This window comes from Tachyglossus aculeatus, chromosome 11 (genome assembly GCF_015852505.1).
Source record: "Tachyglossus aculeatus isolate mTacAcu1 chromosome 11, mTacAcu1.pri, whole genome shotgun sequence".
Classification (NCBI taxonomy): domain Eukaryota; kingdom Metazoa; phylum Chordata; class Mammalia; order Monotremata; family Tachyglossidae; genus Tachyglossus; species Tachyglossus aculeatus.
This window is the reverse complement of record NC_052076.1, coordinates 34,225,124-34,367,291: the sequence shown is the minus strand read 5'-3', so window position 1 is coordinate 34,367,291 and position 142,168 is coordinate 34,225,124. Positions and strand designations below refer to the sequence as shown.

The 142,168-nt window shown below is 50.7% G+C and overlaps 4 protein-coding genes and 1 non-coding gene across 7 annotated transcripts; all 5 read left to right on the top strand.

Moving 5' to 3' along the window:
* The first annotated feature begins 14,767 nt into the window (after window positions 1-14,767).
* On the top strand, window positions 14,768-22,456 carry THY1 (Thy-1 cell surface antigen). The gene is made up of 4 exons (XM_038753840.1): window positions 14,768-14,921; window positions 18,367-18,429; window positions 19,679-20,014; window positions 20,984-22,456. Exons 2-4 carry the CDS (start codon window positions 18,393-18,395, stop codon window positions 21,094-21,096), a joined length of 486 nt encoding a protein of 161 aa, XP_038609768.1. The 5' UTR covers window positions 14,768-14,921; window positions 18,367-18,392; the 3' UTR covers window positions 21,097-22,456.
* Window positions 22,457-29,729: 7,273 nt separating this feature from the next.
* LOC119935395 lies at window positions 29,730-29,836 on the top strand. The gene has a single exon (XR_005453280.1). It is a non-coding gene; the product is annotated as a U6 spliceosomal RNA (small nuclear RNA).
* A 942-nt stretch (window positions 29,837-30,778) lies between these two features.
* On the top strand, window positions 30,779-103,454 carry USP2 (ubiquitin specific peptidase 2). Of its 3 annotated transcripts, none has more exons than XM_038754367.1 (13): window positions 30,779-30,862; window positions 57,193-57,974; window positions 96,701-96,751; window positions 97,146-97,269; window positions 97,834-97,945; window positions 98,085-98,195; window positions 98,352-98,416; window positions 99,211-99,314; window positions 99,406-99,486; window positions 99,646-99,724; window positions 99,933-100,040; window positions 100,210-100,330; window positions 101,605-103,454. In XM_038754367.1, the coding sequence occupies exons 2-13, from the start codon at window positions 57,234-57,236 to the stop codon at window positions 101,690-101,692; spliced, it is 1,785 nt and encodes a 594-aa protein (XP_038610295.1). In that variant the 5' UTR covers window positions 30,779-30,862; window positions 57,193-57,233; the 3' UTR covers window positions 101,693-103,454. The 3 variants fall into 3 exon arrangements, with proteins under 3 accessions (XP_038610295.1, XP_038610296.1, XP_038610297.1); XM_038754368.1 differs by lacking the exon at window positions 30,779-30,862 and adding an exon at window positions 37,570-37,622; XM_038754369.1 differs by lacking the exons at window positions 30,779-30,862; window positions 57,193-57,974 and adding an exon at window positions 82,882-83,095 and having other exon boundaries at window positions 101,605-103,450.
* LOC119934757 (membrane frizzled-related protein) lies at window positions 101,915-125,931 on the top strand. The gene is made up of 19 exons (XM_038754301.1): window positions 101,915-101,958; window positions 102,071-102,423; window positions 105,926-105,991; window positions 113,277-113,395; window positions 113,761-113,860; window positions 115,004-115,117; window positions 116,310-116,459; window positions 118,592-118,823; window positions 119,708-119,838; window positions 120,180-120,305; window positions 120,569-120,645; window positions 120,733-120,831; window positions 123,078-123,226; window positions 124,015-124,145; window positions 124,297-124,434; window positions 124,601-124,728; window positions 124,943-125,122; window positions 125,784-125,834; window positions 125,923-125,931. The coding sequence occupies exons 1-19, from the start codon at window positions 101,915-101,917 to the stop codon at window positions 125,929-125,931; spliced, it is 2,397 nt and encodes a 798-aa protein (XP_038610229.1).
* C1QTNF5 (C1q and TNF related 5) lies at window positions 125,607-127,144 on the top strand. Its single transcript, XM_038754146.1, has 3 exons — window positions 125,607-125,675; window positions 125,784-126,255; window positions 126,587-127,144. The coding sequence occupies exons 2-3, from the start codon at window positions 126,012-126,014 to the stop codon at window positions 127,102-127,104; spliced, it is 762 nt and encodes a 253-aa protein (XP_038610074.1). The 5' UTR covers window positions 125,607-125,675; window positions 125,784-126,011; the 3' UTR covers window positions 127,105-127,144.
* Window positions 127,145-142,168: the final 15,024 nt, after the last annotated feature.

The window sequence follows — 142,168 nt, the reverse complement described above, 5'->3', positions numbered from 1 at the left end:
ATCCACTAGGCCACGTTGCTTCCTTGCTCTTCTCTGTTTTGTATCACCCAAAATAACGGTGGGCAATCAATAAATAGCAATATTAATACTAATACTATTACGCCGCCCACACTGGTTGCTCCTCCATGGTGTAGTGGATAGAGAACAGAACCGGGAGTCAGAAGGTCATGGGTTCTAATTCCGGCTCTGCCACTTGCCTGCTGTGTGACCCTGGGCAAGTCACTTAACTTCTCTGTGCTACAGTTCCCTCATCTGCAAAATGGGGATTCAGTGCCTGTTCTCCCTCCTACTTAGACCGTGAGCCCCATGTAGGACCTAAGTGTCTTTTGTCTGCCCCAGCGCTTAATATAGTGTTTGGCACATAGTAAGCAGTTAATAAATACCACCACTGTTATTCTAATAAGAATAACAATATAAGAATATTCTAATAAGAAAGGGAAGAAGAAAAAAGCTGGAATCCAATTTCTGCTTGATGTGGTGGGAAATAGGGAGGTTTTTGAGGGATGGAGAGCTGAGAGAAGCAGCATGGCATAGTGATCAGAGCAGGGGCCTGGCAGCTGGAAGGTTAGGGGGTCTAATCCCAGCTCCACCACTTATCTGCTCTGTGGCCTTGTGCAAGTCACTTCACTTCTCTGTGCCTCATCTGTAAAATGGGAATAATAATAATAATAATAATCATGGCATTTGTTAAGTGCTTACTATTTGCAAAGCACTGTTCTAAGCGCTGGAACCTGTGACCCCCCCCCAGATCGGACAGGGACTGTGTCCAAACTGCTTAACTTGCCTCTAGCCCAGCACTTAGTACAGTGCCTGTCATATAGAAAGAACTTAACTACCCCAATTATTATTATAATCTGAGATAAACAGCCTCTTGGAAAGATGATCCAGGCTGCAGACTGAGGAGGGGAGAGGCTGGAGGCAGGGAGACCAATAAGGAGGCTAATGCCATAAACTAGTCAAGAATCAGTGAAATAACAAGAGCTCAAACCCAGCTGGTGGTCGTAAAGGTGGAGAGGAAGGAGCAGGGCTGGGAAATATTGTGGAGGAAGGACAGGCAGGATTTAAAGACAAAATGTGTGAGAGGGAAAAAAATGAGAGGAGTCAAATACGGCATTAAAGTTGTGATTTTCTGGGCCAGGGAAGATGGTGGCATTGTGAATCGGGAAGAGAAGGTTTATGGGGGAAGACGAGGAGTTTGGTTTTTGCCATTTTTATTTTTGAGGCAGGCAGATTATCCAAGTGGTGTACCCAGGAAGAAATGTGAGATTGTAAAAGCTGGTTAGGAAAGTAAATTTAGGAGTCATTCGCACTGAGGATTTTGATAAATGTGGCAATCTCAGTAAAGATGGTTAAAAAAAACAGATTGCAAGGGTAAAAAAAGAAAACTGGTGAAGATGAAGTGAAAGCAGCAGATGACTGCACCCCATTCAAGAAGTTTAGATGGGAAAGAGCAGGGGATTAGCTATAAGTGCCTTTAAACTCTATTGCTTCTGCCTGCTTGTCAGTTATTTTACAGTCTGTCCCCCGCCATTAGATTGTAAACTCCTTCAGGCAGAGATTGTGTCTACAGAAGCAGTGTGGCTCAGTGGAAATAGCCCGGGCTTGGGAGTCAGAGGTCATGGGTTCTAATCCCACCTCTGCCACTTATCAGCTGTGTGACTTTGAGCAAGTCTCTTAACTTCTCTGTGCCTCAGTTACCTCATCTGTAAAATGGGGATTAAAACTGTGAGCCCCACACGGGACAACCTGATTACCTTGTATCTACCCTAGCGCTTAGAACAGTGCTTGGCACATAGTAAGCACTTAACAAATGTCATCATTATTATAAATTCTATCGTACTCTCCGGGGAGCTTAGTACAGTGCAACAGCGTAAATAAATAAAAAATAAATACATAAATAGTGGCATTTGTTAAGTGCTTACTATGTGCAAAGCACTGTTCTAAGCACTGGGGGGATACAAGGTGATCAGGTTGTCCCACATGGGGCTCACAGTCTTCACCCCCATTTTACAGAGGAGGTAACTAAGGCAGAGAGAAGTTAAGTGGCTTGCCCAAGGTCAATCAATCGTATTTACTGAGCACTTACTGTGTGCAGAGCACTGTACTAAGCTCTTGGGAAGTACAAGTTACACAGCAGACGAGTCACACAGCAGACAAGTGGCAGAGTCGGGATTCGAACCCTTGACTTTTGACTCCCAAGCCCTGGCTCTTTCCACTGAGCCATGCTGCTTCTCTACTCAATGAATAGTCAGTCAGTCCTATTTATTGAGTACTTACTGTGGGCAGAGCACTGTTCTCAGCAGTTGGGAGAGTAAAAAAGAACAATATAACAGACATATTCCCTGCCCACAATGAGCCGACTGTCTAGAAGGGGCCAATACTATTGATTGGCTCCAGAGAGGCTTTTTAGTGGCGGGAAGGCTTGTATGTGTTTGAAAGTAGAGGAATTTGGCGTGTGAGAGGTCAAAGATGGCAAGTAGGGAGGGACTGGACAATGGAAGTGATTACTTTAAAGGGATGAGAGGGTAGGATGTCCATGATTTATAGAGAAGGGTTAGATTTTGAAAGTGGGGGAGACCTCTTAAGAGACAGTTGGGCGGGAGGAAGATGTGGCAGTGAAAGCCAGAGATCAAAGGAGGATAAAGTGACCTTTGAGAAATCAGTCAACCAATCATCAATGATATGATGATGATGATGGTATTTAATTATCGCTTACTATGTGCCAAGCCCTGTTCTGAACACTGAGGTAGATACAAGGTAATCAGGTTGTCCCACGTGGGGCTCACAGTCTTTATCCCCATTTTACAGGTAACTGAGGGAAGGAGAAGTTAATAATAATAATAATAATAGTGGTATTTGTTAAGCGCTTACTATGTGCCAAGCACTGTTCTAAGCGCTGGGGGAGATACAAGGTAATCAGGTTGTCCCACGTGGGGCTCACAGTCTCCATCCCCATTTTACAGATGAGGTCACTGAGGCTCAGAGAAGTGAAGTGACCTGCCCAAGGTCACACAGCAGACATGTGGCGGAGCCAGGATTCGAACCCATGACCTCTGGCCCCAAAGCCCGGGCTCTTCCCACTGAGCCACGCCGCTTCTCTAAGTTAAGTGACTTGCCCAACACCACACAGCCGATAAGTGGAGGAACCGGGATTAGACCCACAACCTCTGATTCCCAAATAAAATTATAAATGATGATGGCATTGTTAAGCGCTTACTACGGGCCAAGCACTGTTCTAAGCGCTGGGGTAGATACAAGGTAACAGGTTGTCCCACGTGGGGCTCACAGTCTTAATCCCCATTTTACGGATGAGGTAACTGAGGCACAGAGAAGTTAAGTGACTTGCCCAAAGTCACACAGCCAATAAGTAGAGGAACTGGGATTAGAACCCATGACCTCTGACTCCCAAACCTGGGCTCTTTCCACTAGCAATGCTGCTCCATGGTACGTAGCATGGCCTAGTGGAAAAAGCCCCAGCCTGGGAATCAAAACACTTGGGTTCTTATCCCGGCTCTGCTGTGTGATCTTGGGCTTAACTTCTCTGTGCCTCGGTTCCTTCATCTGCTAAATGGGGATTCAATACCTGTTCTCCCTCCTACTTAGACTACGAGCTCTGATTAGTTTTTAATTCATTCATTCAATCATAGTTATTGAGCACTTACTGTGCAGAGCACTGTACAAAATACTTGGAAAGTACAATTCAGCAATAAAGAGAGAAAATCCCTACCCACACCAGGCTTACAGTCTAGAAGGGCGAGGCAGACATCAAAATAATCAAAACAGGCATCAATATAAATAAATAGAATTATAGATAAATGCACATCAAAACAAGTAAAGGGGCATCAATATAAATATAAATAAATAGAATTATTGATATGTATATATATACACAAGTGCTGTGGGGCAGGGAGAGGGGGGTAGAGCAAAAGGAGAGATTCAGGCTGACGCGGAGGAGTGGGGGCAGATGAGGAAAAGGGGGTTTTAGTCTGAGAAGGCCTCTTGGAGGAGGTGAGCCTTCAGTAGGGCTTTGAACTCCAGGGTTTAGTACAGTGCCTGGTACACAGTAAGTGCTTAACAAATACCACAAGTATTATTGCTATTATCAGTAAGCCCTAGTGAGTTAGGTACACAAGCCTCGGAACACCTACAGGTTTTCATCCTTAAACCGGCTTCCTGTAGCCATCAATTAGTTTATTTGTTGACCTTTTCGCATTAAGGCAAACAATCTAAAATGGTTAAAAACAGCTCTAACTCCATTAGAACATGTAATCAGAGTAACAGCTGGGGCTACCTACCCAAGCCAAATTCAATTTTTCAGTTTTTCAGGGGAGAAGAGAGGTGGCCATTTCATGCATTCAAATTCAATTTGCCTCAATTTTTAGAAAAGAACCAAATTGTTTTTCTTCTCTGGCTCTGACCCAGGTTATCTACCACTTTAGGTTGACACAGAAAACGAGTCTTTGTCAATGCCACCCTCTCTTTACTTCGCTGGAGGGGGAAGGGACTGGAGTTGGAGCCCTATCCTGGAGGTAGGTGTGGAGGGCGTGGTACATTCAAAGCAGTGTGGCTTAGTGGGTAGAGCATGGGCCTGGGAATCAGAAGGACCTGGGTTCTAATCCCGGCTCCGCCCCTTGTCCGCTGTGTGAACTTGGGCAAGTCACTTCGCTTCTCTGCGCCTCAGTTCCCTCATCTGTAAAATGAGGGTTAGGACCGTGAGCCTTATGTGAGACAGTGACTGTGTCCAACCCAATTACTCGTATCTACCCAGGGCGTTGAATAGTGTTTGGCACATAATGAGCATTTAATAAATACCACCATTATTATTATTCATTGATTTTGGGGAACATCGGAGGGGGGCCCTGGCTGGCCCTTTAGACCTCCCATTTTCTCCATGAGCAACTCGGATCTGTAGGGACCAGAGGGTCCAACCAGGCTAATGATGCAGGAAGGTTTTGTGTGGGGGAAGACCAGGGTCGGGGATCAGCAGGAGGTGGGGAGGCCTTGGGGGAGAGGGAGGAATCCTGTGGCAGGTGCTCAACCGCCATAAGAGGCTGCCCCTTCCCACCCGGCAGGCTGGCCCAGTCAGGAGAAGCAGCAGTTGCCCAAATGACCCCAGAGTGGCCCACCTAGGGGTCCAGAAGGGTGAATCCAGCATGCAGAGGGACTGGAAACCCCTTACCACAGGCGGGAGATCAGACCTTGGCCCCATTCTCTGTCTGCCGAGGGCTGGGGGCGGCAGCCATCTTTGCTCAGAAATGATATTTCATCTTCCAGGCGACTTCAAATCAAACACAAACTGGGATTTCTGAGTCAAGAGTCCTGGCACCTTCTTTACCGGGGCTGCGGTGCCAAGAGGGGAGGCCCAGGAGCCGTCTGGCCACCGATTGGAATCCGCCTCATATTGCAGCAAGGGGGATGGAGGTTCCACTGCAGTAAAACCTACCTGCCTGTCAAGGAAGGGAGAGGGGTCGTTCTGCTCAGAGGCAGGGGGTTGGACATCAACTTCTAGGACATCCTGCCGGGCCAAGAGGGATATCTCAAATTAGAGCAGAGACTCCACTCCCCAGTTTCTTCCTGTGGGCAGTAGAGGAATTTAAAGAAATAGTCAGGGAATTACAAATCCCTTCCCAGAGCCAAGATGAAGTGAGAGAGGAGAGGTCAAGAACTGAGTCATGAAACCTTATGTCCAGAGAAGCTTTTACTCTTCCTCCCACTCAGAGACCCCAGCACCTTCTTCCGGGGGAACGGGGTGTCTGTTGGGACGGGGGAAGGGAGAGACACTGCTGTTGTTCCCCACTCTTTCCTCATTTCCCACCCCTTCCTACAAGTGCCTTCTGTTTCCATGACACCCCAGGAGAAGAGGGGATGTAGAGGAGATCCCAGAGGATGGGGGGCCCCACCCCGAACTCTCTAGAGGCCCCCGGAACCAAAGCTAGGAGAGTTTAATGGAGCCACCACCTGCAACTGATAAATAAATGAGGCAATTTCTGAGCAATCAGTGAGAGTTAAGGCACTGGGTCCTTCCCCACTTTCCGGCCATGAATAATTCACCCTGCAGAAGTCCAAAGTGGAGAGGGTAGAGAGGAATCAGGAATTGAGCCTGGCCGGGGGTGGGGGGGTTGCTCCTTTCTCTCTCTCTTTTTAGACCTCTCCTGGGTGCAGGGGATGGTTAGGCAGAGGAGGGGTCTTGGGGGCTGAAATGGGGGCAGATACCCCGAGAAGCAGAGCTGAAAACTGGGATGTTCCCTCAATCCCCTTATCCTTGAAGGTCCCATTTAGCACTAAGCTGCCCCAGTGGGATGGCGGGGGTGGGGAAGGAGGGTTGAAGGGAGTGGAGAAGTGTTTGTGTTGAAGGCTTTAATACATTTGATGGTTCTGGACCAAGTGGGAATGGGCAGAGCCCTGAGTGGGAACAAATTCTAGAAGCTCCAAGCCAAAGACTAAGTGCTGGATGGATGGGGTGGGGCGAAGGGGTGTCTGCCTTGAAGGCAGGGATGCGGAGAACTTTGTCTGCATTGTCCTCTGGGGAGGAATGGAAAGCCAGATGGGTGGGAGGCTCCTCTCCCGCCACCCTTGCAGAAAAGGCAAGGTTTCTAATCAGGGGATGGAGCATGCTGTCCTCTCGGCCTACTGTTTTCAGAAGTGCCCCATTCTCTCTTTCTGGATCCAGTCAGCCCAGTAGCTGAGGGGGAGTTGGATAGTGGTCTGCCCTGAAGACTAATAATAATAAGGGTTTGTTTTTTATGGTATTGGTTAAGCGCTTATTGTGTGTCAGGCACTGTTCTAAACAGTGGGGTAGACAGAAGGTAAGCAGGTTGGACACCATCCATGTCCCACGTGGACCTCACAGTCTTAATCCCCATTTTACAGATGAGGTAACTGAGGCACAGAGAGGTTAAGCGACTTGCCCAAGGTCACCCAGCCGACTAGAGAAGACTCATGGCTCAGTGGAAAGGGCACAGGCTTGGGAGCCAGAGGACGTGGGTTCTAATCCTGGCCCTGCCACCTGTCTGCTGTGTGAATTTGGGCAAGCCACTTGACTTCTCTGTGCCTCAGTTCCCTCATCTGTAAAATGAGGATTAAGACTGTGAGCCCCACGTGGGGCAACTTGATTGTCTTGTATCTACCCCAGCGCTTAGAACAGTGCTTGGCACATAGTAAGTGCTTAACAAATACCATAATAATAATATACATGATTGCTACTATTACGTGGCAGAGTCAGGATTAGAATCCAGGTCCTTCTGAATCCCAGTCCCGTGCCCTATCCACTAGGCCATTCTGCTTCTCTTTTGTGCTTATTATGTGCCAAGCTCTCTACTAAATGTTGGGATAGATACAAGATCATCAGATCCTACATGGAGCTCACAGTCTAAGTAGGAAAGAGAACAGAGGTTGAATCTCACTGTGGGCAGGAAATGTCTATTTATTGTTGTCCTCTACAGTGCTGTGCACACAGTAAGTGCTCAATATGTACGATTGAATGAATTAATGAATCCCCATTTTTCAGATGAGGGAACTGAGGGACAGGGAAGTCAAGGGATTTGCCCAAGATCACACAGCAGACAAGTGACAGTCAGAATTAGAACCCAGGTCCTAAATTGGAATCCATAGCCCTAAATCCCTTCCAGCCACCCAAAGTGCCTCTGGCCACTGCCTGGACTGTGACCCTGGAACTCCAGGATTTGCAGGTGGAAAAGGTCCGGATGTCAGGGCGCTGCCAAGGCTCACCGACGTCACTTCAACAGCTTAAATGCTCTGTGCCTCAGTTTCCTCAGTTGTACAATAGGGATTAAATACCTGTTCTCCTCCTTAGACTGTGAGCTGCATATGGGACAGGGGCTTTGTCTGATTTTGATGCTCTTGTGTCTAATCCAGTGCTTAGCCCAGTGCCTAGTACAAAGTACCGCTGCCATGATCATTTGGGGAAGTAGCGTGGCCTGATGGAAAGAGCACAGGCCTGGAGCTAGAAATCCTGGGCTCTAATCCCACCACTGCCACTGGTCTGCTGTGTGATGTTGGGCAATTCACTTAACTTCTCTGTGCCTCAGTTTCCTCGTCTGTAAAATAGGGATTAAATCCTCCTCCCTCCAATTTAGACTGTGAACCTCATGTGGGACAGGGACCGTGTCCAACCTGATTATCTTGTATCCGCCCCAGTGCTTAGAACAGTGTTTGACACATAGTAAGTGCTTAACAAGTACCATAATTATTATAGTAAGTGCTTAACAAATGCCACAATAATCATTACTAGAGAAGCAGTGTGGCCCAGTGCAAATCAATCATATTTATTGAGCACCTACTGTGTGCAGAGCACTGTCCTAAGCACTTGGGAAAGTATAGTATAACAGAGTTGGCAGACAAATTCCCTGCCCGCAGTGAGCATACAGTCAGAAGACCTGGGTTCCATTACCGCCAGCTCGGCCACTTGCCTACTGTACAACTTTGAACAAATTGCTTAATTTCTCTGTGCCTCAGTTTCCTCACCTGTTCGAAGGGGATAAAATAACTGTTCTCCCTCTCCCTTAGACTGTAAGCACTTATGGGACAGGGACTGTGTCTGATCGGGTGAAGCAGCATGGCCTAGTGGATAGAGCACGGGCCTGAAAGGCAGAAGGACCTGGGTTCTAATTCTGGCTCCTCCACTTGTCTGCTGTGTGACCTTGGGCAAGTCGCTTAACTTCCCTGTGCCTCAGTTGCCTCATCTGTAAAACGGGGATTGAGACTGTGAGCCCCTCGTGGGACAAGGACTGTGTCCAACCCAATTTGCTTGTACCCACCCCAGCTCTTAGTACAGTGCCTGGCACGTAGTAAGTGCTTAACACTTGCAAGCTGTGTGACTTTGGGCAAGTCACTTCTCTGTGCCTCAGTTACCTCATCTGTAAAATGGGGATTAAGATTATGAGCCCCACATGGGACAATATGATTACCTTGTATCTATCCCACAGCTTGGAAAAGTGCTTGGCGCATAGTATGCACTTACCATCATCACAAATAACACAATTATAAATACCACAATGATTATTATGCCAGCGCCTGTGCCCGCCTCACATGGGCCTGGTATGTTGTTCCATGTACTTGCACATGGGAAAGCAGACGTACGTGGCTTTCCCACTCACGCTCTTGAGAAATATGAATTCTCCATCCAGATTCCTTCCCCCTCCAACTCCCTCCCGCTTCTGCCAGTGAGCAGAAATCATTTCCAAGAAGAGAGGAGAAAGAACATTCTCTCCCTTCCACCATCTCTGTCTCTCTCTTTTCCTCTCTCCTTCCCCATCACCCCCCAACCATCTTTCACTCACCGCTCCCCCCTTTTTCCCAAAACAGATTTGGGGTCGCCTCCTCCCTCCAACCCCCCATCTCATTTTCTTGCTGAGCTCCCACTGGGGGAGGCCGCTTGGCAAGGGGCATTAGGTATTTCCAGCTAATGCAAAAAAAGTGGGTTGCCGTGCTTTTAGCTCGCAAGTCGCCGGGGAGCTGGCGGGCTGGCTGGCGTAGGAGGGGAAAGAGGAGCCAGGCCAATCCGGAGCTGCCATCTTCAGCTGCGGTTTCTGTAAGCAGTTCCCCCAAACCCAATCCCAAAATGGGAGCTATTTATTTCTCTCCTCTCGCTGCGGTTCATAATTCGGCACCCTCTCCTTCCCCCTCTCTCCTCTTCCCCCCACTCCAGGAAGAACGGGAGGGGCTGGGCGGTGAAGAGGGTCCCTGGTTGGGTCCCCTGCTCTTTGGCAGGGGAGAAGCAGCATGGCTCGGTGGAAATAATAATAATAATAATAATAATAATAATAATAATAATAATAATGTTGGTATTTGTTAAGCACTTACTACGTGCCAAGCCCTGTTCTAAGCGCTGGGGAAGATACAAGGTAATCAGATTGTCCCACGTGGGGCTCACAGTCTTCATCCCCATTTTACAGATGAGGGAACTGAGGCCCAGAGAAGTTAGGGGACTTGCCCAAGGTCACACAGAAGACAAGTGGCGGAGCCGGGATTTGAACCCGTGACCTCTGACTCCAAAGCCCACGCTCTTTTCACTGAGCCACGCTGCTTCCCCGAGAAAGAGCACAGGCTTGGGAGTCAGAGGTCACGGGTTCAAATCCCAGCTCCGCCGCTTGTCAGCTGTGTGACTTTGGGCAAGTCACTTAACTTCTCTGGGCCTCAGTTCCCTCATCTGTAAAATGGGGATTAAGCTTGTGAGCCCCGCGTGGGACAATCTGATCACCTTGTACCACCCCAGCGCTTAGAACAGTGCTTTGCACATAGTAAGTGCTTAACAAATATCAAAATGATTATTATTGTTATTATTTGGCCTCGAATCTCTGATCTCCCCCTAAAAAGGCGGGACAGAAAACCCAGGCCCGGGCGCCGCCCCATCTGCAGGATAAAGTAGGGCGCCCCCTAGTGGCCAGCACCGTTCCGCACTAGTCCAGCGCCGCCCCAACTGCAGGGTAAAGTAGGGCGCCCCCTAGAGGCCAACCCCGTTCTGCACTAGTCCAGCGCCGCCCCAACTTTTAGACTGTGAGCCCACTGTTGGGTAGGGGCTGTCTCTCTATGTTGCCAACTTGTACTTCCCAAGCGCTTAGTACAGTGCTCTGCACAGAGTAAGCGCTCAATAAATACGATTGATGATGATGATGATGATGATAATGATAAAGTAGGGCGCCCCCTAGAGGCCAACCCCGTTCTGCACTAGTCCAGCGCCACCCCAACTGCAGGATGAAGTAGGCCGCCCCCTAGTGGCCAGCACCGTTCCGCACCAGTCCAGCGCCGCCCCAACTGCAGGGTAAAGTAGGGAGCCCCCTAGAGGCCAACCCCGTTCTGCACTAGTCCAGCGCCGCCCCAACTTTTAGACTGTGAGCCCACTGTTGGGTAGGGGCTGTCTCTATATGTTGCCAACTTGTACTTCCCAAGCGCTTAGTACAGTGCTCTGCACACAGTAAGCGCTCAATAAATACCATTGATGATGATGATGATGATGATGATGTTGATGATAAAGTAGGGCACCCCCTAGAGGCCAACCCCGTTCTGCACTAGTCCAGCGCCGCCTCAACTGCAGGATAAAGTAGGCAGCCCCCTAGAGGCCAACCCCGTTCCGCACTAGTCCAGCGCCGCCTCAACTGCAGGATAAAGTAGGCCGCCCCCTAGAGGCCAGCACCGTTCCGCACCAGTCCAGCGCCGCCCCAACTGCAGGATAAAGTAGGGCGCCCCCTAGAGGCCAACCCCGGCACTAGTCCAGCACCTCATCAACTGCAAGATAAAGTAGGCCGCCCCCTAGAGGCCAACTCCGTTCCGCACTAGTCCAGCGCCGCCCCAACTGCAGGATAAAGTAGGCCGCCCCCTAGAGGCCAACTCCGTTCGGCACCAGTCCAGCACCTCCCCAATTGCAGGATAAAGTAGGCCGCCCCCTCGTGGCCAGCACCGTTCCGCACCAGTCCAGCACCTCCCCAACTGCAGGATAAAGTAGGCCGCCCCCTAGAGGCCAACTCCGTTCCTCACTAGTCCAGCGCCGCCCCAACTGCAGGATAAAGTAGGCCGCCCCCTAGTGGCCAGCACCGTTCCGCACTAGTCCAGTGCCGCCCCAACTACAGGGTAAAGTAGGCCGCCCCCTAGAGGTCAACTCAGTTCGGCACTAGTCCAGCACCGCCCCAACTGCAGGATAAAGTAGGCCGCCCCCTAGAGGCCAACCCCGTTCCGCACTAGTCTAGCACCGCCTCAACTGCAGGATAAAGTAGGCCGCCCCCTAGAGGCCAACTCCGTTCCGCAACAGTCCAGCGCCGGGCTCCTGCAGGATAAAGTAGGCCGCCCCCTAGAGGCCAACTCCGTTTCAGACTAATAATAATAATGTTAGTATTTGTTAAACGCTCACTATGTGCCAAGCACTGTTCTAAGCGCCAGGGTAGGTACAAGGAAATTAGGTTGTCCCACATGGAGCTCACATTCTTAATCCCTATTTTACAGATGAGGTAACTGAGGCACAGAGAAGTTAAGTAACTTGCCCAAAGTCACACAGCTGACAAGTGGCAGAGCCGGGATTAGAACCCACAACCTCTGACTCCCAGTCCACCGCACGGCTGCACAGGAGCCAGGACCCCAGGCTTCTCCTTCAGCCCATCCGGGGGTGGTCTCCCCTCTCACGGTGCCTAACCGTGAGCAGTCGCCATCTCCCTAGAAGCCAGACTCTCGGCCCTACTGTAGAAGCACCTCCTCCAAGAGGCCTTCCCAGACTAAGCCCCCTTTTCCTCAGCTCCCCCTACCTTCCACATCACTTCGACTCCCTCCCTTTGCTCTTCCCCCCTCCCCGCCCCACAGCACATACGTATCTATGTATATATCTACAATTCTGTTTATTCATATTGATACCTGTTTACTTGTACTGAAGTCTGTCTCCCCCCATCTAGACTGTAAGGCCGGTGGGGGCAGGGATTGTCCCTCTTTATTACTGTATTGTACTTTCCAAAAAGAGCCCGGGCTTTGGAGTCAGAGGTCATGGGTTCAAAGCCCGGCTCCGCCACTTGTCAGCTGTGTGACTTTGGGCAAGTCACTTTACTTCTCTGGGCCTCAGTTCCCTCATCTGTAAAATGGGGATGAAGACTGTGAGCCCCACGTGGTACAACCTCATGACCTTGTATCCCCCCCCAGCGCTTAGAACAGTGCTTTGCACTTAGTAAGCACTTAATAAATGCCATCATTATAGTACAGTGATCTGCACACAGTAAGCGCTCAATAAATATGATTGAATGAATGAAGATGACCATCTTCCTCTCCCTCCCGGGCAGCCCCTCCCCCTTACCCCACCCACTAAGAAGAGATGAGCTTGGATTAGGAGCAAATGGGCCTGGAGGCAGGGGGATGGCCAAGGAGAAGGTTCAAACCCCCACCCTATCCCAACCATTGCCTACTGAACGGCAACGGAGACAGGGGCAGGTGGCTGCCAGGGGAGAAGAGGGAGCCAGGGGAGAGATCTCCCGAGGGGGTGAGAGCCTCGGGCTGCTCCTGGCTCTATCCTCAACCCCCAGTTCATTCATACATTCATTCGATCGTATTTATTGAGCGCTTACTGTGTGCAGAGCGCTGTACTAAGCACTTGGAAAGTACAATACAGCAATAAAGAGAGACAATAATAATAACGGTATTTGTCAAGTCTTTTACTAGGTGCCAGGCACTGTACTAAGCGCTGGAGTGGATACAAGCAGATCGTATCCCTGTTCCACTTGGGACTCGACCCCCGGCCCACGTCATCCCCCGGGCCTGGAATGCCCTCCCTCTGCCCATTCGCCAAGCTAGCTCTCTTCCTCCCTTCAAGGCCCTGCTGAGAGCTCACCTCCTCCAGGAGGCCTTCCCAGACTGAGTCCCTTCCTTCCTCTCCCCCTCGTCCCCCTCTCCATCCCCCCATCTTACCTCCTTCCCTTTCCCACAGCACCTGTATATATGTATATATGTTTGTACATATTTATTACTCTATTTATTTATTTATTCTACTTGTACATATCTATTCTATTTATTTTATTTTGTTAGTATGTTTGGTTTTGTTCTCTGTCTCCCCCTTTTAGACTGTGAGCCCACTGTTGGGTAGGGACTGTCTCTATATGTTGCCAATTTGTACTTCCCAAGCGCTTAGTACAGTGCTCTGCACATAGTAAGCGCTCAATAAATACGATTGATGATGATTGATGATGACTCACGATGTCAATCCCCATTTTACAGATGAGGTCACGGAGGCCCAGAGAAGGGAAGTAACTTGCCCAAGGTCGCACAGCAGACAAGTGGTGGAGCGGGGATGAGAATCCAGGACCTTCTAACTCCCAGGCCTGTGCTCTACACACTAGGCCATGCTGCTTCTCAATCCCTGCCCACAACGGGCTCACAGGCCGAGAGGGTGGGAGAGACAGACATCAGCACAAGTAAACAGGCCTCAATATAAATAAACAAAATTCTAGATCCATACATTCAGTCGAACCCCCCAAATGGGTCCGGGCGTCTGAAGTTACTGGTCACCATTAAACGAGGACAGATCATCATCAATCGTATTTATTGAGCACTTACTGTGTGCAGAGCACTGTACTAAGCGCTTGGGAAGTACAAGTTGGCAACATATAGAGACAGTCCCTACCCAACAGTGGGCTCACAGATGGACGGAGGGCTGGACAGATGGATGCAGGGCTGGGGGTGGGGGGCTTTATCCCAGTGACCCAGGCTGGGCCCCGGGGGTTGGAAGCTTTGTGAGCCCGCTGTTGGATAGGTGCCAACTTGTACTTCCCAAGCGCTTAGTCCAGTGCTCTGCACACAGTAAGCGCTCAATAAATACGATTGAATGAATGAATGAATGAATGGAAGCCAAATTGGATCGTCCCCAAGGACCGGATCCGTCCCCCTCTGCCGCTCTGCGGTCCCTCTCTCTCTCTACGTGACTCAGTTTCCCCCTCTTTACAATGGGCAGAGTCTCGCCCGATGGAGGGAGGGGGGCGGGGGGGCAGTTAACCTATAAGGCCCCGGGTCCGGAGAACAGATAAGCAGAGAGGGGGGGGCGCCAGGAACTGGAAATGGGGGGAGAGGGGGTCTAGGGAAGGTCCCCTCCCACCCCCAGGCCCAGCCCCAGACTGGTCCAGTAAACATCGCGGCGGACCAGCCGCAGAGCCCTCCGCCCCCTCTTCCTCTGCAGGAGCCGCCCCCACCCCCGGGTGCCCCCACCCCACCCGGGACCCCCTCCTCCCCCCCAGCTGCTGATTGGCTGAGCCCCTGGGCTCCACCCTCATCTTTCCCCCGCAAACTGCGGGCGCAGCGCAGGGAGCAGGGCTTCGGAGGCTTCGGCGAAGGAGACACACACACACACATCCACAGAGGTAAAGAGACGGACAGAGCCAGAGAGAGAGAGAGAAGGGGAAACAGCAGCGGGATCTGGTGAGCCGGCCCCGCTCGGCCCTCAGGTAGGAGCCCTGAGGCCAGGACGGGCCCGGGATCCAGGGGTCGGGCCAGAGAAGGGCAAGGGCCGAGCTGCGTCTCTCCTCTGGGGACCATCATCCCGGGGCTGGGCAGCTGCCAAAGGGTGGGGACTGAGGGGCTATTCAGGAGGCAAAGGGGGTCCTGAGTGCGGACCCACTCACCCCCAACGCCTCACCCCCAACATCCCACCCCAAAATCCCATCCCTTTTCCTCTGCTCCTCCTCCCCTCCCCATCGCCCCTATTCCCCCCCCTTCCCCCTGTATATTTGTGCATATTTACCACTCTATTGATTTTATTAATGGTGCGTATGCATCTATAATTCTATTTATCTATTTTGATGGCATTGACGCCTGTCCACTTGTTTTGTTGTCTGTCTCCCCTTTCTAGACTGTGAGCATCTCACCCCTTTTCCTCTGCTCCTCCTCCCCTCCCCATCGCCCCTATTCCCTCCCTCTGCTCTACCACCTTCCCCCGTATATTTGTACACATTTATTACTCCATTGATTTTATTAATGGTGCGTATACGTCTATAATTCTATTTATCTATTTTGATGGCATTGACGCCTGTCCACTTGTTATGTTATCTGTCTCCCCTTTCTAGACTGTGAGCATCTCACCCCTTTTCCTCTGCTCCTCCTCCCCTCCCCATCGACCCTATTCCCTCCCTCTGCTCTACCCCCTCCCCCCTGTATATTTGTACATATTTACCACTCTATTGATTTTATTAATGGTGCGTATACATCTATAATTCTGTTTATCTATTTTGATGATATTGACGCCTGTCCACTTATGTTGTCTGTCTCCCCTTTCTAGACTGTGAGCATCTCACCCCTTTTCCTCTGCTCCTCCTCTCCTCCCCATCGCCCCCATTCCCTCCCTCTGCTCTACCCCCTTCCCCCGTATATTTGTACATATTTATTACTCTATTGATTTTATTAATGGTGCGTATCCATCTATAATTCTATTTATCTATTTTGATGGTATTGACGCCTGTCCCCTTGTTTGGTTGTCTGTCTCCCCTTTCTAGACTGTGAGCATCCCACGTCTTTTCCCCTGCTCCTCCTCCCCTCCCCATCGCCCCCATTCCCTCCCTCTGCTCTACCCTCTTCGCCCTGTATATTTGTACATATTTACCACTCTATTGATTTTATTAATGGTGCGTATACATCTATAATTCTATTTATCTATTTTGATGGCATTGACGCCTGTCCCCTTGTTTTGTTGTCTGTCTCCCCTTTCTAGACTGTGAGCATCCCACGCCTTTTCCCCTGCTCCTCCTCCCCTCCCCATCGCCCCTATTCCCCCCCTCTGCTCTACCCCCTTCCCCCTGTATATTTGTACATATTTACCACTCTATTGATTTTATTAATGGTGCGTATACATCTATAATTCCATTTCTCTATTTTGATGGCCTTGACGCCTGTCCACTTGTTTCGTTGCCTGTCTCCCCTTTCTAGACTGTGAGCCCGTTGTCGGGTAGGGATTGTCTCTGTTGCCGAATTGGACTTTCCAAGCGCTTAGTACAGTGTTCGGCACACAGTAAGCGCTCAATAAATACGATTGAATGAATGAATGAACATCCCACCCCGTCTCAGCCCCAACATCTCACCTCCAACATCCCACCCTATCATCCCGCCCCCTCTTCCCTCCCTCTTCCCCGTTATCCCTGGTCCAGGAAAAATGTCCTCGGCCCTCTCCCTGCGCCAGGGAGGGAAGGATCTCAGATCCTGGAAGATCCCTCTGGCGGGGGGGCTGGTGGAGGAGTGGGATCCACTGGGTGAGGGGGCACGGGAAGGGCTGAGTAGGGAGGGGACACGAAGCCGCAGTGCCGCGGGCGGACCCGGGGCGGGGAGACGGAGAAAGGGGAGGAGGGAGGAGGGGTTTGGGTACCAGGGAGGGGGCAGAGGAGAGAGAGAGAGGCAGAGAGACAGAAGAAAAGGTCGGGGGGAGGCGGAGGGAGCACTGGAAGAATACAGCCGGGTGGGGAGGGAGGGGAGATGGAGAGAGCGACCCCGGCCCCTTTTCCCTGAGCCCAAAGAGATCAGGAATGGGAAGGGGAGAGAGATGAGTCCAAGATGCCCGTCTCTCCCTCTCCCCACCTTCTCTTCCTCGCCTTCCCCGCCTCCATCTCTCCTCCTCCTTCTCCCCACCCCGCTTCCAGTCTGGGCTGTGTCTTTCTCTCGCCCGTCCCCTCCATCCAATTTCTCCTTCCTTCCTCCCTCCCCCCACCGCCTGATTTTCCATCTCCCTCCTCCACCGCCCACCCACCCCCAAATCTCCTCTCTCTCCCTCCGCCTCCCTGTCTTTTCCCCGTGACTCACCCGAATCCGGAGCCCGGGGGGGGAGGAGGAGTGGGGAGGGGGCAGCCTTTCCCAGGCCCGGGGCAGCTATGATTTCCCATCCCGGCTCCAATTCCCTCCTCTCCCCTTCAGGACTCAAAGGGCTGAAAAAGGCAAAATGTGGGGCCTGGAAGGGACCCGCCCTACAGGCCCCCGTTTCCTGCTCTTCCTTGGCCCTTCAGCCCCTCTCCCCTGCCCCACCCTCACCATTGCCGGCTGCCCTTTGGGCAGCATCATCATCATCAATCGTATTTATTGAGCGCTTACTATGTGCAGAGCACTGGACTAAGCGCTTGGGAAGTACAAATTGGCAACATATAGAGACAGTCCCTACCCAACAGTGGGCTCACAGTCTAAAAGGCCAAGGCCAGGCCAGGGATCCAGCGATCTGGACTCCTGGGTTCCAAGAGTGATCTCCCTTGCCCACCTGATTTCATTCATTCATTCATTCAAGCATATTTATTGAGCGCTTACTGTGTGCAGAGCACTGGACTAAGCGCTTGGGAAGTACAATTCAGCAACAGAGGCAATCCCTGCCCACGACGGGCTCAAAGTCTAGAAGGGGGGAGACAGACATCAAAACAAGTAACCAGGCATCTATACCATCATTATAAGTAAATAGAATTATCGATATATGCCTGATCTTCTCCCTTGCCCACTTCTCTGCCCGACCCCAGCTCCCAGAGACCAGCCAGCTTGGTAGGTGGAGTCTGTGCCTGGAGTAACCTAGTTTCCATCAAGGAGACTGAATTCCCAGACTGGAGATTGGGGCTGGGGTGTTGGTAGTCCGCCTCTGACCACTCTGCCTCTGCCCAGGTAGAGAAGCAGTGTGGCTCAGTGGAAAGAGCCCGGGCTTGGGAGTCAGAGGTCATAGGTTCTAATCCCCGCTCTGCCACTTGTCAGCTGTGTGACTTTGGACAAGTCACTTCACTTCTCTGGGCCTCAGTTCCCTCCTCTGTAAAATGGGGATTAAGACTGTGAGCCCCATGTGGGACAACTTTGATTACTTTGTACCCCCCCAGCGCTTAGAACAGTGCTTGGCATATAGTAAGCACTTAACAAATACCAACATTATTATTATTATTATAGCCCATCCTGCCCCCAACTGAGCCACGATGAATCCCGCCGTGGGCATCGCCATCCTGCTGGCAGGTACCGGGCGGCGGGGAGGGAGGGAAGGTGGTGTGCAATGGGGGCGTCGGGGGGTGGGAAGGGGATGGTCGGTCTGGAGGGGGCCGGGAGGGGTACCCCCAGTCCCACTGTGGCACAGTCTTGGACCCCAGAATCAGGGCTTCAAAGGGGTGGCCTTCCTCCTCCTCTCCACCTCACCAAAATCCAGCAGGGACCCTCCTGATCTCTGGAAAGCTGCCCCCAGGGCGTAGCCTTACCGATGAGCTGGCATCTCATTCATTCATTCAGTTGTATTTATAAAGTGCTTACTGTGTGCAGAGCACTGTACTACGTGCTGGAAAGTATAATGCAACAATAAACAGTGACATTCCCTACCCACAACGAGCCCCCTCCCCTTCACCCCCCCCCCCCCCCCCCCCCCCACTGCAGCCCTTCCCCAGGGCTTCAAACAGGGTAGCCTGCCCGGGAGGAGGGGGGAGCTCCTCTTTTTTTAGGGTATTTGTTAAGCGCTTACCACGTGCCAGGCCCTGTACTAAGTGCTGGGTAGATGCAAACAGTGCTCTGCACACAGTAAGGGCTTAATAAATGCCATCATTATTATTATAAAAGCTAATTAAGGTGGACACAGTCCATGTGCCACATGGGACTCCCAGTCTTAATCCTCATTTTACAGAAGAGAGAACTGAGGCACAGAGAAGTGAAGTGATTTGCCCAAGGTCACAAAGCAGACGAGTGTCAGAGCCGGGATTAAGAGCCCGGGCTTTGGAGTCAGAGGTCATGGGTTCAGATCCCTGCTCCGCCAATTGTCAGCTGTGTGACTTTGGGCAAGATACTTCACTTCTCTGGGCCTCAGTGACCTCATCTATAAAATGGGGATGAAGCCTGTGAGCCCCACTTAGGACAACCTGATTACCTTGTACCCCCCTCCAGCCCTTAGAACAGTACTTTGCACATAGTAAGTGCTTAATAAATGCCATTATCATCATCATCATCATCATTAGAACCCAGGCCCTTCTGAGTCTGAGGCCTGGGCCTTTGCCTCAAGTCCATGCAAAAGGGAAGAATGGAGAGGGTCTCCAGGCTCCCAAATTATCCTCCCAGCGGACCCGGACTTTCTCTCGGGATCAAGTGCTTAGTACAATGCTTTGCACGCAGTAATCGCTCAATAAATATGACAGAATGAATCTGAGCCCATCTGTCGTGTGCATGTGTGTGTGTCTGTGTTTGTGCACATGCTCATGTTTGTGCGTGCACATTGCACGCCTCCCAGTGCTGCAGGCTGCCCGTGGTCAGAAAGTGCACAGCCTGACGGCTTGCCTGGAGGGCCTGAACATGCGCCTGGACTGCCGCTTCGAGAACAGCACCAAAGACCCTCTCAAGTTCGAGATCAGCCTGACCCGGGAGAACCAAAAACACGTGCTGCAGGGCGACCTGGGCATCCCCGAGCACGCCTACCGGTCCCGCCTCAACCTCAGCACCACGCAAAACCACCTGGCCCTCTACATGACTTCCTTCACCAGCAAGGACGAGGGCATCTACAACTGCCAGTTCCAGGTGCCCGGGGAGGTGACCCACAACCCTGGCAAGAACCTGACTGTCTACAAAGGTGAGGAGCCCCGGGGGGTGGAGGGCGCACCTGCCCGGCTGGCCTGCCGAGGAACGGGCATGCTGCAAATCCCCTGTTGGGAAGGGGAAGAGGTTATCTGTTGGGTTGGTGGGTCAATCGTATTTATTGAGCTCTTACTGTATGCAGAGCACTACACTAAGCGCTTTGGAAACTACCCTGCAACAATGTAACCGACACATTCCCTGCTCCCAACGAGCTTATAGTCCAGAGTCAGACATTAATAGAAATAAATAAAATTACACATATGCTCAGAAGTGCTGCCAGGCTGGGAAGGGGGGATGAATAAAGCGAGCAAGTCAAGACAGCGAGGAAGGGAGTGGGAGAAGAGGAATGAGGGCTTAGTCAGGGAAGGCCTTTTGGGGCAGATGTAACTTTGAAAAGGTTTCAAGGTGGGGAGAATCATTGTCTGTCAGAGATGAAGAGGGGGGGCATTCCAGGCTAGAGGCGAGATGTGGGTGAGAGATTGACAGTAAGATAGACGAGATCGAAGTACAGTGAGTAGGGCGGTATTAGAGGAGCCAAATGTGGGGCTGGTCTGCAGAAGGAAAGTATGGAGGTGAGTTAGGAGGGAGCCCTGCTTCCAAAAGATGGAGCCTCTGGAGTCATATCCGGGGTCCTCGGTTATGAGGATCTAAGCAGCTCCCAAATCTCCCTTCCCCAGAAGCAGCTGCAGTTTCTCCCAGGGTTGGACTCAACTGATCAGTCAATCAGTCGTATTTACCGAGTGCTTACTATGTGCAGATCACTGTTCTAAACACTTGGAGAGTACACTCCAATAGAATTAGTAGATGCGATCCCTGCCCATAACTAGCTTACAGTCTAGAGATGAGGACGGTATTACCCTTGCTATCCGAATGGGGCCCGACGCGGAGGGTCAAAGCAGGGAGGAGGATAGGGGGTCGAAGGAGGATCCGGCTCAGCCGTCCCTCCCCTTTCCCTCTCTCCTAGATAAATTGGCCAGATGTGCCGGCATCAGTCTGCTGATTCAGAACACCTCATGGCTGCTGCTGCTGCTGCTCTCTCTGCCCCTCCTGCAGGCCGTGGACTTCGTGTCCCTGTGAGCCCGGGCCTGGAGCCGGGGCCGAGCCGGGGCCTGGAGCCGGGGCCGAGCCCGGAGCCCGGGCTAGCGGACCCAGAAAACCGTGACGCCCCCCGCCACCCCCCCAGGGACCCGGGTCTCTCGGCCACCCAGTCCCCCATGCGTACACCGCACCCCCCGTGGGGGAGGACCCATCCCCCATACAAGAATCCCAGCTCCGCATGCCACACTCCCATTGCCCAACCCTCCCCACCACCCTCTCCCCTACCACCTTCACTTCCACCTTGCGGGCTAAACTTTTGTAATAGTCGCCTGAGCCGCTTCCGTCTGCTTTGATTTCTGTTTCTTTTTAGGGCTGGGGGAAGAGGCGGAGAGAGGGAGGGCTGCTTCTCCCCCACTCCTGCTGGGTGCCAGGGCAGGGGATTTCAGGTGCCAGGGCCTGGATTTCGGCTGGGGGGATTTGGGGGGGTGAGCAGGGAGGGGTGGTCTCCACCTTAGAGCCTGCCACCACCCCGTCAGGCATGAGGTCCCTGGTGACTGCAGGCCAGCAGGGAGTGTGGACGGCTTCCTTAGCGAGCCCGCGAACTGGGGAACTGCTGGCCGGCCTACCAGCCGGCCTACAAGCCCGCCCGCCCCACCGCTGGGCCCTGAGGAGCCCCTTCCCCTGTCCGGACCCTCTGCACTGTATTCCGGCCTCCACCCTCAAAGAAAGCCCTAAGAAAATGAGGACTTTGAAGTGAATGGGGGGCGAGAGCTTTGTCACCCAGTCTCCCTGGGCCTGGTGTAGCCTCAGAACCCGGGACCCGTCCTGGGAAGGGGGACGACCCCCTACGCCTCCCCGTCCACAAGAGTTGGCAAGGCTGTGCCCGCCCCGGTGCCCTCTGCCCAGATCTGTCCCTGTAGGGCAGGAGGGGGCCCGAGGCCTTCAGAGGGCAAAGGGCTCAAGGCCAGTCTTGATCCGGGCGGGCGGCAATTTGGCCGTTGGACGGTGTCGGGTGCCGGCCCCCGGCTCCAGGGTGGAAACATCCCTGAGGATGGGGCGGGAAGATCCCTTTGGAGGATGAGCCTCCTGCACCCTCCAGCCCAGATTTTATAGCTCAGGTATCTCTCTCCAGCCACATCTCTTTCCACAGACCTGGCGTTTCCTAGTGAATACGATGGATAAACAGAAAATGGTGATTTAAAAATAATTATATATATACATATATTTACATATATATGTATATACTCCCGAAACGCAACCCAGCTCCCCTCCTCCCTCCTCCCTCCTGATGTCCATGTCTCCTGTGATCATGTGTAGCGTTTCCACAGCTTGTACTCCGACATCTGGTTGAGGAAAAAGAAAAATACTGCACAATAAACCAAATCTTTGGAGTGTGTGAGCACCTGCTGTGGTCTCTGCTTCTCTCCGACGGCGGGATGTCCCCGGTGAGCCCCCCCCGCCCCGTCTTTCCCATCTTTCTGAGTCGCCCTTCCACGCTGATCTTTCCCCCAGTCCCAGCTCTGCCTCATCTTCCCCTTTAACAAGGCCCAGGAGTCCCTGTGCCCGGGGCCGAATTATAACCCCGAGTCTGCCCACTAAAGAGAAAGAGGATGAGACGGCATCAGGTGGGAGTGGGGAGAAGGGTGTCAGGAGACCCTTCGGCCTCTGATCCCCCGCCCTCGACCAAGCCGAGCTCCTGACCCCTGGGGTTTCCCCATGAGACAGAGGGAGGTGATGATGATGGATGATGATGGCGTTCACCGGGCCCCCATCATCATCAATCGTATTTATTGAGTGCTTACTGTGTGCAGAGCACTGTACTAAGCACTTGGGAAGTACAAGTTGGCAACATACCCCCGCCCACTCTTGGCTGGGCACCCCCTCGGGATTGAAACCATTTACTCCTTCCTCGAGAAGGCGGAAGGACACCTGGACGGGTGGGCAGCACCTTAGACGCGTAGTCGGCTGTTGTATTTCCCCATCCTGCTAATTAGAGGAATGACTAATGATGAGGTTGAGCTCGTCTTGGAAGCGTTTTGAGATCTCCAGGAGGCGGGCAGGCGGAATGCTTGAACCCGCCCTGTCCAATTGCACCAGTAAGATAATAATAATAATAATAATGTTGGTATTTGTTAAGCGCTTACTATGTGCAAAGCACTGTTCTAAGCGCTTGGGGGGATACAAAGTGATCAGGTTGTCCCACGTGGGGCTCACAGTCTTAACCCCCATTTTACAGACGAGGTAACTGAGGCTCAGAGAAGTTAAGTGACTTGCCCAAGGTCACACAGCAGACATGTGGCGGAGTAGGGATTCGAACCCATGACCTCTGACTCCAAAGCCCGTGCTCTTTCCACTGAGCCACGCTGCTCCTCTAAGATCTCCCGACCCACGGTCTAGGGAAGCAGGGTGGCTTAATGGATAGAGTCCGGGCTTGAGAACCAGAAGGACCTGGTTTCTAATCCCGGCTCCGCCACTTGTCTGCGGTGTGACCTTGAGCAAGTCACTCGACTTTTCTTTGCCTCAGTAGCGTGGCTCAGTGAAAAGAGCCCGGGCTTGGGAGTCAGAGGTCATGGGTTCTCATCCCGGCTCCACCACTTGTCAGCTGTGTGACCTTGGACAAGTCACTTCTCTGTGTCTCAGTTACCTCATCTGTAAAATCTGGGAGCCCCACGTCGGAAAACCCGATCACCTTGTATCTTCCCCAGCGCTTAGAACAGTGCTTGGCACATAGGAAGCGCTTAACAAATACCATTATTATTATTATTACCTCATCTGCAAAATGGGAATTAAGACCGTGAGCCCCAAGAGGGACAGGGGCTGCGTCCAACCTGATAACCTTGTCTCTACCCCAGCGCTTAGAACTATGCATGGCCCATAGTAAGCGCTTAACAAATATTATTATTATTATCGATATTATTATTGCTTCTAGATCTCTGCCCTCCCCTAAGCAGTGTGGCTTAGTGGAAAGAGCCCGGGCTTGGGAGTCAGAGGTTGTGGGTTCTAATCCCGGCTCTGCCACTTGTCAGTTGTGTGACTTTGGGCAAGTCACTTAATTTCTCTGTGCCCCAGTTCCCACATCTGTAAAATGGGGATGAAGACTGTAAGCCCCATGCGGTACAACCTAATTGCCTTGTGCCTACCCCAGCGCTTAGAGCAGTGCTTGGCACAGAATCAGCACTTAACAAATACCAACATTATTATTATTATTACTCAGTGGAAAGAGCCCAGGCTTGGGAGTCAGGGGTCATGGATTCGAATCCCGGCTCCGCCACTTATAATAATAATGGCATTTATTAAGTGCTTACTATGTGCCAAGCACTGTTCTAAGCGCTGGGGAGGATACAAGTTGATCAGGTTGTCCCACGGGGGGCTCACAGTCTTAATCCACATTTTACAGATGAGGGAACTGAGGCCCAGAGAAGTGAAGTGACTTGCCAAAAGTCACACAGCTGACAATTGGCAGAGCCGGGATTTGAATCCATGACCTCTGACTCCAAAGCCTGGGCTCTTTCCACCGAGCCACGCTGGTCAGCTGTGTGACTTTGGGCAAGCCACTTCACCTCCCTGTGCCTCAGTTCCGTCATCTGTAAAATGAGGAATAAGACTGTGAGCCCCCAGTGGGACAACCTGATCACCCTGTATCTCCCCCAGCGCTTAGAACAGTGCTTCACACATAGTAAGTGCTTTAATTCTATTTGTTCTGACGACTTGACACCTGTCCATATGTTTTGTTTTGTTGTCTGTCTCCCCCTTCTAGACTGTGAGCCCGTTGTTGAGTAGGGGCCATCTCTATATGTTGCCAACTTGTAATAATAATAATAATAACAATAATAATAATAATAATAATAATAATAATGGCATTTATTAAGCGCTTACTACATGCAAAGCACTCTTCTAAGTGCTGGGGAGGTTACAAGGTGATCAGGTTTTCCCCCGGGGGGCTCACAGTCTTCATCCCCATTTTACGGATGGGGGAAGTGAGGCACAGAGAATAATAATAATGATGATGGCATTTGTTAAGCGCTTACTATGTGCAAAGGCACTGTTCTAAGCGCTGGGGAGGTTGCAAAGTGATCAGGTTGTCCCACGGGTGGCTCACAGTCTTCATCCCCATTTTACGGATGGGGGAACTGAGGCACAGAGAATACTAATAATGATGATGGCATTTGTTAAGCGCTTACTATGTGCAAAGCACTGTTCCAAGTGCGGGGAGGTGACAAGGTGATCAGACCATGGGGGGCTCACAGTCTTAATCCCCATTTTACAGATGAGGTAACTGAGGCCCAGAGAAGTTAAGTGACTTGCCCAAAGTCACACAGCTGACAAGTGGAGGAGCCGGGATTTGAATCCATGACCTCTGACTCCAAAGCCCGGGCTCTTTCCACTGAGCCACGCTGCTTCTCTGAAACTTGTACTTCCCAAGCCGTTTAGTACAGTGCTCTGCACACAGTAAGCACTCAATAAATACGATTACTTGTACATATTTATTCTATTTATTTTATTTGGTTTATATGTTTTGTTTTGTACATATCTATTCTATTTATTTTATTTGGTTTACATATTTTGTTTTGTTGTCTGTCTCCCACTTCTAGACTGTGAGCCCACTGTTGGCTAGGGACCGTCTCTAAATGTTGCCAACTTCTACTTCCAAGCGCTCAGTACAGTGCTCTGCACACAGTAAGCACTCAATAAATATGATTACTTGTACATATTTATTCTATTTATTTTATTTGGTTTATCAATCAATCAATCATATTTATTGACCGCTTACTGTGTGCAGAGCACTGTACTAAGCGCTTGGGAAGTACAAGTCGGCAACACTTATATATGGTGTATATGTTTTGTACATATCTATTCTATTTATTTTATTTGGTTTATATGTTTTGTTTTGTTGTCTGTCTCCCCCTTCTAGACTGTGAGCCCGCTGTTGGGTAGGGACCGGCTCTAGATGTTGCCAACTTGTACTTCCCAAGCGCTTAGTCCAGTGCTCTGCACACAGTAAGCGCTCAATAAATACGATTACTTGTACATATTTATTCTATTTATTTTATCTGGTTCATCAATCAATCAATCATATTTATTGAGCGCTTACTGTCTATCTATTCAATTTATTTTATTTGTTTTATATGTTTTGTTTTGTTGTCTGTCTCCCCCTTCTAGACTGTGAGCCCGCTGTTGGGTAGGGACCGTCTCTATATGTTGCCAACTTGGACTTCCCAAGCGCTTAGTCCAGTGCTCTGCACACAGTAAGCGCTCAATAAATATGATTGAATGAATGAATGAATGAATGAATGAATGAATGAATTCCTACTCTCCCTCCCTCTTAGGTTGTGAGCCTCGTGTGGGACAGAGCCTGCACCTAATCTAACTCTCGTGTACCACATAGGAAGGGCTTAGTATAATGTATTTACTGGATGCTTACTGTGTGCAGAGCACTGTACTAAGCACTTGGGAGAGTACAATAGGACAGAGAAGCAGCTTGTCCTAGTGGCTAGAGCATGGGGCCTGCGAATCAGAAGGACCTGGGTTCTAATTCTGGCTCTGCCACTCGTCTGCTGCGTGACCCTGGGCAAATCACTTCACTTCTCTGTGCCTCAGTTACCTCATCTGTGAATGGGAATTTAGACTGCGAGCCCCATGTGGGACATGGACTGTGTCCAATCTGATTAGCTTGCATCTACCCCAGCATTTAATACTGTTTCTGGTACATAGTAAAAGCTTGACTAATATCTTAAAAAATGCACAGTTGGTAGACAAGTTCCCCGATCACATCGAGCTTACAGTCTAGGGGGAATTTATAAACAATAATTAATAATAATTATGGTATTTGCTAAGCTATGTGCCAAGCACTGTTCTAAGCACTGGGGTAGATAACAAAGTAACCAGGTTGTCCCACGTGGGGCTCACAGTCTTAATCCTCATTTTACAGAGGAGGTAACTGAGGCCCAGAGAATCTGATTATCTGATTAATGAGAAGCAGCGTGGCTCAGTGGAAAGAGCACAGGCTTTGGAGTCAGAGGTCATGGGTTCAAATCCTGGCTCCGCCAACTGTCAGCTGTGTGACTTTGGGCAAGTCACTTAACTTCTCTGTGCCTCAGTTCCCTCATCTGGAAAAGGGGGATTAAAACTGTGAACCCCCCGTGGGACAACCTGATCACCTTGTAATAATAATAATAATAATAATAATAATAATAATAATGGCATTTGTTAAGTGCTTACTATGTGTAAAGACTGTTCTAAGCGCTGGGGAGGGGAAACAAGGTAATGAGGTTGTTCCATGTGGGGCTCACAGTCTTAATCCCCATTTTACAGATGAGGTAACTAAGGCTCAGAGAAGTTAAGTGACTTACCCAAGGTCACACAGCAGACATGTGGTGGAGCTGGGATAATAATAATAATAATGATGGTATTTGTTAAGCACTCACTATGTGCAAAGCACTGTTCTAAGCTCTGGGGAGGATACAAGGTGATCAGGTTGTCCCTCGTGGGGCTCACAATCTTAATCCCCATTTTACAGATGAGGTAACTAAGGCTCAGAGAAGTTAAGTGACTTACCCAAGGTCACACAGCAGATATGTGGCAGAGCTGGGATAATAATAATAATAATGATGGTACTTGTTTAAGCGTTATGTGCAAAGCACTTTTCTAAGCGCTGGGGAGGATACAGGTGATCAGGTTGTCCCACGTGGGGCTCACAGCCTTCATCCCCATTTTACAGATGAGGTAACTGAGGCACAGAGAAGTGAAGTGACTTGCCCAAAGTCACACAGCTGTCAATTGGCAGAGCCGGAATTTGAACCCCCTCCTCCCCCTCTCCATCCCCCTGACTTATCTCCTTCCCTTCCCCACAGCACCTGTATATATGTATATATGTTTGTATGTATTTATTACTCTATTTATTGATTTATTTTACTTGTACATATTTATTCTATTTATTTTATTCTACTAATATGTTTTGTTTTGTTGTCTGTCTCCCCCTTCTAGACTGTGAGCCCACTGTTGGGTAGGGACCGTCTCTATATGGACTTTCCAAGCGCTTAATACAGTGCTCTGCACACAGTAAGCGCTCAGTAAATACGATTGAATGAATGAATGAATGTTGCCAACTTGTACTTCCCAAATGCTTAGGACAGTGCTCTGCACACAGTAAGCACTCAATAAATACGATTGAATGAATGAATCATCATCATCATCATCAGTCGTATTTATTGAGCGCTTACTGTGTGCAGAGCACTGTACTAAGCACTTGGGAAGTACAAGTTGGCAACATATAGAGACAGTCCCTACCCAGTAGTGGGCTCACAATCTAAAAGGGGGAGACACTGAATGTTGCCAACCTGCACTTCCCAAGTGCTTAGTACAGTGCTCTGCACACAGTAAGTGCTCAATAAATACGATTGAATGAATGAATGAATGTTGCCAACTTGTACTTCCCAAGCGCTTAGTACAGTGCTCTGCACACAGTAAGCGCTCAATAAATATGATTGAATGAATTAATGAATGTTGCCAACTTGTACTTCCCAAGCGCTTAGTGCAATGCTCTGGACACAGTAAGCGCTCAATAAATACGATTGAATGAATGAATGAATGTTGCCAACTTGTACTTCCCAAGCTCTTAGTACAGTGCTCTGCACACAGTAATTGCTCAATAAATACGATTGAATGAATGAATGTTGCCAACTTGTACTTCCCAAGCGCTTAGTACAGTGCTCTGCACACAGTAAGCACTCAATAAATGTGATTGAATGAATGAATAAATATTCCCAACTTGTACTTCCCAAGTGCTTAGTACAGTGCTCTGCACACAGTAAGCGCTCAATAAATACGATTGAATGAAAGAATGAATGAATGAATGTTGCCAACTTGTACACACAGTAAGTGCTCATTAAATTCGATTGAATGAATGAATGAATGTTGCCAACCTGTACTTCCCAAGCGCTTAGTACAGTGCTCTGCACACAGTAAGCGCTCAATAAATACGATGGAATGAATGAATGAACCCATGACCTCTGATTCCAAAGCCCATGCTCTTTTCACTGAGCCACGCTGCTTCTTGTCACCTCCCCAGCGCTTAGAACAGTGCTCTGCACATAGTTGATTATATTGATATTAATATTGATATTAATAATAAAATAATATTGATTTATTTTACTTGTACATATTTATTCTATTTATTTTATTCTGTTAATATGTTTTGTTTTGTTGTCTGTCTCCCCCTTCTAGACCGTGAGCCCACTGTTGGGTAGGAACTGTCTCTCTATGTTGCCAACTTGTACTTCCCAAGCGCTTAGTCCACTGCTCTGCACACAGTAAGCGCTCAATAAATACGATGGATTGATTGATTGATAGTAAGCGCTTTACAAATGCCATCATTATGATTATGATAGAGAAGCAGCATGGCTCCGTGGAAAGAGCCCGGGCTTTGGAGTCAGAGGTCATGGGTTCAAATCCCAGCTCTGCCGCTTGTCGGCTGTGTGACTTTGGGCAAGTCACTTAACTTCTCTGTGCCTTGGTTACCTCATCTGGAAAATGGGGATTAAGTCTGTGAGCCCCCCGTGGGACAACTTGATTACCTTGCATTTACCCCAGCGCTTAGAACAGTGCTTTGCACGTAGTAAGCGCTTAATAAATGTCATCTTTATTATTATTATTATTATTATTATTATTATTATGTGCTCGCTTCGGCAGCACATATACTAAAATTGGAACGGTACAGAGAAGATTAGCATGGCCCCTGCGCAAGGATGACACGCAAATTCGTGAAGCGTTCCACATTTTTCTATTTATTTTCTTTTGTTAGTATGTTTGGTTTTGTTCTCTGTCTCCCCCTTTCAGACTGTGAGCCCACTGTTGGGCAGGGACTGTCTCTAGATGCTGCCAATTTGTACTTCCCAAGCGCTTAGTACAGTGCTCTGCACACAGTAAGCGCTCAATAAATACGATTGATGATGATGATGATGATGAGGACAAGCGGCAGAGCCGGGATTTGAACCCACGACCTCTGACTCCCAAGCCCGGGCTCTTTCCACTGAGCCACGCTGCTTCTTGTCACCTCCCCAGCGCTTAGAACAGCGCTCTGCACCTAGTAAGCGCTTAACAAACGCCATCATCATCATCATTATTATTATTATTATTATGAATGAATGACTACCCATGAGGAGCAGCATGGCTCAGTGGAAAGAGCACGAGCTCTGGAGTCAGAGGTCATGGGTTCGAATCCCGACTCCACCACATGTCTGCTGTGTGACTCTGGGCGAGTCACTTCACTTCTCGGAGCCTCAGTTACCTCATCTGTAAAATGGGGATGATGACTGTGAGCCCCACGCGGGACAACCTGATCACCTTGTATCCCCCCCCCCCAGCGCTTAGAACAGGGCTTCGCACGTAGTAAGCGCTTAATAAATGCCATCATTATTATTATTACCCAATCTTCCCGGCCCCCACGTGCTTCTCCTCCACGTGTCGCTCTGTTTACGTCCGTTACCTAGGCGACCCAGGGGGCGGGGTTGTGACGTCACAGTGGGCGAGGCCAATGAGAGAGCCGCGTTGTGGTGACGTAGGGGTAGGGGGCGTGGCCTGGGGGGCTCCGGCGCGGTTGGGGCGGGGACTGGCCGCTGGATGGCGCTGTTCGGGCCGGGAGGTGGACGCCGGGGCCACGGGCGGAGGTGGGGCAGCGGGGGGCAGCGTCCAGTACAGTCCACCCCTCTGTGCCAGACGCCCCTCTCCGGGCCGCCCCACTCTCCGTCCGGACTCACCCACCCCTCCATGCCTCTCCCCTTCTTGGCCCAGTCCCCACGAGAACCAGGTAAGAGCTCCTTGGAATAATACTAATAATAACAATAATAATGATGATGCCATTTATTAATCAATCAATCAATCGATCGTATAATCATAACAATAATGGTATTTATTAAGCGCTTACTATGTGCCCAGCACTGTTCTAAGCGCTGGGGAGGTTACAAGGTGATCAGGTTTTGTTTTTGTTCTCTGTCTCCCCCTTTAAGACTGTGGGTAGGGACTGTCTCTGTATCAATCAATCAATCAATCAATCGTATTTATTGAGCGCTTACTATGTGCAGAGCACTGTACTAAGCGCTTGGGAAGTACAAATGGGCAACACATAGAGACAGTCCCTACCCAACAGTGGGCTCACAGTCTAAAAGGGGGAGACAGAGAACAGAACCAAACATACCAACAAAATAAAATAAATAGGATAGAAATGTACAAGTAAAATAAATAAATAAATAAATAAATAAATAGAGTATATGTTGCCAACTTGTACTTCCCCAGCGCTTAGTACAGTGCTCTGCACATAGTAAGCGCTCAATAAATACGATTGATGATGATGATGACTGTCTCTATATGTTGCCGACTTGTACTTCCCAAGCGCTTAGTCCAGTGCTCTGCACACAGTAAGCGCTCAATAAATACTATTGATGATGATGATCAGGTTGTCCCACAGGGGGCTCACAGTCTTCATCCCCATTTTACAGATGAGATAACTCTGAGGCCCAGAGAAGTGAAGTGACTTGCCCAAAGTCACACAGCTGACAAGTGGCGGAGCCGAGATTTGATCCCGTGACCTCTGATTCCAAAGCCCGGGCTCTTTCCACTGAGCCACGCTGCTTCTCCTTATTATTGAGCGCTTACTACTACTAATAATAATAATGGTATTTATTAAGCGCTTAGTATGTGCAAAGCACTGTTCTAAGCGCTGGGGAGGTTACAAGGTGATCAGGTTGTCCCACGGGGGGCTCACAGTCTTCATCCCCATTTTACAGATGAGATAACTCTGAGGCCCAGAGAAGTGAAGTGACTTGCCCAAAAGTTACAAGTTGATCAGGTTGTCCCACAGGCGGCCCACAGCCGTCATCCCCATTTTAGAGATGAGGGAACTGAGGCAGTGAAGTAACTTGCCCAAAGTCACACAGCTGACAATTGGCGGAGCCAGGATTTGAACCCATAACTTCTGACTCCAAAGCCTGGGCTCTTTCCACTGAGCCATGCTGCTTCTCTTATAATAATAATAATAGCATTTATTAAGCACTTACTATGTGCCAAGCACTGTTCTGAGCGCTGGGGAAGTTACAAGGTGATCAGGTTTTCCCACGGGGGGCTCACAGTCTTAATCCCACTTTACAGATGAGGAAACTGAGGCACAGAGAAGTGAAGTGACTTGCCCAAAGTCACACAGCTGACAATTGGCGGGACCGGGATTTGAACCCATGACCTCTGACTCCCAAGCCCGGGCTCTTTCCACTGAGCCACGCTACTTCTCTTATTCTCTTGGAATAATAATAATAATGACATTTATTAAGCACTTACTATGTGCCAAGCACTGTTCTAAGCACTGGGGAGGTTACAAGGTGATCAGGCTGTCCCACAGGGGGGTCACGGCCTTAATCCCCATTTTACAAATGAGGGAACTGAGGCCCAGAGAAGTTAAGTGACTTGCCCAAAGTCACACAGCTGACAATTGGCAGAGCCGGGATTTGAACCCATGACCTCTGACTCCAAAGCCCGGGCTGTTTCCCCTGAGCCACGCTGCTTTAGAGAAGGGGCTGACCCCATGCCAGCTGGGCCCCCGGGGTGGGTACTGCCAGCTGTCTAGGAGAAATCTCCTAGTGGGGGGCATTCCTTCATTCAGTCGTATTTATTGAGCGCTTACTGTGTGCAGAGCGCTGGACTAAGCGCTCAGGAAGTACAAGTCGGCAACATATAGAGACGGTCCCTACCCAACAATGGGCTCACAGGCTAGAAGGGGGAGACAGACGACAAAACAAAACATGGAGACAGATGTCAAAACCATCGGAATGAATGGAATTATTCCGTATATATGTATATATGTTGTATATATGTATATATGTTGTATATATGTATATATGTTTGTACATATTTATTACTCTATTTATTTATTTATTTATTTATTTATTTTTATTTTATTTTGTTAGTATGTTTGGTTTTGTTCTCTGTCTCCCCCTTTTAGACTGTGAGCCCACTGTTGGGTAGGGACTGTCTCTATATGTTGCCAATTTGTACTTCCCAAGCACTTAGTACAGTGCTCTGCACATAGGAAGCGCTCAATAAATACGATTGGTGATGATGATGATTTATTTATTTATTTTACTTGTACATATCTATTCTATTTATTTTATTTTGTTAGTATGTTTGGTTCTGTTCTCTGTCTCCCCCTTTTAGACTGTGAGCCCGCTGTTGGGTAGGGACTGTCTCTATATGCTGCCAATTTGTACTTCCCAAGCGCTGAGTACAGTGCTCTGCACATAGTAAGCGCTCAATAAATACGATTGATTGATTGATTGATTGAATTACAGCTTTATGCACATCATTAATAAAATAAGTGAAATAAATAGAATAATAAAAGTATGTACAAATATATACAAGTGCTGTGGGGAGGGGAAGGGGGGAGGGCAGAGGGGCAGCTGTTCTGGGACTGTTGCCATGTTGCCAACTTGTACTTCCCAAGCGCTTAGTCCAGTGCTCTGCACACAGTAAGCGCTCAATAAATACGATTGATCGATTGACTGATTGACTGCCTTCTGGACAAGGGTGTGAGCCCAAGACTGTGAGCCCACTCTTTTAGACTGTGAGCCCACTGTTGGGTAGGGACTGTCTCTATACGTTGCCAACTTGTACTTCCCAAGCGCTTAGTCCAGTGCTCTGCACACAGTAAGCGACCTCCCTCTGCCCATCCGCCAAGCTAGCTCTCTTCCTCCCTTCAAGGCCCTGCTGAGAGCTCACCTCCTCCAGGAGGCCTTCCCAGACTGAGCCCCTTCCTTCCTCTTCCCCTCGTCCCCCTCTCCATCCCCCCCATCTTACCTCCTTCTCTTCCCCACACCACCTGTATATATGTATATATGGTTGTACGTATTTATTACTCTATTTATTTATTTATTTATTTTACTTGTACATATCTATCCTATTTATTTTATTTTGTTAGTATGTTTGGTTTTGTTCTCTGTCTCCCCCTTTTAGACTGTGAGCCCACTGTTGGGTAGGGCCTGTCTCTATGTGTTGCCAATTTGTACTTCCCAAGCGCTTAGTACAGTGCTCTGCACATAGTAAGTGCTCAATAAATGCGATTGATGATGATGATGATGATGAATAAATACGATTGATGATGATGATGCCAGCCGTGCCAGGGGGAGGTGGTTTGGGCCATCCAGGGGCCCGCTCCCGGATGTTCTGGGGAAGTGAGGCCTTGGAGGACGCATTTTGGTGGGAGGTAATCCATGTCACCCTTCCAGCGAGGTATCTGGACCTCACCTACTCCGGTTAGGAGCTGGGACCACCTAAAATCTGCCGGGCCCACTTACCCTCGAATCTCCAGTGGTCTTCATCCACATTGGGCTGCCCAATGTGGGCATCGGGGAAGTGGACAAGGAGGACATTTCTGACCAGGCACCGCCGACCCTGTGAAGCCCATGTCCCCCGAGGGCCCAACTCCAACAGATAATAATAATAATAATAATGGCATTTGTTAAGCGCTTACTATATGCAAAGCACTGTTCTAAGCGCTGAGATCTAATGCAACAAATCTAATCCTGGCTCCGCCGCTTGTCAGCTGTGTGACTTCGGGCAAGTCACTTCACTTCTCTGCGCCTCAGTTCCCTCATCTGTAAAATGGGGGTTAAGACTGTGAGCCCCACGTGGGATCAATCAATCAACCATTCAATCGTCTTTATTGAGCGCTTACTGTGTGCAGAGCACTGTACTAAGCGCTTGGGAAGTCCAAGTTGGCAACATATAGAGACAGTCCCCACCCAACAGCGGGCTCACAGTCTAAAAGGTGGAGACAGAGAACAAAACCAAACATACTGACGAAATAAAATAAATAGAATAGATATGTACAAGTAAAATAAATAAATAAATAGAGTAATAAATATATACAAACATATATACATATATACAGGTGCTGTGGGGAAGGGAAGGAGGTAAGATGGGGGGATGGAGAGGGGGACGAGGGGGCGAGGAGGGAAGGGGCTCAGTCTGGGAAGGCCTCCTGGAGGAGGTGAGCTCTCAGTAGGGCCTTGAAGGGAGGAAGAGGGCTAGCTTGGCGGATGGGCAGAGGGAGGGAATTCCAGGCCCGGGGGATGACGTGGGCTGGGGGTCGACGGCGGGACAGGCGAGAACGAGGTACGGTGAGGAGGTACGTATCTAATGTAACAGATCTAATCCTGGCTCTGCCGCTTGTCAGCTGTGTGACTTCGGGCAAGTCACTTCACTTCTCTGCGCCTCAGTTCCCTCATCTGTAAAATGGGGATTAAGACTGTGAGCCCCACGTGGGATAACCTGATTGCCTTGTATCCCCCCCCCAGCGCGTAGAACAGTGCTTGGCACATAGTAAGCGCTTAACAAATACCATCATCGTCATTATTATTATTATTAGATTTGCTTAAATAGCTGTCCGCCTTGCCGCCTTGGGACGGTGGGCGAGGGAGCAGGGCATAGCCCGAGGCAGGGGAGCAGAGGGGCAACCTGGGGGTTACCGCTTTCTGTGGTTCCAGATTTCAGGTTCTTTGGACCCTAAGGGACCCAGGAGAGGTAGGGGAGGATGGCAGAGGACTGGATGGAGGAACCTCAGGGGTGCCTGCCCAGAGGCCGGAATTGAGACTGGAATGAAGTCTCCTGGTGCATCATTGCGATGCCAGGCTGAGTCAGTGGCATCAGCTGGGACAGGGTGGGGGCACTGCCATGGGGAGACTCCCAGGCTCTGGGGGAGCTGGGGGAGGGGATGGCTTGGAGGGTACAGAGAGTCCCGGGGAGCAGAGTGTTCACAAGGAGGGGTGGGCTAAGCTGGACAATGAGGACAGGCCCCTCCCCAGATCAGCAGGCCACTTTCCAGAATGTGGGCAAGGGAGAAGTTGATATGGCACAGGGATTCCTGGGACAGGGACCTCTCTCTCTCTCGACCGGGTGAACGTACTCAGCTGGAGGGGTGGAAAGCGCTACTTGGGGTATCATCCCCTTTCCTCCTCTCCAAGTGCTTGGGCCCTTAACAATTCTATTTTCTGGGCCCTTACTTGGTCCCCAGACCCTCTCCACTACTACTAACTTCCCTCCAATGAGCCATCAACCACTGGTATTTATTGAGCGCTTACTGTACGCAGAGCACTGTAATTAAGCTCTTGGGAGAGTAATAATAACAATAATTATTGTGTTTTTTTATAATGGTGTATGTTAAGCGCTTACTATGTGCCAAGCACTATTCTAAGCACTGGGGTAGATACAAGGTGATCAGGTTGTCCTACGTGGGGCTCACAGTCTTAATCCCCATTTTACAGATGAGGTAACAAGCACAGAGAAGTGAAGTGACTTGCCCAAGGTCACACAGCAGACCAGTGGCGGAGCGGGATTAGAACCCACGTCCTCTGACTCCCAAGCCCGCGCTCTTTCCAATAAATTCGTTGAGCACTCACTAGGTGCCAGACACTGTACTAAGCGCTGGGGTAGATGCGCGGTAACTGGGTCGGACACACTCCCTGTCCCACATGGGGCTCTCGATCTCAATCCCCATTTTACAGCAGAGGTATCTGAGGCACAGAGAAGTGAAGTGACTTGTCTAGGCCCACTCAGCAGACAAGTGGTAGAGTGGGATTAGAACCCAGGTCCTTAATACTACTACTACTACTACTACTACTACTACTACTACTACTACTACTAATAATAATAATGACATTTGTTAAGCGCTTACTATGTGCAAAGCACTGTTGTAAGCGCTGGGGGTATACGAGGTGATCAAGTTGTCCCACGTGGGGCTCACAGTCTTAATCCCCATTTTACAGACGAGGTAACTGAGGCTCAGAGAAGTTAAGTGACTTGCCCAAGGTCACACAGCAGCCATGTGGTGGAGCCGGGATTCGAACCCATGACCTCTGACTCCAAAGCCAGTGCTCTTTCCACTGAGCCACGCTGCTTCTAACGCCCAGGCCCGTGCCCTATCCACTAGGCCATGCTGCTTCCCTAAGTACAATACAATAGAACGGTAGGTAGGATCTCTCCCCCTTTTAGACTGTGAGCCCAGTGTTGGGTAGGGACTGTCTCTATATGTTGCCAATTTGTATTTCCCAAACATAGTGAGTGCTCAATAAATACGATTGATGATGATGATGATGATCTCTGTCCTCTAGGCCGTCAGCCGGTTGTATCTTTTGAGCGCTTACTGTGTGCACAGCACTATACTAAGTGCTTGGGAGAGTACAATATAACAATACTAGGAACTCCTTTCGCTCTAGATGCCCTTTCCCCAGTTCCGGTTGCCCACCCCCTTCCGCCTTCTTCTGCAGGGTCTTCCGGGGGGTGTCGTCCCCGCCAGGGTGGGTATCCCGCTGTCTCTTTAAAGCTCCCCAGTCCTGGAATGCGAAGGAGCTGCTCCAACCATCCTGGGACGTCAGATAAGATACTATATATATAGCGGAGTTAGTAACCTGAGCTCTGGATTGCCCAGCCTGGACTCGGACTCCTCTCCTCCGCTCTCCACTTCGCCCGCCCGTGCCCGCGTGCGGGAGAGGCCCCAGGAGAGCGGCGAGCGGTGTCCCAGGACCCAGGTCGGTGGTATCCCCGGGCCGGCCTTCCTGCTCGCTTCCTGGCCCCTGCGGGTGGGTCTGGGCTACTTGGGGGCCTCCTGAGGGGGCCCGGGGCACGGTTGGGAGTGCTGGGAGAAGAGGGCAGAGATGCAGGGTGGTACTGGGTCTTCTGACTCTGCTGCCTCCAAATCGCCAGAAGCAGCTGCCACCGCGGCCCGGGAAAACCCAGACAGAGAAGCAAAGTTTGGTGCCTTGGCACCGTGGGCACAGTCCCTTCCTTGTAGGGGGCCGGGGGCTCTCCAAGTTCAGTCCATACCAGACCCCTGGTACCCTGAGGAGAGAGAGAGGCCTGTGCGGCCCCAGTTTCGCCCTTTCCTGGGAGCCTTTGGTCCCACCTCGAGCTCCTTCCTGCCAGGCTGACAGACGGTGAGGTGGCCACCCTGGAGTGAGCTTCCTGACTCGTGGCCTGAGAGGCCGCCGTCAGAGTCCTCGGGGGCCGGCTACCCCGCCGTGGCCCTCCTGACTAGGCTTTCAGTCACATTCCGATCCCGTTAGCCAGCAGCTTTAGGAAGCCATGAGGTCACCTGGTGGGGTCAATCACCTGGTGGGGTCAGTCACCTGGCAGCGGGGCGGCCCCGGAGCATCCCCGGGGAGAGGGCGGGAGAAGTCCGGGGAAACAGGTCGGCCAACCCCACAGGTGGGACTCATCTGTAATGTGGGGGTGATGCCGGTGGCTCTGTGGGCCCTCGGCCTGGGAGTATTTACCGCGGCGTCCAGTCCGAGGTGCTGCGAGTTGGGCGGGATCGGGGGAGACCGGGGACCTCGGAGGCTCCAGTCAGGATAGTGGGTGCAGCCTCCCTGTCTCTGCCCCGTGGGTCGGGAGTGCCGGGAATTCCCCAGTGGCCAGTCAGCTCCCTGGCCTGACAGGTTGGGGAGCCTTCACACCAGCGGCAGGATATGACACAGCTGCCTCTGACGCCAGGGTCCCGTGGCCCGGCCTCACAGGGTTAAACAGAGTCCTCGGGCCTACCGACCGACCGGCACCCTGAGGAGCGGCGCCAAGGTAAAGCTGAGCTTGGGGTCGAGCGGGGCCAGGGGAGGGTCAGGCCTGGGGTCACTGTGCCCGGGGCACAGCAAAATCGAGGACCAGGGGACTAGTGACGCATGTGCTGTGTGAGCGGCCAGCCCGGCCGGTGAAATGGATCCACTTGGCCCCATCTCCCGGACCGTCGCTCGAATTCTTGGGCTGCTGGCGGCTTCGCTTTCACCCACCTGGCAGTGGAAAATCAGGAGGGCCGGCTTCCGGCGGCTCCTCTCAGGCCAGACCACCTCAATACCTCATCTGTAAAATGGGGATTAAAGACTGTGAGCCCCACGTGGGACAACCTGATCACCTTGTATTTCCCCCCCACCAGTGCTTAGAACGGTGCTTTGCACATAGTAAGAGCTTAACAAATGCCATCATTATTATTTATTTATTAAGTGCGCGTGATGACCTCCTCAGCCGGGACCCCAGGGACCACTTTCCCACTCCCCGCTAACTCTGGGAAGCGGGGGCCGGGGGGCGGAGAGACGCCTAATGGAAAGGGCCCATGGCTGGGCGTCAGAAGAACGAGGTTCTAATCCTGGCTCCACCGCTTAACTCCTGTGTGACCTTGGGCCAGTGACTTCTCGATAACTCAGTTTCCTCATCTGTAAAACAGGGATGAGATAACTGTCCTCGCTCCCGCTTAGGCTGCGAGCCCCAGGCAGGACGGGGACAGAGTCTGATCAGATCATACTGTGCCAGTCCCAGCACTTAATGCAGAATTTGGCACATAGTAAGTGTTCACGATATATCACAATTATCATTATTAATATTACTAAGGGGGAGAGCCCTGGCACAGAGGGAGAGGGTATTGTTGCCAATTCTCTGTGGATGCTGGTACCCACCTGGTGCCCCATAAGGATCTTATCCTCCCACAGAGAGTGAGAAAACCAAGCCAGAAACAAAAGCAGTCAATCAATCAAAATTTCGGGCTAACTGTGCAAATCACTGTACCAAGCGCTTGTGCGCGTACAGTACAATAGAGTTGGCAGATCCAATCTCTGACCACAAAGAGCTTGCAGTTATGGGTTCTAATCCCAGTTCCGCCACTTGTCTGCTGTGTGACCTTGGGCAAGCCACTTAACTTCTCTGGGCCTCGGTTACCTCATCTGTAAAATGGGATTAGGGCCTCGGTTACCTCATCTGTAAAATGGGATTAAGACTGTGAGCCCCCCATGGGACAACCTGCTTACCTTGTATCTACCCCAATGCTTAGAACAGTGCTTGGCACATAGTAAGCGCTTAACAAATGCTCTAATAATTGTTATTATTAGAAGGGGAGACAGACATTAAAATAAATTATAGGTAGGGGAAATGACTGAATATAAGGATATGTACATAAGAGAAGCAGCGTGGCTCAGTGGAAAGAGCACGGGCTTTGGAGTCAGAGGTCATGGGTTCAAATCCTGGCTCCGCCACTTGTCAGCTGTGTGACTTTGGACAAGTCACTTAACTTCTCTGTGCCCCAGTTACCTCATCTGTAAAATGGGGATTAAGACCGTGAGCCCCACGTGGGACAAACTGATCACCGTCGCTTAGAACAGTGCATTGCACAAAGTAAGCGCTTAATAAATGCCATTTTAAAAAAAGTACTGTGGGGCTGAAGTTGGGGTGAATATCAAGCACTTAAGGGGTACAGATCCAATTGCTTAGACAATAATAATAATTATTATTATTAGATTAGACCATGACCTCTGACTCCCAAGCCCACGCTCTTTCCGCTAAGCCACACTGCTTCAACAATGACAACAAAGAAGGGAGAGAGAGTAGGGGAAATGAGGGCTCGGATGGGGAAGGTCTCTTGGAGGAGATGTGATTTTAGGGTGACTTTTAAGTGGGGAGAATGGCGATCTGTTGGATACAACGCGGGAGGGAGTTCCAGGACAGAGGGAAGAGGTGGGCAAGGGGTCAGCAGAGAGAGAGAGATGAGATCAAGGTAGAGTGAGTAGGCTGGGGTTAGAGGAGCAAATTGTGTGGGCTGAGTTGAGTGGGAAATCAGTGAGGTAAAGTAGGAGGGGACAAGTGCCTTAAAGCCTTTGGTAAGGAGTTTCTTTTTGATGTAGAGGTGGACGGGCAAGGCATCGGAGGTTTTCGAGGAGTGGGGAGATGGGAACTGAATGTTTTTTTTTTAAGAAAAATGATCCTGACAGCAGAGTGAAGTATGGCCTGGAGTGGGGAGAGACAGGAGGTCAGGGGGGTCAACGAGGAGGCTGATGCAGTCAAAGTGGGATAGGATAAGTGCTTAGCTCAGATCAGCATGGAAGCAGTTTGGACGGAGAAGAAAGAGTGGATTCTAAAAATGTTGTGAAAGAGGCAGTGACGCGTGGACAGTGGGGAAGAGTCAGGGGCCTGGGATGGGCAGGGCAGCCCCCCTCCCGAAGTCTGCCTGCCTGGGGTACCAGGGGTGTTGGCACCCACGAGAGGTGCCCGCCTACGGCTGCGTGTCTGTACTTGCCACCCTGGGAAACCAAGGGGAGGAGATGGGCATGGGGCCCCATGCTGCGGCAAGGATGGGGGTGGGGATGGAGTCCAGCCAATTGGCTCCCTCTCGCTGGCCCGTGAAAGGCCTATTCATCGGGGGTCATTCCCATGGCAACCAGGAGACTCGCAACTGCATGAGATCCCTTGCCCAAAGCTGGGAGGCCGGATCCAGGCCCACACCCACCTTGACCCCCGCCCCCCGCCCGCCACCGAGCTGCCCCTTGGGATGCCCCATGCCAGGTAATGCCCAGACCGACCAGTCCTGCCCTCTTCCTAAGCATCCCCGAGCCCTCACTCCCCCACCATCCCCGGCTCTGGCCGGCCGCCGGAACTTCTCTGTAGCCAGAGTCAGAGGAGGGAGGAGCTCACTCTGCCCATTCCTGCCGTGAAAAAGCAAATGTCTCATCAGGGCTGGTGGGTCCCTTCCTGGAGGGAAAGAGGTGAACACCTGTGGCTAGAAACTACTTTTTTTTATGGTATTCATAAAACGCTTACTATGTGCCAGGCATTCATTCAATCATATTTATTGAGCGCTTACTGTGCGCAGAGCACAGTACTAAGCTCTTGGGAAGTCCAAGTTGGCAACATATAGAGACGGTCCCTACCCAGCAGTGGGCTCACAGTCTACAAGGCACTGCTCTAAGCTCTGGGGTAGATACAAACTAATCAGGTTGGACACAGTCTTAATCCCCATTTTCCAGATGAGATAACTGAGGCCCAGAGAAGCGAAGTGACTTGCCCAGGGTCACACAGCAGACAGGTGGAGGAGCTGGGATTAGAACTCAGGTCCTTCGGACTCCCAAGCCCATGCTTTATCCACTAGGTCACGCTGCTTCTTAGCACGTCCCAGACGGGAACTGGGCCCACTGGTTGCACCGATATGGGGATGAGGAGACAAATGGGGCCACTGAGGCAATTCAAGGCCCCTCTCTGTTCCTTTGTTTCTGTCTGGTGGAGGTAGATGGGGCCTTCCAGCAAGAAAAGGATTTACTTTTGGGCCTGGGGCAACCGAGTCTCTCTAAATGTTTGACTAAACCCCCCATCCCCCGGCCCAGGTCACCTCTGTCATCCCGCCTCCATCTGTCCGCTGGGTGACTTTGGGCAAGTCGTTTCACTTCTCTGGCCCTCCGTTACCTCATCTGTAAAATGGGTAATAATAATAATAGTAATGATGGCATTTATTAAGCGTTTACTATGAGCAAAGCACTGTTCTAAGCGCTGGGGAGGTTACAAGGTGATCAGGTTGTCCCACGGGGGGCTCACAGTCTTCATCCCCATTTTACAGATGAGGTAACTGAGGCACAAAGAAGTGACTTGCCCGAAGTCACACAGCTGACAATTGGGGGAGCTGGGATTTGAACCCACGACCTCTGACTCCAAAGCCCGGGCTCTTTCCACTGAGCCACGCTGCTTCTCAAGGATGAAGACCGTGAGCCCGACGTGGGGCATCCTGATTACCTTGTATCCAACCCAGCGCTTAGAACAGTGCCTGGCGCATAGTAAGTGCTTAATAAATACCATCGTTATTATTATTATTATTATTATCTCTGGGAATCGGACTGCCCCTTCCCGGTCCTGCCCAGGAGTGCCACCCAGCAGTTCGGCCACCAGCGTCACGGGCCCTGCCACGGGAGATCAGCGGCCTAGAGCACTTGCCAGTAGAATTACAATTTCCCCAGAGAGGCGCGGCGGCGGGATTGGAAAGCCAGAATTGAGGAAGGCCCATGAGCTCATCTTCTATGGAGAAAGAGAGAGAGAGAGAGAGAGAGAAAGAGAGAGAAATAAGGGGAGGGAGGGAGACAGGGTGGGCTCTGATTGGCTTCTGGGTTGCAGGGAGCCGCTGCAGGGCCTGAAGTTTCTCTGCTGTTGAATTATTGATGCAGGTCTCAACAGAGTGAAATGGAGCGGGATTGGCTGGACTTCTCCCTCCATCCTCTATCTTTCCAACCTCCACTTCTTCTCCCTCTCTCCCTGACTCTCTGTCTCTCTTAATAATAATAATAATAATTTTTGGTATTTATTAAGCACTTCCTAGGTGCCAGGCACTGTACTAAGCCCTGGAGTAAATGAGGATGTTGATGATGATGGTATTTGTTAAGCACTTACTACCTGCCAGCTAATCAGGTTGGACACCATCCATGTCTCACATGGGGCTCACGGTCTTAATCCCCATTTTACAGAGGAGGTAACTGAGGCACAGAGAAGTGAAGTGACTTGCCTAAAGTCAAACAGCTGACAAGTGGCGGAGCCGGGATTAGAACCCCATGACCTATGACTCCAAAGCCCCTGCTCTTTCCACTGAGCCACGCTGCTTCTCTAAATACAAGGTAATCAGGTTGGACACAGTCCCTGTCCCCCAAAGGTTCACAGCCTTAATCCCCATTTTACAGATGAGGAAACCGAGGCAGAGTGAAGTGACTTGCCTGAGGTCACACAGCAGACCGGTGGCGGAGCTGGGATTAGAACCCAGGTCCTCTGACTCTCAGGCCTGTGCTGTTTTCACTAGGTCACGATGCTTCCCTTGCTGTCTCGGGGTTGTAGTCGGGGAGAGGGGAGGCTCCCATTTATGCTCCCACTCCTACATCCTCAGGCAGGGGTGGGATCGGGTGGGAATCAGGGTCAACGATCGGCAGGGGATCCTAGGGGTAGGAGATGAGTTGCAGGAAGGGTCCTGACCGGAGGCCTTTCTGTCCATTCCCTTCCCCTCTCCCTCTCAGCGTGGCCAAACTTGGGTGTGGCTTATAATACTAATAACTTGGGTATTTATTAAGCATTCATTCATTCATTCAATCGTATTTATTGAGCGCTTACTGTGTGCAGAGCACTGTACTAAGCGCTTGCCAAGCTAGCTCTCTTCCTCCCTTCAAGGCCCTACTGAGAGCCCACCTCCTCCAGGAGGCCTTCCCAGACTGAGCCCCCTCCTTCCTCATCATCATCATCAATCGTATTTATTGAGCGCTTACTATGTGCAGAGCATTGTACTAAGTGCTTGGGAAGTACAAATTGGCAACGTATAGAGACAGTCCCTACCCAACAGTGGGCTCACAGTCCTCTCCCCCTCGTCCCCCTCTCCATCCCCACCGTCTTACCGCCTTCCCTTCCCCACAGCACCTATATATATGTATATATGTTTGTACATATTTGTTACTCTATTTTACTTGTGCATATCTATTCTATTTATTTTATTTGGTTAATATGTTCGGTTTTGTTCTCTGTCTCCCCCTTCTAGCCTGTGAGCCCACTGTTGGGTAGGGACTGTCTCTATATGCTGCCAACTTGTACTTCCTAAGCGCTTAGTACAGTGCTCTGCACACAGTAAGCGCTCAATAAATACGATTGATTGATTGATTACAAGTTGGCAACATATAGAGAGCACTTACTATGTGTCAAACACTGCACTAAGCACTGGAATAGATACAGGATAAGCAGGTCAGGGACAGTCCCTTTCCCACCTGGAACTCCGTCTGAGTGGAAGGGAGAACAGATACAGAAAAATCCCCATTTTACAGAGGAGGAAACTGAGGCACAGAGAAAATAGAAGCAGCATGGGAGTCAGAGGACAGAGGACCTGGGCACTTAATCAATCAATCAATCAATCAATTGTATTTATTGAGCGCTTACTGTGTGCAGAACACTGTACTAAGCGCTTGGGAAGTACAAGTTGGCAACATCTAGAGACAGTCCCTACCCAACAGTGGGCTCACAGTCTAAAAGGGGGAGACAGAGAACAGAACCAAACATAATAACAAAATAAAATAAATAGAATAGATATATACAAGTAAAATAAATAAATAGAGTAATAAATCTGTACAAACATATATACATATATACAGGTGCTGTGGGGAAGGGAAGGAGGTAAGATGGGGGGATGGAGAGGGGGACAAGGGGGAGAGGAAGGAAGGGGCTCAGTCTGGGAAGGCCTCCTGGAGGAGGTGAGCTCTCAGTAGGGCCTTGAAGGGAGGAAGAGAGCTAGCTTAACTTCTGTGGGCCTCAGTTCCTTCGTCTGCAAAATGGGGATTTAATACCTGTAGACTGTGAGCCTCAGGTGGGACCTGATGATCTTGTATCTACCCCAGCTCTTAGTACAGTGTTTGGCACCTAGGAAGCGCTTAGCAAAAACCCCAATTGTTGTTGTGATTGCTAATAATTAAGGTAAGTGACTTGCCAGTGGGCCTCAGCTGTGCAGGCCGAGTTCCAGTGCCAAGAGCGTCCCAGCCGCCGTCTGCCCACATATTGCATTCCCTTCCCACCAGGGTCGTTCCTCAAGATCCCATCGAGGCTTGTGGAAAATGAGGATTGGCAAGGGGCCTCTCCCCAAGCAGGCTGGGCCATGGCTTCCTTACCTGGCGGTAAGGTGGACTAATTCCTGCTGATCTCATCGGCCGGTGGGAGGTCGGAGTGGGACGGGCCAGGGGTTAGAGGCTGAGGTAGCGGAGCTGGGCACTACTTCTGTGGGCAGAGGGTCACACACATTCCTTTTGACGTAGATCGGGAAAACCGGTTGCTACTACAGAGTGCAAGCCGGGAATAGGACCCAGGAGTCCTGGAAGACCCTCTAACCTCTCTTGATCTTGATCTCTTGATCTCTCTTGATCCCCCTTTTAGACTGTGAGCCCACTGTTGGGTAGGGACTGTCTCTATATGTTGCCAACTTGGACTTCCCAAGCGCTTAGTACAGTGCTCTGCACACAGTAAGCGCTCAATAAATATGATTGATTGATTGATTGATTGATCTGCCAAGACCCCCGAGAGCCCCCAGACAGCCTTCAGAGCCATTACCGCTCCTAAACTAGCAACCCCCACCCCAAATTCCTCTGGTCACCATCCGACCAGCATTTTTTTTAATGGTGTTTGTTTCAAGCTTTCATTCATTCATTCAATCGTATTTATTGAGCGCTTACTGTGTGCAGAGCACTGTACTAAGCGCTTGGGAAGTACAAGTTGGCAACATCTAGAGACGGTCCCTACCCAACAACCAGCTCACAGTCTAGACTGTGACTGCCTCCCTCATTGGATCATTCATTCATTCATTCATTCACTCATTCATAGAGAAGCAGCATGGCTCAGTGGAAAGAGCCCGGGCTTTGGAGTCATTCATTCATTCATTCAATCGTATTTATTGAGCGCTTACTGTGTGCAGAGCACTATACTCAGCGCTTGGGAAGTACAAGTTGGCAACATATAGAGACGGTCCCTACCCAACAGTGGGCTCACAGTCTAGAAGGGGGAGACAGAGAACAAAACAAAACATATTAACAAAATAAAATAAATAGAATAAACATACAAATAAAATAAATAAATAGAGTAATAAATACGTACAAACATATATACATAGCGTACTATGTGCCCGGCACTGTACTAAGCACTGGGGTAGATACAAGCTTGTCAGGTTGGACAAAGTCCCTGTCCCACACGTGGCGCTCAGTTTTAACCCCCATTTTACAGATAGGGTAACTGAGGCCCAGAGAAGTGAAGCAACTTGCCCAAAGTCCAGCAGAAAAGTGGCTGAGTCGGGATTGAAACCTGGGTCCTGCTGAGTCCCAGGCTCATGCTCTAACCATTGGCCCATGCTGTTTTCCTCACCTGTAAAGTGGGGATGAAGACTGTGAGCCCCACGTGGGACAATCTGATCACCTTGTAGCCTCCCCAGAGCTTAGAATGGTGCTTTGCACATAGTAAGTGCTTAACAAATGCCATTATTATTATTATTATTATTATTATTTCTCAGTGCCCTTCCTAGCCACTTCACAGGAGGATGCAGGGGCTAGTATTGGGTGCAGTTGAGTGGGAGAAGGTTGAGAGTCCCCAGCGCATCTGATCTTGAGGCCGAGGCTACACCGGGAGCTTGGGAATCAGAGGACCCGGGTTCTCATTCTGGAGCTGCCCTATGCCCGCTGGGTGACCGTGGACAAGTCACTTCAGTTCTCTGGACCTCAGTTTCCTCACCTGTAAAATGGGGATTCAGTACCTGCTCCCCCTCCTACTTCGATTCTGAGCACCCCCATGGGACGGGGACTGTGTCCGACCTGATACTAATAATAATAATAATAATAATAGCATTTATTAAGCGCTTACTATGTGCAAAGCACTGTCCTAAGCGCTGGGGGGATACAAGGTGATTAGGTTGTCCCACGTGGGGCTCACAGACTTAATCCCCATTTTACAGATGAGGTAACTGAGGCATAGAGAAGTTAAGTGACTTGCCCAAGTCACACAGCTGACAATTGGCGGAGCCGGGATTTGAACCCATGACCTCTGACTCCAAAGCCCGGGCTCTTTCCACTGAGCCGCGCTGCTCCTCTGGTGATCTTGTACGTACCCCAGCGCTTAGTACAGTGCCTGGCACATAATAAGAGCTTAACAAAGTACCATTAGAACAAAAAATACCCTCTTATTACCTGATGATCTTGTACGTACCCCAGCGCTTAGTACAGTGCCTAACACATAATAAGAGCTTAACAAAGTACCATTAGAACAAAAAATACCCTCTTATTACCTGATGATCTTGTACGTACCCCAGCGCTTAGTACAGTGCCTAACACATAATAAGAGCTTAACAAAGTACCATTAAAACAAAAAATACCCTCTTATTACCTGATGATCTTGTATGTACCCCAGCGCTTAGTACAGTTCCTGGCACATAATAAGAGCTTAACAAAGTACCATTAAAACAAAAAAATACCCTCTTATTACCGGAAAGGTGGAGGAGAGGGAGAGGTGAGAGTCAAAGCAACGTGGCTTAGTGGAAAGAGCCCGAACTTGGGAGCCAGAGGTAGTGGATTCTAATCCCGGCTCTGCCACTTGTCAGCTGTATGACTTTGGGCAAGTCACTTCTCTGTGCCTCAGTTACCTCATCTGTAAAAAGGGGATTAGAACTGTCAGCCCCACGTGGGACAACCTGATTACCTTATATCTACCCTAGCGCTTAGAACAGTGCTTGGCACATAGTAAGCACTTAACAAATACCATTATTATTATTATTATTATTATTATTATTATTATTATTATTATTTGGCTCAATGGAAAAAACATGGGCTTGGGAGTCAAAAGTCATGGGATCAAATCCCGGCTCCGCCGCTTGTCAGCTATGTGACTTTGGGCAAGTCACTTCACTTCTCTGTGCCTCATCTGTAAAATGGGGATTAATAATAATGATGGCATTTGTTAAGCACTTACTATGTGTGAAGAACTGTTCTAAGCGCTGGCGGGGGGGATACAAGGTGCTCACATGTATGGGCTCACAGTCTTAATCCCCATTGTACAGATGAAGTAACTGAGGCACAGAGAAGTTAAGTGACTTGCCCAAGGTCACATAGCAGACGTGCTGGACCCGGGTTTAGAACCCAGGACCTCTGACCCCCAAGCCCGTGCTCTTTCCACTGAGCCACGCTGCTTCTCTAAGACTGTGAGCGCTTAAGTAAGGGCTTAACAAATGCCATCATTATTGTTATTATCATTATAAATAGAGAAGCAGCGTGGCTCAGTGGAAAGAGCCCAGGCTTTGGAGTCAGAGGTTCAAATCCCAGCTCCGCCAATTGTCAGCTGTGTGACTTTGGGCAAGTCACTTCATTCATTCATTCAATCGTATTTATTGAGCGCTTACTGTGTGCAGAGCACTGGACTAAGAGCTTGGGAACTTCACTTCTCTGGGCCTCAGTTCCCTCATCTGGAAAAGGGGGATTAAGACTGTGAGCCCCCTGTGGGGCAACCTGATCACTTTGTAACTTCCCCCGTGCCTAGAACAGTGCTTTGCACATAGTAAGCGCTTAATAAATGTCTTTATTATTATTAATTATTATTATTATTAAAGCAGGGGTCACTTGGTGGGCGCAGTACTAGCGATTGCCTGTAGGGGGCCCCCTTGCCCAAGGTAAGCTCCTCTCGAGGACTCGGCCAACTCTCCAGCGCCCCCTGTTGGGGGTGGGTGAAGGCGCTAGCAAATTCACGGCTCTGCGGAAAAACAATCAATCAATCAACCAATCAATCAATCAATCGTATTTATTGAGCGCTTACTGTGTGCAGAGCACTGTACTAAGCGCTTGGGAAGTCCAAGTTGGCGACATCTAGAGACAGTCCCTACCCAACAGTGGGCTCACAGTCTAGAAGGGGGAGACAGAACAAAACCAAACATACTAACAAAATAAAATAAATAGAATAGATAGGTACAAGTAAAATAAATAAATAAATAGAGTAATAAATATGTACAAACATATATACATATATACAGGTGCTGTGGGGAAGGGAAGGAGGTAAGATGGGGGGGATGGAGAGGGGGACGAGGGGGAGAGGAAGGAGGGGGCTCAGTGTGGGAAGGCCTCCTGGAGGAGGTGAGCTCTCAGTAGGGCGTTGAAGGGAGGAAGAGAGCCAGCTTGGCGGATGGGCAGAGGGAGGGCATTCCAGGCATTCAATCGTATTTATTGAACTCTTACTTTGTGCAGAGCACTGTACTGAGCGCTTGGGAGAGTACAATAGAACAGAGTTGGAAGGCACGTGCCCTGCCCACAACAAGCTTACAGTCTAAAGGGGGAGTTAATACATTAATACAAATAAATAAATTACGGATTCAGTCGTATTTATTGGGCGCTTGCTATGTACTAAGCTCTTGGGAGAGTACAATATAACAACAAACAGATGCATTCCTGCCCAGACGAGCTCATAGTCTAGAGATGGATGTGTATATGAGTGCTGTGGGGCTGAGGGAGGGGTGAATACAGAATAATAATAATAATAATGGTATTTGTTAGGCGCTTATTATGTGCAAAGCACTGTTCTAAGAGCTGGGCACTGTTCTAAGCGCTGGAGTACAAATCCAAGTGCAAGGGCGAAGGGGAGGTTTGCCCCAGGGATTGGGGGCAGTGCCATCTTAATGTAAAAATAATAATAATGCTGATGATAATAACAAGTATTTATTGACTGTAAGCTCCCTCTAGACTGGCCTATTGGCGAAAGTGTGGGCTTGGGAGTCAGAGGACGTGGGTTCTAATCCCGGCTCCACCATTTCTCTGCTGTGTGACCTTGCGCAAGTCACTTAACTTCTCTGGGCCTCAGTTACCTCATCTGTAAAATGGGGATTAAGACTGTGAGCGCCACATGGGACAACCTGGTTGCTCTGTTATCTACCCCGGTGCTTAGAACAGTGCTTGGCATGTAGCTTAACAAATACCATAATTATTATTAATTATTATTATGATAAATTCCCCCTAGACTGTAAGCTCGATGTGATCGGGGAACTTGTCTACCAACTGTGCTTTTTTTAAGGTATTAGTCAAGCTTTTACTATGTACCAGAAACAGTATTAAATGCTGGGGTAGATGCAAGCTAATCAGATTGGACACAGTCCATGTCCCACATGGGGCTCACAGTCTAAATTCCCATTTACAGATGAGGTAACTGAGGCACAGAGAAGTGAAGTGATTTGCCCAGGGTCACGCAGCAAAGTGGCAGAGCAGAATTAGAACCCAGCTCCTATGTATATATCTGTCATTTTATTTATTTGTATAGATGTCTATTTATTTGTGTTGATGTCTGCCTCCCCCCTTCTGTACTGTGAGCTTGCTGTGGCAGGGACTGTCACTGTTTATTGTTGTACTGTAATAATAATAATAATAATAATGGTATTTGTTAAGCGCTTACTATGTGCAAGAGCTGGGAAGGTTACAAGGTGATCAAGTTGTCCCAGGGGGGCTCACAGTTTTAGTCCCCATTTTACAGACGAGTTCACTGAGGCACAGAGAAGTTGAGTGACTTGCCCAAAGTCGCACAGATGACCGTTGGCAGAGCCAGGATTTGAACCCATGACCTCTGACTCCAAAGCCTGTGCTCTGTCCACTGAGCCACGCTGCTTCTCTTTGCTAAGCGTTTAGAACAGTTTCTAGACTGTGAGCCCACTGTTGGGTAGGGACTGTCTCTATATGTTGCCGACTTGTACTTCCCAAGCGCTCAGTACAGTGCTCTGCACACAGTAAGCGCTCAATAAATACGATTGATTGATTGATTGATTCTCTAAGCACAGTAAGCACTTGATAAATATGATCGATTGATTGATTGACATCAAACTTGTACTTATAGAGAAGCAGCGTGGTTCTGTGGAAAGAGCCCAGGCTTTGGAGTTAGAGGTCATGGGTTCAAATTCCAGCTCCGCCAATTGTCAGCTGTGTGACTTTGGGCCAATCACTTAACTTCTCTGCGCCTCAGTTCCCTCATCTGGAAAATGGGGATGAAGACTGTGAGCACCCCGTGGGACAACCTGGTCACCCTGTAACCTCCCCAGCGCTTAGAACAGTGCTTTGCACATAGTAAGCGCTTAATAAATGCCATCATTATTATTATTATTAGAGAAGCAGCGTGGCTCAGTGGGAAAGAGCACGGGCTTTGGAGTCAGAGGTCATGGGTTCAAATCCCGGCTCCACCAGTTAGCTGTGTGACTTGGGGCAAGTCAGTTAACTTCTCTGGGCCTCAGTTCCCTCATCTGTAAAACGGGGGTGAAGACTGTGAGCCCCCCCGTGGGACAACCTGATCATCTTGTAACCTCTCCAGCGCTTAGAACAGTGCTCTGCACATAGTAAGCGCTTAATAAATGCCATTATTATTATTATTATTATTATCAAACAATTTCTAGCTAAGGCAGACCCAAATCCACAGTTCCCAGAGACCACGGGACAGGGGGTGGTCCTCCCACCTGCAGCAGGGCTTCCCACCACTCCACTCACCCCAGTCCTCAATCATCATCATCATCATCATCATCATCAATCGTATTTATTGAGCGCTTACGGTGTGCAGAGCACTGTACTAAGCGCTTGGGAAGTGCAGATTGGCAACATATAGAGACAGTCCCTACCCAACAGTGGGCTCACAGTCTAAAAGGGGGAGACAGAGAACAAAACCAAACATACTAACAAAATAAAATAAATAGAATAGATATGTACAAGTAAAATAAATAAATAAATAAATAGAGTAATAAATATGTACAAACATATATACATATATAAATACACATCATCATCATCAATCGTATTTATTGAGCGCTTACTGTGTGCAGAGCACTGTACTAAGCGCTTGGGAAGTGCAAATCGGCAACATATAGAGACAGTGCCTACCCAACAGTGGGCTCACAGGCTAAAAGGGGGAGACAGAGAACAAAACCAAACATACTAACAAAATAAAATAAATAGAATAGATATGTACAAGTAAAATAAATAAATAAATAAATGGAGTAATAAATATGTACAAACATATATACATATATAAATACACATATATATATATATATATATATATATATATATATACAATCGGGATGGGGTCAGGGGATTTTGGGGGGTGGGGGGCATTAGATTCCCACCCCCTCTCAGTCTGGGCAGACCCCATGTGTGTGCCCCTCCCTTCTAGACTGTAAGCTTGTTGTAGGTAGGGAACATGTCTAACCAACTCTGTCATATTGTCCTCTCCCAAGCCCCAAGTGCACTGGTCTGCCCAGGATAATAATAATGACGGCATTTGTTAAGCGCTTACTATGTGCAAAGCGCCGTTCTAAGCACTGGGGGGATACAAGGTGATCAGGTTGTCCCGCGGGGGGCTCACAGTCTTAATCAATCAATCAATCAATCAATCGTATTTATTGAGCGCTTACTATGTGCAGAGCACTGTACTAAGCGCTTGGGAAGTACAAATTGGCAACACATAGAGATAGTCCCTACCCAACAGTGGGCTCACAGTCTAAAAGGGGGAGACAGAGAACAGAACCAAACATACCAACAAAATAAAATAAATAGGATAGAAATGTAAAAGTAAAATAAATAAATAAATAAATAGAGTAATAAATATGTACAACCATATATACATATATACAGGTGCTGTGGGGAAGGGGAGGAGGTAAAATGGGGGGATGGAGAGGGGGACGAGGGGGAGAGGAAGGAAGGGGCTCAGTCTGGGAAGGCCTCCTGGAGGAGGTGAGCTCTCAGCAGGGCCTTGAAGGGAGGAAGAGAGCGAGCTTGGCGGGTGGGCAGAGGGATTGGGGGCATTCCAGGCCAGGGGGAGGACGTGGGCCGGGGGTCGATGGCGGGACAGGCGAGAATGAGGGACGGCGAGGAGATTGGCAGTGGAGGAGCGGAGGTTGCGGGCTGGGCAGTAGAAGGAGAGAAGGGAGGTGAGGTAGGAGGGGGCCAGGGGATGGATGGATGGATGGACAGCCTTGAAGCCCAGGGTGAGGAGTTTCTACCTGATGCGCAGATTGATTGGTAGCCACTGGAGATTTTTGAGGAGGAGAGTGATATGCCCAGAGCGTTTCTGGACAAAGATAATCCGGGCAGCAGCATGAAGTATGGATTGAAGTGGAGAGAGACACGAGGATGGGAGATCAGAGAGAAGGCTGGTGCAGTAGTCCAGACGGGATAGGATGAGAGCTTGAATGAGCAGGGTAGCAGTTTGGATGGAGAGGAAATCCCCATTTTACAGATGAGGGAACTGAGGCCCAGAGAAGTGAAGTGACTCGCCCAAAGTCACACAGCTGGCAATTGGCGGAGCCAGGATTTGAACCCATGACCTCTGACTCCAAAGCCCGGGCTCTTTCCACTGAGCCACGCTGCTTCTCAGAATAGGTGCTCGGTAAATACAAGTGATTGACCGTGCGTGTATGCTGGCACATCTGAGGAAGTCTATAGGTGCACCTGTTTGTGGGTCTGAGGGTGTGACTGATCTTTATCTTTATGAGGGAAGCAGGAAGGTTTTGTGGAAAGAGCAAGGCCCTAGGAGTCAGAAGATGTGGGTTCTAATGTCGCCTCTGCCACGTGTCTGCTGTGTGACCTTGGGCAAGTCGCTTCGCTTCTCTTTGCAAAGTAAGCCCACTGTTGGGTGGGGACGATGATTGATTGATTTATTTTACTTGTACCTATCTATTCTATTGATTTGATTTTGTTAGTCTGTTTGGTTTTGTTCTCTGTCTCCCCCTTTTAGACTGTGAGCCCGCTGTTGGGTAGGGACTGTCTCTAGATGTTGCCAATTTGTACTTCCCAAGCGCTTAGTACAGTGCTCTGCACATAGTTAGCGCTCAATAAATACAATTGATGAAGATGACTGACTCTAGACTGTGAGCCCACTGTTGGGTAGGGACCATCTCTATATGTTGCCAACTTGGACTTCCCAAGCGCTTAGTACAGTGCTCTGCACACAGTAAGTGCTCAATAAATACGATTGATGAGGATGACTGACTCTAGACTGTGAGCCCACTGTTGGGTAGGGACCGTCTCTAGATGTTGCCAACAACTTGGACTTCCCAAGCGCTTAGTACAGTGCTCTGCACACAGTAAGCGCTCAATAAATACGATTGATTGATGCTCCGTGTCTGTTACCTCATCTGTAAAATGGGGATTAAGGCTGTGAACCCCATGTGGGACAGGGACCCTGTCCAACCGGCTTCCCTTGGATCTACCCCAGTGCTTAGTACAGTGCTTGACACATAGTAAGCGCTTAAGCGTTACCGGAGTTATTATTAGATGTACGATCTCTCTGTGAGTCAGTGGAGGTCGTGGGGAGATCTGTTTCTCGTAGAAGCAGCATGGCCTGGTGGATAGAGTACAGGCCTGAGAGTCAGAAGAGCTGGGTTCTAATCCTGCTCTGGCATTTGTCTGCTTTGTGACCTTTGGGAAGTCGCTTCACTTCTCCTTGCTTCAGTTCCCTCTTCTGTAAAATGGTGATTAATAATAATAATAATGGCATTTATTAAGTGCTTACTGTGTGCAAAGCACTGTTCTAAGCGCTGGGGAGGTTACAAGGTGATGAGGTCGTCCCCTGGGGGGGCTCACAGTCTTCATCCCCCTTTGACAGATGAGGTAACTGAGGCCCAGAGAAGTGAAGTGACTCGCCCAAAGTCACCCAGCTGACAAGCGGCAGAGCCGGGATTTGAACCCGTGACCTCTGACTCCAAAGCCCGGGCTCTTTCCACTGAGCCACACTGCTTCTCCTAACTGATTAAGACTATGAGCCCCACATGGGACGGGGAGCGCATAATAATAATAATAATAATGGCATTTATTAAGCGCTTACTATGTGCAAAGCACTGTTCTAAGCGCATCCACCCCGATTATCTTGTATCTACCCCAGTGCTTAGTACAGTGCATGGCACGTAGTAAGTGCTTAACAAATACCACAATTGTTATTATTACAGTGCATGGCACATGGTAAGTGCTTAACAAATACCACAATTGTTGTTATTATTTGCTTAACAAATAACTTCTCTGGGCCTCAGTTACGTCAACTGTAAAATGGGGATTAAGACTGTGAGCCCCCCGTGGGACAACCTGATCACCTCGTAACCTCCCCAGCGCTTAGAATAGTGCTTTGCACATAGTAAGCGCTCAACAAATAGCATCATTGTTATTATTAAATATCTTCTCTGGGCCTCAGTTACGTGATCTGTAAAATGGGGATTAAGACTGTGACCCCCCCGTGGGACAACCTGATCACCTTGTAGCCTCCCCAGCACTTAGAACAGTGCTTTGCACATAGTAAGCGCTTAACAAATAGCATCATTATTATTATTAAATAACTTCTCTGGGCCTCAGTTACGTCATCTGTAAAATGGGGATTAAGACTGTGAGCCCCCCGTGGGACAACCTGATCACCTTGTAGCCTCCCAGCGCTTAGAGCAGTGCTTTGCACATAGTAAGCGCTTAACAAATAGCATCATTATTACTATTAAATAACTTCTCTGGGCCTCAGTTACATCATCTGTAAAATGGGGATTAAGACTGTGAGCCCCCCGTGGGACAACCTGATCACCTCGTATCCTCCCCAGCGCTTAGAGCAGTGCTTTGCACATAGTAAGCGCTTAACAAATAGCATCATTATTATTATTAAATAACTTCTCTGGGCCTCAGTTACGTCATCTGTAAAATGGGGATTAAGACTGTGAGCCCCCCGTGGGACAACCTGATCACCTTGTAGCCTCCCAGCGCTTAGAGCAGTGCTTTGCACATAGTAAGCGCTTAACAAATAGCATCATTATTACTATTAAATAACTTCTCTGGGCCTCAGTTACATCATCTGTAAAATGGGGATTAAGACTGTGAGCCCCCCGTGGGACAACCTGATCACCTCGTATCCTCCCCAGCGCTTAGAGCAGTGCTTTGCACATAGTAAGCGCTTAACAAATAGCATCATTATTATTATTAAATAACTTCTCTGGGCCTCAGTTACGTCATCTGTAAAATGGGGATTAAGACTGTGACCCCCCCGTGGGACAACCTGATCACCTCGTAACCTCCCAGCGCTTAGAGCAGTGCTTTGCACATAGTAAGCGCTCAACAAATAGCATCATTGTTATTATTAAATAGCTTCTCTGGGCCTCAGTTACGTCATCTGTAAAATGGGGATTAAGACTGTGAGCCCCCCGTGGGACAACCTGATCACCTCGTAGCCTCCCCAGCGCTTAGAGCAGTGCTTTGCACATAGTAAGCGCTTAACAAATAGCATCATTATTATTATTAAATAACTTCTCTGGGCCTCAGTTACGTCATCTGTAAAATGGGGATTAAGACTGTGAGCCCTCCGTGGGACAACCTGATCACCTTGTAACCTCCCCAGCGCTTAGAACAGTGCTTTGCACATAGTAAGCGCTTAACAAATAGCATCATTATTATTATTAAATAACTTCTCTGGGCCTCAGTTATGTCATCTGCAACCTGATCACCTCGTAACCTCCCCAGCACTTAGAACAGTGCTTTGCACATAGTAAGCGCTTAACAAATGCCATCATCATCATCAATCGTATTTATTGAGCGCTTACTGTGTGCAGAGCACTGTACTAAGCGCTTGGGAATACCATTTGAAAAAATAAAAGGATGGGCCTCAAGCTCCCTGTGTCCCTCACCGCCACCAACCCCCTGGCCCCAGCCAGAGGGGGAACTGTGGCGAGTGGGACTGTGGGAATCTCCAGTGCAGGAGGGCGGGAGTCTTGGGGAACGGGTTCGAGGGCAATCCTGGAAGCGGGGGCTCTCTGACCACCCTCCCACCCCACTTCCCTTCCAGCCCATGCCTCTCTCCACCCGCTCTGAGCCCCGGCCGGCAGGATGTCCCAGCTCTCCTCCACCCTGAAGCGCTACACGGACGTACCCCGCTACTCGGACAGCCCCTACGTCAAGTCCAGCTATGGCGCCTACACGCCCTCCTCCTACGGAGCCAACCTGGCCGCCTCCTACCTGGAAAAGGAGAAGCTGGGCTTCAAGCCCGGCCCACCCGGCGGCTTCCCGACCGCCCGGCCTCGCACCTACGGGCCCTCCTCGATGCCGGACCGCGAGCGAGGCCGCCCAGGCCCGCGCCCCGAGATGGCGGCCCGGAGGGAGACCCAGACCCGCTTCGGCGAGCGGCCCGCTGGCGGTGGCCTGGGCGGGAGCGCCGGCCTCCCCTACGGCGTGGCCGGGGGCTCCCTCGGCTACCTGCCCGCTGGCCCGCCCGGCCTGGTGCCCCTGACCCGCAAGACGTCCAACAGCCACTCGGATCTGGCCCGGGACTTCTCCGGCCTCCGCGCCTCGGATGGCTACCGGCCGGACCCCGGGGCCGGCCGCAATCCTCTGCTGGCCCGGACCCGCAAGGAGCTGTGCGCCTTGCAGGGACTCTACCAGGCGGCCAGCCGCTCCGAGTACCTGGCGGATTACCTGGAGAGCTACGGGCGCCAAGGGGGCATCACCTCCGCCCCGGCCTCGGCCCCCCGGGCCCCCGAGATCCTCAGCCCCACCCTGCGCCCCGGAGGACGCTTCGTCTTGTGGGATCGCAGCAGGAGCTCGTCCGACTCCCATGGGCGCGATCACGTGGTGAGCGGGGCTTGGGCAGGGGGTCCGCGGGTCCCGCAGGGTTCAATCAATCAATCAATCAATCAATCAATCGTATTTATTGAGCGCTTACTATGTGCAGAGCACTGTACTAAGCACTTGGGAAGTACAAATTGGCAACACATAGAGACAGTCCCTACCCAACAGTGGGCTCACAGTCTAAAAGACTGTTCCTGAGGGGTTCAGTGAGGGTTCCTGAGGCTTCGGCGTAGGGGACCCGTTGACCCTGCAGGAGCAGGAGGCTCCGGGGCCGCTGACCCTATAGGGCCGAGAGGCTTGTGGGGAGGGGATCTGTCAACTCTGAAGGACTGGGGAAGCCAGGGGTGGGGGGCCTGAGTGGGTCAAGGGGCCGCAGACTGAGCTGAATTTATCAGAGAGCAGGGCCTGAAACCAACAAGGAGGTCCCTGTTGGTTTCAGGCTGGACAAAGACCTTGTGGGGAGGGGATCTGTCAACTCTGAAGGACCGGGGAGTCCAGGGGTGGGGGGCCTGGGTGGGTCAAGGGGCCACAGACTCAGCTGGATTTATCAGAGAGCAGGGCCTAGAAACCAACAGGGAGGTCCCTGTTGGTTTCAGGCTGGACAAAGACCTTGTGGGGAGGGGATCTGTCAACTCTGAAGGACGGGGGAAGCCTGGGGTGGGGGGCCTGGGTGGGTCAAGGGGCCGCAGACTCAGCTGAATTTATCAGAGAGCAGGGCCTGAAACCAACAGGGAGGTCCCTGTTGGTTTCAGGCTGGACAGAGACCTTGTGGGGAGGGGATCTGTCAACTCTGAAGGACCGGGGAAGCCCGGGGTGGGGGGCCTGGGTGGGTCAAGGGGCCACAGACTCAGCTGGATTTATCAGAGAGCAGGGCCTAGAAACCAACAGGGAGGTCCCTGTTGGTTTCAGGCTGGACAAAGACCTTGTGGGGAGGGGATCTGTCAACTCTGAAGGACCGGGGAATCCAGGGGTGGGGGGCCTGGGTGGGTCAAGGGGCCGCAGACTCAGCTGGATTTATCAGAGAGCAGGGCCTAGAAACCAACAGGGAGGTCCCTGTTGGTTTCAGGCTGGACAAAGACCTTGTGGGGAGGGGATCTGTCAACTCTGAAGGACGGGGGAAGCCAGGGGTGGGGGGCCTGGGTGGGTCAAGGGGGCCGCAGACTCAGCTGAATTTATCAGAGAGCAGGGCCTGAAACCAACAGGGAGGTCCCTGTTGGTTTCAGGCTGGACAAAGACCTTGTGGGGAGGGGATCTGTCAACTCTGAAGGACCGGGGAAGCCAGGGGTGGGGGGCCTGGGTGGGTCAAGGGGCCACAGACTCAGCTGGATTTATCAGAGAGCAGGGCCTAGAAACCAACAGGGAGGTCCCTGTTGGTTTCAGGCTGGACAAAGACCTTGTGGGGAGGGGATCTGTCAACTCTGAAGGACCGGGGAATCCAGGGGTGGGGGGCCTGGGTGGGTCAAGGGGCCGCAGACTCAGCTGGATTTATCAGAGAGCAGGGCCTAGAAACCAACAGGGAGGTCCCTGTTGGTTTCAGGCTGGACAAAGACCTTGTGGGGAGGGGATCTGTCAACTCTGAAGGACCGGGGAAGCCAGGGGTGGGGGGCCTGGGTGGGTCAAGGGGCCGCAGACTCAGCTGGATTTATCAGAGAGCAGGGCCTAGAAACCAACAGGGAGGTCCCTGTTGGTTTCAGGCTGGACAAAGACCTTGTGGGGAGGGGATCTGTCAACTCTGAAGGACCGGGGAAGCCAGGGGTGGGGGGCCTGGGTGGGTCAAGGGGCCGCAGACTCAGCTGAATTTATCAGAGAGCAGGGCCTGAAACCAACAGGGAGGTCCCTGTTGGTTTCAGGCTGGACAAAGACCTTGTGGGGAGGGGATCTGTCAACTCTGAAGGACCGGGGAAGCCAGGGGTGGGGGGCCTGGGTGGGTCAAGGGGCCACAGACTCAGCTGGATTTATCAGAGAGCAGGGCCTAGAAACCAACAGGGAGGTCCCTGTTGGTTTCAGGCTGGACAAAGACAGCCCGCAGCCCTGCCCTGCTGCTCCTACCCCCGGGGGTGGGGGGAGAGATAAGATGGGGATCAGGTTAATGGTAATAATAATTGTAGCATTTGTGAAGTGCTTACTATGGGTCAAGTCCTGGATAGGTGCAAGGTAACTCTCGTCAGACAGTCCCTGTCCCCCAGGGACACACAGTCTGAGTAGGAGGGAGAACAGGCTCATTGAATCCCCATTTTACAGATGAGGAAACTGAGGCCCAGAGATGTGAAGCAACTTTCCCAGGGTGACACAACAGGCCAGTGGAGTACTCAGGGCTCCCGATTTCCAGGCCTAGGCCTTGCCACTAGGCTACCCTGCTTCCCCAGGGTAAGATGGGGGGATGGAGAGGGGGAGGAGTGAGAGAGGAAGGAAGGGGCTCAGTCTGGGAAGGCCTCCTGGAGGAGTCAAAGTCACACAGCAGACAGGTGGCGGAGCCCGGATTTGAACCCGTGACCTCTGACTCCAAAGCCTACTTGTTCATATCTATTCTATTTATTTTATTTTGTTAATATGTTTGGTTTTGTTCTCTGTCTCCCCCTTCTAGACTGTGAGACAACTGTTGGGTAGGGACCGTCTCTACATGTTGCCAACTTGTACTTCCCAAGCGCTTAGTACAGTGCTCTGCACACAGTAAGCGCTCAATAAATACGATTGATTGACTGATTGATCCCAGGGGCCTGATAGGGCAGGACCTGGAAGGTAGGCATAGTCACCCCCATTCATTCATTCATTCAATCGTATTTACTGAGCGCTTACTGTGTGCAGAGCACTGTACTAAGCACTTGGGAAGTACAAGTTGGCAACACATAGAGACGGTCCCTATCCAACAACAGGCTCACAGTCTAGAGGGGGGAGACAGACAACAAAACAAACCATGTGGACAGGTGTCAAGTCATCAGAATAAACAGAAGTAAAGCTAGATGCACATCATTAACAAAATAAATAGAATAGTAAATATGTACAAGCAAAATAAATAGGGTAATAGATCCGTACAAACATATATACAGGTGCTGTGGGGAGGGGAAGGAGGTAGGGCGAGGGGGAGAGGAAAGAGGGGGCTCAGTCTGGGAAGGCCTCCTGGAGGAGGTGAGCGCTCAGTAGGGCCCCCAACCACCCATCCTCGCTCCCAGATGACCCCAGAACGGTGAGTATGGGCAGGGCGGTGATGAGGGCTCAGTGAAACGGAAAAAAATGTCAGACCGCCTCCTTGGCTATTCTTATCCTCTGCTTTTCCATGGAGCTCTCCAGACCCCCAGGTCTCCTGCAGACCCCACTCCACCTCCCCCCTCTACCTCGTGGTCCTAGACCCCCTTCTTGCCCCTCTGAGCAAGACTTCCAGCCTCCCATTTATAATCCCTGTGGTATTGGTTATACAACATGTACCAAGCACTGAACTAAGAGCTGAGGTTGGTACAATGCGAACGAATCCATCATTCAATAATGATAATAATAATACTGGCATTTATTAAGTGCTTACTATGTGCCAAGCGCTGTTCTAAGCGCTGGGGAGGTTACAAGGAGATCAGGTTGTCCCACGGGGGGCTCACAGTCTTAATCCCCATTTTACAGATGAGGGAACCGAGGCACGGAGAATAATAATAATGATGGCATTTGTTAAGCGCTTACTATGTGCAGAGCACTGTTCTAAGCGCTGGGGGGGATACAAGGTGATCAAGTTGTCCCACGTGGGGCTCACAGTCTTAATCCCCATTTTACAGATGAGGGAACCGAGGCACAGAGAAGTGAAGTGGCTTGCCCAATGTCACACGGCTGACAATTGGCGGAGCCGGGATTCGAACCCATGACCCCTGACTCCAAAGCCCATGCTGTTTCCACTGAGCCACGCACATTCCCTTCCCACAAGGAGCTTCCAGTCTGTCCAACGTGGAGTTCACAGTCTAAGTGGGGAGGTTGGACAGCTTAGCGGATAGAGCGTGGGCTTGGGAGTCAGAAGGACCTGGGTTCTAATCCCAGCTCTGCCACATGTCTGCTGTGTGACCTTGGGCAAGTCACTTAACTTCTCTGTGCTTCAGTTACCTCATCTGTAAAATGGGATTAAGAGTGGGAGCCCCAAGTGGGACATAGATGGTGTCCAACGTAATTAGCTTTTATCTACCCCAGCGCTTAATACAGTGCCGGGCACACAGTAAGCACTTAACAAATACCATAAAAAATAGGAAAAAAAAAAGACAACAATGAAGAGGCAGGTGGCGAGTTAGGGCTGGGGAGGTGTGACTGTAAGCTCGTTGTGGGCAGGGAATGTGTCTGTTTATTGTTGTTTAAACTGTGAGCCCGCTGTTGGGTAGGGACTGTCTCTATATGTTGCCAACTTGTACTTCCCAAGCGCTTAGTACAGTGCTCTGCACACAGTAAGCGCTCAATAAATACGATTGATTGATTGATTGATTGTATTATAGTCTCCCAAGAACTTAGTACTGTGCTGTGCACAAAACAAGCACTCAATATGAATGAATGAAATATGAATGATTGAGGGAATGAGTGTGTCCAAAACTGGCTCTCCTCCATGACCAGAGAGCCACTCTCTGCATTTATTTCCCCCTTTTAGACTGTGAGCCCACTGTTGGGTAGGGACTGTCTCTATGTGTTGCCAATTTGTACTTCCCAAGCGCTTAGTACAGTGTTCTGCACATAGTAAGCGCTCAATAAATACGATTGATGATGATGATGATTTCATCCTCCTGGTCCAAAGGGGCAGCAAGGAATTTTCATTTCAGGGCCGCAAAGGGGCAGATGCCTGGGTGCTTAGTACAGTGCTCTGCACACAGTAAGTGCTCAATAAATACGACTGATCGGGTGCTGGGGTGGGGAGGAGATGGCCAACAGGATCTCCCCCGGAGAATAATAATAATAATGGTATTTGTTAAGTGCTTGCTACGTGTCAAGCAGTGTTCTAGACACTGGAGTAGATGAAAGCCAATTAGGTTGGACACAGGCCCTGTCCCAATTGGGCCTCACAGCCTTTATCCCCATTTTACAGTTGAGATGACGGAGGCCCAGAGAAGTTAAGTGGCTTGCCCAAGGTCACACAGCAGGCAGGATTAGAATCCAGGTCCTTCTGACTCCCAAGCCCGGGCTCTAGCCTTTAGGCCGTGCTGCTTCCCTTCAATAATCTCATTCAGCTGCATTCGTCCTCTTGAGTCGCCAATGGGTGTCCAACCGTCAAAACAAATCGCTGAGCTCCAATAAAAGTCTTACTGGGAGTAGGGTGGGGGTTCTCAGCTCCTTGACCGCAGGGATCCTACCTAATTCTGTCGTCGTCACCCGAGCGTGCAGTAGGTGTTCAATAAATAGTTGGATGAGATGAGAAGCAGAGTGGCTCGGTGGAAAGAACGTGGGCTTTGGAGTCAGAGGTCATGAGTTCAAATCCCGGCTCGGCCAGTTGTCAGCTGGGTGACTTTAGGCAAGTCACTTCACTTCTTTGGGCCTCAGTTACCTCATCTGTAAAATGGGGATGAAGACTGTGAGCCCCCCGTGGGACAACCTGATCACTTTGTAACCTCCCCAGCGCTCAGAACGGTGCTTTATAAATGCCATCGTTATTATTATTATTAATCCATAGTCAATTAATAGTACCTCCTAATTTAGTGCTCTGCACATAGTAAGCACTCAATAAATACCATTGACGGGGAGGAGGATGACACTAGATTGACATGTCTGCTTATTCTCTTGTAGTGTACTCTCCCAAGCGCTTAGAACAGCGCTCTGCACGTCGTAAGTGCAATAAATACCATCGATAGATTGATGCAGCGTGGCTCGGTGGAAAGAGCCCGGGCTTTGGAGTCAGAGGTCATGGGTTCAAATCCCGGCTGTGCCAATTGTCAGCTGTGTGACTTTGGGCAAGTCACTTCACTTCTCTGGGCCTCAGTTACCTCATCTGTAAAATGGGGATTAAGACTGTGAGCCCCTGAGGGACAACCTGATCGCCTTGTAACTTCCCCAGCGCTTAGAACAGTGCTTTGCACATAGTAAGCACTTAATAAATGCCATAAAAAAAAAACCAAAACAATGAGATCGATACCGGAGTGGAAATGACCGTGTGCAGTATGCTCGGAAGCAGCGGGGTCTAGTGGAAAGAGCAGGAGCCTAGGGATCGGAGAACCTGGGTCCTAACCTCTCTCTGAGCATGGGCTTTGAATAAGTCACTTAACTTCTCTGTGCCTCTGTTTCCTCATCTGTACGATGGGGATTAAATATACCCATGCTTCTTCCTTCTAGACTGAGCCCCATGCTGAGTCAGAGACTATGTCCAACCTAATTATCTTCTTTCCCCGTGCACTTAGTATGTTCCTTGGCACCTAGTAAGTGCTTAACAAATAATAGTTACTTTGGTAATAATGGTAATAATTGTATTTTTTAAACACTTACTACGTGCAGGCCTGGGAGAGATACATACAAGGCAATCAGATCAGAAGGCACCCGTCTAGACTTTAAGCTCACTGCGGTCTGTCTACCAACTCTGTGGTATTGTACTCTCCCAAGCGCTTAGTACAGTGCTCTGCACTCTGTTAGGGCTCAATAAATACCACTGATTGATTGAGCCCTGTTCCACGGTTTATATTGCCAATTTGTACTCTCCCAAGCGCTTAGTACAGTGCTCTGCACTCTGTTAGGGCTCAATAAATACCACTGATTGATTGAGCCCTGTTCCACGGTCTATATTGCCAATTTGTACTCTCCCAAGCGCTTAGTACAGTGCTCTGCACTCTGTTAGGGCTCAATAAATACCACTGATTGATTGAGCCCTGTTCCACGGTCTATATTGCCAATTTGTACTTCCCAAGTGCTTAGTACAGTGCTCTGCACATAGTAAGCGCTCAATAAATACGATTGATGATGATAAAGAAGAGGGAGAACAGGTATTTCATCCCCATTTAACAGAGGAAGAAATTGAGGCTTAGAGAAGTAAAGTACCTTGCCCAAGGTCACTTAGCTGGTAAATGGCAGAGCCAGGATTAGAACCCAGGTTTGCGGACTCCCGAGCCCCAGCTCCTTGTCGGCTAGACCAGTATTCCCACCCTATGGAGAGCAGGACAGAGTCCCAGCTCTGATCCCGGCTTCAAGTGCTCATGGATGCACACACACGCGTGCACGCACGTCACACACACACACGCTTGCTCGCACGCAGCACGCACGCATGCACGCAGTCACCCTTGCCGCTCTGGGGATTTTCCACTGTGTCCCCGGCCTGAGTCCTCACTACACTCTCCCTCCAGCCTGGATTATATTTGGTTCACAATTTCAGCTTCTCCTGGATCTAGGGACCCTGACACTCAGCCAGGAGCATGGGGTCCCCTTTGCAGGCATGGAAGTACATCATTGTGGGGCTGGGGCTGTAATAACAATAATAATAATAATAACCATGGCATTTGTTAAGTGCTTACTATTTGCCAGGCACTGTACTAGGCGCTGGGTGGTTACAAGCAAATCGGGTTGGACACAGTCCCTCTCCCATGTGGGGCTCACAGTCTCCCTCCCCATTTTACAGATGAGGTACAGAGAATAATAATACAATTTGTTAGGTGCTTACTATATGCCAGGCACTGTACTAGGCACTGGGTGGTTACGAGCAAATAAGGGTTGGGCACAGTCCCTCTCCCAAGTGGGGCTCACAGTCTCCCTCCCCATTTTACAGATGAGGTGCCTGAGGCACAGAGAATAATAATGATAGAATTTGTTAGGTGCTTACTATATGCCAGGCACTGTACTAGGTGCTGGGTGGTTACGAGCAAATAAGGGTTGGACACAGTCCCTCTCCCAAGTGGGGCTCACAGTCTCCCTCCCCATTTTACAGATGAGGTACCTGAGGCTACAGAGAATAATAATGATAGAATTTGTTAGGCGCTTACTATATGCCAGGCACTGTACAAGCAAATCAAGTTGGACACAGTCCCTGTCCCATGTGGGGCTCACAGTCTGCCTCCCCATTTTACAGGTGAGGTACCTGAGGCTACAGAGAATAATAATGATAGAATTTGTTCGGCGCTTACTATAAGCCAGGCACTGTACAAGCAAATCAAGTTGGACACAGTCCCTGTCCCATGTGGGGCTCACAGTCTCCCTCCCCATTTTACAGATGAGGTACCTGAGGCTACAGAGAATAATAATGATAGAATTTGCTCGGCGCTTACTATATGCCAGGCACTGTACAAGCAAATCAAGTTGGACACAGTCCCTGTCCCATGTGGGGCTCACAGTCTCCATCCTCATTTTCCAGATGAGGTAACTGAGGCCCAGAGAAGTAAAGTGACTTATCCAGGGAAGTGAAGCGACTTGCCCAAGGTCACCCCGCAGACAAGTGGCAGAGCCAGCATTAGAACCCATGACCTTCTGACTCCCAGGCACGCGTTCTATCTACTATGCCTGGCACATCGTAAGTGCTTAACTAAATACTACATTTGTTCTTATTATCGCAAGGGATGGCCAGAATCGGGGACAAAAGATCCAAAAAGGAGCCAGATGGGGTAAAGTCTTGCTAAAATTTCAAAAAAGACTCTCTCACAAGCAGGGGTGAGGGTGGGAAGGAGCAAAGGAAATATGCGCCCCCCACCCCCAGCCTCTTGTTTGCTACCTATTGGACTCCAAATAAGTTTCCATTGAGACCTGCCAGGGAGGTCAGAACTACTGACTGAGCCCCCTCCTTCCTCTCCCCTTATTCCCCCTCCCCGTCCCCCCCCAACCTGGCCTTACCTCCTTCCCCTCCCCACAGCACCTGTATATATGTATATATGTTTGTACCTATTTATTACTCTATTTATTTTACTGGTACATATTTATTCTATTTTATTTTATTCTATTTTATTCTATTATTCTTTATGATGATGATGATGATGGCATTTGTTAAGCGCTTACTATGTGCAAAGCACCGTTCTAAGCGCTGGGGGGGATACAAGGTGCTTAAGTTGTAAAGTGGGGCTCACAGTCTTAATCCCCATTTTACAGATGAGGTAACTGAGGTTCAGAGAAGTGAAGTGACTTGCCCAAGGTCACACAACAGACATGTGGCAGAGCTGGGATTTGGACCCATGGCCTCTGACTCCAAAGCCCGTGCTCTTTCCACGCTGCTTCTCTATCTTTATATTTATTATTATTTATTATTATTATTTATTCTATTCTATTCTATTTGATTTGATTTGATTTGCATGTTTCGTTTTGTCGTCCGTCTGCCCCTTCTAGACTGTGAGCCCGCTGTTGGGTAGGGACCGTGTCTATATGTTGCCTACTTGGACTGCCCAAGCGCTTAGTACAGTGCTCTGCACACAGGAAGCGCTCAATAAATACGATTGAATGAATGAAGGAATGAGCACAAACTCCCTTTTGCATTGCTAGGGGCAACCAGCCACCGCTCAGGCCTGGCTGAACTAGTAGCGGACGGGTTGGGGTGGGGGTTGAGCGGTCCCCATAAAATTAATCTGCAGTTTCACAAAGAGCCGGGCTGGAGAATTCAGTTGTGCTGGGAAAGGACCAGACTTTGGGAAGGAGTTCCCACTGCTGTCGTACCCCCGTTTCCCCTTTTCCCCACCCTGACCGGCTTGTGATGGGTAGGGAATGTGTCTGCTAATTCTGTTACGATAATAATAATGGCATTTATGAAGCACTTACTACGTGCAAAGCACTGTTCTAAGCGCTGGGCAGAGTACAAGGTGATCAGGTTGTCCCTCGCGGGGCTCGCGGTCTTCATCCCCATTTTCCAGATGAGGTAACTGAGGCAAAGAGATGTGAAGTGGCTTGCCCAAAGTCACACAGCTGACAAGTGGCGGAGTGGGATTTGAACCCGTGACCTCTGACTCTGAAGCCACGCTGCTTCACCCCTTCATGCTGCTTATACCGAACTCTCCCAAGCGCTTAGTACAGTGCTCTGCACATAGTGAGCGCTCAATACAATTGATTGATCCCCCCCCCCACTCAATTCTGCCTCTCACATCACCCTCGCTCCTTCCCACCCTCACCGCTTTATGTGAGGGTCTGAAGTTTTAGCAAGACTATCTGATGTGACTCCTTTTTGGATCTTTTGTCCCTGATTTTCGCCATCCCTAGTAATAATAATAAGTGCGGTATTTGCTAAGCACTTACTATGTGCCAAGCCCTGTACTGAGCAGTTGGATAGGTGCAAAATAATCAAGTCAGAAACAATCCCTGTCCCAGTTAGGGCTCAGAGTTTGGAGGCGGGAGGGGGAGAGAACGGGTATTGAATCCCCGTTTTACAGATGAGGAAACTGAGGTCCAGAAAAGTAAAGTGATTGGCCCAAGGGCACATAGCAGGCAAGTGACAGAGCTAATAATAATAATAATAATGATAATGGTATTTGTGAAGCAGCATGGCCTAGTGGATAGAGGACGGGTCTGGGAATCAGAAGGACCTGGGTTCTGATCCCAGCTCCACCACTGGTCCGCTGTGTTACCTTGGGCAAATCCTTTCACTTCTCTGTGCTTCATTTATGTCATCAGTACATAAACTGAGGTTTAAAACTTGGACAGGGACTGTGTTCCATCTGATTAGCTTGTATCAACCCCACTGCTTAATACAGTGCCTGGCATATCATCATCATCATCATCAATCGTATTTATTGAGCGCTTACTATGTGCAGAGCACTGTACTAAGCGCTTGGGAAGTCCAAATTGGCAACATATAGAGACAGTCCCTACCCAACAGTGGGCTCACAGTCTAAGAGGGGGAGACAGAGAACAAAACCAAACAGACTAACAAAATAAAATAAATAGAATAGATATGTACAAATAAAATAAATAAATAGAGTAATAAATATGTACAAACATATATACATATATACAGGTGCTGTGGGAAAGGGAAGGAGGTAAGATGGGGGGATGGAGAGGGGGACGAGGGGGAGAGGAAGGAAGGGGGCATATGGTAAGCACTTAACAAATGTCATAAAATAAATATTTGCTAAGTGCTTATTACATGCCAAGCACTGTACTAAACACTGGGGTAGATACAAGATAATCAGCTCTCGCATGGGGCTCCCAGTTTAAGTAGGCGGGAGAACAGGTCTTGAGTCCGCATTTTGTAGGTAAGGGAACTGAGGCACTGAGAGAAGTTAAGTGACTCTCCCAAGGTCACACAGCAGACAAATTGCGGAGCTGGGATTAGAACCCAGGTCCTCCGACTCCCAGGATCGTGCTCTTTCCACTAGGCCATTGTGATGTGGGAGGAGGTTTTCCCCTCCCCCAGTGTGGGCTGGATGCACGGGGGTCTGGGAATCAGAAGGTCATGGGTTCTAATCCCGACTCCGCCACTTGTCTGCTGAGTGACGTTGGCCAAGCCACTTCACTTCTCTGGGCCTCAGTTAGCTCACCTGTAAAATGGGGATTGAGACTGTGAGCTTCCCCCCACCCCACATGGGACAGGGACTGTGTCCAACCCCATTTGCTTGTACTGATGGTATTTATTAAGCGCTTACTATGTGCAAAGCACTGTTCTAAGCGCTGGGAAGTTTACAAGGTGATCAGGTTGTTCCACGGGGGGCTCACAGCTTTTAATCCCCATTTTACAGATGAGGTAACTGAGGCCCAGAGAAGCCAAGTGACTTGCCCCGAGTCACACAGCTGACAATTGGTGGAGCCGGGGTTTGAACCCATGACCTCTGACTCCAAAGCCCATGCTCTTTCCACTGAGCCACGCTGCTTCCCTGCTTGTACCACCCCAGTGCTTAGTACGGCGCTTGCTAATAATAATAATAATAATAATGATGGCATTTATTAAGCGCTTACGATGTGCAAAGCACTGTTCTTAGCACTGGGGAGGTTGCAAGGTGATCAGGTTGTCCCTCGTGGAGCTCCCAGTCTTCATCCCCATACAGATGAGGTAACTGAGGCCCAGAGAATCAATCAATCAATCATATTTATTGAGCGCTTACTATGTGCAGAGCACTGTACTAAGTACTTGGGAAGTACAAATTGACAACATATACAGTCCCTACCCAGAGAAGTGAAGTGACTTGCCCAAAGTCACCCAGCTGACAATTGGCGGAGCTGGGATTTGAACCCATGACCTCGGACTCCAAAGCCCGGGCTCTTTCCACTGAGCCATGCTGCTTCTCAGTAAGAGCTTAACAAATACTGTAATTATTAATTATTATGCTCAGGTGGTCCCTGACCTCACCATTGAGTTGAGAGCCCCATCCCCTCTCTTCCCCTTTCCCTGTTGCCCCCCTCCCGCCCTCGCCCCCATTCCCACCTCCAGTGTTTCCTGAGCCCTACTGAGAACAGGCTGTTCCACTAAATCGTGCCAAGGCCTCGCCTTCCTCCCATCATCATCCTCCCTGCAATCCTCCCTAATCCTCCCTCCCCATGCTCCAAGCCCCCTCACCAGTCTGATTTTTAGACTGTGAGCCCACTGTTGGGTAGGGACTGTCTCTATATGTTGCCAATTTGTACTTCCCAAGCGCTTAGTACAGTGCTCTGCACATAGTAAGCGCTCAATAAATACAATTGATGATGATCCCTCCCCTGGCATTCCCTAGGCTGGGCTCTCCACCTGTGTCCCTCAGCTCCTTCACTGTCCCCCCGGGGAGCCTGGAGGGTTGGGAAGAGATTCATTCCTTCATTCAATCGTATTTATTGAGCGCTGACTGTGTGAAGAGCACTGTACTAAGCGCTTGGGAAGTCCAAGTTGGCAACATATAGAGCCGGTCCCGACCCGACAGCGGGCTCACGGTCTAGAAGGGGGAAACAGCCAGCAAAACAGAACGTATTAACAAAATAAAATAAATAGTAAATATGTACAAGTGAAATAAATAAATTGAGCTTTCAGCTATAATACTAGCCTTCAGCTATAATCATACTAATGATGGTATTTGTCCATTCATTCAATCGTATTTATTGAGCGCTGACTGTGTGCAGAGCACTGTACTAAGCGCTTGGGAAGTCCAAGTTGGCAACATATAGAGACGGTCCCGACCCGACAGCGGGCTCACGGTCTAGAAGGGGGAGACAGCCAGCAAAACAGAACGTATTAACAAAATAAAATAAATAGTAAATATGTACAAGTAAAATAAATAAATTGAGCTTTCAGCTATAATACTAGCTTTCAGCTATAATCATACTAATGATGGTATTTGTTCATTCATTCAATCGTATTTATTGAGTGCTTACTGTGTGCAGAGCACTGTACTAAGCGCTTGGGAAGTCCAAGTTGGCAACATCTAGAGCCGGTCCCGACCCGACAGCGGGCTCACAGTCTAGAAGGGGGAGACAGACAGCAAAACAGAACGTATTAACAAAATAAAATAAATAGTAAATATGTACAAGTGAAATAAATAAATGGAGCTTTCAGCTATAATACTAGCTTTCAGCTAGAATCATACTAATGATGGTATTTGTCCATTCATTCAATCGTGTTTATTGAGCGCTTACTGTGTGCAGAGCACTGTACTAAGCGCTTGGGAAGTCCAAGTTGGCCACATCTAGAGCCGGTCCCGACCCGACAGCGGGCTCACAGTCTAGAAGGGGGAGACAGCCAGCAAAACAGAACGTATTAACAAAATAAAATAAATAGTAAATATGTACAAGTGAAATAAATAAATTGAGCTTTCAGCTATAATACTAGCTTTCAGCTATAATCATACTAATGATGGTATTTGTTCATTCATTCAATCGTATTTATTGAGCTCTTACTGTGTGCAGAGCACTGTATTAGACTGTGAGCCCACTGTTGGGTAGGGACCGTCTCTATTTATTTATTTATTTTACTTGTACATATCTATTCTATTTATTTTATTTTGTTAGTATGTTTGGTTTTGTTCTCTGTCACCCCCTTTTAGACTGTGAGCCCACTGTTGGGTAGGGACCGTCTCTATATGTTGCCAATTTGTACTTCCCAAGCGCTTAGTACAGTGCTCTGCACATAGTAAGCGCTCAATAAATACGATTGATGATGATGATGATACTAAGCGCTTGGGTGGAGAGCGTAGCGGGGAGCGGAAGGGCCTTTGAGGATGGAGCTTTTAGTGGGGAAATCCTCCTAGGTGCCTGAGACTGAAGGAGTAAAGTTCAGTCCGGCTCCATTTGCCCAGCTGGTTTCGCCTCTCCTACAAACACGCTCTCCCCCCTGGCACAGTCTCCATGGAGCAAAGGTCGGTCCGGGAGCCCAGCTACCTGTGTCCTATTTATCCCTGGAGATCCTGACTCATTTCCTCCCCCCCAACCACTACTCTGGACCTCTTGGGGAAAAAAAATCTCTTCCTCCTCCTCCTCCTCCTCCTCCTCTTCCTCCTGGCCCTGCAGCTGTCAGTCGTCACTGGAGAAGCAGCGTGGCTTAGCCGAAAGAGCCCGGGCTTGGGAGTTTAGAGGTCACGGGTTCCAATGCCGCTCTATATGTTGCCAACTTGGACTTTATTTATTTATTTTACTTGTACCTATCTATTCTATTTATTTTATTTTGTTAGTATGTTTGGTTTTGTTCTCCGTCTCCCCCTTCTAGACGGTGAGCCCACTGTTGGGTAGGGACTGTCTCTATATGTTGCCAGCTTGTACTTCCCAAGTGCTTAGTACAGTGCTCTGCACACAGTAAGCGCTCAATAAATACGATTGATTGATTGACTGATGAAGTGGGGAAGGGGTCCCTCCAACCCTTTCTCCCACCCACTAAAGCCCAGGGCTGTGGATTGATTCCCGGCCTGCCCTTTGCCTGGGGTTGGGACAAACTGAGGACACTGTGGAGTCAGTGCATAGACCTTCTTTCACCTGGAAGCCAGGCCCTCCCCTCAATCAATCAATCGTATTTATTGAGCGCTTACTATGTGCAGAGCACTGTACTAAGCGCTTACTCCCTCTGTACTCCCTGTACTACGCTGTACTCCCTCTTCCTTTAACCAGATTCAACCCTCCCATTTGCTGGTTTCTCCTCTGTAGAAGCCCAAAATTCTGGGACCTTCCCCGCTTTTCTACTCCTTGGGTGCCGATCTCACTGCTGGGAGGCAACTGGAGAGACTGGGAGAGTTCTGGCCCAGTGGAAAGAGCACGAGCCTGGGAGTCCAAAGGACCTGGGTTCTAATCCTGGCTCCGCCGCTTGTCTGCTGTGTGACGCTGGGCAAGTCACCACTTCTCTGTGCCGCGGTTACCTCATCTGTAAAATGGGGATTGAGACTGTAAGCCCCACGTGGGATGGAGACTGTGTCCAACCCGATTTGCTTGTATCCACCCCAGTGCTTAATACAATGCCTGGCACAGAGTAAGTGCCTAAGAAATACCATTATTATTATTATTATTATTTCATTATTATTGTCACTTCATTTCTTTGTGCCCCCTTCTAGACTGTGAGCCCACTGTTGGGTAGGGACCGTCTCTATATGTTGCCAACTTGGACTTCCCAAGCGCTTAGTACAGTGCTCTGCACACCATAAGTGCTCAATAAATACGATTGATTGATTGATTGATCTGTGAATTGGAGTTGAAACTGTGGACAGGGACTGTGTCCAACCCAATTGCTTGTATCCACCCCAGTGCTTAGCATAGTGCCTGACAAATAATAAGAGTTTAACAAATACTACAGCTATTATTATTATTTTTTGAAATGAGGGCAGCAAAAGCTGAGGACCTAAGCCCAGGGATGGGGCAAGGCAGAGAGAGCTGCTCAGTGCTCAGTACCATCAACTGATTGATTGATTGATTGGTTGCTAAGCCTGGAAAAGGCACAGCACTGGAGAACATTTACCACTGAACTCCCGGGGTTTATATTCAGTTTGCCAGGCCTCTTGGAGGCCGTCCTACGCTCTGTGCTCTGCACCAGTTTCACCATTCTCCCGTCCCCCCCATTCCCCTCCACCGGAGCTGGCACTGCCAGGGTTAACCCTGATCCAGGGAATCTTTCCTGCCCGGCTGAGGACCCGCTTCACTGCCCACTCAGCTCAAGAAGGGAACACCAAGTCCCAGGCCCATGGGGCTTTTCGGGGGGGAGGAGCCCTGTTCATTTCGCTCACCTTGCCATTTGCTCAGAGCGGAAGCTAGAACCCCTTCCCCATACACGGAATCTTATGGTGTATGAAGTATCCCATACTTCATGCTGCTGCCCGGATTATCTTTGTCCAGAAATGCTCTGGGCATATCACTCCCCTCCTAAAAAATCTCCAGTGGCTACCAATCTGTGCATCAGGCAGAAACTCCTCACCCTGGGCTTCAAGGCTGTCCATCCCCTGGCCCCCTCCTACCTCACCTCCCTTCTGTCCTTCTACTGCCCAGCCCGCACCCTCCGCTCCTCTGCCGCTAATCTCCTCACTGTACCTCGCTCTCGCCTGTCCCGCCATCGACCCCCGGCCCACGTCATCCCCCGGGCCTGGAATGCCCCCAATCCCTCTGCCCATCCGCCAAGCTAGCTCTCTTCCTCCCTTCAAGGCCCTATTGAGAGCTCACCTCCTCCAGGAGGCCTTCCCAGACTGAGCCCCTTCCTTCCTCTCCCCCTCGTCCCCCTCTCCATCCCCCCTTCTTACCTGCTTCCCTTCCCCACAGCACCTGTATATATGTATATATGTTTGTACATATTTATTACTCTACTTATTTATTTATTTATTTTACTCGTACATATCAATCAATCAATCGTATTTATTGAGCGCTTACTATGTGCAGAGCACTGTACTAAGCTCTTGGGAAGTACAAATTGGCATCACATAGAGACAGTCCCTACCCAACAGTGGGCTCACAGTCTAAAAGGGGGAGACAGAGAACAGAACCAAACATACCAACAAAATAAAATAAGTAGGATAGAAATGTACAAGTAAAATAAATAAATAAATAAATAAATAAATAAATAATAAATAAATAATAAATAATTTATGAATAAATAAATAAATAAATAGAGTAATAAATATGTACAACAAATATGTACATATCTATTCTATTTATTTTATTTTGTTAGTATGTTTGGTTTTGTTCTCTGTCTCCCCCTTTTAGACTGTGAGCCCACTGTTGGGTAGGGACTGTCTCTATATGTTGCCAATTTGTATTTGTACTTCCCAAGCGCTTAGTACAGTGCTCTGCACATAGTAAGCGCTCAATAAATACGATTGATTGATGATGGGGTCTTAGAACCTCCTCAATGTCAACTTCCCTTCCCCAGAGACCGGACGTCTGTGCCTGAACTCCAGATTAGCTGCCCCCAGTTTTTTTTTTCCCCTCCTATAATACCCTACAGTTCCCAGAAGCCATTCCTTAGGGATCCAACAGCTAAATGTGTTTCCCGGGGAAAGCCAAAGAGCCGAGGCTCCGGTTAACTCTAGCAGAGGGCAATAATAATAATAATAATAATAATAATAATGACACTTGTTAAGCGCTTACTACGTGCAAAGCACTGTTCTAAGCGCTGGGGAGGCTACAAGGTGATCAGGTTGCCCCACGGGGTGGGGGCTCACAGTCTTCATCCCCATTTGACAGATGAGGTCATTGAGGCACAGAGAATAATAACAATAATAATAATGACACTTGTTAAGCACCTACCATGTGCAAAGCACCGTTTTAAGCGCTGGGGAGGTTACAAGGTGATCAGGTTGTCCCCCGGAGGGCTCCCAGTCTTCATCCCCATTTTACAGATGAGGTCATTGGGGCACAGAGAATAATAATAATAATAATAATAATGGCATTTACTAAGCGCTTTCTATGTGCAAAGCACCGCTCTAAGCGTTGCGGGGGGGGGGGTGTACAAGGTGATCAGGTTGTCCCCCGTGGGGCTCCCAGTCTTCATCCCCACTTTCCAGATGAGGTCACTGAGGCCCAGAGAAGTGAAGTGACTTGCCCAAAGTCACCCAGCTGACAATTGGCGGAGCCGGGACCTGAACCCATGACCTCTGGCTCCCAAGCCCGGGCTCTTTCCACTGAGCCCTGTTAGGATCCCACCTACATACGATGGAGTCCCCCAACCCCTCTAGCCCAGTGAGATAGACAGGCCTCAGCCCAGATTTTGCGCACTTTGCTCTGGAAGTCTCTGATGGGTGTACTTGCCCTGCTTTTGTGGAATCTAGGGCTCCGGGAATGAGACTGGTTGAATCTGGACTTCAGTTGATCGGACTCTCACCTCTTTCCCCACCCTCTCCCTCCCTGGGAACAGGGAGGTGGGGACAGGTCGGGGTCTTGGCGGTTTTAGGAATGGTAAATCCAACCCAAGGTCACTGGACTGCTCCTCAGAGCCGTGCGGGTCACTGTACTCTCCCGGCTACACCCAGCACGTCAGACCTGCTTATCCACCCCAGACCTTGTGTGAACTTTTCCCTGAGCCCCAGACTTGTCGGGGAACTCCCAGCTGAGGCCTGGCCTCCCTCTTCCTCCTCCTCCTTCTCCTCCTCCTCCTCTCTGACCGCTGCCCGAGGGCAGAAGAGCAAGGGAGAAAAATCTGATGCTCTCAAAGTCCCTTCTGGAAGGGAGGTAGATGTGAACCGTTGTCCCTACGCCTAGCCTCAGGTTCCTCGGCTCCCCGGGTAGGACAGGGCTGACACCCTGAAGACTCAGGGGCTCCTTCCTGGCCCGTCCCCCTTAGCGTTTCAGCGGAGCCATCTGGGCCTCCCACTCCTCCACAGCTCCCACACAAGATGCCCTAAGCACGGGCAGAGCTGTCTCTCAGCCCACACCCTCCCACGGAGCCGAGCTTCTGACGCTCCGCAAACACGCTGCCTGCCTAGAAGTTACTTCTCCATTCCATTCCCACTCTAGTCATCTGAAAGCTACACCGGGGAAGCCACCCTCCCCAGAGCTGGCAGCAAGGAGCTGGTGAGGATGGCGTGTGCCAGGGGTTTCGTGGGTCGTACCTGTGGCCGGAGCACGGGACAAAGTGTCTGTGGCCGTGGAAGCATTCGTGTGTGCATGCCAGGCCTGTTTTACTAGGAACAGAAGGAGCTCGAGGATGAGTAATGGTGCATGCTGCCTCTCTTTAGTATTTTTAAATGCTGCTAAAAATATCCCACCAGCTCTAAACAAATTACTTTCCCTTGACAGGTTCACGGGCAGCGTTGCGAGGAGGGAGGGGGCTGGGTTGGAGAGCATCGGTAGAGCGGGATAATATCCAAGAGACGCAGGGTCCCGAAGCGGTGAATGGGATGGGACGCCTGACACCCATGCCAGCTGAGAGTGTCTTTCCCAGACCCCCTGATCCCGTGCCCACTCCAAAAAGGCAGCTCCTCCGGGTAAACGACTCCTGGGAGTCCAGCTCTACCTCCCAGAGGGAGGGGCGTGGGGCCTAGAGTCAAAGGCTGCTATTTACTCCTGGTAAAATGTCTGTGCTGCGGTTTGGGTTGAAAAAGGAAACCGAGACCACTTGAGGCTAGTCAGGATTTCCACCTCCTTGGATTTCTCCGTTTCGCAGAGTTAAGCTGAAGCCCCGGTGGAAGGAGGGGTGCTTTTGGGGAGGGCTCCTCCAACATTAGACAAAACAGCAGGCCTGGGACTGCCTAACCTGCGGAGAGCTGCCCGCTGAGGGAATAATAATAATAATAATAATAATAATAATGGCATTTGTTCATTCATTCATTCAATCATATTTATTGAGTGCTTACTAAGCGCTTGGGAAGTCCAAGTTGGCAGCATATAGAGACGGTCCCTACGCAACAGTGGGCTCACAGTCTAGAAGACAGAGAGCAAAACAAAACATATTAACAAAATATAATAAATAGAATATGTACAAATAAAATAGAGTGATAAATACATACAAACATATATACATATACACAGGTGCTGTGAGGAGGGGAGGAAGGTAGGGGGGGGATGGAGAGGGGGAGGAGGGGGAGAACTTGTACTTCCCAAGCGCTCAGCGCAGTGCTCCGCGCACAGTAAGCGCCCAATCAATACGATTGAATGAATTTGTTAAGCGCTTACTACGTGCAAAGCACTGTTCTAAGCGCTGGGGGAGGATACAAGATGATCAGGTTGTCCCGCGTGGGGCTCACAGTCATCACCCCCATTTTACAGATGAGGTAACTGAGGCTCCGAGAAGTTAAGCGACTGGCCCAAGGTCACACAGCAAACATGTGGCGGAGCCGGGATTCGAACCCATGACCTCTGACTCCAAAGCCCGTGCTCTTTCCACTGAGCCACGCAGGAAGGGAGCAAGAGGGGTTGGGAGTCAGGGCTCCTGGAGCAAATTCGGCCACTTCTCCCCCAATGAAGGAGCAGGATTTAGAAGTGTAGAAGCAGTGTGGTTTAGTAAATAGGACACAGGCCTGGGAGTTATAAAGACCTGGGTTCTACTCTCAGCTCCACCACTGATCTGCTGTGTGACCTTGAACAAGTCACTTCACTTCTCTGCGAAGTGAAGCAGCGTGGCTCAACGGAAAGAGCCCGGGCTTTGGAGTCAGAGGTCGTGGGTTCAAACCCCGGCTCCGCCAGTTGTCAGCCGTGTGACTCTGGGCGAGTCACTTCACTTCTCTGGGCCTCAGTTACCTCATCTGGAAAATGGGGGTGAAGAATGTGAGCCCCACGTGGGACAACCTGTTCACTCTGTAACCTCCCCAGCGCTTAGAACAGTGCTTTGCATGTAGTAAGCACTTAACAAATGCAATCATCATCATCATCTGTGCCTCAGTTCCCTCATCTGTAAAATTCATTCATTCAATCGTATTTATTGAGTGCTTACTCCAAGAGGTTTTTCCTGACTAAGCCCTCATTTTCTCTTCTCCCACTCCCTTCTGCATCAACCTTGCACTTGGATTTGCCCCCTTTATTCACCACTCCCTTAGCTCTCCAGCACTTGCTTTAATTCTATTTGTTCTGATGATTTTGACACCTGTCTCCATGTTTTATTTTGTTCTCTGTCTCCCCCTTCTAGACTGTGAGCCCGCTGTTGGGTAGGGACCATCTCTTTATGTTGATGACTTATACTTCCCAAGCGGTTAGTACAGTGCTCTGCACACAGTAAGCGCTTAATAAGTACGACTGAATGAATGAATGAATGAATTAAGCACTTACTATGTGACAAGCACTGTTCTAATAATAATAATTATGACATTTATTAAGTGCTTACTCTGTGCCCAAGCACTGTTCTAATAATAATAATAATGATGGCATTTATTAAGTGCTTACTATGTGCAAAGCACTGTTCTAAGCACGGGGGAGGTTACAAGGTCATCAGGTGGTCCCCCATGGGGCTCACACTCTTCAACCCCATTTTCCAGACGAGGGAACTGAGGCCCAGAGAAGTGACTTGCCCAAAGTCACACAGCTGACAAGCGGCGGAGCCGGGACTAGAACCCACGACCTCTAACTCCCAAGCCCGTGCTCTTTCCACTGAGCCACGCTGCTTCTCCACATGCTATGTGCTGAGCGCTGTACTAAGCACTGGCGTAGACATAAGCTACTCAGGTTGGACACAGTCCCTGCCCCACATGGGGCTCACAGTCTTCATCCCCATTTTAGAGCCCGGGCTTGGGAGTCAGAGGTCGTGGGTTCTAATCCCAGCTCCACCGCTTGTCAGCTGTGTGACTTCGGGCAAGTCACTCTTGGAGGAGATGTGCCTTCAAGGTGGGAAGAATGATCGTCCATCAGACACAAATAGGGAGGGTGTTCCAGGACAAGAGCAGGATGTGGGAGAGAGTTTAAATGATTACTATCATTTGAACAGTGTGGCTCAGTGGAAAGAGCACGGACTTTGGAGTCAGAGGTCATGGGTTCAAAATCCCGGCTCCTCCACTTGTCAGCTGTGTGGCTTTGGGCAAGTCACTTCACTTCTCTGGGCCTGTTAGCTCATCTGTAAAATGGGGATTGAGACTGTGAGCCCCCCGTGGGACAACCTGATCACCTTGTAAACTCCCCAGCGCTTAGAGCAGTGCTTTGCACATAGTAAGTGCTTAATAGATACCATTATTATTATTATTATAAGCAGTGTGGCTCAGTGGAAAGAGCACGGGCTTTGAAGTAAGAGGTCATGGGTTCGAATTCCAGCTCCACCACATGTCTGCTGTGCGACCTTGGGCAAGTCACTTCACTACTCTGAGCCTCAGTTCCCTCATCTGTAAAATGGGGGTTACGACTGTGAGCCCCACGTGGGACGACCTGATCACCTCGTATGCCCCCCAGCTCTTAGAACAGTGCTTTGCACATAGTAAGCGCTTAACAAATGCCATCATTATTATTATTATTAACAGTGCTTGGCACATAGTAGGCGCTTAATAAGTGCCATTGTCCTTATTAGTATTATTAGAACAGTGCTTGTCATGTAGTAAGCGCTTAACAAATGCCATCATAATTATTATTGTGGTGGTGATGATGATGATGGTTCCCCTGTCAGGGCCAGCGGGACGGGCCGTCGCTTCCCGCCCCCCGTGACGTCAGAGGGCGAGAGCCACCGCCCCATTGGGCGGAGGGGGCGGGCGCGCGCTGTCCTCGCCCCGCCCCCCCGTGACGTCAGAGGGCGCGAGCCATCGCCCCATTGGGCGGGAGGGCAGAGGGGGCGGGCACGCCCCGCCCTCGCCCCCCGCTCTTCGTGACGTCAGAGGGCGCGAGCCAACGCCCCACTGGGCGGAGGGGGCGGGCGCGCGCTGTCCTCGCCCCGCCCCCAGTGACGTCAGAGGGCCCGAGCCGCCGCGCCATTGGACGGGCGGGTAGAGGGGGCGGGCGCGCCGTCCTCGCTCCGCCCCATTGGGCGGAGGGGGCGGGCGCGCGCTGCACTCGCTCCGCCCCCCATGACGATTGATTGATTGATTGACCCGCTCTTCGTGACGTCAGAGGGCCCGAGCCACCGCCGCATTGGGCGGGGGGGGGGCGCCTGCTGTCCTCGCCCAGCCCCCGTGACGTCAGAGGGCGCGAGCCGCCGCGCCATTGGGCGGGAGGGCAGAGGGGGCGGGCGCGCGCCGTCCTCGACCTGCCCCCCGTGATGTCAGAGGGCTCGAGCCACCGCCCCGGAGGGCTGAAGGGGCGGGCGCTCGTCGTCCTCGCCCCGCTCTTCGTGACGTCAGAGGGCGCGAGCCACCGCCCCATTGGACGGGCGGGCGGAGGGGGCGGGCGCGAGCTGTTCTCGCCCCCGCCCCCCGTGACGTCAGAGGGCGTCAGCCACCTCCCCCTTGGGCGGGAGGGCGCAGCGGGCGGTCGCGCGCCGTCCTCTACCCGCCCCCCGTGACGTCAGAGAGTACGAGCCACCGACCCATTGGGCGGGGGGTGGAGGGGACGGGCGCTCGTCGTCCTCGCCCCAGTCTTCGTGACGTCAGGGGGCGCGAGCCACCGCCCCATTGGGCGAGAGAGCGGAGGGGGCGGGTGCGTGCTCTCCTTGATCTGCCCCCATGACGTCAGAGGGCGCGAGCCACCGCCCCAATGGGCGGAGGGGGCGGGCGCGCGCTCTCGATCCGCCCCCCGTGACGTCAGAGGGCGCGAGCCACCTACCCCATTGGGCGGGAGGGGGCGGGCGCTTGCTCTCCTCGATCCGCCCCCGTGACGTCAGAGGGCGTGAGCCACCACCCCACTGGGCGGGAGGGCGCAGGGGGCGGGCGCGCGCCGTCCTCGCCCCGCCCCCGTGACGTCAGAGGGCTCGAGCCACCGCCCCACTGGGCGAGAGAGCGGAGGGGGCGGGCGCGCGTCGTCCTCGCCCCGCTCTTCGTGACGTCAGAGGGCGCGAGCCGCCGCCCCATTGGGCGAGAGAGCGGAGGGGGCGGGCGCGCGTCGTCCTCGCCCCGCTCTTCGTGACGTCAGAGGGCGCGAGCCGCCGCCCCATTGGGCGAGAGAGCGGGGGGGGAGGGGGCGGGCGCGCGCTCTCCTCGATCCGCCCCCCGTGACGTCAGAGGGCGCGAGCCACCGCCCCATGGGGCGGGAGGGGGCGGGCGCGCGTCGTCCTCGCCCCAGTCCTCGTGACGTCAGAGGGCGCGAGCCACCGCCCCATGGGGCGGGAGGGGGCGGGCATGCGTCGTCCTCGCCCCGCTCTTCGTGACGTCAGAGGGCGCGAGCCTCCGCCCCATGGGGCGGAGGGGGCGGGAGCGCTGTCCTCGCCCCGCCCCCCGTGACGTCAGAGGGCGCGAGCCACCGCCCCATTGGGCGGGAGGGGGCGGGCACGCGCTCTCCTCGATCCGCCCCCGTGACGTCAGAGGGTGCGAGCCACCGCCCCATTGGGCGGGAGGGCTGGAGGGGCGGGCGCTCGTCGTCCTCGCCCCGCTATTCGTGACGTCAGAGGGCGCGAGCCGCCGCCCCATTGGGCGAGAGAGCGGAGGGGGCGGGCGCGCGTCGTCCTCGCCCCGCTCTTCGTGACGTCAGAGGGCGCGAGCCGCCGCCCCATTGGGCGAGAGAGCGGAGGGGGCGGGCGCGCGCTCTCCTCGTTCCGCTCCCCGTGACGTCAGAGGGCTCGAGCCACCGCCCCATGGGGCGGGAGGGGGCGGGCGCGCGTCCTGCTCGCCCCAGTCTTCGTGACGTCAGAGGGCGCGAGCCACCGCCCCATTGGGCGGGAGGGGGCGGGCGCGCGCCGTCCTCGCCCCGCCCCCGTGACGTCAGAAGGTACTAGCCACCGCCCCATTGGGCGAGAGAGCAGAGGGGGCGGGCGCTCGTCGTCCTCGCCCCAGTCCTCGTGACGTCAGAGGGCGCGAGCCACCGCCCCATTGGGCGGAGGGGGCGGGCGCGCTGTCTCGCCCCGCCCCCCGTGACGTCAGAGGGCGCGAGCAACCGCCCCATTGGGCGGGAGGGGGCGGGCGCGCCGTCCTCGCCCCGCCCCCGTGACGTCAGAGGGCGCGAGCCACCGCCCCACGGGGCGCAGGGGGCGGGCGCGCCGTCCTCGCCCCGCCCCCCGTGACGTCAGAGGGCGCGAGCCACCGCCCCATTGGGCGGGAGGGGGCGGGCGCGCCGTCCTCGCCCCGCCCCCAGTGACGTCAGAGGGAGGAGGAGAGAGCGGAGGGGGCGGGCGCGCTTCTGAGGAGAGGAGGGTGGCGGCGGCGGCGGTCGTGCCGCTGTGGCCCGGGCCGGGGTCTCCGTTGCCCCCGTGTCCTCCCCCCCGCCCCGCCATGCGGAGCTCGTACACCGTGACCGTTCCCGAGGAGCCCCCCGCCGCCCCCTTCCCCGGGCTGGGCGAGGACCTGCGGCCCCGCGCCCCGCTGCCCCGCGCCCCGCTGCCCCGCTCCCTGCTCCTCTCCACCTTCCTCGGCCTCCTCCTCAACAAGGCCAAGGTAGGCGCCCTCGCCCCGCCAGTCCTTAGTCACAGCGGTAATAATAATCGTCATGGCCTTGGTGACTAATAATAATGATGGCATCTATGAACCGCTTACTATGTGCAAAGCACTGTTCTAAGCGCTGGGGAGGTGACAAGGGCATCAGGTTGTCCCACCTGGGCCTCACAGTCTTCATCCCCATTTGACAGACGAGCTCACTGAGGCCCAGAGAAGTCAAGTGACTTCCCCAAAGTCACCCAGCTGGCAGTTGGCGGAGCCGGGATTTGAACCCATGACCTCGGACTCCAAAGCCCGGGCTCTTTTTCCCCTGAGCCACGCTGGTGAAGCGCTTACTACGTGCTAAGCGCCGGGGAGGTGACAGGGTGATGAGGTTGCCCCCCGGGGGGCTCACAGACTTCGTCCGCATTTTACAGATGGGGGAACGGAGGCCCAGAGAATAATAATGTTATAATTAATGTTATTATAATATAATAATAATAATGGCACTTATTAAGCGCTTACTATGTGCAAAGTACCGTGCTAAGCGCCGGGGAGGTGACAAGGTGATGAGGTTGCCCCCCGGGGGGCTCACAGACTTCGTCCGCATTTTACATATGGGGGAACGGAGGCCCAGAGAATAATAATATTATAATTAATATTATTATTATTATATAATAATAATAATGGCATTTATTAAGCGCTTACTATGTGCAAAGTACCGTTCTAAGCGCCGGGGAGGTGACAAGGTGATGAGGTTGCTCCCCGGGGGGCTCACAGACTTCGTCCACAGTTTACAGATGGGGGAACGGAGGCCCAGAGACTAATAATGTTATAATTAATATTATTATAATATAATAATAATAATGGCATTTATTAAGCGCTTACTATGTGCAAAGTACCGTTCTAAGCGCCGGGGAGGTGACACGATGATCAGGTTGCCCCCCGGGGGGCTCACAGTCTTCGTCCACATTTAACAGATGGGGGAACTGAGGCCCAGAGAATAATAATAATAATGATGGCACTTATTAAGCGCTTACTATGTGCAAAGCACCGTTCTAAGCGCCGGGGAGGTGACAAGGTGATCAGGTTGCCCCCCGGGGGGCTCACAGTCTTCATTCCCATTTTACAGATGGGGTAATTGAGGCACAGAGAATAATAATAATGATGGTGATGGCATTTGTTAAGCGTTTACTATGTGCAGAGCACCGTTCTAAGCGCCGGGGAGGTGACAAGGTGATGAGGTTGTCACCCGGGGGGCTCACAGTCTCCGTCCACATTTTACAGATGAGGGAACTGAGGCCCAGAGAATAGTAATAATAATAATGATGGCATTTATTAAGCCCTTGCTATATGCAAAGCACCGTTCTAAGCCCCGGGGAGATGACAAGGTGATCAGGTTGTCCCCCGGGGGGCTCACAGCCTTCATCCCCATTTTACAGATGGGGGAACTGAGGCCCAGAGAATAATAACAATAATGATGATGGCATTTATTAAGCGCCTACTATGTGCAAAGCACCGTTCTAAGCGCCGGGGAGGTGACAAGGTGATCAGGTTGCCCCCCGGGGTGCTCACAGTCTTCATCCCCATTTTACAGATGAGGAAACAGAGAAGTTGTGACTTGCCCAAAGTCACACAGCTGATGAGTGACAGAGCCGGGATTTGAACCCCTGACCTCTGACTCCAGACCCCGGGCTCTTTCCACTAAGCCATGCCGCTTTTTCCTCTCATTCATTCATTCTTTCAATCGTATTTGTTAATAATAATAATGGCATTTGTTAAGCGCTTACTATGTGCAGAGCACTGTTCTAAGCGCTGGGGGGGTACACGGTGATCAGGTTGCCCCACGGGAGGCTCACAGTCAATCCTCATTTTACAGATGAGGTAACTGAGGCACAGAGAAGTTAAGTGACTTGCCCAAGGTCACACTGCTGGCAATTGGCGGAGCCGGGATTTGAACCCATGACCACTGACTCCAAAGCCCGTGCCCTTTCCATTGAGCCAGGCTGTATTTGTTGAGCGCTTACTGTGTGCAGAACATTGTACTAAGCGCTTGGGAAGTACAAGTTGGCAACATAAAGAGACGGTCCCTACCCAACAACGGGCTCTCCTCCTCCCCATCCCCCCCCCGTGGGGATATATATATATATATATATATATATATATATATATATATATATATATATATAGTTGTACAGATTTATTACTCTATTTTACTTGTACATATTTGCTATTTATTTTGTTAATGATGTGCATATAGCTTTAATTCTATTTGTTCCGACGATTTTGACACCTGTCTACATGTTTTGTTTTGTTGTCTGTCCCCCCTTCTAGACTGTGAGCCCGTTGTTGGGTAGGGACCGTCTCTATATGTTGCCGACTTGTACTTCCCAAGCGCTTAGTACAGTGCTCTGCACCCAGTCAGCGCTCAATAAATGCGATTGAATTAATGAATGAATGGAGCGCTGACTGGGTGCAGAGCACTGGGCTAAACGCTTGGGAAGTACAGGTCGGCACCATAGAGACGGTCCCTACCCAACAACGGGCGCCTAGCCTAAAAGGGGGAGACGGACAACAAAACAAATGGGTGTCAATACCATCAGAATAGATAAATAGAATTACAGATATATATACATACATAATAATTTGTTCATTCAATCGTATTTATTGAGCGCTTACTGTGTGCAGAGCACTGGATTATGCACTTGGGAAGTACAAGCCGGCAACATATAGATATAATAATTCAGTCATTGTCTTATTGAGTGCTTACTGTGTGCAGAGCACTGGACTAAGCGCTTGGGAAGTACAAATTGGCAACATATAGAGTCGGTCCCTACCCAGCAATGGGCTCACAGTCTAGAGGAGGGGAGACAGACAACAAAAATAGGTGTCAATACCATCAGAATAGATATATAGAATTATATATATATGTGTATATATATATATATATATACACACACGTAATAATTCATTCATTCATTCAATCGTATTTATTGAGCGCTTACTGGGGGCAAAGCACTGTACTAAGCGCTTGGGAAGTACAAGTCGTTAACAGATAGAGACGGTCCCTACCCAACAACAGGCTCACAGGCTAGAAAGGGGAAACGGACAACGAAACAAAACATATAGACTGGTGGGTTCTCAGCCCCGCTCCCCCACTCACCAGCGGGGTGACCATGGGCAAGTCATGTCTCTGGGCCTCAGTGCCCTCATCTGTAAAATGGGGGTGAAGACTGGGAGCCCCACGGAGGGCAACCTGATCACCTTGTATCTATCACCTTGTAACCTCCCCAGTGCTTGGAACAGTGCTTTGCACATAGTAAGCGCTTAATAAGTGCCATTATTATTATTATTATTATTATCCCAGTTCTGCACACAGTAAGCGCTCAATAAATACGATTGAATAAATGAATAATGATGTCTTTTGTTGAGCGCTTAGTATGTGCAAAGCCCTGTTCTAAGCACAGGGGAGGATACAAGGTGATCTGGTTGTCCCACATGGGGCTCACAGTCTTCAGCCCCATCTTCCAGATGAGGGAACTGAGGCCCAGGGAAGAGAAGTGACTTGCCTAAAGTCACAAAGCCGACCAGCAGCGGAATCGGGATTAGAACCCATGACCTCTGACTCCCAAGCCCGGGCTCTTTCTGCTGAGCCACACTGCTTATCTAAGCGCTTAACAAATACCAACATTATTGTTAACCCCCGGGGGGATTCCTGGTCAGGCCCACCCCACCCTCACCCTTCTCTTTGGAGGGGGAGGGGGCTTCTCCCACCTTGGGGGTCTCCCCCCTTTGAACGTGTCCTGGGGAAACCCTCTGCTTAGAGTAGTGCTTGGCACATGGTAAGCGCTTAACAAATGCCATCATTATTATTGCCAACTTGTACTTCCCAAGCGCTTAGTACAGTGCTCTGCACACAGTAAGCGCTCAATAAATACGATTGATTGATTGCCGCATCCCGGGAATCACCCCGGGAAGCCAGAACTCGGGGTCTTGGGGGCTCCCCGCATCCCCCCCACCCCAAGTCCCTGGAGGCCAAACCCCGAATAGGACAAGTGGAGACATAATGATAATAATTAGGGTATTAAGCTCTTACTATGATGATGATGGCATTTATTAAGCGCTTACTATGTGCAAAGCACTGTTCAGTTTACAAGGTGACCAGGTTGTCCCATGGGGGGCTCACAGTCTTAATCCCCATTTTACAGGTGAGGGAACTGAGGCCCAGAGAAGTGAAGTGACTTGCCCAAAGTCACACAGCTGACAATTGGCAGAGCCGGGATTTGAACCCATGAACTCTGACTCCAAAGCCCGTGCTCTTTCCAGTGAGCCACGCTGCTTCTCCAGCCAGGCACTGTTCTAAGCACTGATAATTAGGGTACTTGTTAGGCGCTTACTATGTGCCAAGCACTTTTCTGAGCACTGGGGTGGATCCAGGGAAATCGGGTTGTCTCGTGTCGTAATGCCCATTTTACAGATGAGGTAACTGTGGCACAGAGAAGTGAAAAGATTTGCCCAAGGTGACACAGCAGGCAAGCGACAGACCCCCGGGATTAGAACCCGACATCCTCTGGCTCCCAAATCCGTGATCTTGCCGCTATGCCTAGAGGAGCAGGGATGTAAGGCCCTGCTGAGAGCTCACCTCCTCCAGGAGGCCTTCCCAGACTGAGCCCCTTCTTTCCTCTCCCCCTCATCCCCCTCTCCCCCCTCTCCATCCCCCCGTCTTACCTCTTTCCCTTCCCCACAGCACCTGTATATATGGTTGTACATATTTATTACTCTATTTATTTATTTATTTATTTTACTTGTACATTTCTATCCTACTTATTTTATTTTGTTGGTATATTTGGTTCTGTTCTCTGTCTCCCCCTTTTAGACTGTGAGCCCACTGTTGGGTAGGGACTGTCTCTATGTGTTGCCAATTTGTACTTCCCAAGCGCTTAGTACAGTGCTCTGCACATAGTAAGCGCTCAATAAATACGATTGATTGATTGATTGATTGATGTAGGGGGAGTGGGACCCTTGCCCAGCCAAGGCCAGACCCTCAACAAAACAGCCGGTTTAGGCTGAGCCCCTGCCCCTAAAAGTGACCTTCCTGCATCTGGAGGGGAGCCCTCTCACCCGGGGAAGGCAGGAGCTGGTGGTCTTTTTCTTTCTCCCCGACCCCCCCTAAAACTTTCCAGATGCCTCGGAAAAACAGAGGGGAAACCATGGGATTGGAAGCTCCCGCCTGGTGGGAGAGAGAAGTGGTTTGAGCTTGACGGTTCTTATGTAAGAGGAGCCGACTCATGTTGGCAGCGAGTGCCCTACCCTGGGCCAGGGCCATGCAAAGCTCGTGAGCCACGGCCGGGATCCCGGGCACCAGCGGGTGAAGGACCTTGAGGTTCGGGGGTTCTTGAATCCCAACTGACCTTGGTCCGACCTAAGTCTGACCAGCATTCCCAGGAGGAACCCTAACGGTGGGATTTGTTAATAATAATAATGATGATGGTATTTGTTAAGCGCTTACTATGTGCCAAGCACTGGGGAGGTTACAGCGTGATCAGGTTGTCCCACAGGGGGGCTCCCAGTTCTAAGCCCCATTTTACAGATGAGGGAAGTGAGGTGACTTGCCCAAAGTCACGCAGCTGACAGTTGGCGGAGCCGGGATTTGAACCCATGACCTCTGACTCCAGAGCCCGGGCTCTTTCCACCGAGCCACGCTGCTTACTGTATGCCAAGCACTGGACGTGGCTGAGTGGAAAAGGCCCGGGTTTTGGAGTCAGAGGTCATGGGTTCAAATCCCGGCTCCGCCAACTGTCAGCTGTGTGACTTTGGGCAAGTCACTTCACTTCTCTGTGCCTCAGTTACCTCATCTGTAAAATGGGGATTAAGATTGTGAGGCCCCCGTGGGACAACCTGATCACCTTGTTACCTCCCCAGCGCTTAGAACAGTGCCTTGCGCATAGTAAGCGCTTAATAAATGCCACTATAATTATTATAATAGTCAGATTTTCATTCATTTAATCGTATTTATTGAGCACTGACTGTGTGCAGAGCACTGTACTAATCCTACCCAGTCCCTGGACAACAAGGACCTCACAGTGTAAGGGAGAGAGAACAGGTATTGAATCTCCCGTTTTAGTCTTTCAGTTGTATTTATTGAGCGCTTACTGTGTGCAGAGCACTGTACTAATCCTACCCAGTCCCTGGACAACAAGGACCTCACAGTGTAAGGGAGAGAGAACAGGTATTGAATCTCCCGTTTTAGTCTTTCAGTTGTATTTATTGAGCGCTTACTGTGTGCAGAGCACTGTACTGATCCTACCCAGTCCCTGGACAACAAGGACCTCACAGTGTAAGGGAGAGAGAACAGGTATTGAATCTCCCGTTTTAGTCTTTCAGTTGTATTTATTGAGCGCTTACTGTGTGCAGAGCACTGTACTGATCCTACCCAGTCCCTGGACAACAAGGACCTCACAGTGTAAGGGAGAGAGAACAGGTATTGAATCTCCCGTTTTAGTCTTTCAGTTGTATTTATTGAGCGCTTAGTGTGTGCAGAGCACTGTACTAATCCTACCCAGTCCCTGGACAACAAGGACCTCACAGTGTAAGGGAGGGAGAGAACAGGGTAATTGAATCTCCCGTTTTAGTCTTTCAGTTGTATTTATTGAGCGCTTACTGTGGGCAGAGCACCGGCCTAAGCGCTTGGGAGAGTAAAATGTAGTAGGACATGTTCCGCCCACAGTAAGCGCTCAATAAATAGGAATGAATGAACAATGAACCGAGGCATTCCCTGCCCACAACGAGCTTACAGTCTAGAGGGATAGGCAGACATTAAATACGTATAAATAAATGACGGGTATGTACATAAGTGCCGTGGGGCTGGGAGAGGGGGATGTATAAAGGGAGCAAGTCAGGGTGACGCAAAAGGGGTTAGGAGAAGAGGAAAAGGAGGGCTTAGTCAGGGAAGGCCTCTTGACGGAAATGTGCCTTCAATAAGGCTTTGAAGTGGGAGAAAAGTAATCATCTGTGGGATATAAGGAGGGAGGGCGTTCCAGGCCAGAGGCAGGACGTGGGTGAGAATCAATCAATCAATCAATCGTATTTATTGAGCGCTTACTATGGGCAGAGCACTGTACTAAGCGCTTGGGAAGTACAAATTGGCATCATATAGAGACAGTCCCTACCCAGCAGTGGGCTCACAGTCTAAAAGGGGGAGACAGAGAACAGAACCAAACATACCAACAAAATAAAATAAGTAGGATAGAAATGTACAAGTAAAATAAATAAATAAATAAATAGAGTAATAAATATGTACAACCATATATACATATATATACATATATGTGAGAAGTCAGCAGCGGTGAGATAGACGAGGATGATGAAGGTGAGGCACAGAGAAGTTTAGGGTGTTGCCCAAGGTCACCCAGCAGGCAAACGGTGGAGCCAGGAGCCGGGTCTTCCGACTCCTGATCCTGTGTTCCGTCCACTGGGCCACACCGCTTATCCACTCTTCTGACCGAGTCTTGTGGCCTTTGGTTTTTATATGGCTCTCGTCCTTTGCACTCCCCGGGGATCAGTGAGTGCCGACAGGTTTACGGGCTTCTGAGGAGAGGATCTGTTCCCAAGGGCACTTGCTGTTCTCTCCGTTCAGCCTCCTGTGGGAGAGGTGTGGGGGAGGTCTCAATTGCTATATATTGAGCACTTACTGTGTGTGGAGCACTATACTAAAGGCTTAGAAAAGCACAATATGCGTGGACAGGATCCCTGCCCACAAGGAGCTTAAAGTCCAGAGGGGAAGACGGCCTTGACATTATGGACGGGTATATGTGCCGTAGGTGGAAAGGTGGGTGAATAGCAAGTGTTTAAAGGGCAAGCAGCATGGCCTAGTGGAAAGATCTTGGGTCTGCGAGACTCAGGACTTGGGTTCTAATCCCACTCTGCCACTTGTCTGCCGTGGGAATTCTGTTTCTTCTGATGACTTGACACCTGTCCACGTGTTTTGTTTTGTTGTCCGTCTTCCCCCTTCTAGACTGTGAGCCCGTTGTTGGGTAGGGACGGTCTGTATATGTTGCCGACTGGTACTTCCCAAGCGCTTAGTACAGTGCTCTGCACACAGTAAGCTCTCAATAAATACGATGGATGATGATGACCTTGGGCAAGTCACTTACCTTCTCTGGGCCAGTTTTCTCAATTGGAAAATGAGGATTCAGTACTTTGGGCAGGTCACTTAACTTCTCTGGGCCTCAGTTACCTCATCTGTTAAGTGGGGATTAAGACTGTGAGCCCCCCGTGGGACAACCTGATCACCTTGTAACCTCCCCAGTGCTTAGAACAGTGCTTTGCACATAGTAAGCGCATAATAAATGCCATTATTAATTAATCAATGAATTAATGCCCATTCTCCTCCCGACTTACACCATCAGCCCCCTGTGGGACAAGGGACTCTGTCCGCCCCGATTAACTTGTATCTACCCCAGTGCTTGACATATAGTCTGTGATTCACAAATGCCATAATTATATAATAGTAATTGTGATATCTGAAAAGCAGCATGGCTCAGTGAAAAGAGCCCGGGCTTTGGAGTCAGAAGTCGTGGGTTCAAATCCCGGCTCCACCACCTGTCAGCTGTGTGACTTTGGGCAAGTCACTTAACTTCTCTGGGCCTCAGTTCCCTCATCTGTAAAATGGGGATGAAGACTTTGAGCCCCCTGTGGGACAACCTAAATACCTTGTAACCTCCCCAGCGCTTAGAACAGTGCTTTGCACATAGTAAGTGCTTAATAAATGCCATCATTATCATTATTAAGTACTTACTATGTGCCAGGCCGTGTATTAAGGACTGGGGTAGCTACAAGATAATCAAGTTGGACACAGCCCCTGTCCCATACAGGACTCACCATCTTGACCCCCACTTTACAGATGAGGTACCTGAGGCACGGAGAAATTGTGACTTTTCCAAGGTCACACAGCGGGGCAAGTAGCCGAGCCAGTATTAGAACTCAGGTCCTAATGGATGCTCTTTCCATTGGTCCGTGCTGCCTCTTTTATTACAGATCCAAGGGCATGGGTGACGCAGAGGGGAGAGGGGGGAGGGAAAATGAGGGCTGAGGGAAGGCCTCTTTGAGTTGTGTAGTTCGACTCCCACCCAGTCAATCAATCGTTTCTGTTGAGTGCCAGCCGCTACTGACGTGGGTCCTCTCTCTGTCCACCCCAGCGTTGATGGGGAAGAGGCAGGAGTTGGCGGAGCAGACCCTCTCCCCCCCCCCCCCACCAGCCTTTCCCAACTGGCCTTGCCCTGGGGCCTGAGGTAGGAAAGGTCACTCTCAGGACAGTTTGTTCTTCCCTAGAGTGGAGAGTGCTGACTTTCCCTGATTTCGTATTCATTACAGAAGAATATCCGGCTGGCAGCGCAGCAGGCCTGGCTCCTTGCCTCTCCCCCAGCTCCACCTGGGGGACCGTGTGCCCGAGAGAGGTCAGGCTTAATTACAAACCGAGGGTGCCTACTCCGGAATCCACAGGCGGGCATTCATTCATCCCCCTGAAGGGGAGAGGGGTGGCCCCGTTGTTGGCTCAGGAATCGCTCCGGAGAGGCCAGTGGGAGCTGGTTCCGCCGTAATGGGTGATGTGACAACACTGACTTACTTCCTGCTACCCGGTTGTCGGTTACCCCTGCCTTGAAGCACCTGGGAACGGGTTAGTCAGTCTTCCCCCTATTCTATTTATTTTATTTTGTTAGTATGTTTGGTTTTGTTCTCTGTCTCCCCCTTTTAGACTGTGAGCCCACTGTTGGGTAGGGACTGTCTCTATATGTTGCCAACTTGTACTTCCCAAGCGCTTAGTACAGTGCTCTGCACATAGTAAGTGCTCAATAAATACGATTGATGATGATGATGATGATGTGACAACACTGACTTACTTCCTGCTACCCGGTTGTCGGTTACCCCTGCCTTTAAGGACCTGGGAATGGGTTAGTCAGTCTTCCCCCTACTCTATTTTATTTTGTTAGTATGTTTGGTTTTGTTCTCTGTCTCCCCCTTTTAGACTGTGAGCCCACTGTTGGGTAGGGACTGTCTCTATATGTTGCCAACTTGTACTTCCCTAGTGCTTAGTACAGTGCTCTGCACATAGTAAGCGCTCAATAAATATGATTGATGATGATGATGATGATTCCCCCGCCACAGGCTTCTCTTGACACTTGGATTTGCACCCTTTATTCACCCCTTCCCCAGGCCCACAGCACTTATGTACATATCTGTAACTTATTTATCAGTATGAATGCCCATCTTCCCCTCTAAGCTCACTGTGGGCATGGAGCATGTCTACCAATTCTATTATATTGTACAGTACTCTGCACACGCACAATAGAGCGGCAGCATGGCCTAGTGGATTGAGCACGGGCGTGGGAATCAGGAGAACTTGGGTTCTAATCCCGGCTCCACCCCGTCTCTGCTGTGTGACCTTGGACAAGTCACTTCCCTGTGCCACAGTTGCCTCATCTGTAAAATGGGGATTAAGAATGTGAGCCCCATTTGGGACCTGGATTGTATCAATCAATCAATCGTATTTATTGAGCACTTACTGTGTGCAGAGCACTGTACTAAGCGCTTGGCAAGTTGGCAACATATAGAGACAGTCCCTACCCAACAGTGGGCTCACAGTCTAAAAGGGGGAGACAGAGAACAAAACCAAACATACTAACAAAATAAAATAAGTAGAATAGATATGTACAAGTAAAATAAATAGAGTAATAAATATGTACAAACATATATACAGGTGCTGTGTCCAGTTTGGTTATCTTGTATCTACCCTAGTGCTTAGTATAGTGCCTGGCACATAGTAAGCGCTTCACACATACCATTAAAAAAAAAGTACTCAATAAATAGAATTGATTGATTGAGCCCCAGAGAGACCCAACAAGCCTGTTCATGATGCAGCAGCCCTGTCGATACAGGTGTTGTGGGAAGCACTTGGAAATGGTCTGCAGAGGCCCGGCCAGAAGCGGGTGCTGAAACAGAATCCGCCCTTGTCCTTCAACCCTGAATCAGCAAAGTGGGAAAGTCAGGCTTTTCCAGCTCTCCTTTTCCAGGGTCACTAGCGATTTCTGATAAGACTGTTTGGCAGGGACCGCAAGATCAGAGAGGAGCAGTGGAGAAATCCTTGGCCTCTCCTTTTATCAGGACATCAAAGGCCGAGCTGCTCCCACTGCCCTTCCTCCCTGTTTATCACTTGATTGGGGCTATGGGCAAGAGCGGGGAGAGAATCCGCAATCATCCTGATCTCTGGCCCTGAGATCCCAGCCCCTACCCGCCGCCGCCACTGTCTTTGGCCGCTTGACCTGGGGGGAGGACTATTATTCAGAGAAGCCCGTTCTCCTCAGGTTGGGATTAGGTTTTGGCCTGACAAGGAGCCTCACTCGTTGAGAGAGCAAGCGAGTCGGCAGAGAGGAAGGCAGCCCCCCCACCAGCACGCCCCCGAACCCCAATCCAATCCTCCCCGCCAGGGCCATTGAGCTCTGACGTCCAAGTGGGCCGTGAGCACATAGCAAGGGTAATTTTAGCCGAGCTATTTTAAGCTCCCGTTCTGATCAGGGCTGAGCTGGCCCCGCACACGCCTCAGCTGGTACCGCTCTAGAGTTGCCTTTTCCAGAGTCCCTCCCTCTGGAGAGCTGGGGGCGAGAATTTCATTTTCAAGCGCTTGCTTTAACCCTTCCGAGACACCGGGTTGCCCACCTGCTCAGAGGTCTCAGTGTTTTCCCAGAAGAGAGAAATGGCAGTTGTCAGCCCATTCTTCCAACCTCTCCCCTCTGTCTGTCCATCTCCTTAGCCCAGAACTGGGACTTAGGTAAGCCCCCCGAGCACCCCACCGCCGTGCTTCCTTTCCGGTCAGCTACCACTGGCCGGCACTGGAGTTGGCCTGTTTTCTGTCATCATCATCAATCGTATTTATTGAGCGCTTACTATGTGCAGAGCACTGTACTAAGCTCTTGGGAAGTACAAATTGGCAACATATAGAGACAGTCCCTACCCAACAGTGGGCTCACAGTCTAAAAGGGGGAGACAGAGAACAAAACCAAACATACTAACAAAATAAAATAAATAGGATAGATATGTACAAGTAAAATAAATAAATAAATAGAGTAATAAACGGCCCCAGGATGTCAAAATGGAGGGAGTCTGAAAGGAAGGATACGTCCAGCGCCTTGTTCACAACCACCTGGCCAATTCCTTGAGCTGCAAGCCCTAAAGCATCTTTTGGGCATTTAAGTTCATTCAGCTCTGCAAGAACTGTTTGAAATCTTTGGTCGTTAGTGCTGCTTCTCTGCTTTATAGAATGCAACCGGGGAGCGTGTGAAAAAAAGTCATTCGGTGAAGTAGGGCCTGGATCAGAATTCAGGCTCTTTTTCTTTTTAATTAATGGTATTTGTTAAGCGCTGGGGTAGATACAAGCTAATCAGGTTGGACACGGTCCTCGTCCCGCACGGGGCTCGGAGCCTTAATCCCCGTTTTCCAAACGAGGTAACCGGCCCGGAGAAGTGAAGCGACTTGCCCAAGGTCACACGGCAGACAAGTGGCAGAGCCGGGATTAGAATCCAGTTCTTTCTGACTCCCAGGCTGGTGCTTTCTCCACTAGGCCTTGCTGATTCTCCAGGTCTGCTCTTGGACTTGCCTGAGTGTCGGGGAGTAAAATCTAGACGTCCTGACCCCAAGAATTGGACTCTGACCACAGAAGTGTTCAGCTAGAGAGACCGGAAGGAAGAGGATTAAGAAAGCCATTGGGAGAATGAAAAAAAAAAGGCACTGCATTAATTTCTGGGCCGGAGAAGGTTCCAGACACCTCACACCAATTCTCCATTATAGGGGCAGGGAGAGCGTAATAGGTGTGGCCCACCTGGGGATGGGGGAGCCTTCTGAGCAGGGCAAGGGGCATGGCAACGAACCTAGTCCGAGCCCAGTAAGATCACTGTGGGCCGGAAGCTTTCGTTCCAACTCTGTTGTATTGCGCTCTCCCAAGCACTAAGATCATGGGTTCGAATCCCGACTCCGCCACTTGTCAGCTGTGGGGCCTTGGGCAAGCCACTTAACTTCTCCGTGCCTCAGTTACCTCCTCTGTCAAATGGGATTAAGGCTGTGAGCCCCACGTGGGACAACCTGATCACCTTGTATCCCCCAGCGCCTAGAACAGTGCTTTGCCCATAGTAAGCGCTTAGTAAATAATAATAATAATAATAATGATAGCATTTATTAAGCGCTTACTACGTGCAAAGCACTGTTCTAAGCGCTGGGAGGATACAAGGTGATGAGGTTGTCCCACGTGGGGCTCACAGTCTTCATCCCCATTTTACAGATGAGGGAACTGAGGCCCAGAGAAGTTAAGTGACTTGCCCAAAGTCACACAGCTGACAAGTGGTGGAGCTGGGATTTGAACCCATGACCTCTGACTCCAAAGCCGGGGCTCTTTCCCACTGAGCCACGCTGCTTCTCTGTGCCATTATAATAATAATAATAAAGTACGGTGCTCTGCACACAGTAAGCACTCAGTAAATCTCGCTGATGGGTCGGTTGGTTGATGGGAAGTGACGGCCCCATCACCACCTCAGCCGCCCGGTTCCCTGCGTCATTCTCAAGCTTGTTCTTTGCTCGTAGAATTCCAAGAGCATCCAGGGTCTGGTCGGCCTGCGCAACTTGGGGAACACGGTGAGTGCCTTTCCGGAGCCCATCACTGCCCGGTTTGGGCCTCCTACCCGGTTCTGGGCCGGCCCAGCCTAGAGGAGGGAGGAGGTTAAAGCCCTGCGGCGGCAGTCTTCCTCTGCCCCGTTGCCGTCCCCAGGTTCACCTCTCTCCATCCCTCACCCCACCACCGCAACATCTAGGGAGTCCCCGTGGGTCCCATTTCCCTGTTCCGCCTCTCACGCCTCCCTGCAGTCGATAAATTACCTCATCCTTCGCCGACAGAGAGGAAGTTTACAACAAGTCAGCGTCTTTTCATCCGTGGAAAGAGGAAGTTGGGGTGGTGGGAGGATTCGTTTCCGGGGTGACCGCGAGAACCCCAACACGCGGGTCACCCTAGGCTTCCCGTCTCCCCTTGCAGTGCTTCATGAACTCCATCCTGCAGTGCCTGAGCAATACCCGGGAGCTGCGGGATTATTGCCTCCAGAGGATCTACCTCCGAGACCTCAACAGCGGCAGCCACATGCACACGGCCCTGATGGAGGGTGAGGCCCCCCTGGATGTTGGGGTCCCAGGCCCCTGTGACCCCACAGCTCGCCCACCCTCCAGGCCGACGGCATGGCCTTTCTGACGAGCCTGTGGGTGGGGCCTCTGGGGATTCCTTCATTCAGTCGTATTTATTGAGCGCTTACTGTGTGCGGAGCACTGGACTAAGCGCTTGGGAAGTACAAGTTGGCAACACATAGAGACGGTCCTTACCCAACAGCGGGCTCACAGTGTACAAGGGGGAGACGGACAACAAAACAAAACATATTAACAGATAGAATAGTAAATATGTACAAGTAAAATAAATAGAGCAATAAATCTGTTCAGACATATATACAGGTGCTGTGGGGAGGGGAAGGAGGTGGAGGGGGAGAGGAAGGAGGGGTCTCAGTCTGGGAAGGCCTCCTGGAGGAGGTGACCTCTCAGTAGGGCTTTGGAGGGAGGAAGAGATCTAGCTTGATCGAGACCCCCTTCCCCCCTGGCACCTATATTCCATAGTAGCCCTGGGAAGGGCCCACGACCCCTGCCCTCCTGCCTTCTGAAACCCTTGGCCTTCCCAACAGAGTTTGCCAGGCTGATCCAGGCACTGTGGACTTCCGCAGCCAACGACGTGGTGAGCCCGTCCGAGTTCAAGACCCAGATCCAGAGATACGCCCCGCGCTTCGTCGGCTACAAGTGAGACTCGTGCGGGAGGGTTCCCCACCAGGGGTTGTCGCTGCTTGGGGGGCAGCGGATTCACCGGGAGAGCTGACTCCTCAAGCCCCAGCCTGGGCCAGTTCCCTCCATCCCATCATCTTCCCCTTCCCCTGTTCAGCCAGCAAGATGCCCAGGAATTCCTGCGATTTCTCCTCGACGGGCTCCACAGTGAAGTGAACCGGATCGTGGTGCGGCCCAGATCCCACGCGGAGAACCTCGATCACCTTCCGTAAGTGGGGGGAAGGGGAGAAGAGGTGAGGTCCTTGTCAGGGTGGTGTCTTGCCGTCTGGGGACAGACGGTTTTCCGGAAGCGGGAGAGAGTCCCTCTGCTGTCCGGGCTTTTCCTCCCCCATTTCTACAGCTTTGTCTTTCTGCCTCTGAACAGGGATGAGGAGAAGGGAAGGCAAATGTGGAGGAAATACCTGGAACGGGAAGACAGTCGGATTGGGGGTGAGTGCCGTTCCGGGCTGGCGATGGGATCTTGGGCCGCGGGAGTCCCCTCAGCCCCGGTTTCTGGAGCTTCTACCGGTGTGAAGGAATCAATCAATCAATCAATCAGTCGTATTTATTGAGCGCTTACTATGTGCAGAGCACTGTACTAAGCGCTTGGGAAGTACAAATTGGCATCACATAGAGACAGTCCCTACCCAACAGTGGGCTCACAGTGTAAAAGGGGGAGACAGAGAACAGAACCAAACATACCAACAAAATAAAATAAGTAGGATAGAAATGTACAAGTAAAATAAATAAATAAATAGAGTAATAAATATGTACAACCATATATACATATATACAGGTGCTGTGGGGAAGGGAAGGAGGTAAGACGGGGGGATGGAGAGGGGGATGAGGGGGAGAGGAAGGAAGGGGCTCAGTCTGGGAAGGGCTCCTGGAGGAGGTGAGCTCTCAGCAGGGCCTTGAAGGGAGGAAGAGAGCTAGCTTGGCGGATGGGCAGAGGGAGGGCATTCCAGGCCCGGGGGATGACGTGGGCCGGGGGTCGATGGCGGGACAGGCGAGAGCGATGTACAGTGAGATTAGTGGTGGAGGAGCGGAGGGTGCGGGCTGGGCAGTAGAAGGAGAGAAGGGAGGTGAGGTAGGAGGAGGCGAGGTGATGGACAGCCTTGAAGCCCAGGGTGAGGAGTTTCTGCCTGATGCGCAGATTGATCGGTAGCCATTGGAGGTTTTCGAGGAAGACAGCAAGGACACGGTTTTTCCCAGGCTCACCCCCTCCCGTTTGTGCCTCTTAGACCTGTTTGTCGGGCAACTGAAGAGCTCCCTGACCTGCACCGAGTGCGGTTACTGCTCCACGGTCTTTGACCCCTTCTGGGATCTCTCCCTCCCCATCGCCAAGGTGGGTGTCCTCCATCCCACCCCCCACACTTCGAGCCCCTTCTCCCGCTCCCTTGGCCGTGCCCTCTGACCTCAGACTGTTTTCTCTGCAGCGGGGCTACCCTGAGGTTACTCTGGTGGACTGTTTGAGGCTCTTCACCAAAGAGGACGTTCTTGATGGAGATGAGAAGCCGGTGAGAGATCTCCCACCCCTTCCGTTTGCCCCCCGTGCGGCTAGGGGCTGCTTCTGGGGAGTGTCTCGCCAGCGGATCAAGCCTGGACCGTCTCTGGGTTTAGAGCCTGGGGAGGACTCGTTGGTAGAGCGGACCCCTGATGCCGCCTTTCCCTTTCAGACGTGCTGTCGCTGCCGAGCTAGGAAAAGATGTATCAAGAAGTTCTCCATCCAGAAATTCCCCAAGATCCTGGTGCTCCGTATCCTTGGGGTCGAGTAGGGTCGCAATCTTCGCTTGGGAGTCGGGTTCGGGGCAAGGGATGGGGAGCCTAAATGTCACGTTGAGGGAGGGAGGGAACGGCGAGAGGGGGACCCGCTTGTTTCTCCTCCTCCTTCAAAAAGAAGGAAGCCCTCTGTCTTTGTGTCCGATGTTGGAGCTTTGCCTGCCTTGACCAGCCTCCCTGCCAGACCTGAAGCGGTTCTCGGAATCCAGGATACGGACCAGCAAGCTCACCACCTTCGTGAACTTCCCACTCAAGGATCTGGACTTGAGGGAGTTTGCCTCAGGGAGCAGCAGTGAGTGGCATCCCGGGGGCGCGGGGGAATTGGGAAGAGGTGGGGGGAGGGAGTGGGTCTCGAGAGGAAGGGGCCAGGCCGTCGAGTGGACCCGATCAGGGAGCCCGAGAGGAGGGACAGGGAGGAGAGGACGTGCCTGGAATCCACCCGAGTCACCCCGTCCCCCCAGATCACGCCATTTACAACCTGTACGCGGTGTCCAATCACTCCGGGACGACCATGGGGGGCCACTACACTGCATACTGCCGGAGCCCGGTGACCGGCGAGTGGCACTCGTTCAACGACTCCAGGTAAATCAATCAATCGTATTTATTGAGCGCTCACTGTGTGCAGGACACTGTACTAAGCGCTTGGGAAGTCCAAGTTGGCAACGTCTAGAGACGGTCCTTACCCAGCAGTGGGCTCACAGTCTAGAAGGGGGAGACAGAGAACAAAACCACACATATTACAAAATAAAATAGAATATGTACAAGTAAAATAAATAGAGTAATAAATCCGTACAAACATATATACAGGTGCTGTGGGGAAGGGAAGGAGGTAAGGCGGGGGGGATGGAGAGGAGGAGGAGGGGGAGAGGAAGGAGGGGGCTCAGTCTGGGAAGGCCTCCTGGAGGAGGTAAAGGGTGATAGGAAGGGACCCTCCCCAGGGCTCAGGCCCGACTCCTCAGGGCCCCTTTGCCAGAGAAACCGCCCAAGAGGAGTAGCGTGGTCCTGGGAGTCAGAGGAGCTGGATCCCAAATCCCAGCTCTGCCGCTTGCCTGCTGTTTTGACCTCGGGCAAGTCACTTCTCTTCTTGGTGCCTCGGTCACCTCATCTGAAAAATGGGGATTCAATAATACCTGTTCTCCTTCCTGTTTAGATTGTGGGGTGGGGTGGGGACTGTGTCCAGCCTGATTATCTTGTGTCTACCCCAGCGCTTAGCGAGCCCTTAGCAAATTCCGCAGTTACCGTTTTATATAATTACTAAGAATAATACCAGATCAGAGCCAAACAGCACCCACTGCTTTGGGGTGGGGCGGGTGAGGTCTGTGGGCTGGAGAAGCAGCGTGGCTTAGTGGAGAAGAGCCCGGGCTTTGGAGTCAGAGGTCATGGGTTCAAATCCCGGCTCCGCCACCTGTCAGCTGTGTGACTTTGGGCAAGTCACTTCACTTCTCTGGGCCTCAGTTCCCTCATCTGTAAAATGGGGATGAAGACCGTGAACCCCCTGTGGGACAACCTGATCACCTTGTAACCTCCCCCAGCGCTTAGAACAGTGCTTTGCACATAGTAAGCGCTTAATAAATGCCATTATTATTATTATTATTATTCCCCTGGTGAGTTTGTGGGAAATGTGTGGCTTGGGGAGCAAGAGATGCAAGATGGACGGATTGTAACTCAGGGGCCTCCTTTACCCCCTGGAGTCCCTCCCCCTCTAGGCTGTAAACTCACTGTAGGCAGGGAATGCCTCCGCTAACCCCGTTGCATCGTACTTTCTCCCAAGCACTCAGTCCAGTGCTCTGCACGTAGTAAGTGCTCAGTAAATAGCCTTGATCGACTGACCCTGACTCCTCTCCCTCTCTCCCCAGCGTGATGCCCATGTCAGCCAGCCACGTCCGCAGCAGCGATGCCTACCTGCTCTTCTATGAACTGGCCAGTCCTCCCTCCCGCATGTAGCGGTCGGCCCTCCGCGCTCCCTCCTCCCCCACCACGCCCCCCCGAGTGTTTTTAAAAAGGAAAAAAAAAAAAAAAAGCAAATTGACAAATGAGAGAGAGAGAGAGAGAGTAATAAACTATATAAACTGCCAAGCAGGAGTTTCTCCAGCCTGGTCAGGAGCCCGGTTCGCTCCAGCCCGGTCTGGGCCCTGGCCCAGGGACACGGGAGGTCCCGGAGACCGGATGCAGAGCAGGCCTCGCCGCTTCTCATCTTCTCATCGTTTAAGGTTGCTTTTTTTTTTTTTTTTTTCCGCCCTCGTGTGAAATAAGTGATGACGGGAACCCGGAGAGAAGGCCCGGGCCTAGTCGTGGTCCCCGCTAGCTACTGTCTGGCTCCAGCCTAACGGCGGGAGCCACAGCCTGCCTCTTGAGCATCCCCGGGAGACTGACCAGAGGCAGCGGCACCCCCCTGGAAACCAGCCGCGTGGAGGGGGGAGACCCGGACCCCCAGCTCTTCAACCTGGACCGGGCTCGGCTGGCCTCACCCTCATCATCCTCCAGCAGCGTGAACAGAGCAGCCCAGACCGGAGTCGCCCCACCGCTGCTCACCGCGGCGGGACAGGCGGCGGAAGACCCTCAAAACCAGCCGCTCTCATTTGAGGCCCCGCTGTTTTATTTGAAGTCCCCGAACAACGCCGCGCAAGTGGAGCGGCATCAGCCTGGATCTCCTTCCCAGCAAGGCCGTCACGGCGGTCTGACTTTTTAGAAGCGGTCAAGCACAACGTTTTCTTCTGCCAGCCCCCAGAGACCGTTCGGGGTGGCTCCTGACAAGGCCGACCAGTGCGGGGTGGGGGTGGTTTTAAAAGCTTTTTGGATGGATTCCAGCGGCCTCCAAGAATTGTGCCTTACAGCGTTTAGGGACCGGAAGGTGAACGCTCCACTCCCCCAACCATTCCCTTTGGCCTCCCACGGTGCCGTGCTCGGGCGCAGCTGTGAGGCGGGAGAAGCGCTGCCTCTTTTTGGCGGGGCAGCGGGTCTGGCCCTCTCTGCCCTGTCCCTGCCCCTCCCTTCCCGTCCCTTCAGGCCTCTTCATTAGTTCCCGAACATCCAGGCAGCGCAACCCCACCCTCCGTCCTCTCCCTCCGTTCCCTTTAATTTATGCCCTTCCTTCTCCCCTCCCTTCCTCAGAACCTCTCAGACACAGGCGCAACAATGGACTTTGCCAGGAACTACCCGCCCCAGAGGTCCTGTCAGCGTGATCCCCCAGTCCCACCCTGGCAACCCCGGCCGCCTCCGTGCGGGTCCCGCCCTACCCTTGGGTGGCCCACCCCCCGAATGAAACATGCCTAAGGCAAGAGGGGGCCCAGGGAGAGCTGTGGACCTCTCCCACACCAGCAGAAATGGGGGTGCTCCTTTGGTCCTGGCGTTTCTCCCCTGCCCCAGAGCGTTATCGGGGGGCAGGCACCCTCTCCCCCTAGGCAGAGCCAGCCCATTCCCCTTCCCCGAGGGAGACCTGTAAACCTGAGCCGTGGGGCTGTTGTGCATTTGTTTACTGTGTAAGCAAGAAGGGGAAGGGAATGTCATTCATGTACAGTAGAGCATTGTACAGAATAAATGGAGAAAAAAGGAGCCCGGCCGAGGTGTGATTGAGGCGGGGTGGGCCATCCGCACCCTGACGACCCACTGTCCAAAGAGCAGGTGTGGTTGGGAGAGGGGCCGTTGACAGACGCGGACGGGAACGGCCCACAGGATCATCATCAATCGTATTTATGGAGCGCTTACTATGTGCAGAGCACTGGACTAAGCGCTTGGGAAGTACAAATGGGTAACATATAGAGACCGTCCCTACCCAACAGTGGGCTCACAGTCTAAAAGTGTGTGGCTCACAGGATCATCCCCCCATCTTACCTCCTTCCCTTCCCCACAGCACCTGTATATATATGTGTATATGGTTGTACATTTTTATTACTCTATTTATTTTACTTGTACATTTCTATCCTATTTATTTTACTTTGTTGGTATGTTTGGTTCTGTTCTCTGTCTCCCCCTTTTAGACTGTGAGCCCACTGTTGGGTAGGGACTGTCTCTATGTGTTGCCAATTTGTACTTCCCAAGCGCTTAGTACAGTGCTCTGCACATAGTAAGCGCTCAATAAATACGATTGATTGATTGATTGATTGATCAGTAGCCACACCCCTGAGTGCCCCAACTGCAAATCCTCTGGGATTTAGGCCAGACTGAAGCCACAAATGGGGGACTTAAGGAAGGTTTAATGGACTTGGGAAAGTCTGCCCCGCACCTGCGGACCTGGAGCGGGGGGTGCAGGGAAGGCTAGAGAATTAGCGTGGCTCAGTGGAAAGAGCACGGGCTTTGGAGTCAGGTCATGGGTTCAAATCCTGTCTCTGCCAATTAGCTGTGTGACTTTGGGCCAGTCACTTCACTTCTCTGGGCCTCAGTTCCCCCGTCTGTAAAATGGGGATTAAGACTGTGAGCCCCCAGTGGGGCAACCTGATCACTTTGTAACCTCCCCAGCGCTTAGAACAGTGCTTTGCACATAGCACTTAATAAATGCCGTTATTTGTTAAGCACTTACTCTGTGCCAGGCACTATACTAAGCGCCGGGGTAGATGAAAGCTAATCAGGTTGGACACAGTCCATTGGGCTCGTAGTCTAGTCTTAAAGCCCATTTTACAGATGCGGTAACAGGCACATAGAAGTTAAGTGACTCATCCAAGGTCACACAGCATTAAGGGGCGGGGAGGTGCACACTCCATACCCCAACCAATCCCCTCGGCCTCCCACGGTGCCAGGCTCAGACCTGCTAGAGAAGCAGCGTGGCTCAGTGGAAAGAGCTCGGGCTTTGGAGTCAGAGGCCATGGGTTCAAATCCCGGCTCTGCCACTTGGCTGTGTGACTTTGGGCGAGTCACTTCACTTCTCTGGGCCCCATCTGGAAAATGGGGATTAAGTCTGTGAGCCCCACGTGGGACAACTTGATTGCCTTGTATCTACCCCAGCGCTTAGAACAGTGCTTTGCACATAGTAAGCACTTAATAAATGCCATTATTATTATTATTATTATTATTATTATTATTATTATTATTACCTGCTTGGGCACAGCTCTGAGCCGGGAGGCGCGCTGCCTCTTCTGAAGGGCAGTGTGTCTGGCCCTCCCTGTCCACCCCTTCAGGCCTCTTCTTCATTAGTTCCCGAACATCCAGGCAGCAAAGAAGTGGGGGAGGCAGAATTAGAACCCAGTTCCGTCCCCAGGGGCGTGCTCTATCCACTAGGCCACCCCCTTCACCCTTGGACACTTTAACCCTTGGACACTAGAGAAGCAGCGTCGCTCAGTGGAAAGAGCCTGGGCTTTGGAGTCGGAGGTCATGGGTTCAAATCCCTGCTCCGCCAATTGTCAGCTGGGTGACTTTGGGCAAGTCACTTCTCTGGGTCTCAGTCCCCTCATCTGGAAAATGGGGGTGAAGACTGTGAGCCCCCCATGGGACAACCTGATCAATCAATCAATCGTATTTATTGAGCACTTACTATGTGCAGAGCACTGTACTAAGCGCTTGGGAAGTACAAATTGGCAACATATAGAGACAGTCCCTACCCAACAGTGGGCTCACAGTCTAGAAGGGGGAGACAGAGAACAAAACCAAACATACTAACAAAATAAAATAAATAGAATAGGTATGTACAAGTAAAATAAATAAATAGAGTAATAAATCTGTACAAACATATATATATATATACAGGTGCTGTGGGGAAGGGAAGGAGGTAAGATGGGGGGGATGGAGAGGGGGACGAGGGGGAGAGGAAGGAAGGGGCTCAGTCTGGGAAGGCCTGCTGGAGGAGGTGAGCTCTCAGCAGGGCCTTGAAGGGAGGAAGAGAGCTAGCTTGGCAGATGGGCAGAGGGAGGCCATTCCAGGCCCGGGGGATGATCACCTTGTAACCTCCCCAGCGCTTAGAACAGTGCTTTGCACATAGTAAGCGCTTAATAAATGCCATCATTATTATTTTATTATTTAACAGGTGACTTGCCTCCTGCCAAGGCAGCCCCCCCCTCCCCCCGGTGGCCTATTATGGCCTGTTATTATTTTTTAATGGTGTTTATTAAGCACTTACCACATTGCAAACACCGCTCTACGTGCGAGGGTAGGAACAAGTTAATTAGGTGTTGTGAGACTTCAGGGAGAGCAGCAGTCTCCCTCCAACACCCAGAAGAATTCTCCATTGCCCAGGGATGCCCGTTCCAGGAAGCAATCGCGATTCCAGAGACAAAGGCCTGGAGGAAATGAGGCGCGAGCCCAGAAGGCTACCAAGTAGCCACCTCCCTCCTCCTGTTCTCTTTCGACGGAGGGAGCCACTCGGGGGAATTGTGTGTTCTTTGTGTCTGTAACACTTGCTGAGCCCACCGTTGGGTAGGGACTGTCTCTATGTGTTGCCGACTTGGACTTCCCAAGCGCTTAGTACAGTGCTCTGCACACAGTAAGCGCTCAATAAATACAATTGATTGATTAAGGAGGGACGATTAGGAGTGCCACTGCCCTGGGAACAATTCTTGGTCCACTGAGCCCAGAGGCCCTTCTCTGCGGTGCTCTGCACACAGTAAGCGCTCAATAAATACAATTGATTGATTCTCCAGCAGTCGAGTGCGGTTGCCCTACAGGACAGCCAGCCTCGTGGTTAGGGATGGATCATCCGTTACCCCCGATTCTCCCCTCTCAATCAATCAATCAATCAATCAATCGTGTTTATTGAGCGCTTACTGTGTGCAGAGCACTGTACTAGGCGCTTGGGAAGTACAAGTTGGCAACAAATAGAGACGGTCCCTACCCAACAGTGGGCTCACAGTCTAAAAGGGGGAGACAAAACCAAACATACTAACAAAGTAAAATAAATAGAATAGATATGTACAAGTAAAATAAATAAATAAATAGAGTAATAAATGTGTACAAACATATATACATATATACAGGTGCTGTGGGGAAGGGAAGGAGGTAAGATGGGGGGATGGAGAGGGGGACGGGGTTGGGGGGAGAGGAAGGAAGGGGCCATCTCCATCCCTGACTTTCCAGTGACCCAGTATGGACCATCCAAAACCGCTGTACTCACCCTATCCCCACCTAGGCAGCCCATTGTAACATATTTATTACTCTATTTATTTATTTAGTTAGTTTACCTGTACATATCTATTCTATTTATTTTATTGTGTTAGTATGTTCGGTTTTGTTCTCTGTCTCCCCCTTTTAGACTGTGAGCCCGTTGTTGGGTAGGGACTGTCTCTATATGTTGCCAACTTGGACTTCCCAAGCGCTTAGTACAGTGCTCTGCACATAGTAAGCGCTCAATAAATACGATTGATGATGATGATGATGATGACTGTCTCTATATGTTGCCAACTTGGACTTCCCAAGCGCTTATTCCAGTGCTCTGCATACAGTAAGCGCTCAATAAATACGATTGATTGATTGATATCCTCACACTCTGATTTCCCCCTACCTGTAATTTATTTTCACGTCTGTCTCCTCTGCTCAACTGTAAGCATCTCGAAGAGGGGGAGCGTGTCTATTTATTGTACTCACCCAAGTGTGTAGTACAGTGCTTGGCACACAATAAACACTGAATAAATATCATCAATCGATTGACTGATGCCCTCTAATCCATCCCAGGCCGATCGTCCATGAATCAACACTGCCCTCCCTCTGCCCATCCCTTCAAGGCCCTACTGAGAGCTCACCTCCTCCAGGAGGCCTTCCCACACTGAGCCCCTTCCTTCCTCTCCCCCTCGTCTCCCTCTCCATCCCCCCATCTTACCTCCTTCCCTTCCCCACAGCACCTGTATATATGTATATATGTTTGTACATATTTATTACCCTATTTATTTATTTATTTTACTTGTACCTATCTATTCTATTTATTTTATTGTGTTAGTATGTTTGGTTTTGTTCTCTGTCTCCCCCTTCTAGACTGTAAGCCCACTGTTGGGTAGGGACTGTCTCTAGATGTTGCCAACTTGGACTTCCCAAGCGCTTAGTACAGTGCTCTGCACACAGTAAGCGCTCAATAAATACGATTGATTGATTGATTGATATCCTCACACTCTGATTTCCCCCTACCTGCAATTTATTTTCACGTCTGTCTCCTCTGCTCAACTGTAAGCATCTCGAAGAGGGGGAGCGTGTCTATTTATTGTACTCACCCAAGTGTGTAGTACAGTGCTTGGCACACAATAAACACTGAATAAATATCATCAATCGATTGACTGATGCCCTCTAATCCATCCCAGGCCGATCGTCCATGAATCAACACTGCCCTCCCTCTGCCCATCCACCAAGCTAGCTCTCTTCCTCCCTTCAAGGCCCTACTGAGAGCTCACCTCCTCCAGGAGGCCTTCCCACACTGAGCCCCTTCCTTCCTCTCCCCCTCGTCCCCCTCTCCATCCCCCGCATCTTACCTCCTTCCCTTCCCCACAGCACCTATATATATGTATATATGTTTGTACATATTTATTACCCTATTTATTTATTTATTTATTTTACTTGTACCTATCTATTCTTTTCCATTGAGCAGCGTGGCTCAATGGAAAAGAGCCCGGGCTTTGGAGTCAGAGGTCATGGGTTCAAATCCCGGCTCTGCCAATTGTCAGCTGTGTGATTTTGGGCAAGTCACTTCACTTCTCTGTGCCTCAGTTCCCTCATCTGTAAAATGGGGATGAAGACTGTGAGCCCCACGTGGGACAACCGGATTACCTTGTAACCTCCCCAGCGCTTAGAACAGTGCCTTGCACATAGTAAGCGCTTAATAAATGCCATTATTATTATTATTATTCTATTTATTTTATTTTGTTAGTATGTTTGGTTTTGTTCTCTGTCTCCCCCTTCTAGACTGTGAGCCCACTGTTGGGTAGGGACTGCCTCTATATGTTGCCAGCTTGGACTTCCCAAGCGCTTAGTACAGTGCTCTGCACACAGTAAGCGCTCAATAAATATGATTGATTGATTGATTGATAACTCACACTCCCTCACATCTCACCCCCTGAGGTTGGCATTCTTTTTCCTTCTGTTTGTTCTGACGCTGCCCGCTTCCAGGAGCCGTGGATGCCCCTTTCCCCGGGTAGGTTGACATTTGGGTAACAATTCTGACAGTTCCAACAATTCCAAAAATCCCAGGATCTCCTTGCCCACCCTCGCCCTCATGAGATTTCGCCAACTCAATCACTCAATCATACTTATTGAGCACTTACTGCCTACAACGAGCTTACAATCTAGAGGTAACTCCAGTCCTGGCTCCCTCTTTCCAGACTCTGAGGTGACTAAGTGAGTCTGGGACAATTGGGGAATTATTTGCCCTCTCTTAAATCTACTTTAATGTCCATCTTCCCCTCTAGGGTGTAAGCTCCTTGTGGGCAGGATCATGCCTATCAGCTCTATTACATTGTAATAATAATAATGGTATTTATGCATTTACTATAATAATAATAATGATGGTATTTGTTAAGCGCTTACTATGTGCAAAGCATTGTTCTAAGCGCTGGGGAGGTTACAGGGTAATCAGGTTGTCCCATGGGGGCTCACAGTTTTAATCCCCATTTTACAGATGTGGTAACTGAGGCCTAGAGAAGTGAAGCGACTTGCCCAAAGTCACCCAGCTGACAGTTGGTGAAGCTGGGATTCGAACCCATGACCTCTGACTCCAAAGCCCGGGCTCTTTCCACTGAGCCACGCTGCTTCTTGGCACTTACTATGTGCCAAGCACTGTTCTAAGCCCTGGGGTTGTCCCATGCGGGGTTCACAGTCTTAATCCCCATTCTGGAGATGAAGTAACTGAGGCACAGAGAAGTTAAGTGACTTGCCCAAAGTCACACAGCTGATGAGGTGGAGCGGGGATTGGAACCCACAACCTCTGGCTCCCAAGCCTGTGCTCTTTCCACTAAACCATGCTGCACTTGGATTTGCTCCCTTTATTCACCCATCCCTCAGCCCCACAGGGCTCTGCACACAGTAAGCGCTCAATAAATACGATTGATTGATTGATTATATCCATAGTTGTAATTTATTGATTTATACTAATGTCTGTCTCCCCCTCTAGACTGCAAGCCCACGGTGGGCAGGAGACGTTTCTACCAACTCTAATATGGTGTTATATTTGTACTCTCCGAAGCACTAGAGAAGCAGCATGGTTTAGTGGTAAGAGCACAGGCTTGGGAGTCGGAGGTCGTGGGTTTGAATCCCGACTCCGCCGCTTTGGGCAAGTCACTTAACTTCTCTGTGCCTCAGTCACCTCTTCTGTAAAATGGGGATTAAGAGTGTGAGCACCACGTGGGACAACCTGATGACCTTGTATCTACGCAGCGCTTAGAACAGTGCTTGGCATGTAGTAAATGCTTAACAAATACCATCGTCATCGTTATTATTATATAGTGCAGTGCTCTGCACGCAGTAAGCGCTCAATAATTACGACTGATTGAGCGATACTCTCCATGATCAGTACAGTGAAGCAGCATGGCTCAGTGGAAAGAGCCCGGGCTTTGGAGTCAGAGGTCATGGGTTCAAATCCTGGCTCCGCCAACTGCCAGCTGTGTGACTTTGGGCAAGTTACTTCACTGCCTCAGTTCCTTCATCTGTAAAATGGGGATGAAGGCTGTGAGCCACCCGTGGGACAACCTGATCACCTTGTAACTTTTGGGCAAGTCACTTCACTTCTCTGGGCCTCAGCTACCTCACCCATAAAATGGGGATGAAGACTGTGAGCCCCATGTGGGACGACCTCATCACCTTGTAACCTCCCCAGGGCTTAGAACAGTGCCTTGCACATAGTAAGCGCTTAATAAATGCTATCATCATCATTATTATTATTACAGTGCTCTGCACATAGTAAGCACTCGATAAATATCATTGATTGATTGATCTCAGTTGTCGTTTTTCTAGAATCTCCTCTGTCCAGGAGTCTCCTCCGTGGCTAGCAATGGCCAGCCACAAACCCTGTCCTGGGCCCTCAGGGACCACAAGGTCCTGATCATCATCATCATCATCATCATCAATCGTATTTATTGAGCGCTTACTATGTGCAGAGCACTGCACTAAGCGCTTGGGAAGTACAAATTGGCAACATATAGAGACAGTCCCAACCCAACAGTGGGCTCACAGTCTAAAAGGGGGAGACGGAGAACAAAACCAAACATACTAACTAAATAAAATAAATAGAATAGATATGTACAAATAAAATAAATAGAGTAATAAATATGTACAAACATATATACATATATACAGGTGCTGTGGGGAAGGGAAGGAGGTAAGATGGGGGGATGGAGAGGGGGACGAGGGGGAGAGGAAGGAAGGGGCTCAGTCTGGGAAGGCCTCCTGGAGGAGGATCAAAAACCAGCCCACAGGCATCAGGAACTTTGCAATTAAACATCCATCTCCCTTCCACCAGAGGAACCCAGGAAGCAAACTTAAACATTAATCCCAGGGCGACTCTGCAACTGTGATCACTGGAGATCGCAGTAATATTAATAATATTAACAAGTAATATTAACAAGGTGTTATTTGTTAAGGGCTTACTATAATAATAATAATGATAGCTTTTGTTAAGCGCTTACTATGTGCCAAGCACTGTTCTAAGCACTTGGGGGGGATACAATAATAATAATAATAATAATAATAATAATAATAATGGCATTTATTAAGCGCTTACTATGTGCAAAGCACTGTTTTAAGCACTTGGGGGGGATAAAATAATAATAATAATAGTAATGGCATTTATTAAGCGCTTACTATGTGCAAAGCACTGTTCTAAGCACTGGGGGGATACAAGGCGATCAGGTTGTCCCACGGGGGGGGCTCACAGTCAACCCCCATTTTACAGACGAGGTAACTGAGGCCCAGAGAAGCGAAGTGACTTGCCCAAGGTCACACAGCTGACAGTTGGCAGAGCCGGGATTTGAACCCACGACCACTGACTCCAAAGCCCGGGCTCTTTCCACGGAGCCACGCTGCTTCTCTACAAGGTAATCAGGTTGTCCCACATGGGGCTCACAGTCTTAATCCCCATTTTCCAGGTGAGGTAATGAGGCCCAGAGAAGTGAAGTGACTTGCCCAAGGTCACACAGCAGACAAGCGGCGGAGCCGGGATTTGAACCCGTGACCTCTGACTCCCAAGCCCGGGCTCTTTCCACTGAGCCACGCTGCTTCTCTAAGCACTATGTGCTGAGCGCTGTGCTGCGCCAAAGTAGCTGCAGAATAATCAAACCAGCCAGTCAGCCAGTCAGTCATACTTACTGAGTGCTTACTGTATTCTGAGCACTGTACTAAGCGCTTGGGAGAGTACACTATAATAATATAGCAGACACATTCCCTGCCCACAACAAGCTTACAGTCTACCAGATCAGACACAGTCCTCCTCCCCGCCGAGGCTCACAGTCTAAGAAAGGAGAACAGATAGAGAAGCAGCGTGGCTCAGGAGAAAGAGCGCGGGCTTTGGAGTCAGAGGTCATGGGTTCAAATCCCTGCTCCGCCGATGGTCAGCTGTGTGACTTTGGGCAAGTCACTTAACCTCTCTGGGCCTCAGCTGTAAAATGGGGATGAAGACTGTGAGCCCCCCGTGGGACAACCTGATCACCTTGCCACCTCCCGAGCGCTTAGAACAGTGCTTTGCACATAGTAAGTGCTTAATAAATGCCATCAAAAAAAAAAGTCACTTAACCTCTCTGGGCCTCACTTCCCTCATCTGTAAAATGGGGATGAAGACTGTGAGCGCCCCCGTGGGACAACCCGATCACCTTGCCACCTCCCCAGCGCTTAGAACAGTGCTTTGAACATAGTAAGCGTTTAATAAATGCCATCAGAAAAAAAAAGTCACAACCTCTCTGGGCCTCAGTTCCCTCATCTGTAAAATGGGGATGAAGACTGTGAGCCCCCCCGTGGGACAACCCGATCACCTTGCCACCTCTCTGGCACTTAGAACAGTGCTTTGCACATAGTAAGCGCTTAATAAATGCCATCTTTATTACTGGATACTCAATTTCCATTTTCCAGATGAGGCAGTTGAGGCACAGAAAAGTTAAGTGACCAGTCTAAGGTCACACAGCAAGGAAGTGGCAGAGGTGGGATGAGAACATAGGCATCCTGCGGAAAAAAGTCACCCCGAGCTCCAGCCCTCCATCACTCAATGGCTGAGCACCCCGTCTCTGGGACCGGAGGCCTCCCCTTCCTTCCCAGAATTGCCGTTTGCAGATGAACCAACCTTGGGCCCCTCCATTCCTGACCACCTGCCTGCAGAGCGAGGGGCCGGAGGGGAATGGGAATGGGAATGGGAATGGGAATGGGAATGGGCCCCCCACCCCACCCCCAGCCGCCTTTGTCCCTTTAAGAGTTGGGCCCTGAGTGCCAGGGCATCCTCAGCTGAGTTGGATTAATGGGATATTCGGGGCTTTGGCGAATTCCTTCGCAGCGGTCGCTCCTCCTCTCCCCCACCACACAAACATCCACTTTCCAGACCTCCCAGCCAGCGGCTGTGGGGGTTCAGGGCTTCACTTGGGGGTCCCAAGTGTCCCCCCAACCCACCGGGGTCAGCTTCCCCATCAGGCTGGCACTGGGCTCCCGCCAGGGAGGGTCACGCACATCAGCAAGCTACGGGGCTCCCGACTGCGAGGCAACGTGCCACGCTCGGCCATGAAGAACTACCAAGATATGACCCTCTGCGTGGAGACTCGGGAGCCGAGTAAGGTAGAGGAGCAGCGTGGCTCAGTGGAAAAAGCCCGGGCTTGGGAGTCGGACGGCGTGGGGTTCGAATCCCGGCTCTGCCACTCGTCAGCTGCGTGACTTTGGTCAAGTCACTTTTCCGGGCCTCAGTTCCCTCATCTGTAAAACGGGGATGAAGGCTGTGAGCCCCACGTGGGACAACTTGATTATCTTGCATCTACCCCAGCGCTTAGAACAGTGCTCGGCACGTAGTAAGCGCTTAACAAATACCAAGATTATTGTTATTACAGGCTGGCATCCTGGCAGCTAGCCCCTTCCCCCCCGGCCTTTCCCCGGAGCCTGAGGGCCGAGCGTCACCCCTGTCTTAACCCAGGTTTCTTTCCCCACAGATGGAGTTCTGCAACCCCGCCTTCGAACCCGAGGCCGGGCTGCCCACTCTGCCAGGGCCCCTGGGGGAGGCCGGGACCCCCCCTGACACCCGCTGGGATGGTAAATGGGGCCGGGGCTGAGGCGAGGCCGAAGCAGGGGACCAGGCCAAGGCCTCCTCCCCATCCGCCCCCGCCCTACCTCCTTCCCCTCCCCACAGCACCTGTATACGTTTATACAGATTGATTGCTCTATTGATTTTACTTGTACATATTTACTAGTCGATTTATGTTGTTAATGATGTGCATCTAGCTTTATTTCTATTTATTCTGATGACGCCTGTCCATATGTTTTGTTCTGTTGTCTGCCTCCCCCTTCTAGACTGTGAGCCCGTTGTTGGGTAGGGACCGCCTCTAGATTGAATGAATGAGACCCCCACGGGGAGGACTAGAGCGGGAGTAGGAAGCTCAGCGCGGCCCCCCACAAACGTGATGCGGCTTGGTTCCCAATGAATGAATGAATGAATGAGACCCCCCCCACGGGGAGGACTAGAGCGGGAGTAGGAAGCTCAGCGCGGCCCCACACAAACGGGATGCGGCCTGGTTCCCAATGGGGCCCCGGTGCCCTCCGGGAGCCAGGCCCGGGTGCCCCCCGCCTCCTTCATCATCATCAATCGTATTTATTGAGCTCTTACTGTGTGCGGCGCACTATACTAAGCGCTTGGGAAGTCCAAGTTGGCAACATACAGAGACAGTCCCTACCCAACAGTGGGCTCACAGTCTAAAAGGGGGGAGACAGAGAACAAAACCAAACATACTAACAAAATAAAATAAATAGATAAATAAAATAAAATAAAATAGATTTTGTACATATTTATTACTCTATTTATTTATTTTACTTGTACATATCTATTCTATTTATTTTATTTTGTTAGGATGTTTGGTTTTGTTCTCTGTCTCCCCCTTTTAGACTGTGAGCCCGCTGTTGGGTAGGGACTGTCTCTCTATGTTGCCAATTTGTACTTCCCAAGCGCTTAGTCCAGTGCTCTGCACACAGTAAGCGCTCAATAAATACGATTGATGACGATATGTACAAGTAAAATAAATAAATAAATAGAGTAATAAATATGTACAAGCATATATACATACATACAGGTGCTGTGGGGAAGGGAAGGAGGTGAGATGGGGGGATGGAGAGGGGGATGAGGGGGAGAGGAAGGAAGGGGGTCAGTCTGGGGAGGCCTCCTTCCCTCCTTCCCTCCCCAAGGCCGCTCCCACTCGAGACACCAGCCCGACTGTCGGTTTTCTTGGCTCTGCACCGGGTTGCTCTCCGCGCTGCTGCTGCTACTGCTGGGGCTACTGGTCGCCATCATCTTGAGCCGTGAGTAGCCGGGGGCACCACTCCCTCTCAGGGCAGCCCTGGGTCCACCCACACCCCCTCAGAGGGAGGGGGACCGGGGGCTACTAACTCCCAGCCCCAAAGCCCATGGGTTAGGGGTGATTATTATTATTATTATTAATAATAATAATAATAATAATAGTAGTAAGCATGATAATCTGCACACAGTAAGCGCTCAATAAATATGATTGATTGACATTTGTTGAGCACTTTCTATGTGCCAGGCACTATACTCAGCACTGGGATGACTCCAAGCAAATCAAGTTGGACACAGACCCTGTCATTCATTTACGCATTCATTCAATCGCATTTATTGAGTGCTTACTGTGTGCAGAGCCCTGTACTAAGCGCTTGGGAAAGTACAACACAACAATAAACAGCGACGTTCCCTACCCGCAAGGAGCTCACTGTCTAGAGTCCTGCCCATGCAGTACTCCCAGTCCCAATCCCCATTTGACCGATGAGGTAACAGAGGCGCGGAGAAGCGAAGCGATTGGCCCGAGGTCATCATCATCATCATCAATCGTATTTATTGAGCGCTTACTATGTGCAGAGCACTGTACTAAGTGCTTGGGAAGTACAAATTGGCAACAAATAGAGACAGTCCCTACCCAACAGTGGGCTCACAGTCTAAAAGGGGGAGACAGAGAACAAAACCAAACATACTAACAAAAGAAAATAAATAGAATAGATATGTACGAGTAAAATAAATAGAGTAATAAATCTGTACAAACATATATACATATATACAGGTGCTGTGGGGAAGGGAAGGAGGTAAGATGGGGGGGATGGAGAGGGGGACGGGGGGGGGAGGAAGGAAGGGGCAATCTCCATCCCTGACTTTCCAGTGACCCAGCATGGACCATCCAAAACCACTGTACTCACCCTACCCCCACCTAGGCAGCCCGTTGTACGTATTTATTTATTTATTTATTTATTTTACTTGTACAAGTAAAGGAAGGGGCTCAGTCTGGGAAGGCCTCCTGGAGGAGGTGAGCTCTCAGCAGGGCCTTGAAGGTCACACAGGAGACAAGAGATGGAGCCGGGATTAGAACCCATGACCTTCTGCCACCCAGCTGTTGTTCAATCCACCACACCAGGCCGCTTCTCTAGGGAAAGGGAAGAGGGTACCGCCTCCCTTTGCCTTCCCTTCGTCCCATCCCTTCCTCCACAGAGCTGAAGTCGCCAGCCCCAGATGGGGAGGGGCTCCCCAGCCTGGCCCCCGCCTATGGACTGGCCAACACCACGGTCATCAGCAGCCCCCAAGCCCCCTCCGACTCCGATGCCCAGGGAGAGCTGGGCACCAGCCCCCCGCCACAGCCGGGTGAGTACCCCACCCTAAAGGAACAGAGAGCCAGCTTGTACTTCCCAAGCGCTTAGTACAGTGCTGTGCACACAGGAAGCGCTCAGTAAATACGATTGATGATGATGATGATGATGATGAGAGAGGGGACTAGTGGCCCGCCACCCATCTAAAAGAGGCCGTGACCTCTGCCCTCCTACTACACTGCAGCCCACACACGGCGCTCATCCAACGCCAATCTACTCACCCTACCTCCCTCTCACCTGTCATCATCACCATCAATCGTATTTATTGAGCGCTTACTGTGTGCAGAGCACTGGACTAAGCGCTTGGGAAGTACAAGTTGGCAACATATAGAGACAGTCCCTACCCAGCACTGGGCTCACAGTGTCCCGCCGCCGACCTCTTGCCCGCATCCTCTCGCCACGCCCATAAGAAGCAGTGTGGCTCAGTGGAAAGAGCCCGGGCTCTGTAGTCTGAGGTCATGGGTTCAAATCCCGGCTCTGCCAACTGTCGGCTGTGTGACCTTGGGCAAGTCACTTCACTTCTCTGGGCCTCAGTTCCCTCATCTGGAAAGTGGGGATTAAAAACTGTGAGCCCCCGCCATGGGACCACCTGATCACCTCGTAACCTCCCCAGCGCTTAGAACAGTGTTAGTAAGCACACAGTAAGCACTAAATACCATCATTATTATTATTATTATCCTTCCTCTGGCCTGGAACACACTCTTTCTTCATATCCTAACTCTAACCCTCTCCCCCACTTCAGAACCTTATTGAAGGCCCATCTCCTCCAAGCGGCCTTCCCTGACTAAGCCCTCATTTCCTCTTCTCCCGCTCCCTTCCGTGTCGCTCTTGCACTTGGATTTGCACCCTTTATCTACTCCTCCCTCAGTTCTAACAGTGCTTATGTCCCTATCCGTTATTTATTTCTTCACATTAACATAATAATAATGGTATTTGTTAAGCGCCTACTATGTGCCAAGCACTGTTCTAAGCGCTGGGGGGGTTACAAGGTGATCAGGTTGTCCCACGTGGGGCTCACGGTCTTAATCCCCATTTTCCAGATGAGGGAACTGGGGCCCAGAGAAGTGAAGCGACTTGCCCAAAGTCACACGGCTGACGATTGGCGGAGTCGGGATCTGAACCCATGACCTCTGATTCCAGAGCCCGTACTCTTTCCCCTGAACATCTGTCTCCCCTTCTAGACTCTAAGCTCGTGGTGGGCAGGGGGCATGTCTACCAACTCTGTTATATCGTCCTCTCCATTCATTCATTCATTCAGTCGTATTAATTGAGCACTTACTGTGTGCAGAGCACTGTACTAAGCGCTTGCGAAGTCCAAGTTGGCAGCATATAGAGCCGGTCCCTACCCAACAACGGGCTCAGTCTAGAAGGTACCCTCTCGCTATCCGCTTTTTGACATTCGTAGGCCGGACCAAGGGGGGACAGCCCTCTTATTGGACATTACCTCACTTTTCAGAGCTCCCACCATGTTGATTTTGATCAGACCCCATGTTGATCAGACCCCAAGCTCCGCAGGAGCCCTGAATACCTAAACACCAACTATCATCATCATCATCAATCGTATTTATTGAGCGCTTACTATGTGCAGAGCACCGTACTAAGCTCTTGGGAAGTCCAAATTGGCAACATATAGAGACAGTCCCTACCCAACATTGGGCTCACGGTCTAAAAGGGGGAGACAGAGGACAAAACCAAACATACTAACAAAATAAATAAATGGAATAGATATGAACAAGTAAAATAAATAGAGTAATAAATCATCATCATCAATCGTATTTATTGAGCGCTTACTGTGTGCAGAGCACCGTACTAAGCGCTTGGGAAGTCCAAATTGGCAACATATAGAGACAGTCCCTCCGCAACAGTGGGCTCACGGTCTAAAAGGGGGAGACAGAGAACCAAACCAAACATACTGACAAAATAAAATAAATAGAATATGGGGATGAATATGTCCAACCTGCTATTGTCTTATGGTATTTGTTACAGCACTCCCTGTGCTTCGGACGGTGCCCTGGCACTCAGTAAGCGCTCAACAGATGCGATCGATCGATAGATTGAACCCAGAAGCGCTGGCCCTCTTAACTTTGAACCTTCCGCTCCCCGACTTCTGACTCTCGATCTCCGCAGGTTGTGGAGGACTCCTGACGGGCCCGGAGGGCACCTTCAGCTCCCCCAACTACCCGTCCCCCTACCCTCCCAATGCCCACTGTGTGTGGGTCATTCAGGTGGCGCCTAATCGGGTGGTGCAGCTGAAGGTTGAAACGCTGAGCATGGAGGCCTTGCCTTCCTGCCTCTTTGACCGGCTGGAGATCGCCCCAGAAGCCGAGGAGTCCCACCTGCTTGGGGGGCCTGTAGTCAGGTAGGGACCACCCACCCCCTGCCCCCCGTAGTGTTTGCCCAAGACTGGGGAGCAACAGGCCTAGCTGATCCCCCACCCCATCCCTGTTTTTTTTTTTAATCGTATTATTGAGCGCTTACTATGTGCAGAGCACTGTACTGAGCGCTTGGGAAATACAAATTGGCAACACATAGAGACAGTCCCTACCCAACAGTGGGCTCACAGTCTAAAAGACTCATTTATATAGTTTATGGTTCATTTATATAGACGATTTGGTATCAAATAATAATAATAATGGCATGCATTAAGCGCTTACTATGTGCAAAGCACTGTTCTAAGAGCTGGGGAGGTTACAAGGTGATATGTTGGCATATTATAATAATTATTATATTATATTATAGTATTATATGTTATGTTGCCAACTTGTACTTCCCAAGTGCTTAGTCCAGTGCTCTGCACACAGTAAGCGCTCAATAAATACGATTGATGATGATGATGATGATGATGATACCAACTCTATTGCGTCGTTCCAAGCTCTTAGCACAGCGCTTTGTACACAATCAGCGCTCAGTAAATACCACCGATGGATTATTATTCTATATGTTGCCAACTTGGACTTCCCAAGCGCTTAGTACAGTGCTCTGCACACAGTAAATGCTCAATAAATACGATTACTTGTACATGTTCATTCTATTGATTTTATTTGGTTAATCTGTTTTGTTCTCTGTCTCCCCCTTCTAGACTGTGAGCCCGCCGTTGGGTAGGGACCGTCTCTAGATGTTGCCAACTTGGACTTCCCAAGCGCTTAGTCCGGTACTCTGCGAGCAGTCAGTGCTCAATAAATATGATTGAATTAATTAATTAATTAATTAATTCTGTGCTCGGGCCACGCTGGGTCACTGCAGGATCTGCGGGCAGGTGGCCCCCGCCACGCTCAACACCAACGCCAGTCGTGTCCGTGCCACCTTCGTCTCCGACGGCAGCGTGGAGGCCTCCGGCTTCCGGGCCTGGTATCGTGCTGTGGTGCCCGGGGAGGGTGAGTGGCTCCCCTGTTTCCAACTGTATGTGTTGCCAACTTGTTGCCAATATGTTGCCAACTTGTACTTCCCAAGCGCTTGGTACAGTGCTCTGCACACAGTAAGCGCTTAATAAATACGATTGATTGATTTCCCAAAGAAGGAGAAAGGCTGTAATGGGGTAGGGCACGGAGGGGGAGTGGCGGGAAGTATGCCAATCAGTAGGATTTATTGAACACTTACCGTGTGCCAAGCGCTGTATCAAGCTCTGGGGACAGGACAGTAAAATCGAGTCACTGGGCCCAATTCCGGCCCTCAAGGAGCTCCCAATCCGGCAACCTCAGCCTGGCCGTCCCTCCAGGAGGCTGCGCCCAAGGAGAGTTCACGTGCGACCAGCTCCTCTGCCTGCTGCCCACCTCGGTCTGCGACGGCACCTTCAACTGTGCCGACCGGAGCGACGAGGCCGACTGCGGCGGCGGGTTCGTGGGTACGGTGCCCCTCGCCGGCGGTGGGGGAGGAGGAGGAAGCTCGGCCGGATGAGTCCCGGTCCCATCCCTCGGTGCCCACGCGCCCGTCGGCAACTAAGGGCCTCTTCCCTCCGGGAACGCGGACCCGTCTCCCGTTTCGTGGCCCGGGAGGCCGCTCTTGGCCGTGCCCAGCTCTGTCAGTCCTGGTGGGGAAGAGCAGGCCAGGAGATGCAGGCCAACGGTCCCCCTCCCTTTGTCCCTCACCCCCGGTCCCCTTTCGTAGACTGCGGCGGGACCCTGACGGAGCTCCGGGGCTCCTTCCACAGCCCCAACTACCCACAGCCGTATCCGCCCACGCAGGTGAGCCTCACTGCCGGATGAATGAATGAATGATTGAATGAATTCTGTGCTCGGGCCACGCTGGTTCACGGCGGGATCTGTGGGCAGGTGGCCCCCGCCACTCTCAACACCAATGCCAGTCGTGTCCGTGCCACCTTCGTCTCCGACGGCAGCGTGGAGGCCTCCGGCTTCCGGGCCTGGTATCGTGTGTGCTCCTGGGGGGAGAGGTGGGCCTGACTGAGAGGACTCGGCGGGGAGAGGGGCGGCCCTGAAAGGCTTCCCAAGGCCCCTCTAGCAAGAGAAGCAGCGTGGCCTGGTGAAAAAAGCCTGAGCGTGGAAATCAGGGAGACCTGGGTTCTAATCGCGGCTCTGCCGGGCATCTGCTGTGTGACCTTGAGCGAGTCGCTTCACTTCTCTGGGTGTCAGTTATCTGTAAAATGGGGATTCATTCATTCATTCATTCATTGAGCGCTTACTGTGTGCAGAGCACGGTACTACTACTAATAATAATAATGGCATTTATTAAGTGCTTACTGTGTGCAGAGCACAGTACTACTACTACTACTAATAATGGCATTTATTAAGTGCTTACTATGTGCCAAGCACTGTTCTAAGCCCTGGGGAAATTACAAGGTGATCAGGTTGTCCCACGGGGGGCTCACAGTCTTCATCCCCATTTTACAGCTGAGGTAACTGAGGCACAGAGAAGTGACTTGCCCAAAGTCACACAGCTGACAATTGGAGGAGCCGGGATTTGAACCCATGACCTCTGGCTCCAAAGCCCGGGCTCTTTCCACTGAGCCACGCTGCTTCACCAAGTACTAAGCGCTTGGGAAGTCCAAGTTGGCAACATAGAGAGACGGTCCCTACCCAACGGCGGGCTCACAGTCTAGAAGGGGGAGACAGACGACAAAACAAAACATATTAACAAAATAAAATAAGTAGAATGAATATGTACAAGTAAAATAGAGTAATAAATTCATTCATTTATGCATTCAATCATATTGAGCACTTACTGTGTGCAGAGCACTGTACTAAGCGCTTGGGTAGTCCAAGTTGGCAACATATAGAGATGGTCCCTACCCAATAGTGGGCTCACAGTCTAGAAGGGGGAGACAGACAACAAAGCAAAACATATTAACAAAATAAAATAAGTAGAATGAATATGTACAAGTAAAATAGAGTAATAAATTCATTCATTCAATCGTATTTATTGAGTGTTTACTGTGTGCAGAGCACAGTACTAAGCACTTGGGAAGTCCAAGTTGGCAACATCTAGAGACGGTCCCTACCTAACGGTGGGCTCACAGTCTAGAAGGGGGAGACGGACAACAAAACAAAACATATTAACAAAATAAAATAAGTAGAATAAATATGTACAAGTAAAATAGAGTAATAAATTCACTCATTCATTCATTCGTATTTATCGAGCACTTACTGTGTGCAGAGCACTGTACTAAGCGCTTGGGAATCAATCAATCAATCATATTTATTGAGCGCTTACTGTGTGCAGAGCACTGTACTAAGCGCTTGGGAAGTACAAGTACAAGGGGATTCAACCCTACTCCCTCCTACTTAGACTGTGAGCTTTATGTGGGACCGGGACTGAGTCCAACCTGATTAATCTCCAGAGCTTAGAACCATGCTCGGCATGTAATGACTGTTTCTAGACCGTGAGCCCTTGGTTGGGTAGGGACCGTCTCTTGTGCTTCCCAAGCGCTTAGTACAGTGCTCTGCACACAGTAAGCGCTCAATAAATACGATTGAATGAATGAATGATGAAGGGCCTAGCAAGTAGTATCGATCAATCAATCAATAATTGATTGATTATTGAGAAGGAGAAGCAGCGTGGCTCAGTGGAAAGAGCACGGGTTTTGGAGTCAGAGGTCATGGGTTCAAATCCCGGCTCTGCCAATTGTCAGCTGTGTGACTTTGGGCAAGTCACTTAACTTCTCTGTGCCTCAGTTACCTCATCTGTAAAATGGGGATTAAGACTGTGAGCCCCCCGTGGGACAACCTGATCACCTTGTAACCTCCCCAGCGCTTAGAACAGTGCTTTGTACATAGTAAGTGCTTAATAAATGCCATTATTATTATTATTAATATTAATAATGTTCCTGGGCCGCAGCCCATCCAGATGGGCTGAGGAAAAGGCAGAGAGAGCAGAAGAAGGCTTGGTTTAGCCCCGGGCCACACAAGTCGGTGCCCAAGACAATGCCAATTAGTCAATCAATCACTATTTATTGAGCACCTACTGAGTGCAAAGCTCCGGACTAAAGAGCTTGAGAGAGAACAGAAGTGACATGCTCCCTGCCTCAAGGAGCTGATAATTGATTACCCAAGGGATTCCCCCAGAATTTAGCTGTGAGTACCTAATGGGGAGGATTGGGGGGGGGGCAGAAATGCATTACCCATCTCTTGTGCCCCCCTGCCCCGACCGCCGGCCCTTTCAGATATGCCTGTGGAAGATCTCAGTGCCCGCCGGGCACATCATCGAGCTGACGTTCAACAACTTCAGCCTGGAGGCTGAAGACCATTGCCACTACGACTTCGTGGAGGTGTACGACAACGTGGGCATCCACAGCTCTGGCTTCCTGGGCAGGTAAGGGTTCCGAGGGCTCCCAGCCTGGCAGGGCCTGAGAAGAGCAGGAGAGAAGGGCAGAAAAGTCCGGGGGGCACCTAGGGGGATGCCCAAGAAGAAGCTTGGATGAGGAGCGGTGAAGGTGCCTAGGGAAGACTCAATAATCTCCAGTGGCTACCAATCAATCTGCGCATCAGGCAGAAACTCCTCACCCCGGGCTTCAAGGCTGTCCATCACCTTGCCCCCTCCTACCTCACCTCCCGTCTCACCTTCTCCAGCCCAGCCCGCACCCTCCGCTCCTCCGCCGCTAATCTCCTCACCGTACCTCGTTCTCGCCTGTCCCGCCATCGACCCCCGGCCCACGTCATCCCCCGGGCCTGGAATGCCCTCCCTCTGCCCATCCGCCAAGCTAGCTCTCTTCCTCCCTTCAAGGCCCTGCTGAGAGCTCACCTCCTCCAGGAGGCCTTCCCAGACTGAGCCCCTTCCTTCCTCTCCCCCTCGTCCCCCTCTCCATCCCCCCATCTTACCTCCTTCCCTTCCCCACAGCACCTGTATATATGTATATATGTTTGTACATATTTATTACTGTATTTATTTTACTTGTACATATCTATTCTATTTATTTTATTTTGTTAGTATGTTTGGTTTTGTTCTCTGTCTCCCCCTTTTAGATTGTGAGCCCACTGTTGGGTAGGGACCGTCTCTGTATGTTGCCAATTTGTACTTCCCAAGCGCTTAGTACAGTGCTCCGCACACAGTCAGCGCTCAATAAATACGATTGATGATGATGATGCTGGTGCTCTCCGCAGGTTCTGTGGTACCCAGCAGCCGCCACCCCTCACCTCCTCCCGCCACGTCCTGACTGTGCTGTTTGTGGCTGACGACGGGCTCGGTGGCTGTGGGTTCTCTGCCACCTATCAGACCCTGAATGCCACAGAAAGTAGGTACCCCTGGGTCCGGGGAAGCCGAGGTGGGCCAACAGAGTCCAAAGGGGTCTTGTGCCCGGGAGGGAGATGGGGACAGTGCCCTGGATGAGGGGAGGGGAGGGTTCCAGGGTGCACAATGTGCCCAGGCCCACTGTGTGCCTGCAGAGACCTGTGGCTCCGATCAGTTCTCCTGCCAGGATGGGGCGTGCCAGGATGCCCAGTGGGTGTGTGATGGATGGAAGGACTGCGCCGACGGCAGCGATGAGTTCAACTGCAGCAGCTACCGTTCCTACCAGCCCCTCGGTGAGGACGCCGGGGCCGGGAACGGCGGGCAGGGGGGATGGCGGAAGGGGGCTGCTGAGCAACGGGCAGAGCAGGGGATGGGCAGGGGTTGGGCCAGGTTGCTGCCTATCAGGGGGGAAGTGGTACCCAAGCTGCCAGGTTGATGCCCGCCCCTCGGGCTCCCCAGAGTCCGTTTGCGAGCCCATCCAGGTAGAGGTGTGCCAGGGTCTCAGCTACAACGGCACGGCCTTTCCCAGCGTCTGGATGTCTCTCCCGGACCAACAAGGGGCGGTGAACGTGCTCAGAGACTTCACTGTGAGGAGGCTGAAGGCCTGGGCCTGGGAGAGGCTGGAGGGATCTGGGGGCGACTGAGACAAACGGGGAGAGGCTGATGGAGGTTGGAGGAGGCTGAGTGAGACTGGAGGGGTCTGGGGGAGACTGGGACAATCGGAGAGGGTATGGGAGAGGCTGGGGACTAGGGGTGGGTTGAGGTGTCCAGTTCCCCGGCCCTCCCTCGCTCCCCCTCCAGAGCCTCGCCGACCTGGCCTGCTACCAGCCCTTCCGGCGGTTCCTGTGCGGACTGTACGTGCCGCGCTGCGTCCCGGGCGAAGGGGTCCTGCCTCCCTGCCGCCCAGTGTGCCAGGAGGCCGAGTGGCACTGCCAGCCTACCCTGGAGCTGCTGGGTCTCCCCTGGCCCTTCAACTGCGACGTACTTCCAGAGGCCACCGACCCCACACTATGTTCCCAGCCCTGAGGTGGGGCCGGCCAGGGGTGGGAGGGCGGGACCCCCTCCTCCCCCCGGCCCAGGGAGCCCACCTCCCAGGAGGGAATCCAACCCAATTCCCACACCCGGGATTTTCGGTCTCCCCAGGATTTTCCCTAACCGCCCCCCAATCCTGGCACCCCGCCCCATCTCTGCCTTTCCTTGTCTCTCCCCATCTCTGTGTCCCCTCCCCGGCCCCGTCTCGGTCTCTCTCCATCCGTCCCTCCTCCTCCTCTCCCCCCTGGCCTGGCGCCGGGCGACACCACGAGATATTTTCTCAGTTATTTTCCCGGCCTGGCGCTCTTGGTGGCTGGGAGCCTGGTTTCCTCTCGAGCTGGGGCGGGGAGGAGCGGGTCGGGAGGAGGAAGGGAAGCCTGCCTGGGAGCCGCGGGATTTCGGGGGGACCAGGGGGGCGGTGGGGAGGGCGACAGAGGGGCCGGAGCTGAGGGAGCAGAGACCAGAGGGGTCCCAGCCAGGCCCAACCCGGCCGGGCCCAGTGGTGAGTCCAGGCCGGGGGTGGTGGGATAAGGGAGGGAGGGGTCAAAGGGTGGGTGCAGCCGGGCTCCCCCCGACCCCCCACCCATTCCTCCTCTTCTTCTTCTCGCAGAAGGCTGCCCGTCCTTCTGGATCTCCACTGGCCAGTCCTCAGCCCCACCCGGTAGCCCGGGCCCTGGGGGGATAAATTGAGGCTCGTCGGAAAGGGCCAGGCCCGGTAGTCTGATTTCACCCCTCCATCCTCCCCCAAGGTAGCCTGACTTCACCCCTCCACCCTTCCCCACCCCCTCGTCCCTTGACCCCGGCGGGCCTCGCGCCCGTTGGAGCGCCCGGGCCAGCCATGAGGCCGCTGCCGCCCCTCCTCCTCCTCCTGCTGCCACCGCCGCTGCTGCTGCTGCTGGGCCTGGCGTCCGGCTCGGCCCCGCTGGACGACAACAAGATCCCCAGCCTGTGCCCCGGGCACCCCGGCCTTCCCGGCGCCCCCGGGCACCACGGCGGCCAGGGCCTCCCGGGCCGCGACGGCCGCGACGGCCGCGACGGGGCTCCCGGGGCTCCGGGGCAGAAGGGCGAGGGCGGCCGTCCCGGTAAGGAGACCTCCTCTGACCCCTGACCCCTGACCCACACTCCCTTCCCGTCACGTTCCCGGCCCTCCGTCGGTTGACTAGAGCCCGGCCGCCTCGAACGGGCCCCGGCTGGCAGAGCCGGGGGGCAGAGGTGGGGCAAGGAGAGGCATTCTGTGCCCCGGAGAGGGTGAAGGAGCCAGGAACCATCCCGGGAGGCGGGAGAGGCCCACAAGACTGTGCCAGGGGAAATACCCAGAGGGGCATGTGACCGGGAAAGGGACGCGGTGGGGGGAATCGAGGCAGGGGGCCCGCTAATCCCCCTTCCCTCCCTTTCCCTCTCCACCCGGTGCAGGGCTGCCAGGGCCACGGGGCGACGCGGGTCTGCGGGGCGAGGCGGGCCCGACCGGGGCGGCGGGGCCCGCGGGAGAGTGCGCCGTGCCCCCGCGCTCGGCCTTCAGCGCCAAGCAGTCCGAGAGCCGGGCACCCCCGCCCCCCGACGCCCCCCTGCCCTTCGACCGCGTGCTGGTGAACGAGCAGGGGCACTACGACGGCGCCAGCGGGAAGTTCACCTGCCACGTGCCCGGCCTCTACTACTTCGCCGTGCACGCCACCGTCTACCGTGCCAGCCTGCAGTTCGACCTGGTCAAGAACGGACAGTCCATCGCCTCCTTCTTCCAGTTCTTCGGGGGGTGGCCCAAGCCCGCCTCGCTGTCCGGCGGGGCCCTCGTGCGCCTGGAGCCCGAGGACCAGGTCTGGGTGCAGGTGGGCGTGGGCGACTACGTGGGCATCTATGCCAGCGTCAAGACGGACAGCACCTTCACCGGCTTTCTGGTCTACTCCGACTGGCACGGCTCGCCCGTCTTCGCCTGACGCGGCCATCCGCTCCCAGGAGGGGATGGGTTGGGGGCGAGGGGAGCGAGTTCGGGGGTCATCCTGGGGAAGGGGGCACCGACCGTCCGGATTGGGGCGGGAAGGGCGGGAAGGGCCGCAGGGGCGGGGGGTGGTCAAATGCTTCCCGCAGCCAAGTTCCCTTGCCTGAGTTGAAGTAGCCAGGTTGGGGGCGGCGGGATTCGAACCCTCGCCCCCGGCGGGATCCCCGGGACCTCCGAGGCAGCAGTTCGTCCTTGTAGATTCCTCAATAAAGTCGTCATCCTGTCCCCGCGGCTTGGCCCGTTTTTTTATTATTAATAATAATCACGGCATTTGTTAGTAATCATCATCATCATCATCATCAATCGTATTTATTGAGCGCTTACTATGTGCAGCGCACTGTACTAAGCGCTTGGGAAGTACAAGATGTACAAGTACATGATGGTATTTAAGCGCTCACTGTGTGCCAAGCACCGCTCTAAGCGCTGGGATAGATCCAAGGTCATCATCCCGGCTCCAACACGTGTCTGTTGCGTGACCTTGGGAAAGTCACTTAACTTCTCTGAGCCTCAGTTACCTCATCTGTAAAATGAGGATTAAGACTGTGAGCCCCATGAGGGACAACTTAATCACCTTGTATCCCCCCCCCCAGCGCTTAGAACAGTGCTTTGCACATAGTAAGCGCTTAACAAATGCCATCCTCATCATCATCAGACTGTCCCACGTGGGGCTCACGGTCTCAATCCCCCTTTTACTGACGAGGTCACTGAGGCGCAGAGGAGGGAAGTGATTGGCCGGGATCGAAGAGCTGGAATTAGAACCCATGACCTTCTGACCACCAGGCCCGGGCTCTATCTGCTTTGCCATAAGAGAAGCAGCGTGGCTCAGTGGAAAGAGCACGGGCTTTGGAGTCAGAGGTCGTGGGTTCGAATCCCGACTCCACCACATGTCCGCTGTGTGATCTTGGGCAAGTCAACTTCTCTGGGCCTCAGTTACCTCATCTGGAAAATGGGGATTAAGACTGTGAGCCCCACGTGGGACAACCTGAATCCTCCTCAGCGCTTAGAACAGTGCTTTGCCCTTAGTGAGCACTTAACAAATGCCAATTATTATTATTATTATTATTATTATAAAAACTGTGGTATGTGTTAAGCTCTCGCTACGTGCCAGGCACCGTACTGAGCGCAGGGGTGGATACAAGCAAATGGGGTTGGACGCGGTCCCTGTCCCACATGGGGCTCGCGGTCTCCATCCCCATTTTACAGATGAGGTCACTGAGGCCCAGTGAAGTGACCTCCCCGAGGTCACGCAGCGGACAAGCGGAGGACAGGGATTCTCCCACGGTGACGGGGAGAAGCAGTGGCAGGGTGGCCTAGTGGGAAGACCGCAGGGCTGGGGGTCGGGAGACCTGAGTTCTACTCTCCGTTCAACCACCCGCCTGCTGTTGTTTGGCCTTGGGCGAGGCGATGGGACTCACCTGTAAAATGGGGATCCAACTCGTCTCCCGTGGCGGGGCAGGGTCTGTGTCCGATCTCCTTAAAGTGTAGCGGCTCCAGCGTTTAGCACATAGTACGAGCTTAACAAAGATCACAATCGTTAGGACTCGGGGGGGGGGGGGTGCATTAATAATAATAATCATCATCATCATCATCAATCGTATTTATTGAGCGCTTACTATGTGCAGAGCACTGGACTAAGCGCTTGGGAAGTACAAATTGGCAACATCTAGAGACAGTCCCTACCCAACAGTGGGCTCACAGTCTAAAACGGGGAGACAGAGAACAAAACCAAACATACTAACAAAATAAATAGAATAGATATGTACAAGTAAAATAAATAAATAAATAGAGTAATAGATATGTACAAATGATAATTAATAATATATTAATATTAATGATAATATTAATGATAATAATAATGGCACGATTTTGACACCTGTCTCCATGTTTGGTTTTGTTGTCTGTCTCCCCCTTCTAGGCTGTGAGCCCGCTGGTGGGTAGGGACCGTCTCTAGATGTTGCCGACTTGTACTTCCCAAGCGCTCAGTACAGTGCTCTGCACACAGTAAGCGCTCAATAAATATGATTGAATGAATGAATTAAGCTCTTATTATGTGCAAAGCACTATTATAAGCGCTGGGGAGGTTACAAGGTGATCAGGTTGTCCCACGGGGGGCTCACAGTCTTCATCCCCATTTTACAGATGAGGTAACTGAGGCCCAGAGAAGTTAGAGAAGCAGCGTGGCTCAGCGGAAAGAGCACGGGCTTTGGAGTCAAAGGTCATGGGTTCGAATCCCGACTCCACCAATTGTCAGCTGTGTGACTTTGGGCAAGTCACTTCAGTTCTCTAGGCCTCAGTTACCTCATCTGTAAAATGGGGATGAAGACTGTGAGCCCCCGTGGGACAACCTGATCACCTTGTAAACTCCCTAGTGCTTAGAACAGTGCTTTGCACATAGTAAGCGCTTAATAAATGCCAAATAATGCCAGTGGCAAAGCTGAGATTTGAACCCATGACCTCTGACTCCAAAGCCTGGGCTCTTTCCACTGAGCTACGCTACATCCGCCAAGCTGGCTCTCTTCCTCCCTTCAAAGCCCTACTGAGAGCTCACCTCCTCCAGGAGGCCTTCCCAGACTGAGCCCCCTTTTTCCTCTCCTCCTCCCCATCCCCGCTGCCTGACCTCCTTCCCCTCCCCATGGCACTTGTAGCATGGCTCAGTGGAAAGAGCACGAGCTCTGGAGTCAGAGGTCATGGGTTCAAATGCTGGCTCCGCCAAATGCCAGCTGTGTGACTTTGGGCAAGTCACTTAACTTCTCTGTGCCTCAGTTCCCTCATCTGTAAAATGGAGATGAAGACTGTGAGCCCCCCGTGGGGCAACCTGATCACCTTGTAACCTCCCCAGCACTTAGAACAGTGCCTTGCACATAGTAAGCGCTCAATAAATGCCATTATTATTATTATATTTGTACAGATTTATTACTCTATTTTACTTGTACATACTTACTAGTCTATTTTGTTACTGATGTGCATATAGCTTTAATTCTATTTGGTTTGATTATTTTGACGCCTCTCTAGATGTTTTGTTTTGTTGTCTGTCTCCCCCTTCTAGACTGTGAGCCCGTTGTTGGGTAGGGACCGTCTCTATATGTTGCCGACTTGTACTTCCCAAGCGCTTAGTACAGTGCTCTGCACACAGTAAGTGCTCAATAAATCTGACTGAATATCTATTCTATTTATTTTATTTTCTTAATATGTTTTGTTTTGTTCTCTGTCTCCCCCTTCTAGACTGTGAGCCCACTGTTGGGTAGGGACCATCTCTATGTGTTGCCGACTTGTACTTCCCAAGCGCTTAGTACAGTGCTCTGCACACAGTAAGAGCTCCATAAATACGATTGATTGATTGATTGATGAGGCAGTGACCAATTTGTTGTCTGTCTCCCCCTTCTAGACTGCTGGCCCGTTGGTGGGTAGGGGCCGTCTCTAGCCGTTGCCAACTTGTACTTCCCAAGTGCTTAGTCCAGTGCTCTGCAATCAATCAATCAATCAATTGTATTTATTGAGCGCTTACTGTGTGCAAAAAAATCTCCAGTGGCTACTGCCGCTAATCTCCTCACCGTACCTCGCTCTCGCCTGTCCCGCCATCGACCCCCGGCCCACGTCATCTCCCGGGCCTGGAATGCCCCCAATCCCTCTGCCCATCCGCCAAGCTAGCTCTCTTCCTCCCTTCAAGGCCCTACTGAGAGCGCACCTCCTCCAGGAGGCCTTCCCAGTCTGAGCCCCTTCCTTCCTCTCCCCCTCGTCCCCCTCTCCATCCCCCCATCTTACCTCCTGCCCTTCCCCACTGCACCTGCATATATGTATATATGTTTGTACATATTTGTTACTCTATTTATTTATTTATTATTTTACTTGTACATATCTATTCTATTTATTTTATTTTGTTAGTATGTTTGGTTCTGTTCTCTGTCTCCCCCTTTTAGACTGTGAGCCCACTCTTGGGTAGGGACTGTCTCTATATGTTGCCAACTTGTACTTCCCAAGCGCTTAGTACAGTGCTCTGCACACAGTAAGCGCTTCATAAATATGATTGATTGATTAATTGATGAGGCAGTGACCAATTTGTTGTCTGTCTCCCCCTTCTAGACTGCGGGCCCGTTGGTGGGTAGGGGCCGTCTCTAGCCGTTGCCGACTTGGACTTCCCAAGCGCTTAGTCCAGTGCTCTTCAATCAATCAATCAATCGTATTTATTGAGTGCTTACTGTGTGCAGAGCACTGTACTAAGCGCTTGGGAAGTACAAGTTGGCAACATCTAGAGACAGTCCCTACCCAACAGTGGGCTCACAGTCTAAAAGGGGGAGACAGAGAACAAAACCAAACATACTAACAAAATAAAATAAATAGAATAGATATGTACAACTAAAATAAATAAATAGAGTAATAAATATGTACAAACAAATATACACATATACAGGTCTCCGCCTTTTAGACTGTGAGCCCACTGTTGGGTAGGGACTGTCTCTAGATGTTGCCAATTTGTACTTCCCAAGCGCTTCGTACAGTGCTCTGCACATAGTAAGCGCTCAATAAATACGATTGATGATGATGATGACACAGTAAGCGCTCAATCAATACGATTGAATGAAGGGTGAATGAATGATTCCCTGGCACCGAAGTCAGGAGAGCTGGTTCCCTCCGGCCGCGGTTAACCGGGAGCGGGAGCGTGGTCGCCAACCGGCCGCTAGGGGGCCCCCGCGCGCCGCCACGGGCCGGGCTCCGGATACGGCTGCGGTGAAGCCGGGCGGCCGCCAGGGGGCGGGCTCCCAGTCATTCATTCAGTCGTCGTCATTCATTCAGTCGTCGTCATTCATTCATTCATTCAATCGTATTTATTGAGCGCTTACTGTGTGCAGAGCACTGGACTAAGCGCTTGGGAAGTACAAGTTGGCAACATATAGAGACGGTCCCTACCCAACAGTGGGCTCACTGTCTAGAAGGGGGAGACAGACAACAAAACAAAACATATTAACCAAATAAAATAGATTAAATATGTACAAATAAAATATAGAGTAATAAATCCGTACAAACATATATACATATGTACAGGTGCTGTGGGGAGGGGAAGGAGGTAAGGCGGGGGGAATAGTCATTCATTCATTCATTCATTCAATCGTATTTATTGAGCGCTTACTGTGTGCAGAACACTGGACTAAGCGCTTGGGAAGGAGGTAAGGCGGGGGAATAGTCATTCATTCATTCATTCATTCAATCGTATTTATTGAGCGCTTACTGTGTGCAGAACACTGGACTAAGCGCTAGAAGTTGGCAACGTCTAGAGACGGTCCCTACCCAACAGAGGGCTCACAGTCTAGAAGGGGGAGACAGACAACAAAACAAAACATATTAACCAAATAAAATAAATAGATTAAATATGTACAAATAAAATATAGAGTAATAAATCCGTACAAACATATATACATATGTACAGGTGCTGTGGGGAGGGGAAGGAGGTAAGGCGTGGGGAATAGTCATTCATTCATTCATTCATTCAATCGTATTTATTGAGCGCTTACTGTGTGCAGAACACTGGACTAAGCGCTTGGGAAGGAGGTAAGGCGGGGGAATATTCATTCATTCATTCATTCATTCAATCGTATTTATTGAGCCCTTACTGTGTGCAGAACACTGGACTAAGCGCTAGAAGTTGGCAACGTCTAGAGACGGTCCCTACCCAACAGAGGGCTCACAGTCTAGAAGGGGGAGACAGACAACAAAACAAAACATATTAACCAAATAAAATAAATAGATTAAATATGTACAAATAAAATATAGAGTAATAAATCCGTACAAACATATATACATATGTACAGGTGCTGTGGGGAGGGGAAGGAGGTAAGGCGGGGGGAATAGTCATTCATTCATTCATTCATTCAATCGTATTTATTGAGCGCTTACTGTGTGCAGAACACTGGACTAAGCGCTTGGGAAGGAGGTAAGGCGGGGGAATAGTCATTCATTCATTCATTCATTCAATCGTATTTATTGAGCGCTTACTGTGTGCAGAACACTGGACTAAGCGCTAGAAGTTGGCAACGTCTAGAGACGGTCCCTACCCAACAGAGGGCTCACAGTCTAGAAGGGGGAGACAGACAACAAAACAAAACATATTAACCAAATAAAATAAATAGATTAAATATGTACAAATAAAATATAGAGTAATAAATCCGTACAAACATATATACATATGTACAGGTGCTGTGGGGAGGGGAAGGAGGTAAGGCGGGGGGAATAGTCATTCATTCATTCATTCATTCAATCGTATTTATTGAGCGCTTACTGTGTGCAGAACACTGGACTAAGCGCTTGGGAAGGAGGTAAGGCGGGGGAATAGTCATTCATTCATTCATTCATTCAATCGTATTTATTGAGCGCTTACTGTGTGCAGAACACTGGACTAAGCGCTAGAAGTTGGCAACGTCTAGAGACGGTCCCTACCCAACAGAGGGCTCACAGTCTAGAAGGGGGAGACAGACAACAAAACAAAACATATTAACCAAATAAAATAAATAGATTAAATATGTACAAATAAAATATAGAGTAATAAATCCGTACAAACATATATACATATGTACAGGTGCTGTGGGGAGGGGAAGGAGGTAAGGCGGGGGGAATAGTCATTCATTCATTCATTCATTCAATCGTATTTACTGAGCGCTTACTGTGTGCAGAACACTGGACTAAGCGCTTGGGAAGGAGGTAAGGTGGGGGAATAGTCATTCATTCATTCATTCATTCAATCGTATTTATTGAGCGCTTACTGTGTGCAGAACACTGGACTAAGCGCTAGAAGTTGGCAACATCTAGAGACGGTCCCTACCCAACGGAGGGCTCACAGTCTCGAAGGGGGAGACAGACAACAAAACAAAACATATTAAAAAAATAAAATAAATAGAATAGTAAATATGTACAAGTAAAATAAATAGAGTAATAAATCCGTACAAACATATATACATATGTACAGGTGCTGTGGGGAGGGGAAGGAGGTAAGGCGGGGGAATAGTCATTCATTCATTCATTCATTCAATCGCATTTATTGAGCGCTTGCTGTGTGCAGAGCACTATACTAAGCGCTTGGGAAGTCCAACTTGGCAACATCTAGAGACGATCCCTACCCAACAAGTGGCTCACAGTCTAGACTGTGACTGCCCCGCCTCATTGGTTCATTCCTTCATTCCTTCATAGAGAAGCAGCATGGCTCAGTGGAAAGAGCCCGGGCTTTGCAGTCAGAGGTCATGGGTTCAAATCCAGGCTCTGCCAGTTGTCAGCTGTGTGACTTTGGGCAAGTCACTTAACTTCTCTGGGCCTCAGTTACCTCATCTGTAAAATGGGGGTGAAGACTGTGAGCCCCCCGTGGGACAACCTGATCGCCTTGTAATCTCCCCAGCGCTTAGAACAGTGCTTTGCACATAGTAAGCACTTAATAAATGCCATTATTATTACTATTATTATTATTAAAGAGCCCTGGCTTTGGAGTCATTCATTCATTCATTCATTCAATCATATTTATTGAGCGCTTACTGTGTGCAGAGCACTGGACTAAGCGCTTGGGCAAGTTGGCAACATCTAGAGACGGTCCCTACCCAACAGTGGGCTCACAGTCTAGAAGGGGGAGACAGAGAACAAAGCAAAACATTTTAACAAAATAAAATAAATAGATTAAATGTGTACAAACAAAAGAGTAATAAATACAGACAAACATATATACATATATATAGGTGCTGTGGGGAGGGGAAGGAGGTAAGGCGGGGGAATAGTCATTCATTCATTCATTCAATCGTATTTATTGAGCACTTACTGTGTGCAGAGCACTGGACTAAGCGCTTGGGAAGTCCAAGTTGGCAACATATAGAGACGGTCCCTACCCAACAACTGGCTCACAGTCTAGACTGTGACTGCCCCCCTCTTTGGTTCATTCATTCATTCACAGAGAAGCAGCATGGCTCAGTGGAAAGAGCCCGGGCTTTGGAGTCATTCCTTCATTCAATCGTATTTATTGAGCGCTTACTGTGTGCAGAGCACTGGACTAAGCGCTTGGGAAGTCCAAGTTGGCAACATAGAGAGACGGTCCCTACCCAACAGCGGGCTCACAGTCTAGAAGGGAGAGACAGACAACAAAATAAAACATATTAACAAAATAAAATAAATAGATTAAATATGTACAAATGAAGTAAATAGAGTAATAAATCCGTACAAACATATATACATATGTACAGGTGCTGCGGGGAGGGGAAGGAGGTAAGGCGGGGGAATAGTCATTCATTCATTCATTCAATCTTATTTATTGAGCGCTTACTGTGTGCAGAGCACTGGACTACGCGCCAGGGAAGTCCAAGTTGGCAACATCTAGAGACGGTCCCTACCCAACAACTGGCTCACAGTCTAGACTGTGACTGCCCCCATCATTGGTTCATTCATTCATTCCTTCATTCATTCATAGAGAAGCAGCGTGGCTCAGTGGAAAGAGCCCGGGCTTTGGAGTCATTCATTCATTCATTCAATCGTATTTATTGAGCACTTACTGTGTGCAGAGCACTGGACTAAGTGCTTGGGCAAGTTGGCAACATAGAGAGACAGGCCCTACCCAACAGCGGGCTCACAGTCTAGAAGGGGGAGACAGAGAACAAAACAAAACGTATTAACAAAATAAAATAAATAGAATAAATATGTACAAATAAATAAATAAATAGAGTAATAAATACATACAAACGGGTCACGGGTTCAAATCCCAGCTCCGCCAATTGTCAGCTGTGTGACTTTGGGCAAGTCACTTCACTTTTCTGGGCCTCAGTTCCCTCATCTGTAAAATGGGGATTAAGACTGTGAACCCCACGTGGGACAACCTGATCACCTTGTATCCCCCCAGCGCTTAGAACAGTGCTTTGCACACAGTAAGCGCTCAATAAATACGAATGAATGAATGAATGACTTCAAAGCCCGGGCTCTTTCCACTGAGCCACGCTGCTTCTCTATGAATGAATGAATGAATGAACCAATGAGGGGTGCGGTCACAGTCTAGAAGCGCTGAACAAATACCATCATTATTATTCATTCAATCGTATTTATTGAGCGCTTACTGCCCAACTGGAAATAATAATAATGATGATGATGATTGTGGTATTTTGTTAAGTGCTGACTACGTGCCACGCACTGGGGTAGAGGCAAATCAATGAGGTCAGAGCCGATCCCGGGCCTACAGTTCAAGGGGGAGGGAGAACAGGTATTCCATCCCCATTTTAGAGATGAGGAAACCGAGGCAAAGAGGAGCGAAATGGCGTGGGAGGCAGACAACAAAACAAAACATGTAGAGAGGTGTCAAAATCGTCAGACCAAAATCGTCCAAGCCCCACTGAGAGCTCACCTCCTCCAGGAGGCCTTCCCAGACTGAGCCCCCTCCTTCCCCTCCCCACAGCACCTGGACATATGTATATATGTTTGTACAGATTTATTACTCTTTATTTTATTTGTACATATCTATTCTATTTATTTTATTTTGTTAATATGTTTTGTTTTGTTGTCTGTCTCCCCCTTCGAGACCGTGAGCCCGCTGTTGGGTAGGGACCGTCCCTAGATGTTGCCAACTTGGACTTCCCAAGCGCTTAGTCCAGTGCTCTGCACACAGTAAGCGCTCAATAAATACGATTGAATGAAGGAATGAATGAATTAAAACTATATGCACATCATATGCAAGGGCGCTGGACTAAGCCCTTGGGAAGTACAAGTCGGCAACATGTAGAGACGGTCCCTACCCACCAATGGGCTCACAGTCTAGAAGGGGGAGACAGGCAACAAAACAAAACATAATAATAATGATGGCATTTATTAAGCGCTTACTATGTGCAAAGCACTGTTCTAAGCGCTGGGGGAGGTTACAAGGTGATCAGGCTGTCCCACGGGGGCTCACAGTCTTAATCCCCATTTTACAGATGAGGTAACTGAGGCACAAAGAAGTGAAGTGACTTGCCCAAAGTCATTCATTCATTCAATCGCATTTATTGAGCGCTCACTATTATTATTATAATGGCATTTGTTAAGCGCTTACAATGTGCAAAGCACTGTTCTAAGCACTGGGGAGATTACAAGGTGATCAGGTTGTCCCACGGGGGGCTCACAGTCTTCATCCCCATTTTACAGGTGAGGGAACAGAGGCACAGAGAAGTGAAGTGACTTGCCCAAGGTCACACAGCTGACAATAATAATAATAATAACGATGGCATTTGTTAAGCGCTTACTATGTGCAGAGCACTGTTCTAAGCACTGAGGGGGGATACAAAGTGATCAAGTTGTCCCATGTGGGGTTCACAGTCTTAATCCCCATTTTACAGATGGGGTAACTGAGGCTCAGAGAAGTGAAGTGACTTGCCCAAGGTCCCACAGCAGACAAGTGGCGGAGATGGGATTTGAACCCATGACCTCTGACTCCAAAGCCCGGGCTCTTTCCACTGAGCCATGCTGCTTCCCTGTGTGCTTACTGTGTGCAGAGCACTGTACTAAGCGCTTGGGAAGTCCAAGTTGGCAACATATAGAGACGGTCCCTACCCAACAGTGGGCTCACAGTCTAGAAAGTCAGCCAGCTGACAAGTGGAGGAGGCAGGATTCGAACCCCTGTCAATCAATCAATCGTATTTATTGAGCGCTTACTGTGTGCAGAGCACTGTACTAAGCGCTTGGGAAGTACAAGTTGGCAACATATAGAGACGGTCCCTACCCAACACGCTCACAGTCTAGAAAGTCATCATCATCATCAATCGTATTTATTGAGCGCTTACTATGTGCAGAGCACCCAGCTGACAAGTGGCAGAGGCAGGATTCGAACCCCTCACCTCTGACTCCCAAGCCCGGGCTCTTTCCACTGAACCACGCTGCTTCCCTGTAGCGCGTAGACATGCAGACAGGTGTCAAAACCGTCGGAACAAATCGAATTAGAGCTATATTCATTCATTCAATCGTATTTATTGAGCGCTTACTGTGTGCAGAGCACTGTACTAAGCGCTTGGGAAGTCCAAGTTGGCAACATATAGAGACAGTCCCTACCCAACAGTGGGCTCACAGTCTAAAAGGGGGGGGGGGAATATATATATTCAGCCATATTCATTCATTCAATCGTATTTATTGAGCGCTTACTGTGTGCAGAGTGTACATATTTATTACTCTATTTATTTTATTTGTACATATCTATTCTATTTATTTTATTTTGTTAGTATGTTTGGTCTTGTTCTCTGTCTCCCCCTTTTAGACTGTGAGCCCACTGTTGGGTAGGGACTGTCTCTAGATGTTGCCAACTTGTACTTCCCAAGCGCTTAGTACAGTGCTCTGCACATAGTAAGCGCTCAATAAATACGATTGATTGATTGATTGATCAACTGCAGAGCTTGAAAAGTACAAGTCGACAACAGATAGAGACGGTCCCTACCCACCAACGGGCTCACAGGCTAGAAGGGGGAGACGGACGACAAAAAAAAAAAATGGAGACAAATAGAATTATAGCTCTATGCAAGTCATTAACAAAATTAATAGAATAGTAAACATGTACAAGTAAAATAGAGTATTAAATCTGTACAAATATATCTACAGGTGCTGCGGGGAGGGGAAGGAGGTAGGGCAGAGGGGATGGGGAGGAGGAGAGGAAAAAAGGGGGCTCAGTTTGGGAAGGCCGCCTGGCTTCTCCTCCCGGGGCGGGTGGGGGAAACTGAGTCCACCAAAACCATTTCAGAGGCCCGAGGGAAGGGAGGGAGAAATAATAAGGTTCTAAGCAGTGGGATAAATACCGGTTAATCAGGTCGGAAACACTCCCACCCGACACGGGGTTCACAGTTTAAGTGGGAAGAAGCAGCGTACCTCAGTGGAAAGAGCCCGGGCTTCGGAGTTGGAGGTCATGGGTTCAAATCCCGGTTCCGCCGATCGTCAGCTGTGTGACTTTGGTCAAGAATAATAATAATAATAATAATAATAATAATGGCATTTGTTAAGCGCTTACTACGTGCAAGGCACTGTTCTAAGCGCTGGGGGGATACAAGGTGATCAGGTTGTCCCACGTGGGGCTCACGGTCGTCATCCCCATTTTACAGATGAGGGAACTGAGGCTCCGAGAAGTTAAGTGACTTGCCCAAGGTCACACAGCAGGCCCGTTGGCGGAGTCGGGATTCAAACCCATGACCTCTGACTCCAAAGCCCGGGCTCTTTCCACTGAGCCACGCTGCTTCTCTGTGTCTGTTATATCGTACTCTCCCAAGTGCTTAGTACAGTCAAGTCACTTAATAATAATAATAATAGTGGCATTTATTAAGCACTTACTATCATCATAATCAATCGTATTTATTGAGCGCTTACCGGGTGCAGAGCACTGTACTAAGCGCTTGGGAAGTCCAAGTTGGCAACATATAGAGAGCCAGTCCCTACCCAATAGTGGGCTCACAGTCTAAAAGGGGGAGACAGAGAACAAAACCAAACATACTAACAAAATCAAATAAATAGAATAGATATGGACAAGTAAAATAAATAAATAAATAGAGTAATTTACTATGCGCAAAGCACTGTTCTAAGCGCTGGGAAGGTTACAACGTGATCAGGTTGTCCCACGGGGGGCTCACAGTCTTAATCCCCATTTTACAGATGAGGTAACTGAGGCCCAGAGAAGTGAAGTGACTTGCCCCAAGTCACACAGCTGACAGTTCGCGGAGCCAGGATTTGAACCCGTGACCTCTGACTCCAAAGCCCATGTTCATTTCCGCTGAGCCACGCTGCTTCTGTGTGCCTCAGTGACCTCATCTGTAAAATGGGGATGAAGACTGTGAGCCCCCCATGGAACAACCTGATCACCTTGTCACCTCCCCAGCGCTTAGAACAGTGCTTTGCACATAGTAAGCGCTTTATAAATGCTATCGTTATTATTGTTATTATTACCTCAGTGGAAAGAGCCCGGGCTTTGGAGTTGGAGGTCATGGGTTCTAATCCCAGCTCCGCCAATTGCCAGCTGTGTGACTTTGGGCGAGTCACTTCACTTCTCTGGGCCTCAAGTTACCTCACCTGTAAAATGGGGATTAAGACTGTGAGCGCCCCCCCCCCCCCCCCCCCCCCCCCCCGGGACAACCTGATCACCTAGTAACCTCCCCAGCGCTTAGAACAGTGCTTTGCACATAGTAAGCGCTTTATAAATGTCAACATTATTATTGTTATTATTACCTCAGTGGAAAGAGCCCGGGCTTTGGAGTCAGAGGTCATGGGTTCAAATCCCAGCTAGGCCAATTGTCAGCTGTGTGACTTTGGGCGAGTCACTTCACTTCTCTGGGCCTCAAGTTACCTCACCTGTAAAATGGGGATTAAGACTGTGAGCCCCATGTGGGACAACCTGATCACCTTCCCAGTGCTTAGAACAGTGCTTTGCACAGAGTAAGCACTTTATAAATGCCATCATTCTTATTGTTATTATTACCTCAGTGGAAAGAGCCCGGGCTTTGGAGTCGGAGGTCATGGGTTCAAATCCCAGCTAGGCCAACTGTCAGCTGTGCGACTTTGGGCAAGCCACTTCACTTCTCTGGGCCTCAAGTTACCTCACCTGTAAAATGGGGATTAAGACTGTGAGTCCCATGTGGGACAACCTGATCACCTTGTCACCTCCCCAGTGCTTAGAACAGTGCTTTGCACAGAGTAAGCGCTTTATAAATGCCATCATTCTTATTGTTATTATTACCTCAGTGGAAAGAGCCCGGGCTTTGGAGTTGGAGGTCATGGGTTCAAATCCCGCCTAAGCCAATTGTCAGCTGTGCGCCTTTGGGCAAATCACTTCACTTCTCTGGGCCTCAAGTTACCTCACCTGTAAAATGGGGATTAAGACTGTGAACCCCACCGTGGGACAACCTGATCACCTTGTCACCTCCCCAGCGCTTAGAACAGTGCTTTGCACATAGTAAGCGCTTAATAAATGCTATTAAAAAAAAAAGGAGGAGGAACAGGATTTCCTTTTACTTCCAACAGATCACAGCCCTCCCCGTATTCAAAATCCCATTTCCTCCAGAAAGCCTTCCCGGGCTAATCTCTCATCTCTCATGAATCAATCGATCAATTGATTAATCTCGCCCCCCAGCAGTTATATGCATGTCTCCAAACCAAACCAATAAATCATATTTGAGTGCTTTCTCTGTGCAGAGCATTGTGCTAAGTATTGGAGAGTAAACTAGGGTTAGTAGTCATGCTTTCTGCCATCAAGGAATTTACAACCAACTCCGTAACCAACTCCAAGAGGCCTTCCCAAACTAAACCCCACTTTTCCTCATCTTCCACTCCCTTCTGTATTCATTCAATAATAATAATAATAATAATGATGGCATTTATTAAGCGCTTACTATGTGCAAAGCACTGTTCTAAGCGCTGGGGAGGATACAAAGTGATTAGGTTATCCCACGTGGGGCTCACAGACTTAATCCCCATTTCACAGATGAGGGAACTGAGGCACAGAGAAGTCAAGTAACTTGCCCAAAGTCGCACAGCTGACAAGTGGCAGAGCCTGGATTTGAACCCATGACCTCTGACTCCAAAGCCCGGGCTCTTTCCACTGAGCCACGCTGCTTCAATAGTATTTATTGGGCGCTTATTGTGTGCAGAGCACTGTACTCACCACCCCTAATGCCCACAGCCCCACAGCACTTATGTTAATAGCGTGGCTCAGTGGAAAGAGCCCGGGCTTTGGAGTCAGAGGTCGCAGGTTCAAATCCCGGCTCTGCCAATTGTCAGCTGTGTGACTTTGGGCAAGTCACTTCACTTCTCTGGGCCTCAGTAACCTCATCTGTAGAATGGGGATGAAGACCATGAGCCCCCCGTGGGACAACCTGATCACCTTGTAACCTCCCCAGCGCTTAGAACAGTGCTTGGCACATAGTAAGTGCTTAATAAATGCCATTAGTATTATCTGTAATTTTATTTATTTGTTTTGATATCAGAGAAGCAGCGTGGCTCAGTGGAAAAGAGCATGGGCTTTGGAGTCAGAAGTCATGGGTTCAAACCCCGGGCCTCAG

Excerpts from the sequence above, each read along its gene's own strand:
- LOC119934757 (XM_038754301.1), top strand. The coding sequence starts at position 101,915 with ATGCAGAGCAGGCCTCGCCGCTTCTCATCTTCTCATCGTTTAAG. Across the intron at positions 105,992-113,276 it reads CGAGCCCAGAAGGCTACCAA|GGAGGGTCACGCACATCAGC; the intron begins GTAGCCACCTCC and ends GGCTCCCGCCAG. Across the intron at positions 116,460-118,591 it reads CAGCCCCCCGCCACAGCCGG|GTTGTGGAGGACTCCTGACG; the intron begins GTGAGTACCCCA and ends CGATCTCCGCAG.
- USP2 (XM_038754367.1), top strand. The coding sequence starts at position 57,234 with ATGTCCCAGCTCTCCTCCACCCTGAAGCGCTACACGGACGTACCCCGC. Across the intron at positions 57,975-96,700 it reads CCCATGGGCGCGATCACGTG|AATTCCAAGAGCATCCAGGG; the intron begins GTGAGCGGGGCT and ends CTTTGCTCGTAG. Across the intron at positions 98,196-98,351 it reads GAGAACCTCGATCACCTTCC|GGATGAGGAGAAGGGAAGGC; the intron begins GTAAGTGGGGGG and ends GCCTCTGAACAG.
- C1QTNF5 (XM_038754146.1), top strand. The coding sequence starts at position 126,012 with ATGAGGCCGCTGCCGCCCCTCCTCCTCCTCCTGCTGCCACCGCCGCTG. Across the intron at positions 126,256-126,586 it reads GGGCGAGGGCGGCCGTCCCG|GGCTGCCAGGGCCACGGGGC; the intron begins GTAAGGAGACCT and ends CACCCGGTGCAG.
- THY1 (XM_038753840.1), top strand. The coding sequence starts at position 18,393 with ATGAATCCCGCCGTGGGCATCGCCATCCTGCTGGCAG. Across the intron at positions 18,430-19,678 it reads CATCGCCATCCTGCTGGCAG|TGCTGCAGGCTGCCCGTGGT; the intron begins GTACCGGGCGGC and ends CACGCCTCCCAG. Across the intron at positions 20,015-20,983 it reads GAACCTGACTGTCTACAAAG|ATAAATTGGCCAGATGTGCC; the intron begins GTGAGGAGCCCC and ends CCTCTCTCCTAG.